General features: G+C 36.0%; 1 protein-coding gene and 1 long non-coding RNA gene across 8 annotated transcripts; one reads left to right on the top strand and one right to left on the bottom strand.

The window, feature by feature from the left end:
• Window positions 1-65,606: 65,606 nt before the first annotated feature.
• MACC1 (MET transcriptional regulator MACC1) lies at window positions 65,607-143,722 on the bottom strand. Of its 7 annotated transcripts, none has more exons than XM_077856600.1 (7): window positions 143,469-143,714; window positions 120,683-120,858; window positions 104,012-104,134; window positions 100,505-102,543; window positions 96,565-96,753; window positions 83,284-83,505; window positions 79,091-79,353 (listed from the first exon to the last, which is right to left on the bottom strand). In XM_077856600.1, the coding sequence occupies exons 2-6, from the start codon at window positions 120,702-120,704 to the stop codon at window positions 83,293-83,295; spliced, it is 2,586 nt and encodes an 861-aa protein (XP_077712726.1). In that variant the 5' UTR covers window positions 120,705-120,858; window positions 143,469-143,714; the 3' UTR covers window positions 79,091-79,353; window positions 83,284-83,292. The 7 variants fall into 7 exon arrangements, 6 of the variants coding, with proteins under 6 accessions (XP_077712728.1, XP_077712726.1, XP_077712725.1 ...); XM_077856599.1 differs by lacking the exon at window positions 79,091-79,353 and adding an exon at window positions 123,810-123,911 and having other exon boundaries at window positions 83,036-83,505; window positions 143,469-143,712; XR_013356779.1 differs by lacking the exon at window positions 79,091-79,353 and adding an exon at window positions 84,475-84,593 and having other exon boundaries at window positions 83,383-83,505; window positions 143,469-143,721.
• Window positions 99,726-124,319, top strand: LOC144288780 (uncharacterized). The gene is made up of 8 exons (XR_013356780.1): window positions 99,726-102,577; window positions 103,416-103,510; window positions 111,336-111,399; window positions 112,919-112,973; window positions 114,457-114,513; window positions 119,412-119,512; window positions 119,645-119,818; window positions 124,190-124,319. It is a non-coding gene; the product is annotated as an uncharacterized LOC144288780 (long non-coding RNA).
• Window positions 143,723-144,179: the final 457 nt, after the last annotated feature.

Below are 144,179 nucleotides of genomic sequence, written 5' to 3'. Positions count from 1 at the left end.
AGAATCTCAAGCTCACTCTCCGCTGATTGCAGAGCCTGAGCAAGATTCAATCTCACAATCCTGAAATCATGACCAGAGCCGAAATCAAGAGTTAGACACTTAACAGAGTCACCCAGGCGCTCCTTAACGACATACATATAAAATAAAATAGTAATGAATTAGTATTATGCTTGAAAGTTTACCACTTAGTTTTTACATGCATCAATTTCTATTATATAATCTTCAAAACATTCCTCTGTGGCAGGTATTGCCATGTCTAATTCTATAAATGAATAAGTGGACCCATAAAAGCTAATAACTTGCTCCTGATCATCCAGCCAGTGAATAGTGAAGAAAGTAAGAATAACAGTCCTAATAGAGATCTTCAATTTGCTTCTTTTATTTCCTTTACTTTTTGCAATAGGGAAGAGCAAAGAGGGGAGTATCAGATGTAATTGTGGTTTACAGCAATGTGGGAACTTTAAATCAATCGTGATAGCTCTGTATGTCTTCAATGCTAAGGGAAAATTGTGCTTAGTGGCAAGCCAAGTTGGATGTCATCATTACAAAAGAAGTGTAGAAAAAGACTCATACAGACCAGCCCAGACAGACAATAGATCACCCCAGTATGTATATATTTGGAAAGATCTTCATTACCAATTGTTTTAACAGCTTCCAAGTGTAGGAGTGTTACCTAAAACTTGCTGAGTAATTACTTCATCTTTGAGACTTGGAGCTTCCTTATCGTATGATGTGCTCCTTAATGATGAAAATAAAGATTTCAAAGAAGAGAAAACTTGTGAGAAGAGCATATGAGAGGACAGGGTTGTGGACCCATCTAGGTAAACACTGAAAGCTACAACACAGGCATAGAAAAGAAACCCTCCAAAATGCCAATGAAGCAACTGGTGTAAATCAAATAGGCGGATATTTGATGAACACTTACAAATAAATGTCTACATTACAGAGGCATCATATTCAGGATCTATACTGTTAGCTATACTGTTAGGATTAAATACTGAATTAATATCTACCATTTTTACAGGGAAAATCTGTTGCATATATCTGGGCTAATTAAGTATTGGAAGATTTTATCATTTCTACTTCCCATTTTCAAAATTTATACATAGTCTGCTGATTCTGGCCCTTGTTACACATTACATTTTTTTCTAGTGTTTGCTTTCTCTAAATGATAATAGCTACTACATGTTAAGCTCTTGGCATTTTGCTGGATAGTTTTAGTAAATTTCTCATTAATCATCACACTAATCTAGCAAGTTATTATACTCATTTTTACAGACAAGACAAATCTCAAAAAGGGTTAAATAACTTACTCCATGTAACATAGTGGTAAAAAATAGATCTAGGATTTCAATCTGGAATTAAAATCCTTGCAGGTGAGCAAGATATCTTTTGTGTATCTTCCATGTCAACAGTACTTACATTGGTATGTGCACTGGAATCATCTGAAAAACTTAAAAACAGTTTCCTACTTCCTACCGTCTGGAGATTCTGATTTAGTTAGTTTAGGATGGAACATTAGTCTACATTTTTCACAAATCCTTTGGCATGATTCTTACATAGCCAGTTGAAAGATGTGTTATTTAGGGTCACCATATCAATGTCTTCCATATAGTAGGAAATAAATGTATATATTTTGCATTTTGAAGTAAATTCCAGATATTGACCTGATGCTTCTTTGTGTCTCATAGGATTTAAAGATTCTTTTGATGGTGGGACATGACATACTGACACGCGGATAGATGAAAGGCAGAGCGCGTGGTTACTTTCAGCTTCAGAAGAGAGACAGGGCCACACAGGGAAATGTAGAGAAAATAACAGCATGCTAGAGCTGTGGGAATAGCTTACATATGGCAAGCAGGGCAGGTTGCTAGGTTTTCAGGATTCCCTGTAGATTGGCTAATGTGAATAACTGTGCAGGTCATGGGGCCTATGATTTGTACCTAGTTGTATGGTACCTGGCCATGGGGTGATTAAGAAGAATATACAAGGGGCGCCAGGGTGGCTCAGTTGGTTAAGTGTCTGTCTTAGCTCAGGTCATGATCTCAGGGTCCTAGAATTCAGTCCAGCATTAGGCTCTCCCTACTCAGTGGGAAGTCTGTTTCTAACCTCTCCCTCCAGTCCCCCACCCCACCACTCTGTGAGCTCTTTCTCTCTGTCTCTCTCTCTCCCCCAAATAAATAAATAAAATCTTTTAAAAAATGCACAGTAACCTGGAGTGTGAAAGCCAGATAAGAGAAGTTGTTGGGGGTGGGGATTTAATTGGATGCTCAAAAAAGGGAACAAACCGGTTTCTAGCCAAGGCTTCAAAACCCAGTTAAGACAGCACAATTAAAAACAAACAAAACACAAAACAACAAAAACAACAAAACTATGATATACTTTGTTCCCTAGAATCATTCAAGATTGTTAAGACTACCAATTCACAATTTACAGCTAGTGAAATCCTCACCAATATGCCTCTGGTTTCCAAATGTAAGATGGTGAAATAAATGAGTTATGCCTTCTGGCCATTTCTGTCTTTGCCTTCTAACACCACTGAATTCTTACTCTTCATGCTAGGAACTTATCATCTGTCCTGGAATTAACCACAGCACTCTGCCTTTCTTTGCAACTAAAAAAAAAAAAAAATCATAAATGCATCCAGACACATAGACATAAAAGTAGTTACAGACGGCATTGCGTGTGTAGCACATTTTGATGAAGGCTTGGGGTTTAAGTTAAAAGAAGTTTAGGGGGCCCTGGGTGGCTTAGTCGGTTAAGCATCTGCCTTCAGCTTGGCTCAGATCTTAATCCTGGGGTCCTGGGGATCAAGCCCAGTTCTGTGGGTCGAGTTCCCCACTCAGCAGGGAGTCTGCTTCTCTCTTTCTGCCCCTTCCCCTCACATGTGCATTCTCTCTCTCAAATAAATAAATGAATTTTTAAGGAAAAAAATTAAATAAATAAATGCAAGAAGCTCTTAAACTACTCTTAACAATTTATGAATAATCATTAGACATTGCTGCTTCCAAACCTCTTAAGCAACTTCAAATCTTGCCCAGCCATTGGCTCGTTTTCCTTTAAGTTCCTCCTCCCTTCCAAGGCAGAGGGGCATAGTTAGCTCTTTTGTTTCCTAGGCTTCCTCCGAATCCTCTCTCATGGTCTTATATTCCACTCCATGAAATTTATCCGATTATTTTCCTAAAGAGAGAATATTGCTACTAGTGCCAGCTATTAATATTAATATTTATTTTCACTTGTCTACTGAAGACATTTGCCTTCTCATGGGAAATCTTCATTTCACTGAAAGACGTCATGTAAGGTCCTTTACTTAAATTATCCCCCTACGTCGGTTTCGATAATATTGTTTTCCATAATAATTATAAAGTAATTATCCTGATTTCTACTCAGTAGCCTCTGGGAATAAAATAGACTGGTTAGAATGTGACTCCTGCTCTATCCACTTTCACCAGTAAATTCCTTGTGTGCTGGAGAACATAGTGGCTTAAAATCCATCTCACGGAATTCTATATCACAGTGCACAGCCAGAAGTAAATAATGACTTGAAAGAATCAAATTATGTGATCAGAAGTTCTAATCAGTATAAAGTAATTAATAAAGTGGGGATGAGGAGCAAAAAAGTAAGCAACATACAATGTTGTTTCATTTTGTTAGGGCGGGGGGAAAAATAGAATCCTTTCATTAAACCTCCCCTCTGAGCATCACAATTTTGGAACATGCTGGCGCTCAGTTCTCACCTCACTCTACTCCATAGTCCTGCTGTTTCCCAAAGAAATCTCAGCCTCATTGCTCCCCAGGACTCTGCTCACTCTATGGCTCTTCTCACACTCCTGATAAGCACTTCAAGCATACACAGCCAAGACAGGACTCCTGATTTTCCCTGCTAGCTCCCCAGTCTTCCTCAAATCAGTGCGTCACTACCATTCACCAGGTGGATCCAATTCCTTGGTTTTGCTTGCATTCTTCCAATCCATCAGCAAATCGTATTGGCTCTGCCTTCAAAATACATCCTAAATTCTCTCCCATCTCACTCTAGCTGCCACCTGTCCTGGCTGCCATGACCTCTGCCTCCACTAGGGCAAAAAAGTTCCTAAGGGCTTCCTTGCTTTTTCCATTCTTGGAAAATCTCTACAATCTGCTACTCAGCTGTCAGGATAGACATTTAAAAACATGTCAGATCAAGACATTTCCCTATTCAAAATCTCCTATTATTTTCCCTTTCACATTTTGAAAAACATAGAAATGTTTGCCATAGTGAGTAACTCTATATCATCTAGCCTTTGATCCTTCTTTGATCTCACTTTTGACTTCTCATTCCATCTTCCTTAATGACAATCTCACAAAGCTTCTTTTAATTCTTTGAATATTGTAACTTTTCCTACTGGAACTTCATGATTCTTGGACCTTTGACCTACCATGATCTTCCCAAATAATTTATTTTCATCAAATAGGCATCACCACTTTAATCCATCCCTTCCTCCTTTCTTCCTCTCTTCTTCTTCCTTCCTTTTCTGCCTCTCTTTCTCCTTTCTCTCGCTCTTTCCTCTCTTCCTTCCCCTCTGACTTCTCCCTCCTTCCATATAATTTATTGCATTTCTTCCACTAGGCTCCATATTATGGTGGCATGGGCTTTTTGTATCTTCTTCCATTATAAACACAGTGCCTAGAAAAATACCTACCTGCATGAGAAGTTGAATAAATCATGGTTAAATGAATAAATGGATAAATAAATTTATTTCATGAATCCAAAAGAGTAAAGAAAATTAGAGATATTGACAAATAAATGTTATAGATAATTAAATCTTAAAAACAAATTCTATGCTGACAGCATCTATAATGTAACCATAACAAGCAATATTTATTATTTATTATTCTTCTAGTCATTGAACTAAGTATTTCATGGACATCATCTCATTTATTTCTCTCAGTAACCCACTGAAGGAATTCTCTTAGTTTTCCTATATTACAAATGAGCAACCTGAGATTAAGTGACTCATTTTCCCATGGGCAAACAACTTTTAAATGATGGAGTCGGGCCTTCAATAAATCCATGCTCCAAAGCCCATGCTTACAATAGCTGTACTATACAAACATAATGTGGCACAGAGCCTGAGGTGGAGCTCGATCTCAGGACCCTGAGATCATTATTGGAGCTGACACCAAGAGTTGGACACTCAACTGACTCCATCATTCAGGCACCCTTAACATGGTAATTTTTTAAAGCTGGACTGTCTGAACTCCTATCTATATTATTTGAAGGTACTGGTTTCAATTCTGTGAACGAATCTAAAGAACTTGCTAAAGAATATATGAATGCACTGTAAGTTGCATAAAGAAAGGTGGTGAGAAGGAGAGAGTACTGAGTTAAGGACCAAAATTACTGTGGTTATATGTAGGCTGTTCTGTTGTATTATAAACTGGAACTCAGTTTCCTTTTCCAGAGGAGGGGAATTAAATTGCCAGAGGGGAATTAAACTAAAACTAAAGCTTTAAAAACTGAATAGTTCTTGGGATGCCTGGGTGGCTCAGTTGGTTAAGCATCCAACTCTTGATTTTGGCTCAGGTCATGATCTCTGGGTCATGAGATCGAGACCCATATCAGGTCTGTGCTGGGCATGGAGCCTGCTTAAGATTCTCACTCTCCTCCCCTCCTTTCTTTCTCTCTCCCTCTAAAAACAATAGTAAATAAATAAATAAAAATAAAAAGTTCTTCAACAAAATTCAGTTCCCTGGTATATTTCCTTGGGTTCTCACTATTTTCTTTCCATCTTTTTTGATAGGGAATTTAGGGATTCCCAGACTGTCCCAATGAGTTATTATTATTTCTTACCCTCATAAGAATTATTTATTAATTATCATTAATTAATAATAAAATTAATTAATATCAATAATAAATTACTATTAATATTTCTCAACCTAGTCCTTGACGGCATTTGATTTTGTGAACCCTGAGCTAGAAATCCCATTGTTACATCCCTTTTTAAGTCGAAGCATACTGTCCATGAGGAGCTACCCATGGAATAAATACTGAAAACAATTTAGTGTGTGCACGCTGATTTTCAATTGTCAATCCAAGCTTACATTTATGTGTAAGTTAATGCTGTTCGTATCTTGCATAGCTGTTAAAGGACAAAAGCATTTTGTGTACCATTACAATGAATCACTTTGAATACTTATTTCTGAACACCATTTCATCTGTCTTGACTAATACATGGAAGATATATAGTTTGTTTCATTGCTGCTATTTTAAAATTGATTCTATTCTAAAGAATCATGACAAGATATGAACATTTCTTATAAACCAAGAGACTATGTGGTAGCAAAACATCCAGATGTAAAGTGGAAAATTCAGTTATGTGATAGTTTCCTCACAGAATGCCAAACATCTGGAGGTTTGGGGAAAACTTCACAATTACCTAAATATTTCATTTCTTATCTAGATGTTTATTTTCCTATAGCTGCAATCTAATTTGGCACAACGTCTGGAAGTAAGGGATACAGTGGGGGGGGGGGGAGTTTGGATTCTAAAGTTTTTTTTTTCCAAAGAACCATTTAAGATATTATTTTAAATTTTTCTAAATGTCCTAGTCTGATCAAAGGCATTTCTTAAGTTTGTCTGCATTTTACATAGTACACTCCTAAATCATGAACTTTTAGGTTTGCCTTTTCTTTTTATATAGTGAGAAATAGTGCGAAGAGAATTGAAGAGCTGTAACTGCATAATAAAGCTTTTCTCCTTGTTAAACTTCCATTAATTTAGCATTAATCTAGTTACGATGATATATGCAGAATATGTGTATTAAAACCACCAGGAAAGGGATGCCTGGGTGGTTCAGTGGTTTAGCGCCTGCCTTTGGCCCAGGGCATGATCCTGGAGTCCCGGGATCAAGTCTCACATAGGGCTTCCTGCAGGGAACCTGCTTCTCTGCCTATGTCTCTGCCTCTCTCTGTGTCTCTCATGAATAAATAAATAAAATCTTTAGAAAAAAAAAACACCAGGAAAAAAAAAATGTAACTGTTTTTTTAGAATACTTAGGATTTGGCCTTTCTTTTTACATTTTTTTCAATTCTCTGTAAAGATCAATATTACTAATAAACAAAACAAAACAAGTTGAGGGGCACCTGGGTGGGTCAGTTGATTAAGTATCTGCCTTCTGCTCAGATCATGATCCCAGGGTCCTGGGATGGAGCCCCATGTCAGGCTCCCTGCTCAGTGCGGAGTCTGCTTCGCTTTCTGCCCCTCAACCCTTCCCCTTCCCCCTGCTGTTTTTCAAGTAAAAAAATGAAATCTTAAAACAAACAAGTTGATTTAATCTTTCAGCCAAACACAAATATTTAAAAATTTATTTTTCAAGCAAAAAAAAAAACGTTATCTTAAAGATCACATTTCAAAAGCTTGGCTATCTCATCAACATGGTTCCTATGAAGAAAATCCTGGGAACTGGGAGTAAGTGGGAGCCTGCTAATATTTAGAGTACATTGATTGATATTTTACCAGGTAAATAGCATAATACAGTTATTTCTCACTAGTGAAGCAAGCATCTTCAGGAGCATCAGACTCTCAAAGTGCTCCATGGACAAATTACCCAGGAATTTTATATTAAAAGATTTTCTTAGGAAAACAAAGGAATTTCCATGAGTAGCTCCAGTGCCATAATCAGTTAGTGTACAGCACTTAAAGCAATTTCCATGAGACCAGTCATAACTGTTTATTTCTCATAAGAATGAATTGTGGTTCTAAATGCTTTGAGGAATAAAGACACAATGAAAAATATTAGAAACATCTGAAAAGGGATCTCTGGGTGGCTCAGCAGTTGAGCACCTACCTTCGGCCTAGGGCGTGATCCTGGAGATCTGGGATCGAGTCCCACATCAGGCTCCCTACATGGAGCCTGCTTCTCTCTTTGCCTGTGTCTCTGCCTCTTTCTGTCTGTGTCTCTCATGAATAAATAAATATAATCTTAAAAAAAAGAAATAAACATCTTAAAAAGGCCTACTAGAAATTCAGACACCTAGATACACAAATCAAATTAACAAACATTATTGACAAAGTTTTCCATCTTCTTCTTTCTAGTTGTTAAACCCAAAACTATTTGCCATTTATTATACTAAATACTAGCAAAATAATGCCTCATTTTAAGAGAGGTTGCATATTTCCACACTCTGGGAAGAGATGTCATTTAATGAAATGCTTAATGAGTTGCATCTTGATGGTCCTGTAGTAGTAATAAGAGTACATCCCGCAGTAAATCAATGAGAAAACACCAGGATCATCAGAACAGGCTACCTATAAATCCTAAATCTGCTAGAGTAATCAGTAAGTTTACTGCATGCAGCAAATTAAGCAACTATATAATGAAGAAAGCTATAGGAAATGTAATTATATTCGGCTTGTATATTATTCTACTCAGAATTCCATAACAAAATACCACAGACTGGGTGGCTAAAAGAACAGAAATGTATTTTCTCAAGTTCTGGAGGCTGGAAGTCTGAGCTTAGGGAGCCAGCATGGCTGGGTTCTAGTGAGAGCTCTCTTCCTGGCTTGCAGATTGCCACCTTCTAGCTGTGTGCTCTCTTGACCTTTCCTGTGTACACTTGGAGAGAGAGAGACCCGTTCTCTCCACCTTTCTTATAAGCCTATCAGTCTTATAGGGTTTAGGGCCCTATCCTTATGACCACATTTAACCATAATTAACTCCAAAGACCCTTTCCTAAGATCCAGTCACATTGGGGTTTATGGTTTCAATATATTAATTTCAAGATAAAGGGAAAAATTTAATCCATAAGCAGCTCGTTTGATGTGAGTGTGTGTGTGTGTGTGTGTGTGTGTGTGTGTGCCTGTCTCTGTGTGTGTTGGGAGCAGGAGATTTGAGAAAGTGTTTAAAGGCCTAATATTGCTAGAATATTTAGTGTAGGACTTTACAGAATAGGCAAAAATGTTAAGATTTTACTAGATGTTTATAATACCAATTGGTAAGTTTTGCCATCAATTAGTGGACTAACGAATCTCTATAACTCATGGTATTCATAGTATGGTTTGAACCATATATGTGTGATCAATACCAAACTTAGGTCCAAAACCGAAGCATAATTTTTTTTTTTCTTGAAGTTTCTTTCTTTTTACAGAAATTCTCTTCACCCCTGAATTTCAGTTTCCTAAAAACTTTTTTTCCCTAAAAACTTTAAAGAAAATTTAAGAGTTTTCCTTCAGCATAAACTTCAATGGGAAAGAATAACTGGGTAAAAATATGAATGAGTAAATCCAACAATGATTCATAGATTTCTCAAAGACAAAGAGCTCTTCTGTATTTTTCCTTTGCAACATATTTTTTAAAAACATTGTAATGTTGCAAATGATAGTCAAAATACTGGTAATGAATACTCTAATGTATCAGGAAAAAATATACATTGTCAAGCAAGCAAAAATAATTTATGTTATACTGACAATGAACTTGAAATTTTAAATATGGGGCACCTGAGTGGCTCAGTCAGTTAAGCCTCCAACTCTTGGTTTTTGACTCAGGTCATGATCTCAGAGTCATGAGATTGAGCCCTGCATCAAGCTCCATGGTTGGTGCAGAGTTTGCTTGAGATTCTCTCCCTCCCCACCCCTCTCTCTCCCTCCCCACCCCTCTCTCTAAAATAAATAAATAAATATTTTTTAAAAAGGAATAACTGTAAAGCTACAGTAATTAAGACAATGTCATATTAGTGTAAACACAAATAGATCATTGGAATAGAATAAAAAATCCAGAAATAGATCCACATATGCATGGTCATTTGACTTTTGACAAAGAAACCAAGGCAATTCAATTGGAGAAAGAATTGTTTCAACAATGGCAGCAATACAGCTTGATGCTGCCTCAACATAAACAAAAATTAATCAAAATTTTATGATAGACCCTAAATGATGCTACAGAAAAATGAAAAACATTTATTCTTTAAAAGATATGATTACCAAAATGAAAAGGCAAGCTATAGACTGGGAGGAAATATTTGCAAAACTGATTTTTAATTAAGAGCTTTAATTAAGAGCTTTTAATAGAGAAATAAATTTCAAAGATCAATAATAAGAAAATAAGCAACCCAATTCAAAAAGGGCAAAATATCTGAATAGATATTTCAGCAAAGAAGATGTCAAGATGGCAAATAAACATGAAAAGATGCTGCTAATAAAATGCCAATTAAAACCTCAATACCATATCAGTACATACTCAACAGAAAGGCTAACATGAAAAACTGATCATATCAAGTGTTGGTTGGGATATGGAACAACTGAAAGTCTATTTACTACCAGTGGGAATGTAATTTGGTATATTCACCTTAGAAAATAGTTTGGCAGTTTCCTAAAAAGTTAAACCTTTGCTGATTATATGACCCAGTCATATCGCTCCTAGATATTTACAAGAGAGAAATTAAATTATATGTCTATGCAAAAATTTGTACACAAATGTTTAAGGAAACTTATTTGTAATTCCTCAAAATTGAAAACAATCTAAATGCCCATCAACAGGTAAATAGATAAATGTGGTGGACCCATAAAGTGAAATAGTACTCAGTAATAAAAAGGAACAAATTACTGATGCATAAAACAAAATGAAAGAATCTTAAAATAGTTAATGCTGAGTGAAATAAGCCAGACCCCCCACTTAAAAAAGAGAGGATACATATATATGATCCCATTTATCTAAAATTCTAGAAGATGCAAACTGATCCATAGTGACAGAAAGCAGACCAGTGGTTGCTTGGAGAGGAAGAATTACAAAGGTCAGGAGGAAAATTTGGGGGATGGTGGATATCTTCATTATCTTGATTGTGTTTTATACTATGTTAAAACTCATCACAACTGCACTTTAAATACATGCAGCTTAATAAATATCAGTTATATCTCAGTGATGCTGTAAACAAACTAACAAAAAAGGTAGGAAAAGCAAATTCACAGACTTAGAAGTCAGGATAGCTATTACCCTTCGTGAGTGTGTGTAGTCGCTGGAAGAAGGAGAGACCTCGGGGCTTCCAGTTATGCTCTGTGTTTTGATCTGGATGCTGATGGCACACATGTGTTCACTTTCTGAAATTTAGCTGACACATATGATATGTAGACTTTGCTAAATGTATGTTTTCCTTCTTTAAACATTTAGTGTTAAAGTAAACATGTAGAGAAAGTTCTGCATTCTCAGTGTAGACAGGACCAACACGAAATATACCAAGTAACCTTTTAAAAAGACAAGATGAATTACAGATGGGAACGGAAGTAAAGAGAAACACCAAGCACAGTTCACTAATATTTAAATCATGCTTTACTGAAACATAACAGAGAAACTTTTCTCAAACTCCTGACACTCTAGGAACTTTTATCTCATTTTATCACAGAATCTTTTTCAGAAACATCATTTTTTTCTTATATTCCTTCCCGTAGGATTACTTCTCAAAGTAGATTTTTTAGGAGCATTTTTCAGCGGCATGTTAGGAACTATAGAACTATGTGATGGAAAGTGTCCCACAGGCAAAAGCATTTGGGGATGTGCTATGCCAAGTTAAACTATTTTCCTCTCTGCAGTATTTTATAGGTAAGCTCTGACCATTTTAAAATGTGCCATGAATCCCATACAAGGCATATGCAATGCTTTGTAAACTTATATGTCCATAGAACATCCTTTTTCAAACAGCATTCTAAAGGACTAATATTTCAAGGAATATACATTGCAGTTCTAGAAATCAATGCCAACAGTGGTTGTTTACTACTGTAGTTAAAATGTGTGCTGCCAAATTAGACCATCTGTGTCTGAATCCTGCCTCTGCTACTTTTCTCCTGTGTGACGTTGAATGCTGAACTTATGTCTCAAAATAAGGTGATAAAAGAAATATGGTTGTCGTGGGGAGAAATGACTAAAGACATGCAAAGCATTTAGAACAGTGCCTGATACACAGTAAGTGTTCAAAAGAGCTAATGATTAATATTATTAAGAAACATTACCTAAGCAAGAACCACAAGGTAGAGATAATGTTCCATTATTGGTCTTGCCTAGAATTTAGCATACATCTTATGCTCATCAATTCATCAAAAATCTGGCAATAGAATTACATGAGGTGAAAATGTTCTCCCCATAACAACAACAAAATGCCTAGTAGGTGAGGTGAAAGACGTGTCAGCTAATCTTACCGTGGCAATTATTTCTCGATGTACACGTGTATGAGATAGTCACATTGTACATTTTAAACTTATACAATATTATGTGACACTTACATCTCAATAAAGCTGGAGAAGAAACAGAACAACTACTATATCAGGCAGTCATCACAGAGACTGAGTGACCTGATATAAATAAAGTGTCTAGTCTTAAAATTCTAAAAACAAAAGAATTACATGAAAATTTATAATCATAGCCAGCATGCATGGTTAGATTATAAATCCCTTGAGGGAAGAGACCACATCTAACCATCATACTCCTTTTAAAGACTAGTGTTGAGCTTAATCAGTCTATGTACCTAAAGAGCTCTGGGATCCAACAGACTTATTAGCATGAAAGAATCAGACACTTTGGTATAACTGTGAAAATGATTTTGAGCCAAGATGGCCAACTCCTTAGATCAAGACAAAGATGTGTCAGCAAAAGAGAGTAGGAGACTGCTTTTAAGAGGATTATATTTAGGTGATGTATATGGAGTTCTTAAATCAAGATTCCATTCATAAGAGCTTCACATTAGAAGGCAGTTGAAACCAAACAGGATGAGGACACCAAGGACATTAAAACCATGTTAACAAACCTGAAGACTGGAGTCAAATGCTTCTCTGGTTATTACTTTAATGCTTTGTTTTACTGAGGCTGATGGGATAAGAGAATAAGGGTTATATATTTATCCCCCAAAGTGCCTAGACGTACTTGCTCATAGTAGGTGTTACTGAATATAATATTTTGAGCATTTAGTGTCATCAGTTGTAGAACTGATACTCTACTCTCCCACTCCAGCTGTGGAAAAAGAGGGGAGGGAGGCAAGGAAACAAGAAATGGTAAATGCACAAAGCAGAGAAGAAGAATTTTCAATTAGGCAAAGCAGAGTTAATTCACAATAAGAAATGTGCTTCATGTTGCCAAGGACTGAGGTGCACGAAGGAATAAATAGTATTCACCCTCCAGGACTTCTGCAAGGGTTAATTTGTGTGAGGAAAGTGCTCTGAAACCAAGGGTATGAAAACCACTTCAATGCAAAGTCTCAGCATGGCTGCTGGCTGCATTGTGCAGCTGCTATTTTTAGCCTACATTCATGCTGCTCCTGGTCAGAGGAGGGGACATCTGGGGAGAGGGGAATGAATTGCTTGCAGCAAGACCAGTTTTGATGAATAATTACTTGTGTTATAATGTGCAGCCAGGGCCAGCTCTATTCCACGGACAGAAAACTAAGATTCCTAGGAAGTCATCATTGGCAGGGTCTGTGGTGGCTATGGTTTCTAGCACTAATGATACTTGGCAATGCTGCCAGAATGATCAAGAACTAATTGATTTATTGTGAACCCTACTAAAGGTTAGCACCAAGGCTGACAGTATACAATGCAGTTACATTTTCAAAGCACTTTATGATCATTAATTATTTTTCGTCCCAATATTCCAGGGAAGTAAGTAAAAATATTTTTCCTTATAATTCTAATGACATCTTTTTTTTTTGAGAAAGAGAGAAAGAGAGAGTTAGAGAGAGAGAGAGAGAGAAAGCAGGGGCAGTGGCAGAGGGAGAGGGAGAGGAGAGAGAAAATCTAAAGCGGACTCTCTCCACCAAGCCTAGAGCCCAATGCTGGGCTGGATCCCAGGACCCTGAGATCATGACCTGAGCTGAAATCAAGAGTCAGGGCTTAAATGACTGAACCCCCAGGTACCCTCAATGTTATCTTTTTGACTTTATATTTCTGAATCCTAGAGTTTCTACTATGTACAAAAGTTCTTGCACAAATTATGTTTCAAGAGTTAAAGTAAAATTGTTCTATTGGGACGCCTGGGTGGCTCAGCAGTTGAGTGTCTGCCTTCAGTGCAGGGCATGGTTCCGGGGCCCAGGGATCCAGTCCCGTATCAGACTACCTGCGAGGAGCCTGCTTCTCCCTCTGCCTGTGTCTCTGCCTCTCTCTGTGTGTCTCTCATGAATAAATAAATAAATAAAATCTAAAAAAGAAAACTGCCCTGTTTTTTTCTATTTGTAACTTTTCTGAAGCAAGTACCAGATTTGTTTTTCTACTTTTCTATAATGCAGTGGTACCAGCACTTGACCAGCCTCACCTATAAACTATGTGTATGTTAGTGAGGTGTTGCTTGAGATTTTTAGTTTTTCTTTCTAATCTTTTTGTGACATGCATAACCTTGTAATGGATACCTCCATAGTATTACATTTAAGTGTCCCTTTGATCTTTCCTTAATATAGATTTCAAAGAGTAAAGTTATTGTGGCAAAGACATAGACTTTTTTATCTGTGATACATATTGTCAAATTTCTGTTAAGGTCATTTCTTGATTAAATTTAATTCTATTCCCATAATATGTGACTCTATTATTTATCTTAAGCTTTACTTATGGTGAGAGAGGTTGATACAATGAGGCTTTAAATATTTTTTATATAGTGAATTCTACAAATCTTTTTCATAATAAATTCTTTTTGTGCTTTCATCATTCTCTTTTCTCTCTACTTCGGGCTTACAAATGGGATGTTACACAATGGAAACCTAAAATGTGTACCATTGATTTTGGGAGCATGCACAAGCAGAGATTGTCAGTGAAATCTTGAGGTACAATGAATAAATTATTATTCAAGACTAGAAAAAAGAGGATCCAAGTTATTTTGGCAGGACAATTAGTGAGTTTCATCTGCAATAACATGGAAGATAGGGTACTTAAAGAACTGGTTATTTCAGCTAAGAAGTTTTCCTGTCCAGAGTGTTGAAGGGCTTCTTGTAGATGCCTATGATAAAATAGGGAGGAGCAAAATACAGTAAAACGGGAGGGTGGGGATAGGAGGAGACTCTAATTTTCAAGCAGAATTTAGAGACAATATAAAGTATCCAGAACTTTCTCGGCTTGTAAATAAAATTGTTTCTCTCCAGACAGCAAAAGACTCAAAGAAAGAAATGGCTTCAAGACAATGATCAAAGCAAGAGCACTGACAGTAAAACCAGGCTTCAGAATAAAGTTCCTATCTAATGTGTGAGGGTAAACCTCTTGTTGAGATCTCATAAATATTAAAGGTGCCTTACAGACCCTCTCAACTACTCAGTTAGACTTCTAAAAATCTTAAGGGTGATGTCCCACAATACTCTGATTATCTACATAGGATGGAGAGAGGCTGTTTTCAAAGAATTGGGTGTAACTTTTGTCTTAGGAATTTAACTCCAATGAGATTCATAGGAAGTTCTTGAGGTTTACAAAGAATAACATTGGTAGAAGCACTGTGAGCCTGAATTGAAAGGGCTAGAGACAGCTCAAAATTAAAATACATCCTGGAGAACACAACCTTGGAGGGTAAAAAATAGCTACCCTACTTAGCTGCAGACATTTACCATTTCTTATGAAAAGAAAAGAATGACTTAGACAGTGAAGTCGCAAGAGCATCCCTAAAAGTTTTGGAGAGTTATTACCAAGTAGGACTGGGCCTTAACAAAGGGCCTACCAACATGTACCCCTCTATTTCAGAATTGTTATGGCACACTGACTGCTATACATGCATTTATCTATAAAGATATCTAGACAGATACATAATACATAGGATCCATAATGATATCTAAAGTTATGAATATTTTCATAATAATACTATTAGTGAATAAAATCATTAGCAAAGCCAAATTAACCTCTCTTAACTTCACTAAACTCGTGTATAAAGTGAAAGGGTGCTTCTGACTTAGTGATAAACAAGCACTATCCCATCATGTACAAGTTACAAGTTGCTCTGCTCAACTTAATAATATGACCTGGAATCTCATTTCAATTTAGGAAGATTAGAAAGCTACCTTCATGTGGCCACTTGTCAAAACTGCCTAGAAATTAACATTTTACTGGGTAAAGTATGACAAATTTGCACAGACTACTCTTCTATTCAGTGAAATAAATTACCCATAGTGTAAAAACATAATCCTTTACTGTTATCCCACCACCAAGGAACTCAATAAAATAATTTCATTTGGGAAAGCTCTTCTAAAAAAAATCCAAACTAAAAAGAAAACAAAACAAAAACTGCTACTGAGGCGCCTGGGTAGCTCAGTTGGTTAAGAATCCAACTCTTGATTTCGGCTCAAGTCATGATCTCAGGGTGGTAAGATCCAGCCCACAATAGGATCTGCACTGAGTGTGTAAACTGCTTAAGATTTTCTCTCTCTCTCTTCCTCTACCACCCTTCCACTCCTCTCTCTCTCTCTCTAAAAAAAAAAAAAAAAAAAAAAAAAAAAAAAAAGCTACTATTTTAATTCACTATGGTCTAGATAATTTCCAACATTCCTTCTGTTCTACTATAGAATGGCAATTCATGACACTTTTCCTCTCCCTTGTCTCTGACAGATGTCACTAATTGATCATAGTACTATTTTCTACTACTCCAGACAGAGCCTTATGATCTTTTTTCAACACAACAAGCCAGGTATTTTTTGCCTGCCAGTTTGAGTTGTCATATGACTGATATTTATATTACCATTATTTTTCTATAATGTGTGTGTTCTCTGATCTCTGTGTCCACATAAGTTAATACCCCAGATAGGGAACAAGCTATGGATAAACTCTGAAATCTCACTTCTACCATTGTGAGGGCAAAGCATGGTCTTGGAGATTATAATCCCTGGAACAGACTGTATTTTTGTCATAATTCTGCTACTTAGCTATGTCACCTTTAGGCAATTACCTAGCCTTTTTGTACCTCAGATTCCTTATCTATAAATTAGAGATAATAACATTAGCTCATAGAGTAATCATAATTGCTAATTGAGAAAATACATGATGAAGATTTATAAAACAAGTGTAAAGTACTTAAAATAATGACTGACACCAAGTCGTGCACCAATAGCTATAATTAGCTATTAGTATGTCATAATTATTTTCACTATTGTTATCATTATTACTCCTAGCCCCATAGTTTGACAAATTATCTTATTCTATGTTTGCGGGTTAGATGGTATTTGTGCAGTATACATGTGAGCATTTAACTAATTATATATATATGCAAGTTAGCAGCTAACATGTTAGAGTTTTAAAATAACTTTTATTGAAATAGAATTTTAGAAAAATCTAAAGTATACTACATATTTTGCTATCTTGTGAACAGGGTATGCCAAACATTATTTAAACTTTTTTTTTAGATTAAAGTCAACATTAGTGTGGTATAATTGTAAAATGTTTTAGTGAATATTTAGCTTGCCTTTTCACTAAATGACCCACAGGACATAACAACATTTCATTTTCTCTGTACTTTTGGTGTTGACTCAGTGAGTCTCTCAAGTTCAAGGGCTGGCCAGGTGTGTAGAACTATTATTTCAGTTTTATTACAGCTATTTTTTCTTATCTCCTTCTTACCACTTTCTTCTCACTGTCACTGGTTCTCTCCCTGTTTTTAATCTCCTCTGCTTCTAATTTTCTCCCAATCTTTTCTCAACTCTTGCTCTACTGTCTTCCATTTCTTGATATTCACTAGAATGAAGCTCAACATTGCTCCTTCCTTTCAGGTTAGACTCTCAAATCAGATGATAGGAAATTACTGTAGTTCACTTATTTTCCATTTTCCTCAGAGACTGATAAATCTTTACTTGTGCATCTCTTGATTAATTTCAAGTTGTTGATTTTGCCAAAAATGTCATCTCCCAGCAAATTAGTCATGTTATTTATAATATGTAACGTATGTTATAACTGAAAAATAAACTTAGGTTAAGGCTTAAAAAAATACAATGCTGTTCACTACAAAGAGAAACTTATGAAAGGAATTTCCACTTTGGATTCTATTCAAAGTGTTTAATATGGAGATGCCAAAGTAAGCCCCTGTTTCAACAGCAATATAAATACTCTTAGGACACACTAATACCCCACTGTTGTAGTACAGTAGCTCTCAAAGTGTATTCCTAGGGTCCTATAGAAATGTAAATTCTCAGGCGCAACCCCAACTTTCAGAAGTTGTGGGGGCAAGGCCCAGTAATCTCTGTTTTGACAAGCTTTTCAGAGGACCTTGATCCACACTAAAGTTTAAGAATTGTTATGCTGATGTATGAGCAAATTTATAAATTAGGGTCCTACTTGTATCTTGCCATCAGGTTTAATTATTTTCCTTTTTTGAACCATAATTTATTATAGATTATAACACTTATCTTCTCTAAGAACCCAGGTTTTTTTTGGTCCTTTTTTCCCAGACTTAATTTCTTCTCAAAGATCCAGATTCACTTGATAATTTCACAAAGTAACTGCTGTCATCAAGACATTGGGTCTCATTGAATTTTTCTAGTTCTTAATAGAACTAGAGCAAGCAGTTGAGAACTACCAATATAAGGAATAAAAATTGAGTTCTGAATAAAAAATGTACTGAATAACCTTCCAATTAGAATTACTTTTCTTTATACGTGGTTTAGAGAAGTGATCTGGAATGGTATGATTAAGTTTTATCTGCTCTTTACATAGTTGGAGAGATGAAGCTGAGGTGGCATTGCAGCAAAAGCTTGTCACCTACAAAGGTCTTCTTTACAAGCTGTGTCACCTTAGTGGAGCACCCAGGTTCTAATTCCCAGCATTGCAGTCTAAGAAGTAGGAATTTATCTGTATACCTTGAAATTATCAGTCTCTTGGAGATTGGTTAAATAGGATGGCAAATTATTAACTGATATTTGAAGAGATCTCTGTATTCAGTCACTACAATATTCAAGGCTGCCCTACATAGCATACTCTCCATCAGCAGATCTCTTAGAGACTAAAACAGTAGTCAAAAAGCTCTGTTGTCTTCTTCCTTAGGTAGAATGATTCTTAAATGACCTGTTCATTGCTAACTCATCAGTATATGTTGATTTTACTTATTTACCTCTCAGGGAGAAGTGTGCATCCAAAATCTTTAGGACGGATACCTCACTATAAAATAATAACAATGGAAAAGTATATGCTAGCTTGTCAAATCTCAGTGACCATGGTAGCAATGACAGTGTGGGATAAAAATGCCCTATTTCTTACTCTTCAAAATAAGTCTGGGTCAGAAACAGTTTGGAATCAAATGAATTTTTTAAATGAACTTACTTTGTCAAATGAATCTTGTTTCATTTTTTAAAAATATTTTATTTATTTATGAGAATACACAGAGAGGAGAGAGAGAGAGAGAGAGAGGCAGAGACAACAGGCAGAGGGAGAAGCAGGCTCCATGCAGGGAGCCTGACGTGGGACTTGATTCTGGGACCCCAGGACCACACCCTGGCCTTCAGGGGGCGCTAAACCACTGAGCCGCTGGGGCTGCCCCCATTTTTGTTTTTAATAAATAAGTCTAGGAACTCACAGTGTATAAAATTTTGCAGCAGAGCATAATGACTATATTTTGCTAAGTATCATTTTACACAAATTACATAATAAGTGACTTAAAATAACTCTATTTGCCTTTGCATTGGAATTAGCATAAAAGTATCTAAATTAAAAAAAAGTATCTAAATTTATTAGTTTGTCATTTCATAGAGAAGCACACTTGTACACTTTATCTACAATGGAAAAGTCAGTTACAGAAGTGTCTGAACCTTATTTATTTAAAAATGTTTTATAATTACAAAATTACCTTTATTAATGTTCTTTTTATTTTTATGTGTATTTAAATTTCTGTCCGAAGTCTTTTGCTTACAGAATAAAGAACTTCCTTTAATATGTAAGGTGACTAGCAACAAATCGTCCCAGTTTTGGTTTGCTTGGAATGTGTTTATTTTGCTTTTATTTTTAACAGAGAATTTTATGGGCAAAATATCACTGCTTCAAAGGTTTTTCTCCCTCTGGAATAATGAACAAACATTTTATATTCATTCATTCATTCATTCATTCATTCATTTATATTTTCTCACGTTTTGTCACACAGTTTTATTGAGAAAAAAAAAAACTTTCCCTCAAAGTAATTTCTAAGTAGTAATGTAAAAATAAGTTACATTCTTATATTTATTTTTTCAAAATGTTTAACTATTACTAGACATATTATTCAAAAAATTGTCATATGTAAATATAGTTATTGGTATAAGGAGTCTTCAGGTTTTTTAAAAATTTTATTTTAATTCCAATGTAGTTAACATACAGTATTATATTAGTTTCAAGTGTACAATATACTGATTCAACACTTCCATATACAGCACCTGTTGCTCATCACAAGTGTACTCCTTAATCTCCAACATCTATTTCACCCATTTCCAATTCACTTCTCCTCTGGTAACCATCAGTTGGTTCTCTAGAGTTAAAAGTCTGTTTCTTGGTTTGTAATTCTTCCCCTCCCCTCCCTTTGCTCCTTTGTTTTGTTTCTTAAATTCCACAGAGTGAAATGAATGGTATTTGTTTTTCTCTGACTGACTTATTTCACTTGGCATAATTCTCTCTAGCTCCATCCATGTCATTGCAAATGGCAAGATTTCCTTCTCTTTTTATGACTGAATAATATTACTATATATATCACATCTTCTTTATCCTTTGAACTATTGATGGGCACTTGAGCTGCTTCCATAATTTGGCTATTCTAAATAATCCTGCTATAAACACAGAGTTGTATGTGTCCCTGTGAATTAGTGGTTTTTTATTTTGGGGGGAAATACCCAGTAGTGTGATTACTAGATCATAGGGTAGTTCCATTTTTAACTGTTTGAGGAAACTCCACACTCTTTTCCACAGTGTCTGAAGCAATTTGCATTGCCACAAACAGTGCAAGAAAGTTCCTCTTTCTGCATATCCTCATCAACACTTGTTTCTTGTGTTTTTGATTTTAGCTATTCTCATTGCTATATCTCATTGTAGTTTGGACTTGCATTTCCCTGATGATGAGTGCGTGATGTTGAGTGTCTTTTCATGTATCTGTTGGCCATCTGGGTGTCTTCTTTGGAGAAATGTCTGTTCAGTTCTTCTGCCCATTTTTAAATTGGATTATTTATTTTTTGGGTGCCAAATGTGGAATATGGGAGACTCCTGACTCTAGGAAATGAATAATGGGTAGTGGAAGGGGGCAGAGGGATGGGGTGACTGGGTGATGGGCACTGAGGAACGCACTTGATGGAATGAGCACTGGGTGTTATACTATATGTTGGCAAATTGAACTTTAATTTAAAAACATAGGAAGAGTGGCAGGCAAAAAAATAGAAATTCTTTATATATTTTGGATATTAAACTTTTATTGTATACATCATTTGCAAATATCTTCTCTCATTCAGTATTGCCCTCTTAGTTTTCTTGGCTGTTCCAGAATTGTTTGAATTTTAACACATCTAATTTATTGCTAGGAAGCCACATACTACTGATAACTTCACATAGCAACTTAAATCAAGACATATGATATTACTTTCCTCCAAAACAGAATTATTTCTGAGACTTTTTATTGAGTATTTATTGAACACTTACTGACTACTGAGTATCACTGGGGAAGAAAATCTCAATAATCCCAGAGAGAAGAGTAACATGTAATGCTCTTAGATTTTATGTTTTAATGCTACTCAAAGAAAAAAAAAATTATGTCTCTTAAATGTTGGCTCAATTAATAACATTACTTTTAATTATAGAAAAATAGGTATCTCTATCTGCTTTAAGTAAATAATATTTTTGTTAGGCATTCAAATATATGACTTCCACTGGATTTCAGGGAAAACCCACTAAGTTAAATTTTGTCCAGATTATATCCCTGAATAAAAGTCCTAGTAGTAGTAAAGGAAAGAAAGCTATGATGGTTAAAGTGTTCTAAGGAAACAAAATCATAAGGACAATTATCTTTGGACATTGCAAAATAAATACAATTAGAGAAAGAACATGCACAGAGACTTCTGATCCAATTATTTTAATCTAATATCTTGACCATGGTGGGAAAAAAGGGACAAAAATTAAGTTGGAATAGCTGAGAAAACATTCTTTGTTATACTAGACTTGCTTGAATGTACAACTTTCAAAGTCTTGCTGTGTTTAGCTACGAGATGTCAGGTGGCAAATATCAACTTAAACAAAGGCATCAGAAAAGTAACTCTAAATAAACACTGTCAAGGTTGCTCCTTACAGGAATGGCTGTTCTATAATTTTATATAGCAGGTATATCATATACACTCTGATAATGGCTTCTAGTAACAGAACATTTTCTCCACAAAGGTAGCACTACACAAAAGGAGAAGTACAATTAAGTTATACTGGCAACAACACACAAAGCAGTAACCACCCACTCTTCCACTCTTCCCTGTGCATTTGTATTAAATATTAATTGAAATTGCATCTATATTTTATTCAGGTTCACAAAGCCTATAGGAGCAGAATAACTAGTTTGAGTTCAGAGGCTGAATTGTATTAAAATGTAATTGTATTAAATTGTATTGTTCTTACCAAGAGTCTCTAAGATGTACTATAGTAGCAATAACTTAGGCTTTGGAGTCAGATAAACAGGTTATTGCAGTCTCCACTGATCAGCTGGGCAACTTTGGAAAACTATCTAATTTCAGACCTTTGGTGAAAAGTGCGGATTTTCCAATATATCACTGAATTGTTGAGACAATCTGTGCACACGATGTAGTAAAATGCATCATGCAGGATATTGCAAAGTAAATGACAGCTGCTATTATGATATGGAAAACTATTTTGCTATTGCATCTCAGGATATTGAGGCAAATATTAAACCAATTAAAATATTTGTGTAGCCAAATTAGTCACCTTTACTTAGCCCCATAAAGCTCTTGCTTTGAAATACGGACAAAAAAAGGGGAACATGTACAAGAAAAAAGACTTCGTTTATCTACTTGGATTTTAGTATTAGAATTCCTAGAAAACAATATATGGATTTGATCATTCTGAAGGAGTTCATGGAACTGAAAAGCACTTTCAAAAGGTAGTACTATTCATCAGAAGTTAAAAATTAAGGGAAATGAAGCATGATGTTGTTAAGATGTTTAAATTATGGCTCTAGGTCCACCCATCTGTTTTTTAGCAATGACCTGAAATCACTAGTCAGATTTCATAAATGAGTTTTAGATCTCTCTAATTTTAGATACTTTATGAAACCAAGGTAATAGTATTGGAGCTTAAGTTCTAACTCTGGTAAATAATTCTAAGACGTTGGGAAGTATATTTAATTTCTATGAATGTTATTTGCTCACTACCACCAAAAGTGAGTAATAGTAACTATTTGCATTAGTGGTTGTGGGAATTAAATAGAAAGTTTGTAAAGTGCCCAACTCATCAAAGTATGACTTTGGATGGGAATGGGATGGGATTGCAAACTAATTTATACACCTTCAAAAAGTTATTTACTATTTGATATTCATGCAAAACTAAGGAAGGGCAACCCATTCCCTTTTAAGGATTTCAGCTTGAATCCTACTTGAATGACAAGTAGGTAAAGGTTATAAAAAGACAACCTACTCTTTCTTGAATTATAAATAATGATTTCTGTTTTTAAGAAGCACTCTTGGCTTGGAAAATCCTTTGTTCCTGATGCTGTGTTGGATGAAGCTATTAACAGCAAGATGGGGTATTTCTCTTCCCTAGCCTTTTCTTCTACTAGAGTCTTGTGACACCAAGAGGTGTTAATTTTGCTTTGCCCTTTATTCTCAAAAGAACACTAGCATATCTAGGACTAGACCATTCAACAAAGGCAATCTGACATTGGTCCAAGGGCCTGAGGATTAACACATATTTTCAATGTTTGGGGTAATAAAAAGGGAAGCTCTCCTGAATATGGTCTGATATGTAGACCTCACAAAGATATTTCTGAAGTTTGGCAACTTAGTGGCCTAAGCAGGTAGGGAATAAACTCTTCTTAATAAAAATACTATAAGTGCTGGATCATATATATCAACAATAAAATTAAATGAATCTGAAGTGGAAAAAGAAAAATACACATATACCTATGTGCCAGGAATATGCTAGAAACTCAAGTAAGAGAAGTGAGTAGAATTTAGCATTGTAATTTTTCTTCAATGTATTCAATTGAATGGGCACAGGTTACAGAGACTAGGGCTAGGATTATAATTCAATTGAATGTGAGATGAGACCTATGAGATACTGGGTGCCAGAAATCTTTTTTTTTTTTATTTTTTTTTTTAAGGTGCCAGAAATCTTATTGCCTCTTCCATGAAAAACTCTATCCACTTGGCCCCAAAACCAAGGAGAAGTTTTTCTTCTACTAAAGCCTGAAGTTGAAGGGATAAAGTCATCCACAATAAATGAAGACTGACTCTAAGCTTATATCATATACACCGGTAGAATTGCTTAGATAAACGGTGCATAAGCAATGTCCATAATAGCCAATGTATGGAAAGAGCCCAGATGTCGACTGACAGATAAATAGAAAAAGATATGGTATATGTGTATAAGGGAATACTACTCAGCCATCAAAAAAATGAAATCTTGCCATTTGCAATGACATGTATAGATCGAGAGGATATTATGCTACCTGAAATAAGTCAATCAGAGAAAGAAAATTATCATATGATCTCACTTATATGTAGAATTTAAGAAACAAAACAGAAGCATAGGAAAAGAGAAGAAAAATAAAACAAGACGAAATCAGAGAGGGAGACAAACCATAAGAGACTCTTAATCAGAGGAAACAAACCGAGGGTCACTGGAGGGTAGGGAGGTGGAAGGACAGAATAACTGGGTGATGAACATTTAAGGAGGGGACGTGATAAAATGAGCACTGGGTATTATATAATACTGATGAATCACTAATCTCTACCTCTAAAACCAATAACATTAAATATTAATTAACTGAATTTAAATAAAATTAAATAAATACAATAAAGCTCCAATAAATAAATAAATAAATAAATAAATAAATAAATAAATAGTGCTTAAACCCAATTTGAGAAACTAACATCTAGCATAAAAGCCAGTTCTGGGCTAGTAAGGCCCTGTGCCTCTTTTGTTTTGGCAAAAAATACTGTATAGTTACAATTCCATGGCTGAAAGTACATGAAATAAAGACTAAAAAAAAAAAAAAAATCCCCTACTGAGGAGGGGTTCATAGCAAAAAGAATAATAAGAGGAAGAGGAAGAAGGCGGAGAAGGAGGAGTCATCATTATAAAAGTAAGAGGGAAATATGGGAGAACTGAAAGAACTAGAAATCATAGATGAATATGAAAGAAAACTGTAAGTTAGTATTTAAATGAATTACAGAGTAAAAGAGAAAATGCAAACCATAATGAATAAAAGGACACAATAAGAGGAAAAGAGGAACAAGAAGATATATAAAAACCAAATTGAACTTTAAAAAGGTAACTGATTAGATCCAGTTAAAGGAAAAAATTATAAACTGAAAGATTATGTAGAAAGCAGGGCAAAGATTCAAGATGTTAAAGAGCCATGAAAAATAGAATGAGAAAGTCCAATATATTCCATAGGAATTTAGCAAGAGAAAATAGGAAGAATGGCTCTCTTCAAATGCAATATTTAAAGATATAACAACAAAGAACTTTCCAGATTTGAAAAAAAAAATGCAAACGTTTTCATACAGAATAGACAGGATAATCTGAGCAGGATAAATACAAACAGATCTATATACCAAAGACAAAACAAAAAATATTATAAGCAGTCATTTTAAAAGAAAGATTTGACAGCAGATTTTTCATCAGTAACTGGCTCTTTCCCCAGTTTTCTCTAGCTCATTAAAGGACAGCACGTTGTTCAGGCCCAAAACCTGAGTCATGTTTCAATCCTCTAATTCCCTCATATTTATATCCCATCATCAGAGTTTAGTCTGCTTATCTATAACTTCAAAATGTCTCTTGAATCTGAACACTCTGATCATATTCAATGTCTTCCCCCTAATAGAAGACCTCATCATATTTCATCTAGAGAACTGAAGTCACCTTCCAACTGACCTCCAGTGCCTGGCCTTTACAATTAAATCATACCATATCCCTGCTCAAATCACCCAATGGCTTTAATCTCATTCAAAGTAAAATCCAAATCATTTTTCATAGCCTGTAAAGGTGCTAACATGATGTGACTACTATATGTTTATTAGCTTATTTGTTTGCCTATCACTAAACTAGAAAGAAGGTTTCATGAATACAGATGAATATCATACAGATATACAGATATCATACATAATACAATATCATACAGAATACAGATGAATATCATACAGATACTATACTTCCTAGTGCCTAGAAAAGTGTCTGGCATATAGTAGCTCTTCAATAAAATACTTCTTGAATAAACTCTTGTTACAGCAAAGAGAAAGATTACACATTGTTTTCAAGCACAAATGGAATATTTATATAAATTTTCCTGATACTGGTATACAAAGGAAGTCCAACCAATTCACAATAGTAAACCTCCTACTTATTATGAAGAAGAAATGTAAAAGTCCACTTCAGTTTTTAAATTACCAAAACAACAAAGTTTCCCTTATAAAACAAATGTCTTCTCTCTGTCCATACAGGATTTATTATAAACCTAACTACAAAAAACATCTGAAAAACTTAGTATGTCACTTGTTCAGGAAAATTATTCATTATCTACTATTTGAGCCAGTATCCTGGCTCAGAGCTGGAGAGGATTAAAAACGAATAGAAAGGAGAAGGGAGAGGAGGAGGAGGAGGAGAAAGGGGACTGAAATTAAGTAAGGAAAAGGATATAAATGTATATCTCATAAGGGACTGAGTAGCTCAGTTGGTTGAGCGTCTGAATCTTGATTTCTACTAAGGTCATGATTTCAGGGTTTGTAGGATCAAACCCCACCTGGGGCTCTGAAGTGGGCATGATGCCTGCTTATGATTCTCTCTCTCCCTCTCCCTCTGCAACCCCCCTATTTATCTCTCTAATAAAATAAAACAAATAAAAACTTTAAAAATATATGTTACATAAGATTAACTTTAATGTTGTAAAGTTCGTTGAATCAGACTAGATTGAGTAAAAAAGTGACCCTTGAGCTGGAACTTAATTAATAGAGAAAATATAGCAGATATAGATGGGGAGAGAGATGGAAGAAATGCCAAATGGAGAGATTGGTAAGGGCAAATATATGAAATCAGGGAACTCTACAACATTTTTAGAGAAATAGCAAGTCATCCGATAGAGACTATAAGTGTAACAACATAATGAAGACAAATTCTGAGAGCTTTAGAAGCCAAGCTAATGAATATAGACCTTAACAGATAAGCAATGAGGAACTGCAAAAGGATTTAAAGAGAAAATGATACAAATATAAATTGTACTTTAGAAATCTTTATTTGGCTGAAGATATTTCTGTGCTCAGAACAAGGCCCATAGAACTCATAGAATGCAAATGGGCAAGTTTTCTTGAGAACAGTAAACACTGGGATGCTTGGATGGGCTGCTAGAGGAGTACCTCAGCTTCCTTTAGGTTTGTGTGAGGGAGCTAGCTGACTGCTGTAGAGGTGGGCATGGGTAATGTCACTTATTTGTTGTAGTCAGAGGAAGTGGTCCCTAAAGCACTCTTTAACCCCCAGGGGAAAAAGAAAAAAAAAAGGTGTCTAACACAGGTCTTTTGTCTAAAACACATTTCTAGATTCTGTTAAAGATAATTCGTATCATGCATTTCTGCCACATCTCTGTGGCAAAGAGAAAGAAAGTGCAAAGTCCCTTGTGATTTTACTAATTTCCAACCCATTAGAAAAGCTAGAGTGTGGGAACTCTCAGCTTAACAGTAAATAGCTTTTGGCTTCCATCATTGAGCATAAAGAAATCTCTATTTTCACTTCTGAACGGGAGGTTACTAAGAGGGATGCATAATGTTCTGCAGTGAACCGTACAGCACCTACAGTAATATATTTATGTGCAGTTTGTATAACTCCTTCATTAGTTTTAAATATCAAGCTTATCCTAGCTGACTTCTAAGATTTAAGATTGCCCAAGTCAAGTCAAGTATGTATTTTTGAATTTACTTTGCAAACAGTATGTTCTTCAGGATTACTTAGGCAATAATAGTCTGTTATCAGTTGCTATATGATTTGTCTTAGAATTCTGACTAAATGATTCTGTCTAGCGATAAAGATGGAATAGCTCTGTTGAAATAATGATTCCAGAACACTATATTTTTCTGACTTTAAATGTTTTAAAATATTATTTCCAGGTTATAATGGCAGATAGAATAAATATATATAATTATATATAATTTATAATTACATAACTTATATAATTTATATATAAATTATATTATATTTATTATATAAATAAATATATTTATATAATATATATAATATATATTATATTATATATATAATTTAGCCTCCTCCAGAGGGAGGAAAACCCCACACATTTAAGCTTTTGCAAAGGGATTTTGTGAGAAGATAAAAATTCACCAGGACAAAGTAACAGCATATGGGCCTGTAGTGACTGACCATGGCCACTTTGTATGACAGATGTTGGGGGAATGAGAGCCAGTGGGATATAAAATCCAGCTTTTCAACTGTCCTCACCAAGTGAGACCTGTGTCCTCCCGGAAGAAACAATTTTTCCTAATTCGGAAGGATAACTGGTTTAGCACACCCAAGAAAGCCAAAATTAAAGTTGGTAATAGGGAAAACAAAGAAACAACACAATTTGTATTTCAAAAGGCACAGGGAAGCAGTTCTAAGTGGGAAAGCAGGTAAAGACTGAAGGGATTGGAATGAACACTGTTGAGAAGTTGGGTCCCTCTCCCACACCATGCCTTGGGAGTACTGGCCCCCATTTGGAGCAGAAATCTGAAGGTTTAGTCTCTGGCTTAGAAAACAGGGTCTCCGAAATGAGGACCCCAGGAGAATTCTGAAGGCTCCTCTGCAACAGAGGGAGTAAATGACCATTGGCATTCCCAACACTGAAAGCAGAACCACCCTTAGCACTTCTCCTTCAGTTGGCTGCTGAAATTCTGAATTCAGAAAGCTGAGCAATCTCATTGTGCCAAGATGCTGACTTTAGGGATTCTGCACAAATAACCCACTCAGATAAACCCAGAAGGCAATCTAAATCATACAGGGATCCTAGATAATTTGTCTCCCACTTTTACCCATGAACAGAAAGCCAAGTCTTAACCAACATTTCAGAGAAGAGATGTCTTTAATGTAGAATGTAATGATAGAAACAACCAAAAAGGGAAAAGAAATTGGGAAAACAGATTATGCAGGGACAAGAAAATACTGACATCATGAATATATGCAGGGATAGGAGAACATATTGCTTAAATTGCTTCAGGTTAAGTAAAAGAGACAAGACTTCCTAGAAATTAAAAAATATGATAGAAGAAATGAAAAAAATCAGTAAGGGGTGGACGGTTGGAAGATAAAATTGAGGAAATATTCCCAGAAAGTATACCAAAAGGACAAAAGAAATGATAAAAATAAAAAAATAAAATTAGAAGACAGACAGCCTCCTCATACCCTCTATCCTATCTCTGTAGCTCATTAACTGCTCACATGAAATGACATACATTAAAGAATCCTTGAAAAATATATGTTGTTTTGAATAGCAATGATCAAAATTTGGGAGATCATTAGCCCAATTCCTAGAGCCAATGCTAGCTATTCTTCTACATATACCCTAAATTATTATACACACACCACATCCACAGACAGAAACAAAAACACCCACGCTGCAAACCATCACCTAATCACATACATGAGATTCCCCCATTACTGGATTATCTGCTTCCAGAGAATGGGCCCTATCTCTCTGATTCACTGCTGCGTCCCCCCATATAAGCTTATATCTGTTGGCATATAATAAACATGTACTTAAATGTTATTGAACAAATATTGACTGAATTTCCATAAACTTTTATTTTCTAAAGGAGTATGTTTGTCCCTGATATATATGGAAATTACAAGTGACAACTTTAGCAGCTGCAGTTAATTAATTATTGTTTCCTGCATTTAATGTCTCTGGTGAGATCATGGCAATGCAGTCACAAAAATAAACAAACATCTACCAGCTTCACAGAGTTTTATTCTACTAGTTTTATAATTGTCAAGTTGACCTATGATGAATACATTCAGCACTGAAGAACAAGAAAATACCATACTGGTCAGTCTCTAATGTGAGATTGACCACATATGGCATTGATGAGGCCTGGAAGTTCCTGTAATTACTTAGTTATTATATATTAAAATAATCAAGGGAATCTTGAAGCATGTCATAAGTTCTTATGTTGACATTATGAATAAAGTATTATCGAAATATGATAGCCTCAGAAGGGCCAGAAATCTATCCTTAGTGGAGTTGACAATTGTCCTGGATATAGTTTTTCCTTCCCTGCTTCTAATAGCTCAAATAGCAGCAACACAAAAAGCTTACAGAATGCTTGACTCACTACCATAGGTTCTCATATAACATGCCTCAGAAGAAGGGAGACATTTTACAGTAGAGTGGCAAAATTGGGCACATGACTAAGGGTTCTATTGGCATTTAACTCCAGTAATTTCTTTTTTTAAGATGTTATTTATTTATTCATGAGAGATGCAGAGAGAGAGAGAGCACAAGGCAGAGACATAAGCAGAGGGAGGAGAAGGAGGCTCCATGCAAGGAGCCTGATGTGGGACTCGATCCTAGGACTCTGGGATCATGCCCTGAGCCAGAGGCAGAAGCTCAACCACTGGGCCACCCAGGATAACTCCAATAATTTCTAAATAATCCACTGCAAGCAAGTGTAACTTGATGAAATCTCACCTCAGCTGCACCACGACCTGCTCATTTCTGGCTCCCAGGCGCTTCCCTGCCACCACCACGTGGGATGCTGGCAAGAATTAGCCTGATCATTTTGACACACATAAAAAATCAGAAAAATAAAAAAAAATCAGAAAAGGCAAGGTAGTGTATACCCTACTAACACTAGACTGATAGCGGATGAGAGCTAGTGGATAAACAGTTCTTGATTCCTTTAGCAGGCAATTTTGAAGTACGTTATACACGGGGCCTTAACAAGTCCACAGTGTGATGGATTTTCAGGTGTCCTCAGTTGGGATCAGCTCTATAACATATTCTTAGGTCAGATTTTGCCTCTCTGCCTGGCTCACTCTTTCCACTCACCCCCTCTAGTTCCTTGGAATCTTTTAGCAAAACAAACTACATTTATGCAAGACTTTATTTCAAGCTATGCCTTTGGGAGAACCTAAGGTAAGACATTAGGACTCCCTGACATAGAAAACAATTGACCTTTATAAACCTAAATTTTTCCAGGTAATTATCATTCTTTAAAATGGAAAAATTGGGGATGCCTGGGTGGCTCAGTGGTTGAGCGCCTGCCTTCAGCCCAGGGCGTGATCCTGCAGTCCCGGGATCGAGTCCCACATCGGGCTCCCTGCATGAAGCCTGCTTCTTCCACTGCCTCTCTCTCTGTGTCCCTCATGAATAAATAAATAAAAATCTTAAAAAAAAATAAAAAGGGAAAAAATGTTCTGCTTAGAAATAATAAATTCAAAATTATGAGAGACTGTTATCTGATTTCTTCTCTGCTAATGATACTACAGATAATTTTTAGAAGAATAAATTGTTATATTTTACATGTAAATTTGCTTTTGAGAGAGAGAGAACATGAGCATGGGAGTGGTTGAGGAAGGGCCAGAGTGAGAAGAGAGAGAGAATCTTAAACAGGCTTCATTTCACTCCATGACCAGCACAGAGCCCCATGAGGGGCTAGATCTCACAACCCTGAGATCATGACCTAAGCCTAAATCAAAAGTCGAGAACTTAACCAACTGAGCCACCCAGGTACCTCTCCATGCAAATTATTAATGGAAAGTGGGAATGGATAGTATTTCTTGGGATGGATTTGACATATTAATAATACATATTTCTAATCTTTTTAAACCCATTTTTATTTCAATATCAAGTCTAGCCATTTTCCTAATAGTATTCTAAATGCTAAATTCTATTCTATTATTGAATGAAATATCTAAAATTTAATAAGTAAATGAATCTAAACATAAATAGTAACAAAAACATCGCAATAATTTAAAATGCTAAAAGTTGAAAAGTGTTTTCCACATAGGTGCTATTCATCTAATGGCATAGTGTCTCTGTTCCTCTAGGAGTCTACTTATCAATTTTTAAACTTTTGGTTTATATATTACACACAGAATCTCTTTTTATGACTAGAAAATAAATGGGAACAATTTCGCTGTTCTTAAATATTCTATGATGAAATAAAAGACCTATCACCATAAGTAGTAAACTCTCATAAGATAGTTTTTTTTTCCATCTGGATTATATATGGAGTAAACATTAAAAGATAATTTCCTTACATGTGGTAGAAGGAAAATAAAAATTTGTTTTTAACTGTGAATGAATACAATGATAAAAGGTGAAAGTACAATATCACATATATTCAGTCTGATTTTTCCACATGATACACTTGCTACAAAAGCAATATGACTATGATGTTTAACCTAAATCTGACCATGAGAAGCAGAATTCTGAGGTGGCATCCAGCCCTGCTACTCTCTGGTGTGTACTCCCTGAATAACCCTCTCTTTCCTTGAGTGTGGGAGGCACTGTGAACATGATGGAATTCACACCCATGACTGTCAAATTATATGACAAATGGATCATGCTATATGAAAAGGCAAAAGGACTTTTCAGATAAGGTCCCAAATCAGTTGCTTTGAGGCAATCAAAAGAGAGACTATCCCGGGTGGACCTGACATAATAAGGTAAGACTTTAAAAGAGACCTTGACTTCTCTGAAGGAAGAAATTCAAAGTATGAGAAAAATTTTCATGCTGGCCTTGAAGAAGCCAACTTCCATGTTAGGAGAGGAGAGGACCACATGGCAAATACCTGAGTGTCGTTATCTAATTGCTGAAGGACAGTTCCCAGGCTACAACCAAGCTAGTCAGGAAGTGAAGACCTTAACATATACCTGCAAGATAAGAAAATCTGGCAATAACCTGAATGAGCTTGAAATAGAACTCCAAACTCTAGGTAAGAAAGCACCTTGGTTGATACCTTAATTGTAATTTTGTGAGACTTGAGCAAAGAACTCAGCTACTCCATGTCCATATTTTTCTTTCTTTTTTTTTTTTAAGATTTTATTATTTATTTATTTATTTATGAGACACACAGAAAGAGGGGCAGAGAGACAGAGGGAGAATCAGGCTCCTCACAGGGAGTCTGATACGGGACTCGACCCCTGGACCAGGATCACGCCTTGAGCCGAAGGCAGACGCTGAACTGCTGAGCCACCCAGGCGTTCCTTTATCCATATTTCTGATGTTTAAAAACTATGATATAATAAATGGATATTGTCCTAAGCTACTAAGTTTCTACTAATTTGTTACACAGCAATAAGAAACTAATAATAGATAAAAATAGAATGAAATATGTCCTTTTATTTCCAGTTAACTTTCAGCAATGTGGGCTCTAAGGATAATAAACACTACTATCTTAGGAGTCTAAAAAAATTAAATTTGTATTTTCATAGTCTCTTTCTGTATTCTCTTAAAACTAAACAGTCTAAAACAAATTTGTATGAATTATTTTTCTGAATGTAAGGAGCAAGATTAAAAATGTTACAATGTCAGTTTGAAGATTAGCTTATAATCAAATACATGAAATGATATGGGATGATGAGCTTATATTCCCTATTTCAGGGATAACTTTTCTTGTGCATGATTTTGATTTCAAAAATGTTACAATGATTTCAAAAATATGTTGGACTCTGGTGTTAGGAACTCATTACCCTCCCCCCCCTTTTTTTTAGGAAAAAATGAGAATGCTAAGTAAATGAATGCAATTCATTACAGAAGAATTCTAAATACAACCAAGGGAAAATGAGGAAGTAACATTTTGAGCATTTGTCATGTATTTGCCATCATGTCAATTACTTTACATGTTATGACCTCTATTGCTTACATAAATTCTGAAAGGTAGATCTCTCATTTTAGAGACTCAAGATCTTGAAACTCAGAGATTTGAGTAATTTGTGCAATAACCACAGCTAGTGAGTGACAGGGCTAAATTCTAGTTCTAATCAATCCGAATTGAAAAGTTACAATCACACTGAATTTAAATTTGAGTTCTTTATTTTTTTACCCATCAACAAGGTTGAAGTCATCACATACTATGGACTACTGCATCCAGATATATAGTATGTTAAAGGACAACTGGAGAGCAAAGGTAAATATTTTGAAAAATATAGAAGAAGGTATATAAAGGTAAAGAGATATTTATTGACTTAGCAGTCATTTTAGGGTTCAGATTCTCTTTCTATATAGTTTGGAAATTCATGAAGGGACCCATTGTTCTGACTTATTAATAAGTGCCTAAGAAAATTCTCAAAATTTGTTAAACTTTGAAGATGATCTCAGAGTTTGAGAAATACAATCTAAAATAACCAGAGTACACATCTCACCTGTGAACCACATACATGAAAAGTGGTTTACTTTAAAGTAAACCCCTTTACTTTTCATGTACTTGATAGCTTGGTCCCAAAGTGGACACTGAGCTGAGATCCCCTCACTTCCTTTTTCCTACACATGTGAGATCTCCTCTGGCTTCATATTCACAAAATGGCCTTTCCCCTGGCCCTTGCAGAGACCTCATTTAAATCATCATGCACGAAGGACACTTCTGAGAGTGTAGTAGGACATTATTAGCAATAATACAGGGATCATTCAGGCAAACTAGGACATAACTCCTTTTCCTACTCATTTTACTATCTTAGTCTTATTAAGCATGTTCCCTGCACTAATGAGTAATCTGGTTTCATGCCTTTGTCTTCTTTCCCATCTAACCATTTTCTTCAACGCTTTCCTTGTCTCTCTACTCAACCTATACCTTCATGATCAACTGACTCAAACATACTTTTATCAACATTCTTTTAACCTATTTACTTACACCCCTGCCAACCCCAACCTTGAGATAATCTAGAATTTGTCTGTTTTGTATTATGTTGAAAATTTTCAGCACAAAGTTATTGGTTACTAATAAACAAAGACACCAGTGTAAACTGAGAACTTTAAATAAGCTGCATCCCATTCATTTTCGTCTTAGTCATTTCCCCATTGAAATGAATTTAGTAGTTCCAATTTACTCCATACTGGAAATCCCACTGCTGTTATTTCAGATTTTCTACTCATTTCCAGAAATCTACCCTTTTCGTCTTTGTATTCAGCAAGTGATCTTTATACCTACTTGGTGAGAAGATGGATAAGAACTTCTAGAAGTGCAGAACTACACTGATTTTTAGAAAGTTATTCATATGGTTACAAGACAAGCTACTTATGGCAAAAGAAAAATTATAAAGGGATCACAAAGGAAAATAGAAAACCTTCCTCTGATTTCATATCTCCTATTCCACTTACCTGAAGTCATTGATGTTAATGTTTTTCAACTTTGTTTGATTTCCGCATGTTGCTTCTTACCAAAAAAAGTCATACACACTACTGTTTATATTTGAAATTTATTTTTACTTTAACCAAGTAGAAACACATTGCAAACAGTATTCTGAACCTAATTTTCACTTAAGACTTCTTACTCTAAAAAAATGTGAATATATACAAACTAACACACATGAGAGTAGTTTATAAAGACAATTCTATAAGATCAATTATATAAGATGCTGGGGCATTTTAGGGCAACACTTTGGTTTTTTTCTGTTTTTTTCTTGAGTGTCCATCTCTCATTTTTTTCTTCCCTCGGCCTATATCATTTACCTACCTTCATCTAACTCATAGTAACCCATGTAAACAATCTAGGAAGCTTACATATAACTTCACTAACTGTATGTAAGTATATGTGCATAAAAATGCAAGACACACACATATAAAGAGATACTAAATAGGAAGTTTCCTCTGGATACCAAAATATAATCAGCATAAAATTTCAAAATGAAGTACAGATGTTGGAGGACATTTCAAAATGATGAGAACTAGTAAAACGACCTTAAAAATCCACAAAGTGGTTATAAAAAAATGAAGTGTGTGGAAATTGGGAATGGCTTTTTAAAAAGATTTCTTTCTAAAAAGAATGGTTTGAGGTGACCAAGGATCATCTCCTAACTCCAGGTCTATCAAGAAAGGCTAAAACAATGCCACATAGGGAGTGCGACATGTGTTCTCTGAAGTTGGACAATAAAGGAGACTGGAAATTCCTGTTAAAGACAACTAGAAGTAGCCTGAGGCCTCAAAGAGGGCTACTACTGAGAAGACATATTGTCCTCCCCAGTGGTAGATTGGGCCCAGGATATGTCTGAGGCATAAAAAGGAAATGGTAGGCTTAGAGTTGTTTTTGGCTTCTATCACAGAGTACCCTTTGAAAAGGCAATTTGCCCAACAGCATCGAGTAGACCAGTATAAACCCTGAGGCTAGAAAGAATGTTTCTTCCTTGAAAAATAAGTCGAAATCTAAGAAGCCCACAGAGGAGCACCTGAAGAGGCCATAGAAGTGGTCTAGAGGGAAAGAGACTGATTTACCATCCATCAGAGCCAGAGAATACAAAGCTGCCCTATAAGAGCACCAATTAGTTAGGCTTTTTTCCATCCTTCCTTTCTCCATCCCCCTTGGCACTGCAACCTTGGACAGCTCAGTAAGAACCGCTAGCTAGGAGGAAATGAAGTGAGTCAGCAAGCAACAAGCAAACAGGTACAGATGAAGGCTCTTTTCCTGCAGCTCATTCCTGCTAAGGGAAGTTTTAATTATAAATTTGAGACTATGTTTGCTTTAAGTCGTCTTATGGACATATATGAATTTTTATGCAGGGGCAGGAGAAGGACTTGCTAAAATTAATTAACTTTAAGAGATTAAAATTTATTAGGCTCTGTATCCCATGAATCATTCTTATTCATGCTACTTAAATACAAATGTATCTAATTTATTTATTTACAAATATTTGCTCAGCCTTATTTGGTATTAGGAACTGTCCTAAGGTATCAGGATAAATAAATTAGTAAAACCAAACAGAAATTCTTAGCTTTAAAAAACACAAATTCTAATGGGATGAAGCATATAGAAAACATAACACAATTATCAATTATATAATCTTTTATATGATGATACGGTGGTAAATGCTGTGGAAACAGCGTAGGATAAGAGGGACTGGAATGTTATGACATAAGGGGCAAGAATCATTTTATATAGAGTACTCAAGGTACTCTATATAAAAGTACAAAGGAGATATTTGAACAAAGTCTCAAAAACAGTAATGGCGATAGCATTGTAGATATCTGAGGGAAGAGTGGTTCTGGGAGAGGAAATGGCCAGGCAAAAGACTCAAGAAAACATGAAAAACAAATTTCAAGAATTGTAGAGAGCTGACGTCATTGAGAAAAATCACACAAAAAGTAGAGTATAAAGGGAATGTTTGATGGGTTACTTGGCAAAAGCATTGGAAAGGATGAGTTGACACTTAATCAGAGAAAGCTGCACATAGAGGAATATAACTGGTTTGTACATGTTGATTTGTGGTGTCTATTACATATCCAGATGGAAATGTTCAATGAGCATTTGGATATCAATTCCATATTTAGCCAGAGATGGAAACTTGGGAATTAGTAGTAACTAGATGGAATGAGATCACTAAGAGTGTGGGTATAGGTGGGGAAGAGGTGAAAGAACTGAAACTGGAGGCACTTTGAGATGAAGCTGTTAGGGAAAAGAGAAACCCACAAATGAGGCCAGTAAGAGAGGAGGAAATTAAAAAAATGTGGTCTCCCAGAAGACAAGTGAAAAAAGGATATCAAATGAAGAGGGTGATTAAGTGTCACCCGTAAGAGACGTTTAAAGACCTTTGTGTTGGGCAGCCCAGGTGGCTCAGCAGTTTAGCACCGCCTTCGGCCCAGGGCTTGATCCTGGATCAAGTCCCATATCGGGCTCCCTGGATGGAGCCTGCTTCTCCCTCTGCCTGTCTCTCTCTCTCTCTCCCTCTCTCTCTCTCTTTCTGATGAATAAATAAATAAAATATTAAAAAAAAATAAAGACCTTTGTGTTAAGTGTCACTGAAAGACTAAGATGAGGACTAAGAATTGAAACCTAGATTTAGCAACATGGAGATTTGACCATGTTGTCCTACAGCAATGAGGTGCAGAAGATCTGATGAAGTTAAAGAGCATTTAGGAGGAAAGGAATTTTGGACTATATAAATACGGCCACAGCTCACAGGGGGTGTGGAATGAAGATATTATTTTTAAATAAGTAAAAAAAAAGAAAAGCATGTTTGGATGCTGATGTAAATGCTTTAGTAGACAGTGAAATGGTGGAAGTAGGAAAGAGAGGAAATTTTCTGGAGACATATCATTGAACAGACCACTGGGAATGTACACAAGTAAAGAAACCACCTTTAGATGCATCACCTATAGTAAAAAGCAGGAAGGAATTAGGGGACTGAAGACACCTTTTTACTTATTTTTGCTCTTTTGGTCAAATCACTCTTTAATCCTTATGTTAGGTGTTATATTTTATTTTTCCATGCAATTTGTGCTTAACTTTCCATTCTTGATGCTTAGGGGGAAAAAAACTATCAATATATATGAAACCAAGTTATCAACTGTTTCCTCCATCAAAATTCTCTATTCCTCAATGATGTCCCAGCCAGTTGATGAGACCTTTAGAATACTGTTAATTGTTCCCATTCTTTGCTTCTCTTCTCCCACTTTTTTTTTTTTTTTGACTCTTAGGGGAAATCTTTTAAATCTTTCTACTTCTGCTTTGTTATCATGAGTCTAAACCAACTTTTAAATTTTACTGAAGTAACTTGATATTTTCCAAATTATTATTAGAATCTTCCCACACACATGGACATAGATGGAACTGGAGGGTATTACGCTGAATGAAATAAGTCATTCAGAGAAAGACAATAATCATATGGTTTCACTCTTTTTTTTAATTTATTTTTTATTGGTGTTCAATTTACCAACATACAGAATAACCCCCAGTGCCAGTCACCCAATCATTCCCACCCCCCGCCCTCCTCCACTTCTACCACCCCTAGTTCGTTTCCCAGAGTTAGGAGTCTTTATGTTCTGTCTCCCTTTCTGATATTTCCCACACATTTCTTCTCCCTTCCCTTATATTCCCCTTCACTATTATTTATATTCCCCACATGAATGAGAACATATAATGTTTGTCCTTCTCCGACTGACTGACTTCACTCAGCATAATACCCTCCAGTTCCATCCACGTTGAAGCAAATGGTGGGTATTTGTCATTTCTAATAGCTGAGTAATTTCACTCTTATGTGGAAACTAAGAAACCGTGCAGAGGATCAAAGGGGAAGGGAGGGAAAACTGAAAGGGCAGAAATCAGAGGGGGATAAACCATGAGAGACTCTTAACTATAGGCAATAAACAGGGTTGCTGGAAGAGAGGTGGGTGGGGGATGGGGTAACTGAGTGATGGGCATTAAGGAAGGGACATGATGGGATGAGCACTGGCTGTTATATACAACTGATGAATCACTGAATTCTACATCTGAAGTTAATTATGTCTTATATGTTGGATAATTGAATTAAAAAAAAAAAAAGAATCTGGGACGCCTCGGTAGCTCAGCGGTTGAGCGTCTGTTTTTGGCCCACGGCGTGATCCCGGAGTTGGGGGATCGAGTCCCACATCAGGCTCTTTGCGTGGAGCCTGCTTGTGTCTCTGCCTCTCTCTCTCTCTCTCTCTCTCTCTCTCTCTCTCTCTCTCTCATAAATAAATAAAATCTTTAACGAAATTAAAGAAAAGAATATTCCTACACATTTGTCTCTTTGGTTTCAAGAACCTTTATTAAAGTCATCTGTTGTAAACTCCCAGGCTTTCAATCACTATCTCTATCATCATTCAGATGTAACCAGATATTGTATGGCTCTTGGTTTACCTGTTTCCTATATATGTACTCTTTGTCCCTCTCCATCTTAACTACCCATATTTATCTGCTCTTTGGGTAGATAGCTTCTCCATTTCCTGAGACTAGGTAAATAGTGGTATGTTTTCTAAAAACATGTATATCTGCAATAATCTTTCCTTTGCCTTGGCATGGGGTTAGGAGATATCCACATGGGTGTAGAATTGTCTGGGCATAGGATTTTTAGGTTGTATTCCTTTTTTTTCCCCAGTAATCTATAGATCAGTTCACACTATAAGCTATTTATTAGAAGCATCTGAGGAGCTAAACTATACTGAGTCTTCGATCTAATTCATCTGGGATGGAGCCTGGCATCAGCATTTTCTCAAAGGTTCCCACCTGATTCTAATGTGCATCTAAGGTTGATATCTTGTGGTTATTATTCTACTGTGATGTTATTCTGCTATTGACGTTCTACAGAGGTCAGCATGGGAGATGTAAAGCTCAATTTGAATCTCATATCCCTGTCTTTGCAATTTAATGATCTTTCTATATGTATGTTTAAAATTTTTTTTCTTCATGCTTGAAATTAAGAAATTTTATTGAAGTTAAGTGTATTTTTTCTTATAAATTCTCATTGAATTTGGAAAGTCCTTTTAATGGGGCTTTCGTCAACTCAGGAAAGTTTTATTTTTCTATTATTTAATTAATTAATGTCTTGACATAATCTCCTCTTTTGTCTTCTTCTGGAATACCTGTTTTCTGACTGTCTCCTTAATGCCACTTAACTCTTTCTTTGTTTTCTATCTCTGTGCATTTTTAAAAAAGATTTTATTTATTTATTCATGAGAGAGAGGCAGAGGGAGAAGCAGGCTCCATGCAGGGAGCCCAATGTGGGACTCGATCCTGAAACTCCAGGATCACGCCCTGGGCCAAAGGCAGGCACTAAACCACTGAGCCACCCAGGGATCCCCTAGCCCTATACATTTTATTCTGTAGTATTTCCTCCACCTGTTCTTTTATGCTACTAATTCAGTAATCAACAGTAAGTATCTTCTCTTTCCATTGATGTAATAAACTTTTAAACTTGAAGACGGTATAATTTCCCTAAAGTTACTTGGAACTTTAGTTGTTAAATCTTATTAAATGAGCCTTATATTATTTTTATTCAAATGTCCAGCACGTGTGCCAGATCAAGAGCCTGATTTGAAGGTCCTATCAATTACTTCACTCTCTTTTTGGGCACTCTTAGGTGAGTTGCAATTTTCTGGGTTCTGCTCATTGAAGTTAAAATCCCATTTCTGGGAAAAACTAAATGACAGTAGTCCTACAGGATGGAGCCTCTATCTACATGGGCTGACAGTGTTGCAGCCATTAGGTTGTCCTCCCCTGTGGCAGAAAGTCTTTCTGTTTCCTGGTGTCCATGGAACTCTAATCTTCAGGGACAGAAAACTCAGTCTACTTTTTTAACTGCTGCTCCATATGCCTCAAAAGTCAAAGAAACCAAGTGCACTCATGTGGGCTTATCTAGGCCTCTTTATCTTCACTCTCACACATACACCCTAGCCAAAATAGAATCAATTTGAACTAAGTAGAGGAATCATAGCCTTCTGATACTCATTATGGGTTTTCTAACTGACTTCTGCTCTGCCCTATTTCACAACCTGTTGCTCCATCTCTTAGGGCTCTGAAAATCTAAGGCTCACATTCTTCAGTCCCTACCTGCTTGGTCTACAGTACCAATTTGGTATGGAAAGGGTAGATTGGTTAGAGTTATAAGTAGAGTATCTTACCAAGAAGCTCTGCTCTCTATGTTCTAAACATTTAAGTTGTTACTTGTTTTGCCTCATCCTACAATACTCTACATCAGAGTTCTCAGTTAAGAGGCTGGCTGATGACTGGCAGAGGACCTGTTTACCAATTTCTTGTAATGGCCACAGTAAGTAGGAGACCTTCTAAGCAATAATTTGCCACAGTGTGCAAATACAAACTCACTTATATGCATCTCCTTCCAGATACTCAGATACAACTGGCCTGTGCAATGATATTGTTTTTAAAAGCTCTCCATTTCAAGGTATCAGCAATTCTGATATATAGCCAGGGTTAAGAAACACTGAAATATATGAAAAACAGCCCATATAGCTAGATTTTTTACAACTACTGTATATAGTAGTGTTTATTAAAGTGTGATTTGAGAATCATGTAAATCAGAACACGTATTGTAAATCAGAGTATTATTATGTAATTATATTATGTAATTATTATCATGTAAATCAGAGTATTATTAAAGATGCAAATCTGTGGGCCTCACACAAAGCCAATGACTCAGAATTATTGGATAGAGATCTTAAAATGGTCATTTTTACTAAACTATTGAGATGATTCCTATGCATACCAAATTTTTTTTTGAGAACCACAAGAGATATAGTTAAATACCCTGTGAGAACAATGGCCAGGAACATAGGATGTATTTTTTAGTCAAAAGTGAAAAGCTCCTACTCTGGTTTAAGCTTTTCTCAAAGTTCAATGATCCAGGTCACCCCTTAAATCTTTACTGATAATGCTATAAAGAAGTGAAATATTGCCACTGAACAGTTAACCTAGAAGGTCTGCCCTTTATAAATAAGGAACTACAAGAAAAGGAGAACATTAGCACCAAAAGAACTAAAATGTGAATAAAGGACAGAACTTAGAAATGCAAATAGGAGAGGGGCTAGCTAGATATAGATACAGAAAGATATATAGAGCACATTTGAGGAGTGTTCAGAGTAGCCATATATGGATCATTGAACTAAAAAGCTAGAAATAAAGACAACACTCTGGGTATAAAATAGGTGGTAGAATTAGTTAAGTATATTTCTCTTTCCTTTTATTCTTTAATAAGTGCTGTTATCCTGTCTACAATTTTTTTAAAGAATTTATTTATTCATGAGAGAGAGAGAGAGAGAGAAAGAGGCAGAGACGTAGGCAAAGGAAGAAACAGGCTCCATGCAGGGAGCCCGATGCAGGACTTGATCTCAGGACCCCAGGATCATGCCCTGAGCAGAAGGCAGATGCTCAACCACTGAGCCACCGAGGTGTCCCCTGTCTACAATTTTAATGCAAACCTATTGTGATATATTTCAGAAACCAATTGAAACCACTATAGTCTCAAGCTGAGGGGAAAATATATGAAAACAAGAATTCGAGGTAGGGAATAGGAAAGGAGAACTTGACCTTCTGTACTCTCTCCCCAATCCTCACCTCAGCCACCAATTCCACAAATACTAAATTCTCTATCTAAACATACCATAAACATTTATGCCATGGGAATTTGTTTACAATGGGCCATTTTCTCTCTGTATTTGGTAAAATCCTTCATTCTTTCAAATATTTGGCTGTCACCCTACTCTATAAAATCATTCTCCAACTCTCATCCATAAATCAGAATTGATGGATCTTTTCTGCCTTATCTCTTTATTACGGCATACTCATTTTCCCACTACTCTTATTGGGGCATATGAGCACATTGAGGCATTCTTCATCATTGACCTCAAATATCTAGCAAAAGGCCTGGCACATAAGATCCTTTGCTATATAAATTATGGCATCAGTTTAATTCATTCAGTCAATTCAGTCTAAGACAAGTTGATTGTTTTTGGAGTAGCAGTTGAAACTGTAATTCCCTCTCTTTTGTACCTCACAAATTTGCATTTTGGGAAGGAACAGAGAGAGTGGAAAATTAAGGGATGAGAAGAAGGTTTATGTGCTCCAGAGTGTCCTTATACATGGTCTTGCCTACCTATTCATGTATTAGACAGCATGTGTTATGTTATATATAGGTAACAAACTAACTTCAAAATTTCAGGAACTTCATAATATCATTTGGCATTTCTGGCTCGTAGTATACACTCAACCTGAGTAGGAGGAGAGTATTCCTTACATACTAGTCAGAACCCAGAAATGATCAGAGCTCTGCCAACTTTTAATAAAACCATCTTAACACAAGGTCTCAGCATTTGCTAGTGAAGGAAAAAATAGCACGTGCAACATAAATCTCACCTTACCTGACTCTGCCCTGAAGTTACATGGTACTTCCCCTTAAAGTCCACTGGCCAAAATTAACCACATGCCCCCAACATATATAGGAAGCTGGATAGTTTTCCCATGTGTGGAGGAAGAAAAGAAAAATTGGGTATGATGAGTTCTAGTGATCTTCGCCACACAAAGAAAAGGATCTACTTTGCATGTTCTATGCATCTGCTGTGTGCTAACTACCAGGCCAGAAAACAGGAATGTTTCTGTCAGATGAAAGTCATTTTCCTGCTTTTGTGGAGCTCATGAGACAATAAAGAGGAAATATAGATATTCTACTTATATAATAATAAAAGCCAGAGTTGTAAGACTCACATGAAATAAAAATCTCACCTAGTATCAACCTTTACAAATGATTAGCAAAGGATATAAGAAGGGAATATCAACAGAGAACGCCACAGCTATCTCAGGAAGACCTGAGCTCATTAGATACAGCCTCCTATTTCTATATTCTGATGTGTTGTCGCTCTGGGGTGAAGGTTGCTCCCCTGTATGGCTTGAATTAACAAAGAGAAGCCTCTCAGTGTGTGGTCTCACAGTTTCTACTTATCATCTCACAGTCCGGTTCTAACCACGTGATCAACTTGCACTCATCAGCACAGCTGCAGTTCATAAATCCATAAATTACAGATCTATTTACAACAAACAGGTCAGACAGATCAAGCACATTTTGATAGAGCATTCCTAGATCAGTGATCAGGAGCTAGTAAATTTCATCAGTCAATATTTGCAATGAGATGTGTTTGGGATTAAAAGAAAAACTGTTTCAGGCATTTCGAAGCTGGAAAGAATGAATTACAGACCCACTGTGAGCCTTTTTCTTTTCAGCACCTGATCAAACAACCAAATAAAAATAAACCTACCCCAGGTGTGAGTGCCCAAAGGGAAGGCGTATGCTGCTATGAAGGAAGGTATTAACATGCCAGGGGAGTCAGAGAAGGCTTGTATAAGTAAATGGTGTCTGAACTGAGAATTGAAGCAAGATTAAGGGAAAGAGGGAAAGAGAAAATTCTCCAGGTAGAGGAAATAGCATGTGGGTTGGGAAGAAGCAGGCCTGTTTGAGGGATTAAGATAACTCAATTATGACTGGACTATGAGGAACAAGACAGAAAATGGGGGGAAAGTGATTCCAGAGAGATCTGAAAGGGCTAAACCATGAACAGGGCAAGATATATTTAGAGATCTTTATCTCAAAAGCAAAGAGAAACATTTTTAATGGAAGTGCACAGAAAATAACCTGAGCATTGGAAAGGAGGAGGGAGTGGAAATAAGATGGGTTAGATGACTGCTGCAGATGTCTTAGCAGAGAGGAGATGGCATGAGCTAATTTCGGGTCATGTAAATAGAGGAAAATAGTTTGATTCACGAGATGATTAGGAAGGAAAAAGTGACCAAAATATGTGATGGGTTGGACATGAGGAGTGAGGAATAGAAAGGCAGCAATGTTATCTCCATGGATAGCTCCATGACTTACATAACTCCATTCCCCTCAACAGGAAACACTAGAAGCAGAACAGGTCTGGGGCATGATAGGCAAGAACTGAGAGTCAAAAGAGCACATATTTGGCCTCAGCACTCAAACACAATCCTAGTTGTGGGGTAGGATTGACCAGAAAGACCCTATGGGAAGCAGAGTATAAACCGCATTTTAAAGAGTATATGAGAGGGGAATTGAAGACCAATTTTGAGATCAGCCTCCAATTGCCCAAATGTGAGTTGAGAGAGATTAAACAGCAAAGGGGTAACTGAAGCATCATTATTGTGTCCTTCATATTAGATCTCTTCAAGCAGTTAAGGGTTATTGGAAAGAAGAAATGAGAGTGTAATGATGGAAACAGAGTGAAAGGGAGAGAAGGAGGTAGAGAATAGAATTTTCTGCTGAAATTTATGTTGAGATGTGGTGTGTACACACACACACACACACACACACACACACACACAGGAATACTACTCAGCCATCAAAAATTAAATCTTATTTTGTGCAATGATGTGGATGGAACTAGAGGGTATTATGCTAAATGAAATTAGTCAGAGAAAGACAATTACCATAAGATCTCACTTATATGTGGAATTTAAGAAACAAAACAGAGGAGCATAGGGGAAAAAAGTGAAAAAAATAAAACAACAAACAAACAAAATAAAAACAAAACAAAAATGAAATAAGAGAGGGAGACAAAACATAAGAGGCTCTTAATCATAGGAAACAAACTGAGGGTAGATGGAGAAAAGGTGGGGTGGTGATGGGGTAACTGGGTGATGAGCATTAACGAGGGCACATGATGTAATAAGCACGGGTGTTGTATACAACTGATGAATCACCAAATTCTACCCCTGAAACTAATAATACTCTATAGGTTAACTTAATTGAATTTAAGTTAAAAAAATAAAATGGATAAAAAGAGATTTTCAACATTAAAGGAGGCAGTCTGATGCACTCATTTTAAATAATTAGTTCCTTTAAAAATCAATCACAAGAGGGGGTGTCTGTGTGGCCCAGTGGGCTAAGCATCTGATCTGGATTTTGTCACTGTTATCTTCATCTCTTCATCTCTTCAATTATTTTCCCAGTAGTGTCTGTGAATAGGCTGGCCAACATGTGACCCAGGAGAAAGAAGAAACTCCACAGTGACTTAAAGAAAGAGCATATTATAAGATATTCCTTTTATTTCACAAGAAGATATAAAATATAAAAGTGTGTTTAAAGAGATCATTTATGGAACTTAGGAAACAAAACAAATGAACAAAGAAAAAAGAGTATACTTAACATAATGAGCATTGAGTGATGTATAGAACTGTTGAATATTGTACACCTGAAACTAATATAATACTGTATGTTAGGTATATTGAAATTTTTTTTAAAAAATAGATGAATTTTCTATATTAAATTGAATTTTCTATATTAAAAGTATATTACTGTGTCCTTTTATTTTTTTTTACTGTGTCCTTTTAAATAATGATACAAATAAGCTTCTAGAATGCTGTTCTTATTTGTAGAACTCTGAGAAGTTCCAGAATAGCATTCCAGCATGCACCTCTACCAAAACAGCCTAACATTGAGCCACTGACCAAAAAGCTGAAAGTCTAATTATTCAATAAGCTATAAATCTACCTACCCATACTATCATTGAGCTAATGTTCCTCTGAATTTTATTTCAGGATATCACATGACAATTCATTAAAATTGGGTATATTGCTTATGGTATCTTCTGATCTGTAATCTATGAAAAAAAAAAAGAAAAGAAAAGAAATGAGGTCAGTTTGGAAAGACAATATTCTTACCAAATTCCTACCAAACTTGCCTCATGTCTCTTGACAGTCAACATATTTGTTGGGTACCACCTATATGCAGGAAACCACACTAAACAGTAAATAGGAAATGACTCCATTACAAGGTCAATTACAATCCTTGGTAGGAAAGATAAAAATATGGAAATGTCTACCATGTAGGGTCATGTGAAGGTGAAGACATATTTCTCTATCAAGAGAGACTATATATCGAGAGAGTAGAAGTTTAGGGCAAATGTGCTGGCAGCCTTCACCAAGTAAATTATGATGTAAGATCATTAAATTGGGAGTATGAAAGGCAGATGAGAGTCATTTGGATCAGGTACCAGAGGCCTTCAGGAATCCTTAAGAAAAAATATCTAGATCTAAAGTGTGTCTAAACTCATAAAGCCCTTTACCCTTCTATCACTAACCAATCAAGGCTGAAGCTCAGAGAGGAAAACAAAACAAAACAAAACTAAGTAGGGGATGACTAAATAAATGCTGTCAGAGCTCTATGTAGAAGTACAAAGAGTCTGATTCCAAGGATCAACAGACATGCATAAAATATTCTAAGTGTTACAAGTCTTCTTTCTTCCTTGACTGGGAAAGAATATTAGAAATGATACAAGTCCTCTCTTTTCCTTTTGGTTGATAGGAAAAAAACTTAGAAGTCATCCAATCTCAGTTAAAATCAGATCAATCGCTATTAATAGAAAAATCCAACTCAGCATTGTATTTTCTTTGGCCTAGAAAATGAAGCTTAGGACAATCTGGCTGGCAGTGAGGTTTACCCTCTTTGCTTTCTCTAGGTTGAGCAACGTTTGCCTTGTAATATCAAGCAAAATTAGAATTAGAGTACTAAAGAGATTAATCTACACCTATTCCTAATGTTTTACATGTACACTTTAAATGTATAAGTATCTGTCAAAGAAACATACATACTATCTGCATACATGTCTAGTTCCTTATCTCATCTCATCTACTGCATGATTGAATACTTGTATTTGTTGAGGCATTTTGGCTGTACAGATGGCTCTTAATTCATAATGGAAAAGGGGAAAAAAAAGATTTGTCAGTTTTCTTTTCAACTTATCTTTTTATATATCTTTTGGATATATAATGTTCCCAAATGGTTCAGACCAAAAAAAAAAAGTTATTTTTTGTTCTTTTTCCCTGTCAGCTGCTCATTTTATTTTTAATGTTTGAGCCAAAGTCATCTCAGTCTTACTCAATGGAATGCAACTCTCTTGCCTTGACTATGTGAGTCAATCCAAAACTGCATCTTGAGGAAATGTTTATGTTTTCCATAACCCTAGAGTTTAACTTTATTTGGAAGGGTGGTGATCTTTCTTCCATATGAAAACTGAAAGCTCATTATTTTCCAAGGCACTTCATTTGAATTTTGAGCCACTTTTATTTCAGAAGTTTGCCATTATGAAGCCCAAATCCAAGAAACAAACCATTGGCCTTAGTTTGATGTCTGAAGTTGAACAGAATCCTTCTAATGCCTTTTTTCCATATGAATATATATTCTTTTAAGGAATCTAAGTGATATGCTTGCTTTGTTGTCAATGTCATTGTCATTATTGTTGTTAGTTTGTTGTTAGTTTTGTTTTGATAATGGGAATATCCAGGCAAAAAAAATGTTTCCTTGTAAAAACAGAAGTACTGATTCTCTTTTGGTTTTCCACTAAGTTATCTGTTTTGACTCAAATTTCCCATTTGAGAAATGAGAATACCTACTTCCTCCCAACTCTAGTCTTCACAAATAAATAAAGACAAGATTACATTTTTGGAAAGTCAATTGAGTTCAATAATTCTCTAGTGATAAAAATAGTTTGCATACTAGCATATTGGAAGAATCCGATCTGTAAGGAAGAAAAGGTGTGTGATTCTACAGGATTGTTGAGCATTTGGTAATAATAAAGGAAAAAAAATTACTTTTCCTTAAATATCTAACTTAAATTTCACTTCCTCTGTAAAGCTTTCCCCTCCCTGGCTTCCTTCAACCTTTAGTCATCTTCTGTTTCCCTTCGGTGTTTTGCTTGTGTGATGGTCATAGCCCAAACTTGTATTTTGGTGCAATGTGTACAAATCTCTCCTACCTAGATGGTGGGCTACTGGAGAACAGAAAAGTGACTATTCACTATATCCCTAGAGCCAGGAACATTCTGAGGGATCCATAGATATTAATTGACTTGAATTAGAAGGTGAATTAACTTCATTTCCCTAAGACAGGCTGAATAGATTCTATTGATTTGTTCCAAGGTCACAAATGTTGATGGTTTAGAATGAAGCTGATTCAGCTTTCCTGGTCTCCTCTGAACATGCTGATTTGATATACACCATTCATGCATTTCATGAAATCACATTCCTAAGAAAATCTTTTAAGCTTTTATAGTCACAATATGCATAACATTTGTATTTAAGCACACTACATGTTGGAGATGGGAACACTTTCTATCAAAATGGCTTTCAGATGCACACCATAGATGGCCATGTATTTTCTCTATGAATCATTTTTCAGCAAAATCCTAGACACACTTCACCTTCATACAATTTTCAGATCATAAGTTATACTTTTTAATTGCTGGTATATTTTCTCAGGATTTTTCCTTGCTAGGTAAAGAGACCATTATAAGCTTATTGAAGTACAGCAAGATAATACTATAATACTAGAATAGTTTAATAATAAATCAAAAGAAAAACTCCCATCCTGGGCTGAAAATGACCAGACTAATAAAAAAATGCATCCAAACGACAAAATTAGATATTTCTGTAGCAGATTACTGACACCAATATTGCAAAATCTAAGCCTAGGACACTGCCACAGGATGCTGGTGGCATTGGGTGATCAAACTTACATGGCATTCAACTGCATTTAATGATACTCAGTTAAATTCTGAAGTCATCTAAAGAAACACGTAAGCAATAAAATATGAGGCATAGACCTATAGATCCTGGATGGTTTAATATTCTTCCTTATCTCTCTGGGGAGTTGATTAGCAGAAGCCTACACTCTTTGCTCTCCTAAAGAGAAGTTATTATGCCTATCTCAAAATGGACATCTGCTGAATAGAATCAAAAAAGCGTCAACCTAGGAGTAGATTTCAGTGGTATTACTTCTGTCATAACCCACCCTTATGAATTTAGGGACTGAGCCCCACAAGACCAGTTCTTTTGAGGAACACTCAATATATGAGAAATATGTACTGAATTGCGAAGTGTATGAAGCCGGATGCTTTGAAATTCTATGTCCAACTAAGTGACCTTCTACCTCTTCTGAGCTTTAGTTTCCTAATGAACAAAATTAAAGGGCAGGGTTTAATTATTTCACTTAGCTCCTTAAGTAATAAACAGATTGAAATCAACTTTATATATTTAGCTCCTCCTACGCTTTATTAGAATTTGTCCATAAGAGAAAATAAAAGGACAAAACTACCAGTGAGGGAAACCAAATAACCATCATTCTCATCACCACTACCATCATAATCATTGTGTTGTTACTATTATTATTATTATTATTATTATTGTGTTCATGACAGCATAGCAGAATATTTCTCAGAGTTCCATTCTCAGTTTCTTAGGGCAGACAACTTGGTATACTTGGGGTTAGAGTCTTTGACCAGTACGAAAGAAAAAACTCACCTCTTATGACCAAATTTTTACATAACTAAGTGAAGACCTATTTGTATATTTATCTTTACTACTTGAGCAAGCCACCTATCCTTCCTGGCATCTCTTATATCACTTAAAAGTTAATCATATTTATTATGATTAACATCATAATCATGATGAGGCACTGAGACCTGGTGTCTCAGTCAGTAAAGTGTCTGCCTTCAGCTTGGGTGGTGATCCCAAGGTCCTGGGATTGAGTCCCGCATCAGGCTCCCTGCTCCGCAAGGAGCTCCTCTCCCTTTGCCTGCCACTCCCCCTGCTTGTGTTCTCTCTCTGTCTCTATCTCTCTGTGTCAAATAAATAAAATCTTAAAAAAAAAAAAGTAAGGATATTCTAGATTTGTCTCCAGACTTCACCACTACATACCAGAGGCCAAAAATATATACAATGGAACTCTGGAACTCTCTGAAAAAGCCCTACAGAATATTAGTGATTCTTTTCTGTGTGTCCCTTATTGGAAGTAGCTGATGTATTACTGTCACATTTGAGTCTTAGGTCGTTTGCATCATTTTTTAAAATTTTAGATAAGAAAATAAGTCATATTATAAACAAGGGTTAAACACAACCCCCTTCCACTATCTTGGCTGTTACACCAAATGCTGCCAGCTAATGTAACAGATAATATTATCATGATTTCCTTAATCATTTAGAGCAACATTTTCACAGTGACATAGTGACCTTTCTAACATGCAGATCTGACTATGACGTCACCTTCCCTAAAACACTTCAGTGTCATTTCACACCTCATTGTTGAAGTTAAAATTCCTTAATATAAAATATAAGAGCTGAGTTTATTTTCCCCTCCCTTATTATTCCATTCCTTGTCACTTCTTGCCATATCCCACATTCCTTCTTTTTGCCTCATAGCTGAGGGTGCAGCCTTGCTAAATTACTTGCAGTTTTCAAAACATACCATATCTCCAGCTCCCATTCCTGCCTCTTTTCATGTTCCTTGGATTGCCTGGAGACCCCACCTCCACCTCTTCATTTCCCTAACTGAATCAGAGGTCATATATCTGGAAATGTCAACTCTCCAGAATATTTTAGAATCTTAGATAAAATTAAACAGCTTTCCCCAAATAAGATAAAATCAGTGTTACACTTACGAGAGATCTAACTTAGAGCCTGTTAACTCTAACTTCACGTAAGAACTATTATCTGGTTTCTGTGTTTACAACAGATTAGAAATAGCAACTTTGAAAAAAAGAAGTGGGCTGATAGAAAAGCCCTGGTTATCAGCAAGAGTTGCAATATGAAAAGCTGGACAACACCAAAGGAAGAGACTGGAAAAAATTTAAAACTTCCACAGAGTTTTATAGAGTGAAATACATATCAAACCCACACCATTCAGAAATACATTACTTTTAGTGTATACTTAGTATACATTGGTAGGAAATTTTTAAATACATTTTAGAAAGATTGTGATAAAAGGTTTAAAAAACATGAAAAGGAGAGTACATAAAGAATAGGACTTTATTATCTATACAGATTAAACTTATGTGGAATACTGAATAATCGAGATAAGTACAATATTACTTTATTGGAAATCTTGACATATAAGAATAAAGTTGTGCTATATCAATGGAAGATTCCAAATCACCAATGGCCAAATATTTCTTTCCTAACTGTACTGAATTTTGACAACAACTTTTCAAAGGAAAAAAAATATTTATATGTCATTCATGGATTTTTACCCTCAGTGGATACCAGTTCATGATATTTGTATTTAAAAGATATCTTGGCAGGGGGAGCAGGGGAGGCTGGCTCAGTTAGTAAAGCACTTTATTTTTTTAAGATTTTATTTATTTATTTATTTATCTATTTATTTATTTATTATTTATTTGAGAGACAGAGAGAGAGCAAGTAGGGGAGGAGCTGAGAGGAGAGAGAATCTTAAGCAGATTCCACAAGGAGCACAGAGGCCCAGGGGGAGCTCGATCTTACAAACCTGAGATCATGATCTAAAGAGAAATCAAGAGTCAGAGGCTCCACTGACTGAGCCACCCAGGTCCCCCTAGAGTTACTTAAAAAAAAAAAAAAAAAAAAAAAAAAAAGTTAAAAAAGAACAAAAAGAGATCCTAGGAGCAGGTCTCCATATATAATAGCGGTTTCACTTTAAGGTATATTCTAAAATCTTAGCATAGATGTTTTATGATGCAAATACCTATGAAGCCATAGAGGAAAGAAAAACAGTATATAGGGACTTCCCATGTGTCCTGGTAGATATTGAAGTCCACACAGCTTTAAGAATGAATGATAATTACCCTGATTGAAAGAAATGATAGCTCAGAAGAACATTCTATGCCCCTGCACAGTTCTCACACAAAATTTGGGGAAAGAAACATTTGTTTTCATTAATGCATATTTCTGCAAAAAAAAAAAAAATCCAAAGAGGGTCTTGCATATGTCACAAGAAAATGAAAAAATGTTTTCAATGACAAAGGGTCACGTTCTTTCTTAGCATTAACTAGATATTTCCTTCTGGGATGAATGATATCACTACTCAATTATTTCCTTCTGAGCTATAACTAGAAAAACCCTTTCATTTCACTGCCTATTACCAAGTCGGGGTGAAAAGTGAGTTTCCACTAAAAATTTCTGATTCACACTCTCCTTTTTCATTTCTCCATTGTGACCTGCCCACATGTAACACATTTCTGTTATTTAAAGTTCTTCTTATAGTTCTTTTTTTAGCATTCCCCTTAATACCATTTTATCTGTCTTTTTATATACATGATGAAAGATATGCATGAAAAATAGTTTTAAAAAGAATACATATTCTCTGTTGCAACTTATTTCTCCTTCTAAAAGATTCAAACTAAAAAAAAAACCCTAAGAATTAAAATAGCAAACACATATAGTAGGTGTCTGGGAAATTTATAATAAATCCAGAAAGTAATATTCTTATAATAGGTCCTTAATCAACAGCCTAATATCACCTCTGCCTTTTCTAATTATCCCTATAGCCTTCTTGTATTGAAAGATAGTTGGGAGCATCATTGCATACGAGAAACACTGAAATAACTAGCTGAGGCAAGGCTGTTCAAAATGGACCTTGAATCTGGGTGGGAGTCTTCCTTTTCAAAACTATCTTATTCACAAAATCCAAATGGAATCTGGGAGCAATAGCATCCTTGGAAAAATTGCAGCCTTTTGTAAGAATACTCTCCAAATGTGGTTCTGCTGGAATCCAAAGACTAAATTTTGATTCTAGAGCCTATGACTTAAGCTTACACGCTGTGTGACTATGAGCTATTTACTTTGTGTTTCAGCATCCTTATTGGCAAAGCATATATGATAATAGTACCTATACCTTACAGGTGCACATGCACATGTTAAAGCATTTATTGCCAATGCCTGTCATGTAGCCAGTACTTGATAAACTTTAGTTATTTCTATCATTAAGGTAAGTACTTATGTAGAAAAGAGACATTGGTAAAATTAAAGATCAGTTGTGGAATCCATTTTCATTACCTCTAGGTGATAACATTAGAGAGTACCCAATTATATCCTCACTCTCCTTAGCCACATATGGTTTCATCATGGTCATTTCAGGAAGAGGTCTGGATATTCTGTGTTTTTGTAAGCCAAGTAAAGGTAACATAAGAAAATACTTGAGTTCCAGAAATGCCATCACTAATGGAGGACTATCAGATGTTTGGGGCCATGCTCAGAAGAGCTGCTTTCTAGGCATTACTCTTCTGAGACCAAAGCCACACTAAGAATATAAAGAGCACCACAATGTAAAAACAGAAGTCTGTTATCAGTTCTGTGTAGCTTCTTTCTGTCAGAAATAGTACTGCTTATTTGTTCTTCCTTGTGAAAGGCAGCATGAAAGAGGAGATGGGAGAGTTTCAAAGATTTGGTTAGTTTTATAGGCCAGGGAGCCAGCTGAGGTGAATAAAAGGATTAGTATGGGACAAAAGGAACATAACAACTCAGTTTGGATTCTAAATCAGATTTCTGAGATCACCTGACTCAATTCAATGAAAAGCCCCTTCATTCAAAATCTTTTTACACTCAATAACATGAGAAAAATGAGTAACCGTAAAACAAAAACTTTGATGATGGAAGGACACATCCAAGGGTATTAGCAAAGGAAAGTTGTGATCCTCACAGAAACAAAACATTAATAAATGTTGATAATAGAATGTGGACTGGGGAAACAAACACCATACCTCTTTAAATGCCTTGGGCAGTATAAAAGAACAGTGTATGACTCTATTCTGCTCATTATAGTCTTCTCTCTCTTGACTAAAGTCTTGGATTTTTATCTGAATTATTTGAAATGTGAATTTCTTCTTTATATTTTCTAAAGAATAAATGTTAAAAAAAATCCCTATTTTGAAATGCTGTGGTTTACTTTTACTTCAGGAAATAGCAAGATAATGGGAATTAATACAGATATTTTTAATTCTATGTATCACATACATAGATAACCCTTTTTGATTACTTTGCCAAATATGTTACATGAACTATCTTGTCAATCTTCACAATAATCCAATAAGGTATAGCTATTTTTTTCCTATTTTACAAATAAGAAAACAGTCTAAAAGTAGCTAAGTAATTTGCTAAAATAAGCTCAGTAGCTTGTAGGAGGTAGAGGTCCACCCAAATCTACCTGCCTGTGAATCTTGTTTTACTATTGTTTACTACATTGCCAGAAAGACTCAGGATAAACTCTGCCAGAGTCTGATTTCTACATGGACTTATTAGCTAGCTTTCCAAAGGTACCTGCCTTCTTACTAGGAATGAAGGCATTGATCATTCTAGACAACAATAGTGGGCTCTAAGTCTCTGCTCAAGGCTTATTTCTTCCTTTTGTGAGGGCTGAATTATCCTCCTGGTTCAAACTAAAAAGCATAAGACCAAATGCATTGCCACATTGAGCAGGAGATCAGTAATGAGCATGCAAGGATGCTCGTTACAACAAGAATTCCTGGCAGACAGAATTAAAAAGTAAATAGCTTATTTGGAAAGAGTATTTGAGCCATAGAACAAATGGAATTCATACTTTTAAGTGAGAGAATGTAGATTTTGGCACATAAGCTTCTTTGCCTAAGAAAGAAGTTATCAATCCATGTCCCAAGTTGTAAATAATTAAATCATATTCTTCCCAGAACCCAGAGCCCTCCCTGTTAATGATGACCGCAATCAGGACTTCCCTACTCATTCTGTTAATTAGCATTGGCAATGGCTGAGAAGAGACTAAGATAACAATGGACCCTGAGATTTAGCTGGGTTCCCATGTTGATTACTGAGTCATTTTTGTTCCATCTCATATCCAATACTGTTATGTATGCCTCATCTCCAATCTTCTCCTCTATATTGAATGTGAACCTCATCTTCTAGCTCTTCACTGCATAGAATGTATATGGATTAGTAAGTATCTGATGTACTTTACTTATTATAGCCCAACTACTCGGTTAAGTCCTCAAGGCCCAGGACCAGAACATATATGTCTTTGTAGTCCTGAGATGTAATGCAATAGTGTGAAAGTAGTTTACATGTGATAAACCAAAACAATACATTTGGTATCATAAGTTTCCACAAGCTTAGCCTGATTCTGAGCACACAGAATCACAGCATTTTATCACAGCAGCAAAAAGAACTGAGCCCTTTTGTAGCTGTCAGGCACTTCAAATATGAAATAGTCATATAAAATAGCAAATATAATCCAATTCTAAGAACTCTGCTTGTATTCTGTTATTCGGTTCTCACAAACACCTTGTAAGGAAGGGATGACAATCTGCTCCAGCCTTATCCCTAAACCTACTTCTTTAACACTGCTACTTTGCCCCCTATTGAGAGGACCCAGAGCTAGGAAAAATTTCAAGTTTTCAATTTACAGATGAAGAGGTAAAGATCCAGAGAGAATAACCAATTTGTATATAGTTTATAGTAAACATCAGAAAGGAGCCGAAACCTAGTATTCTAGTCCTCAACTCAGAGTTCTTTACTACAACACCCTTCTCTGTATGGTACACAATCCATATATGTCATTTGTGTGCAGTTTTAATGTTTTAGAGGAAAACTGTAGTAATCTCAGAGTTTCCTGGTTCCTTGTATACTCAGTTATCTTTGCATAGGAGTTATCTTTTATAAAACGGTAATACATAACTAATTGTTTTAAAGGTAGCATCCTTGCCACATAATGTGGGATGAAAGCATATTTCTCAACTATTAAGTAGAGAGGTTAGTGAAGAGTGTTGAATGATTTGAGATTCTGCTTGGTGAGGAATTTCAAGGAAGATTCTGCTTGATGAGGAATTCTGCTAAAAAAAATTTTCTAGCAGAAAAATAAAGGCTTAGGCAGGTTTTGTTTTGTTCATTTTTTTTAAGATTTTATTTATTTATTCATGAGAGACAGAGAGAGAGAGACAGACAGAGAGACAGAGAGACAGAGAGGCAGAGGCACAGGCAGAGGGAGAAGCAGGCTCCGAGCAGGGAGCCTGACATGGGACTCGATCCTGGTCTCCAGGATCACGCCCTGGGCTGAGGGCAGGAGCCACTAAACTGCTAAACTGCTGAGCCACCCGGGCTGCCCTTGTTAATTTTTTTTAATTCATTTTTGCTTACAGGTATTTGAAATGTAAGAAAAAGTAGAAAATGTATTATTCATGCAAGCATCCATATCAAAAATAACTATTAAACACATCTTAATATTTTGCTATATGTTGTTCAAACCCCATTTAGAAAACAAAAATGTATAGAAACAGCCAATGCCCCACTACTCAGTTTCTTCTTCTCTCTAAATGTGATTGCTCTTCTGAAATTGCCATGCATTTCCTCCATGCATCTCTTTTACATATTTACTACATAGGTATTATGTACTCATAAATAATATAGAATAATTTTGCATACTTAAAAATGTATATGAAGGGCTACATATTGTGTAAATCCTTTTAACTGTACTTTCTTCACTCATCATGTTTTTGTTTTAGCTTTTAGTTAGAAGGTGTTGCCTTTAGGTACATAAATTATATCCTTAGGTGTGAAGGCATATGATAAGCATGAGCGTAAGATATGATTAGGAAATTAGGAAGGAAAACACATATTTAAGTAGCAGATTCCCATAAGGCAAAGGCAATTGTGTATCTTAAATTATATATTCATAATTTTGATGCAGGTGGTGTACTTCTTAAAGAAGATGAGAAATTGACATAATAAATAGGAGTGGAGATATAACAATGTCAAGTATTAGGCATAGGGAACCAAGCTGTAAAATATAATAAGAAAATCTAGAATAAAGGAGACCCACCAAAGAAGTATGGAGAATCCCAAATGATCTGGGATCCCACTCCTACTCAGCCCTTACTTAGGCTTATTGCCCCTTCACCGCCTCCCCACTTGCCTCCATCTCCTGTGCTTACAATGACTCTTTATCCCCTGTCTACCCAGTTTTGAGTTATAGTCCTGTTAATACCAGTGGAACTCCTTGTCTCCCTTTCCTTCGAAATCTTGTCACCCAACAAAATCTAAAAGTCCCCCACTTACCGTAGGAGTACTCTTGCAAATGTCTTCCCTTTGACAAATTATTTTGGACTTCTTAAGTACTGCATTATTTATGCATTTAGTCTGAAAAAACTCCTCAAGGCATTTTATTTCTTTTGACACAAATTTCTCATTTCCCATACCTGTTGTGTGACTAAAGCCTACGGAATTATAAGTAATTTTAATAACTCAGTGGCTTCTCAAATGATATTTCTCCAGGACTCTACTGTCGTACCATATAAAATGTATGCTACTGGTTTTATAATAGGTAAAAAGATTAATAAGAAACTCTGAAAGTTAGACCAATAAGAGTACCAGTCTCTCATTCAAATACTAAATAAATGCCAGAAGCAAGGCCCCACATGGAGGGCCAAACTATCTATAAATAAATGATATCTATACATCACTTAATATCTTTACAAATCACTTTTGTTTACAATGCCTTATTTGATGTTCACAACAGTAAGAGATTAAAAAAAAAAGAGTGATATTTAAAGCTGCAGACTACTTTTCCTTCTAATTTGCCACTATCTTCATGTGTATCATGACAAAGTACTCAGGCAAAAAGCCCGATGTAGGCTTGCTTTTTGGAATGCCAAATGAAGGAGGTAAATACAAAATGCACTGAGAAAAAGCAGCAGTATGAGGACAGTGTTCCCCAGAGGAGCCTACTTACCCTGATAAGGTCCACTTGATGTGACATTTTAATGAAATATTGAAATTAGGCCTCATCAACCTAGATGTCTGTAGTAGTATCTGGAAAGTTTTATAATTTCAAACTGCATTAAAATAACAAAAAATTAGGGACTGGCAATTCAGTTTTGCTACTGTAACTCCAACCACCTGTCTCTGATAGAAGATGTGGAATACAGTGTGGCCCACATACACATACGCACTGGCACCTGGAGAATGTTCCCTCATTCCACACAAAATCAAGATAGTGCCTAGGACTTAGACATGTCTTCTCCAGTCTGTTTACATTTGCCTCTTACATGTACATAGCAATGTTATGGGATAAATTATGACCTCCCCAAAATTCATATGAAGTCCCAGTGCCCCATATCACAAAATGTGTCTATATTTGGAAATAAGATTTTAAAAGAGGTAATTTCACTAAAATGAAGCCCTTAGGTAGGGCCCAAATTAAATATGACTATGTCCTTATAAGAAGAGGAAAGGACACCAGAGCTATCAGAGAAATGACCATGCAAAGAGGCATTGAGATAGAGGCCAGTTATAAGCTAAGGAGAGAGACCTCAGGAGATTCTTGTGATTGATAGAGACCCAGCAGCTTTAGATCCTGACCATCGAAAGAAACAAGTTCAACATGATCTGGTCTCGGGCACACTATCTAAAAGACTCTTCACTGAAGAGTCATCAGATCTTCTACATATCATTTTACAGAATATGTCTATCAACTTCACTGCGATTTCCACTGATAAAATCATCTCCCTTTTATTACTTAAACTTGAAATACAATGCATTCTAAGCAGTATCTTGAATTGGTTTTGGGCAGGCTTAGAAAACTCATCCTGCCACACTAACAGTACTATGTAATTAAATTTGGCATAAAAAATATATCCTTGTAACTTCTTATGTTTGGTTTCGGAAATTACTTTGCAGTTTCTAGTTCCTTCTTCTTAAGCTACCAGTGATGACCACTAACCAAGGTAAATTTCTATTTTAATTCTGCCTGAATTTCTCTTTTTCCATGCTGTTTTTTTTCCCTCTCAGGACTGATCCCTTCTCAGCATCTGGATCCTTACTCCTAGTTCCCTCAAATGTACGTAAGGGCATTTAGCAATAAATGTCTATAAACATTTTTATCTTTTAAAAAAATTGACTACTGGGGCACTTGGGTGGCTCAGTGGTTGAGAGTCTGCCTTTGGCTCAGGTCGTGATCTTGGGGTCCTGGCATAGAGTCCCACATCAGGCTCCCTACAGGGGGTCTGCTTCTCCCTCTGCTTATGTCTCTGTCTCTCTGTGTGTGTGTCTCATGAATAAATAAATAAAATCTTTAAAAATGAAAAAAAATAAAACTTTCTCTACCTATATATTTATTGCCTTGGAAATGACACCTACATTTTTTCAACTCTGCGATACTGCTCACCAATCCAAGCACGTATGCCTTATTCTCCATCATGTTGGGAGGACTAGACGATCATTGTAAACCCCTGACGGGAAGAGCCATTTATAAATGATGTCTGAGCTGAAAGCTGATCTCATGGTGGCAGGAGTGATATCTACAATATTTAAAAATAAGTAAGGCACAGGTACAAATGAATCAGTATCGATACCTAATGTAATGCAGCAATAACAAGGCATCTTTAAAATGATCATTAAAAAGGCCTAATGGTACATTAAACTTAATCAAATATATTCCTGCAAGCCCTGGCTTTTTTAGGGGCATAACACAATAAGACTTTAGCAAGTCTGCTAGTTACTTGAGAAGCACAGGATTAAGTCATTATAGCCACCCATTCCCCATTGGACAGGTACTCTTTGCAATATCCCTGACACTGTTGGTAGCATTTCTCCATCACAGACTTAAAGCTTCACGAGGCTACAAGAAACCAAATCCTGTTCCTGTCCATTAAGTGGGTGAATCTTAATCTACCGAGGGTTGGTCAAGTAGGTTGTCATCCATTCATTCATTCACTCCACAAAAGTTAACTGAGTTCCAAATATGAACCAGGTTCTATATCCATTTTTTAAAATTTAATGAATAAGTGAAATAATATGATTAAGTGTATGAGCAAACAAATGACTTTAGCCACTTTGCTCACTAGCTCTCTTTGTATCACAAGTATGTAATCTCAAAATAAAAAGCCTTAACACAGAAAATGGGCAGGAAACCTCCTCTCATTCCAAGAGACTAAAAGAAAGGAGAAGAGACATTTGTATCCAAGCTGCCACTATCAGGCTTTGTTTACAGGTTCAGAAGCTGTCATTACTTGAGAGGAAGATCAGGAAACAAACCAAAAAAAAAAAGTTAATTAATGGGGATCCCGGAGTGGCTCAGTGGTTTAGTGCCTGCCTTCGGCCCAGGGTGTGATCCTGGGGTCCTGGGATCGAGTCCCATGTTGGGCTCCTTCCATGGAGCCTGCTTCTCCCTCTGCCTGTGTCTCTGCCTCTTTCTCTCTCTCACGAATAAATAAATAAAATCTTTTAAAAAAAGTTAATAATGACAACATGTAAGACTATTTGACTCTTATAATTCTTAAAAATATGTGTATATACTTTTCTATTTTCAAATTAATACTGACTAGAGATCTACTGGTTTTCTACAACTTACTCCAGCCCTGCAGAGGCTGATGTTCTATTTTACATATAAAGAAACTGATTACTTTGTAGCTTGCATTATTTCTCAGGTCTTCAGTTGCAGATTACTGGCTTAGCTCAGTGAATTTTGCTGTATTTGGGCCTGGATCTGGAGCCATAATTCCTTAATCTAACACGAGACAAGTCATAAGCCTCTGAACACCTATTTCCTTATCAGCAGAGCACAGACAGAATTAATGGGACTGTGTTAGAGTAGCAGCTGTTCGTGCATTCTGGAATTTCTTCTAGAACATGAACTTCTTGAAGGCAGAAATTATGGCCATATTCACATTTGCCTGACACATGACAGGTGCTAAATAAGTGTTCTAAATAAATGAACAGATCATTATATTCTAAACTTACCTCCCCAAGAAAGGGGTTTAGTACTGGGCAAATATGTGAAAAAGAGCATGGGCAAACCACAGTAAAAGTGACAAATGCAGTGAAGAATCTGGAATTTCTTTATTTAAAATGAGGTACACTAATGGACATGTAGCCTAATGAGGAAATGTGTTAAAGTTGAGAAAGTGTTAGTTGTCTTACATGTCTGAAAGAGCTAAATATAGAATGGTGCTGGTGGAATAGGCTTTTCCCACTGACTGCCAGATCCATGAGAGCAGAAAATATGTCTCATTTATCATTATATCCCTGGTACTCAATCAATACTTATTAAATGGTAAATGAACTAATGAATGAGATCAGTTATGAGATTCAAAAGGTAGCTTTGTGCTTACGCATAGACAGACTTTATTCATAAAAGGAGAAATTGATTGAAAGTAGAATGACCTACCTTTTGAGTGATGAGTTTTTCAGGAATTGTCTGTTGAAACAGAATCTGGATGATCATACAGTGGGTTTCTTTTAATTGTAAGATTTTTTGACCTATGTACTGTATTTCCAATGAGTTACTATATATTTGCTGGGTCCACTGATTCTGATAATTATACCCAAAATGAATGTGACTGATAGTCACTCAAATTGTTTCACCAATGAGTTTATCCAATCACTCATGATATTAATCCAGAAACATCATGTGATTATATCTATTCCTACATATTATATAACTTTAGATAATCCTTTCACAGATGTGCTTTGATAGTCTACAATTTCATTTGGTAGAGTGTTTTAGAGAGATATATCAAGCCTCTTGTTCCAGGGATTCTTTCCAATTACTTTATTCAATATCTAGAAAGTATTTATATTTAAACCCCAATTATTAAAATGTTTACTTTTTTTTCCTAAACAGAGGAACAACTGTCAAAGCCACATCTTCACAGTTATTATAACTAGACCTTTCTCAAGGCCTATTTCCTGTACAAAGTACTTTGTTACAGAATTATTTCTACTTAAGCACTGTTTAGTCAGGATTGTAGCTTTTCTAAGACTTTTTTAAACAGTGGAATGTTTTGGAAATACAATCTCCTTTATTAATGTAAGAGCCCTGCCCGTAAACTTGAGTTAATTCTGTTGAGTCAGGACTTACTGATAGATTCCTGAATTTACTCAGAGCTTTAAACGTTGTGTTCCAAGTGCCCTTTGCCCCTAAGGAATCAAGGAGTGCATTAATGTAGTTGTCACTGTAATATTTAATAAAGAACCTTGTGTAAGATTTTAGAAACTTTCCATTTGAAGGTGTTTTTTTTTGCTCCTAAATAATACAGACACTATCAATATACAAATAAGGCTGGGAAGGCAGGAGACTGGTCGATTGTACTTACTCTGCATTCCCAGGACGTAGAAAAATGGAATTTAAGAAGTACGTAGTCCAGACAGAAGAAGAGTCTTCAAGTCCACTATTTTTACTGTGTGCAACAGTTGAAATTAACTGTCAAATGAGCTTTGAATCTAGCTAAATGTAAATATACAAAATAAAACTTATGTTAACACAGGCATGTGTGCTGTTTGCCACGAAACCACAGGGGAAGCAACAGGACTGAATTGCAATACTAGTGACAACAGATATCACTACCTTTCATCTTTAATATGTTTTGTAAGTCCTTTAAGATAATAAGCATCCATTCAAGAACTTTCTACATGTGAATTCAACCTCTGACCAATTATTTTTTTCTGCCATGTTTATAATGATTTGTTTACATGCTTAACTCTGCCATCTTAGGTAGAAGATGATATAGTAATGAAAAAATTTCCTATATTTATGCCTCATGCTATGCATAGTGCTATAGACATGGTAGACAATGAATATCGTTTTCTCAGAAACAGTTACTTCATGTCTTGTTTTGAGGATAATAGGTATAATTCCATTCTTGCCAATGAGAAAAAAGAAGAGGGAAAAGAAGAGGAGGATAAAGGTGAGGATGAAGAAGAAAAGAAAGAAAAAAAATCAGAGGAGCCTAGCATTGACTAGAATCGCATAATTAATCAATTCCCATTTACATTTATTTGGATCATTGTTCATACATATGATGCCAAACTTGGCACAAATCGGTGATCCTTAAACCCTAGTTGATAGGCTGGTTGATAACTGCATCCAAATTAAGTCACTGTTATGTTCTAGGTAACCCTGAGAAAGATTTCCAAAGACTCTGCAAAAATCATATTTAGATATTTAAAAGCTTTTCACACCTTCTCTATGTTTTAAGTTTAATGTGCAGATGAGTACACCTAACATTGGTCTTCACAAATCACAATAACCATTTTAGCAAATATTCTTTCCATAAATCTGCCAGGAAAGTCACAACTAGCTTGACTACTACATACTCTTTTGACTGAATTAAGTTAATAATTCAGTGTTTTGTAATCAGGAAAATTGGTATTCAAGCAATAAACGTACAGATAGATATACTTACAAAGATTATTCATATCAGCGTGGCATGAGTTTTATCAGGCCTGGTCCTCAGCCAAAATTTTAATTAGCAAGATTTGCTTTCAATCTCTCTCCTCATCAACTTTTGCACCTTGTATTTGCTTTAAACTTTCTCTTTTTCACAAAACAGCCTGTCTTACACCTTCTTGCTACTTCTCATGACTCCCTTCACTTAAAATAGCCCATGTCCCTTCATTAACATGGGTTTAACTACTTTAGTTACTCGAGGTTGTACGAAATGCCAGACAATGATTTCAAAGTGTTCTCCTTCCTAGTTGCTACTTTATTTTTATCAGTGACTTTCAGTGTTTTGCACCTGGGATGACCAACTGTCTCAGTTTATCTGGGACTTTCCTAGTTTCAACAATGAAAATCCCAAACCTCAGGAAACCCTTCAGTCCTTGGCAAACTGGGAAAGTTGTTTATCCTAACCACACTGGAAGAACTCAAAAATGATAACTGGGGAACACTTTTTTACCCTCTCTCTCAAATTGCAGTTCCCAGTTGGAGATTTTTTTCTACTTCCTCTCAAATCCCTGTTTGAAATGATCTATCTGGCCCCCTCAGGAGTCCAGCATATCCTGTCTTTCTTCCCCACCCACCACACTCTTCAAGACAAATTTCCCAGATTTGTTCAGTGTACTTTCTGGGTGATCTAAGCCTTCTATTATTTTTGTTTGCGCAATAAGAGACATTTGCCTTCCCAGGCATTTCCACGTTCACACACAAAAATAAACAAATAAATAAAAGAGTCCAGATTTATATGATAGTCCCCACCCATGACACTTAGTCAGTTCTTAGACTGTCTTCATATTCCCCACCTGTCAAAAGAACATATTTTATCTGCAGCATTCAGAACCTTTAGTGACAACAAAGGAAACCCAAGGGAAATTTTCTACAAATATGTATTATCCACACCAATATTTTTCATTAGCTCTATTAAGCAGAGTTAGATGCTATATCTTGCCTAAACTCTATGCAGTACATCAAGAAGGAAATAAGAACGTTGGATTAGATATTAAGGCTGAAGTTCCTGCTGTAAAGGACATGTTGGAAGCTGGTATTTAGACACTTACTTGGGAAAATACTGGGCTATCAAGCTGGCTACGAATGCTGCCATCACTGTCCTTAGAGTGGATCAGGTCATCATGGCAAAACCAGCTGGTGGGCCCAAACCTCCAAGTGGGAAGGAAGACTGGGATGAAGACCAAAATGATTGACTGGCTTAGTTATTTACTGTAGGTGAAGACTACATTTGTAGTAGTAGTCTAGGAATTGCCTGATGTTTTCATATTTTACTTAAGAAGTATTTTGTGTTTATATCCTCAGATGGATGATAAAATAAACATGTTGCTGTCAAAACAAAAAACAAAAAACAAAAAACAAAAACCTCTCAGTGAGAGTTTCACATTTCCAGCTTTGTTTTTTAAAGGGTCTGACATCTCCTTACAATTCCATTCATTCTGTGGCTCTAGACAACCAATCCTTTCTCAAATATCGATGGTTTATCTGTAATAGAGAAATGAGGAAGCATAATTTTTAAAAGATCATTGCAGAGGATCCCTGGGTGGTGCAGCGGTTTAGCGCTTGCCTTTGCCCCAGGGAGCGATCCTGGAGACCCGGGATCGAGTCCCGCGTCGGGCTCCCGGTGCATGGAGCGGGCTTCTCCCTCTGCCTGTGTCTCTGCCTCTCTCTCTCTCTGTGTGTGACTATCATAAATAAATAAATAAAATTTAAAAAATTTAAAAAAAAAAAGATCATTGCAGAATTGTTTAAAATGCACTTGAGAGGATCCTTGGGTGGCTCAGTGGTTTGGCGCCTGCCTTTGGCCCAGGGCGTGATCCTGGAGTCCCGGGATTGAGTCCCCGTCCGGCTCCCGGCATGGAGCCTGCTTCTCCCTCTGCCTGTGTCTCTGCATCTCTCTCTCTCTCTCTCTCTGTGTGTGTGTGTGTGTGTCTATCATAAATAAATAAATAAATAAATAAATAAATAAATAAATAAATAAATCTTTTAAAAAATGAAAAATTAAAAAAATAATATAAAATAAAATGCATTTGAGAAGGTTCTGGGGGAAGATGGCATATTAAGAGGACTCTAGGCTCACCTTGTCTGACAGATACAACTAGATAACAGTCATATCAGTGTAAACAACCTAGAACATGACCCAAAGACAGGTAGAATAAACTCCACAATCAGATGTAGAGAAGAGGCCACATGAAAGGGTAGGAAGGGCAGAGATATGGTCGGGAACTAAACTCCCAAGACTGTCCACAGGAGGAAGGAATGCCAGGGGCACTGAGAGGGGAGAGAAACCGACACCCACAACAGGGAGCCCCTATGGGGAAGACAAACTCCATAACATTCAGGTTTGAAATACCAGAGAGGCTGTATTTTAGAAGTTCTTAAGCTAGAGAGACTTACAACTTAGAATTTAAAAGAATCAGCAGCTCAGCTTGAGGAGAGTGGGAAAGTGAGAGAAAACAGAGCCCCCACCCTTAAAAAGAGAGCATGACAGTCTGTGACATAGAAGCACCAGTTTGAAGGCATCTGGAATATATGGTAGGGAAATTTATTTATTAATTTCTGAGTTTGTCCAGAGGGACAGAAATCTCTGAGGAACTCCTCAGGAACAAAGGAACTGACAAGCTCTATTTCCCTCTTCCCCACACTCCCGCCAGCATAAACATGCGATCACTTGCTGGACCTGATACCTAACTTGCTAGTGCTGTCACCTCACACCCCTTTCCCATGCTGTGCTTCTACTAATCCACCCCTCTGGGCAGTATGCCTCAGTCTCAGTGCTGCAGGACCCTTCACACAAAGGAGCTGCCCCACTCAAAGCTTATTAGCACTGCCACCCTGCTACCCCACCCTGATGTGCTCAATCCTGGCTACCTCAATCCTGGCTCTATAGGGCCCCTCACACAGAGGATCTGGGACACACACAAAGCTTGCTAGCACTGCTAACAGGCTGCAGACCTCATCTCCCCCACTGTGCTTCATTGGATCTGCCCTCTACAATATGCTCTTGATCAAAGCCAGATATCACAGGCTTCACAGTGTGCAATCAACCCTATACAGTGGGCACCACCACTCCAACATGACTCCTCCATAGACAGACAGAAAGATAGCCACATGCACAAGTGAGATAGATGGAGGCCCCAGGAATAAGCTGGAGGCAGACAACTGGTCTGACTTCAGGCCCCACCCACCAACAGAAGCTGCACAGGGGACAATACAGGGAAAGCAACTTGCCATTTGGTGCAACTGCATGTCTGACAAGTGCCTGGTCTGACTCAATTCAAACCCAAGGAGTCCCCAGACTAGCCCACTAACACTGCAGAGGCCAAACATCGCCCACAACAGGCAAAAAGAGTCATTGCAGAAGATTGGACTGAAGGAAAAAGTGGCTTAGCCACAATAGCAGGATGTATGCAACACTCATAGGAGACACCCTTAAAGCACTAGGTTCTGGTGAACAGGGATGCTGCACAGCAGAGCACTACAGGACCTCTTTTTCATAAGGCCGTTACTTTCAAAAGCAGGAGACATAGCTGTCTTTTCTAACACAGAGAAATAGACATAGAGAATTAGACAAAATAAGGAAACAGAGGAATATGTCCCAAATAAAAGAACAGGACAAAATCACAGCAAAAGACCAAAGAGAAATGGAGATAAGTAATATTCTTATTAATATTAATTAATGTTTATTAATTAATAAGTAATTTACAAATTTACGTTAAAATACATTAAACAAATCTATGTATTAATGAGTAAATTCTCCAATAGAGAATTTAAAATAATGATCATAAAGATATTCACTGGACTTGAGAAAAGAGAGGAGGACATCAATGAGACATTTAATAATGAGATAAAAAAGAGCCAATCAGAGACGAATACAATAAATGAAATTAAAAATACACTAGATGGAATATATAGAAGACTAGACAAAGTAAAAAAAAACAAACAAAACAAATCAGTGATACAGAGGACAGAGCAACAGAAAGTAATTAAGCTGAGCAGATGAGATAAAAAATTAGGCAAAATGAGAATACACCTGAGGAACTCAGCAACACCATCAACTATAATAACACCTACCATTATAGGGATCTCAGAAGGAGAAGAAAAAGAAAAGAGGGCAGAAAATTTATTTCAAGAAATAACAGCTGAAAACTTCTCAAATCTGTACAAGAGAAATCCAGAGCCAGGAGGCCCAGTGATCCCCCAATGACATTAATCCAAGGAAGTGCACACCAAGACATACAGTAATTAAGATGACAAAAAACAATGATAAAGAGAGAAGTTTTAAAGTGGTTGCATAGAAGGGAGGCTCCATAAAGCTATCTACTGATTTTCCTGAAGAAACTGAACAGGCCAGAAGACAGTAGCATGATATAGTCAAAGTGCTAAAAGGAAAATATCTGCAGCCAAGAATACTTTATCCAGCAAGGTCATCATTCAATAGAGAAAGAGAGATAAATAGTATCCCAAATGAAAAAGTTAAAGATATTCATGACCACTAAACCAGCCCTACAAAAATATTAAAGAGTACTCAGTTAATAGAAAGAAAAGTGGGATCCCTGGATGGCTCAGTGATTTAGCACCTGCCTTCGGCCCAAGGTGTGATCCTGGAGTCCCAGGATCAAGTCCCACATAGGGTTCCCTGCATGGAGCCTGCTTCTCCCTGTGCCTGTGTCTCTGCCTCTGTGTGTGTGTGTGTGTGTGTGTCTCGTGAATAAATAAAATCTTTAAAAAGAAATAGAAAGAAAATACCATAAGCAAGATTGAGAAAAGTAGAAGGCACAAAATCAGTAAAAACCAGTATTTGTGTAAAAATCAGTCAAGGGATTCACAAGGTAAATGGATGTGAAGTATGACACCATATACCTAAAATGTGGGAGGAGAGGAGTAAAGAATGGATTCAAACATAAGTGACCATCAATTTATTTATAATTTATAAATAATATATATAATTTATATAAATTTATATATAATTTATATTTATAGACTGCTATATGCAGAAGATGTTATACACAAACTGAATGATAACCACAAATCAAAAACTAGTAATAGATATGTGAAAAATAAAGAGAAAGGAATCCAAGTATATCACTAAAGAAAGCTAACTAATTGTGAGAGAAGATAGCAAGAGAAGAAAGTGATGGAGAAAAACAACTATAAAACAAGTAACTAGTAACAATATAGCAAAAAATACATAATTACTTTGAATATAAATGATTAAATGCTCCAATTAAAAGATACAGGATGACAGAATGGATTAAACGAAACGAAACAAAATAAGACCCATCTATATAGTACCTACAAGAGGCTCATTTCAGAACTAAGGACACATGCAGGTTGAAAGTGAAGGGATGGACAGCAATTTATTATGCAAATGGATGTGAAAAGAAATCTGTAGTAACAATACTTATATTGGACAAAATAAACTTTAAACAAAGACTGTAACAATAGACAAAGACAGACACTATATAATCATTAAGGCGTCAATTCAACAAGAAGATCTAACAATTATTAACACATATGCACTCAATATGGGAGCATCCAGATACTTAAATCAGCTAACAACGAATATAAGGAAGTAATCAACAATAGTACAATAATAGAAAGGAACTTTAACACTTCACTTACATCAATGGATAGATTATCCAAACAGAAAAGCAACAAGGAAACAATGGCTTTGAATGACACATTGATAGATTTAACAGATATAATCAGAATGTTCCATCTAACAACAGCATAACACATATTCTTTTCAAGTGTACATGTAACATTCTCCAGAACAGATCACATGTTAGTCCACAAAACAAATTTCAACAAACTCAAAAAGATTAAAGTCACTCCATGAATCTTTTCTGACCACAATGCTATGAAACTACAAATCAACCACAAGGAAAAAAATTGGAAAGAGCACAAATATGTGGATATTAAATAACAGGCTACTAAACTATGAATGGGCAAACCAAGCAATCAATGAGGAAATAAAAAAATACATGGAGACAAATGAAAATGAAAACACAATATCCAAAATCTTTGGGATGCAGCAAAAGCTGTTCTAAGGATGGAAGCTTATAGCAATACAAGCCTATCTGAAGAAGCAAGAAAGATGTCAAATAAGCAGCCTAACCTTACATGTAAAAGAGCTAAAAAAAAAAAAAAAGACAAAAAACTAAAACCAGTAATAGAAAGAAACATAAAGATTAGAGCAGAAATAAACAAAACATAAATTAAAAAAGCAATAGAACAGATCAATGAAAAACAGGAGTGGGTTCTTTGAAAAGATCAACAGAAGTGATAAATATTTAGCTACACTCATCAAAAGAGAAAGAAAGAGAGAGAGAGAGAGAGGATCCAAATAAAATCAGAAGTATAACAGGAGAAATAACTGACATCATAGAAATACAATGGATTATAAGAGAATATTCTGAAAAATTATATGCCAACAAATTGAACAACCTAGAAGTTCCCAGACAATCTAGGACAACCTAGATGTTACTAGAAACATATAACCTCCAAAAACTGAATCAGGAAGAAATAGAAAATTTGAACAGAATGACTATCAGCAATGAAATTGAATCAGTAATCAAAAAACTCCCATCAGACAAAAGTCCAGGACCAGATGGCTTCAAGGCTAATCCTACCAAACATTTAAAGAATTGATTTCAACTAATTAATTAATTAATACTTATTCTTCTCAAACTAGTCCAAAAAATAGAAGAGGGAGGAAAACTTTCAAATTCATTCTATAAGGCCAACACTACCCTGATGCCAAAACCAAATAAAGGCAATATAAGAAAAGAGAACCACAGGCCAATATCTCTGATGACCATAGATGCAAAAATCCTCAACAAAACATTAGCAAACTGAATCCAACAATAAATTAAAAAAATCATTCACCATGATCAAGAGGGATTTATTCCTGGGATACAGGGTTTTTCAATATCTGCAAATCAATCAATGTCATATATCTCATCAAAAAGGGAAAAGACATATGATCATTTTAATAGATTCAGAAAAAGCATTTGACAAAGTATAACATTCATTCATGAAAAAATCCTAAACAAAGCAGGTTTAGAGAGAACATACCTTAACATAATAAAGTCCTTATATGAAAAACCCATGTGAACATCATACTCAATGGAGAGAAGCTGAGAATTTTTCCTCTAAGTTCAGGAACAACACAAGGATGTCCACTCTCACCACTTTTATTCAATATAGTACTGGAAGTACTAGCAACAGAAATCAGAGAGGAAAGAGGAATAAAAGGCATCCAAATTGGTAAGGAAGAAGTAAAACTCACTATTTGCAGATGACATGACACTATATATAGAAAACCATGAAGACTCCACCCAAAATCTGTTAACTGATAAATGAACTCAGTAAATTTACAGGATATAAAATCAATGTACAAAAATCCATTGCATTTCTATACACTAATAATGAGGCAATAGAAATAGAAATTAAGAAAACAATCCCATTTACAAGTGTATCTAAAATAATAAAATGCCTAGGAATAAACTTAACTAAAGAGGTGAAAGACCTGTACTCAAAATTATAAAAAACGAATAAAAGAAAATGAAGATGACACAAACAAATGGAAAGATAGTCCATGTTCATGGATTGGAAGAATAAATATTGTTAAAATGTCCATACTACCCAAATAAATCTACAGATTTAATGCAATCCCTATCAAAATACCAAGAGCATTTTTCACAGAACTAACAATTCTAACATTTGTATGGAACCACAAAAGACTCCAAATAGCCAAAACAATCTTGGAAAAGAAAAATAAGACTGGAGGTATCATAATTCCAGACTACAAGTTATATTACAAAGCTGTGGTAATCAAAACAGTATAGAAATTAGATCAATGGAGAAGGATAGAAAGCCCAAAAAGAAACCCAAGATTATATATGGTCAAGAAATCTTCAGCAAAAGAGGTAAAAATATGCAATGGGAAAGACAGTCTCTTCAATAAATAGTGCTGGGAAAACTGGAGAGCTATCTGAAAAAAAAAAATGACACTGTACCACTTTCTTATACCATACAAAAAGTAAACTCAAAATGTATTAAAGACCTGAATGTGAGACCTGAAGCTATAAAAACCCTAGATGAGACACCAGGTAGTAATTTCTCTGAAATTGGCCACAGCAACATTTTCCTAGATATGTCTCCTGAGCCAGGAGAAATAAAAGCAAAAATCAACTTTTGGGACTATTATCAAAATAAAAACTTCTGCACAGAGAAGGAAACAATAACAAAACTAACAGACAACCTACTGACTGCAAATGACATATCCAATAAAAAACTAGTATCCAAAATATACTGGACACCCAAAAAACAAATAATCTAATTAAAAACGGCAGAAGACATGAACAGACATTTCTCCAAAGACATCCAGATAGCCAACAGACACACGAAAAGACACTCAACATCATTCATCATCAGGGAAATGCAAATCCAAACTATAAGGAGATATTACTTCACATCTGTCAGAATTGCTAAAATAAAAAACACAAGAAACAAAAAATGTTCATGAGGATATGGAGAAAAAGGGCTTCTCTTACACTGTTCATGGGAATGCAAACTGGCACAGCCACTGGAGAAAACAGTGTAGACGTTTTGCAGGAATTAAAAATAGACTTACCCTACGATCTAGTAATTGCACTCGTGAATATTTACTCAGAATACTAAACACTAATTCAAAAGGATATATGCACATCTATGTTTATAGCAGAATTTTTTACAATAGGCAAATAATGGAACGAACCAATTGTCCAACAACAGATGAATGGATAAAAAAGATGTGATGTATATATAATGGAATATTATTCAGGCATAACAAGAATGAAATCTTGGCATTTGCAAAAACATAGATGGAGCTAGAGAGTATAATGCTAGGCAAAATAAGTCAGTCAGAGAAAGACAAATACTATATAATTTTACTCATATGTGGAATTTAAGAAACCAAACAAATAAATAAAGGGAAAAAAAGAGAGAGAGAAACCAAGAAATGGACTCTTAACTCTAGAGAACAAACTAGTGGTTACCAGAGGAGAGGTGGGTTGGGGGGATGGGTTAAATGGGTAAAGGGGATTAAGAGTATTTTAGTCATGATGTATACTGAGTAACGTATAGAATAGTTGAATCATTACAGTGTACATCTGAAACTAATATCACACTGTTACCTATATTGGAATTAAAATAAAAAACTTAAAAAAAATGTAAAGACAAAAATGCATTTAAACAAAGTAGTTGATTTTAGCAAATAAAAAGACAAAAATTGACCAAATCATTTTTGTTATGAACTGTGCCTCCTAAATACTTATGTTGAAGTCCTAAACTTCAGTAGCTGACAGTGTGATTGTATTTGGTGATAAGGACTTTCAGAGGTAAATTAAAATGTGGTCACTAGGATAGGCCTCAATCTTATATGATTTATGTCCTTAAAAGAAGAGATTAGGACACAGACACAGGCACCAAGGTAAAACCCTGTGAAGACATAAGAAGAAGATAATCATCTCTAAGTCAGAAGTGAGGTCTGAAACAGATCCTTCCTTCATGGTCCTAGAAGAAACCAATGGTGCCAAAACTTTGATCTTGGACTTCTCGCCTCCAGAATTGTCAGAAAATAAATGTCTATTGTTTAAGCCACACAGTCTGTGGTACTTTGTTATGGCAGTGCTAGCAAATTAATATAGTTTTCTAGTAGGTAAACACAGAATATACTAAGTGGTCAAAATGGAGCTCTCATTAAAGATAGATTTAGAACCTTGCTTGAGGCAGGAACCCAGGGCGGGTGGATTGATTACTTGCAGTGCATTTGCAGCTCTCACATGGAAACAAGTTCATCCCTAAGTACACAGTAATCTTCCCAGCAATCAAAATGGAAATACAAAGTTTCTCCATCCAAGACTGTGAAAGGAGGGTTTTAGATTTTTTTTTTCTTCCAAACTATCAGTGAAACCCCTTACAAATGGCTTTAGGGATATAACATCAAGTCCTCTCTCCTAGTCTTCTCACAAATAACCTTGACTGCTAATCTCTTATTTTGCCACAACCCACAGTATTCCACTCCACCCTGAAAAACAAAAAACAAAAACAAAAAGAACAATATTCTCTCCTAAAGAGAATCTCTCCATACAGAGCAAATTTGGAATATAACTGAACACATTTTAAACAGGAACTATATATCAAGAAAGAAAATGTTTATGGGTTCCTAAAAATGGACAGGGTGAACTGTATGATCGTGTGCATTATATCTTAGAAAGCTATTATGTATGTAGAACAAACAAGCAAACACACCACTTTTGTCAGTGTATTTCTTTCAGTTGACCCTATTTTTCACTGATGTCTTGGAATCATCTAATTCACCTTGTTCATATTGCTGTTCTACTTTCCCCTTGGGCAACATTTAGAAATTACTATTGATCCAAAAGAGGAGATAAAAGTCTTCAGTGAAACATCAGATGGCTGAGAAAGATAAAAATACCACTGATCTTGAGGGGGATCCCTGGGTGGCTCAGCGGTTGAGTACCTGCCTTCGGCCCAGGGCCTGATCCTGGAGACCCAGGATCGAGTCCCATGTCGGGCTTCCTGCATGGAGCCTGCTTCTGCCTGTGTCTCTGTCTTTCCCCAACCCCAACGTGTCTCTCGTGAATAAATAAATAAAGTCTTTAAAAAATAATTTAAAAAAAAGAAATACCACTGATCTTGGGCTTGCTTTCATAATTGGATTCAGAGTATATTAAAAAGATTTTGCCATGCTGTTTTTCACTGGTAGGTAATACCATTCGATTCTAACTTTATAATTTTATCAATCTGTTATTCTGGGAACTCCTTTATCCCTCCCTCCCATTCAGCTTCTTCCTGGCAGTAGGTGAGATTTCTACTAGGTTATGAGTCCTACTTTGAGAGTAAGAAATTAGAGTAATAGAAGGCAGATCGCCCCTGGACCTCCTGGGTCAAATGAACGCATAGTTTTGATGGGGTCTTAGATGGCTCTGTCATGTTATCAGCAATTTAGAAAGTGGTATGTGGAGGATAGATATTATAGGTGAAATTCCATTTACTTAGCATTTGATTTAGTGCAAAAGTTTACAGAAGCAGGCCCATTACCCAGTCTCATAAGGACTCAGATGACTAGCTTCTTGAATTACACCAGAGGGAGAAAGTTTTCCTGTTACAGGAAATAGTGCAGAGGTTAATCTCACCTTACATTTTTGCTGTTGGCCTCTCCAACAGCCGTCTCCTTCCATTTTCAAAAACATAATTGATTTTACCTGGTGATCAAGGATTTCAGTACTCCTTGGATATACTGTCAAAGGAGGAGTATGTGACCGACAGTTCTGGCCCATCAAATGACCACTGGTTACAGTTCTCTGTGATTGGTTGAGGGATGACCACACTTAAATTGGTCCAATCAGAAGGACCATTCTTTTGGGTTATCAGGGATTACTCTCTTGTCCTACCCATTAATCAGTTTTGCTCAGAAAAGCAGAACCATCAGCAATGATGTACATTAAGGATTTATTATGGTGATTTGACCTTCCACATGTATGAGAACTGGTCAAAGTCTTGGCTGGTTCCTTCTGTCTTGCTGCTGAGCCTGAAAGTCATAGATCACGCACGCCATAGGAAAGAAAAGATGGACATGGACTGGGGAAGAGTAGATACAACTGGAATCTGTGCTTGTGGGTCACTAGCACCCATGCTGGTTTCTCTCTGACTCCAAATCTGCAGCCTGGCTGCTGATCATAACCCATGTAAGCGGGGCTCTCGCTGTTGACTGGCATTCACACCTGGCCACGATTTGGAGAAGGGGAAGAAAGAGAACATAGGGAAACTGGAGCTGCAAGCCAGGCAGTTGCCCCTCCATCCTCACCCCTCCAACAAACTGAGTCAGGGTCTGCAGTAGGGCCTGAACCAAACCCACCTTTGAAGAGTCACAGTGGCTGCTGCTCTACTGTGACCTTGCAAATATTCCACAAATTTTTCTTGAGGCCAGCCCTAACTAGAAATATTTAGTGAGGAGAACTCTGAGGAACATAGTTTGGTTTAGTTGAGTTGACACACTACAAAGATAAAACAGACTGAATGTGGAACATGGGAAATGTTTGGCTGGACGTGCTGCAGCCAACTTGAATCCTGAGAGGATAGCCCAGTGTGGCAAGGCTGCTTTTGTGCAGCCCAAGGATGAAACCAATGTAATCAAAGGTACAGAAGAGGGAGAAAGAAGAAATTTGATCACATCCTTCAAGCCCTGAATACAGTGAAGCCTGAAACTGCCCTAGAGTTTTCAGATATGAAAGACAATAAATTCTTGGTGCTTAAGCCAGTTTGAAACAGGTTTTCTGATACCAGCTCTTGATAGCCTGCTAAATGACCATCTTAACATAGGGCTGCTGGGTTTGCTTTAGCTGAACTTTCTGAGTAGCTTTAAATACCAAACTGAAGCAGTATTAAGTCTATCCTGGAGAAGACCAAGCTGCAGTTAATTTGTAAGTTATTACTGAGCAGATAAAGAGAAAGAAGGAAGATACTTTCCATTTTTAAAAAGACCAACACAAAGAGAGGAAGACAGAGTTTCCATTGTCCCTTAATAGTCTCTTTTCCTTAGACCATAATCAAACTCTTTTCCATATCTACCCTCCACTTTCCTTTCTTTACACTGTAATGTGAGGTGCCTGGGTGAGCACTGAGTACATATTTTCTGGGAGTAAAAGAGTATATTTTCCTCCCACAAAATGAATTTTTCTAAGAAGTTTGTTAGCTAATTCTATTATGCCATTTAATCTAATGTGTGTAAGATTAATATTATACCAAACTTACCAATCCCAAAGTCTGTTTAAAAGACTGAGCTTGGTAGAACCAATTTAAATAAGACCAGTAACTTCATCATGACTGTTTTGATTTTAAGTACTAATCATACTTATATGGATATGCTAAATGTCCCAGTATGTACCAAGGGCTCAAATGCAGGCTTAAATTTTAGGAACTTTAAAAATCTGCTTCCAGGATAGCCTCAATTATTTCTATGAACAGAAAAAAAAAAAAAGTTGTAGACCCTCCTAGTTACCCAAAGAAACAACTTAAAAAGAAAATGATGTAGAGGGTGAAATACAATACATAATGTTTAAGTGAACTTGTCCAGCTCATCACCCTTCTCAGAATCACCATCCCTTTAAATGTGGAAGTATTCAGGAAAGAAAATGTCTGGCTACCCTATTAACAAGTGCCTATAATCATTTTGGAATTCTACAATGAAAGTGATGCATCTAGATAGCTGTATTGATCAGATTAAAAAATATTTTTCCCAGTAGGGAAAATTAATTCAACAAAAAGTTTAACAAGTGATGGGTCAGTAAAACAAGGATTTCTCAAAAGAAACAAGTGCATTATTACATATATTTTGCAAAATCATCTTAACACACTGAAATTATGAATTATTAATATCAAATTATTAACCTATTTTTACTCAAATGTGTTCAAATGAGATGCAAAGTTCTCAATTATTTAAATTAGCTTTTTTTTAAAAGATTTTATTTATTTATTCATAGACACACACAGAGAGAGGCAGAGACACAGGTAGAGGGAGAAGCAGGCTCCACGCAGGGAGCCCGACGTGGGACTCAATCCCAGGTCTCCAAGATCACACCCTAGGCTGCAGGCGGCGCCAAACCGCTGTGCCACCAGGGCTCCCCAATAATAAGGCTTTTATCAATAAGATTCACTGTGAAAAGTTCACCTGATATATAGCATTTTTGTTTTTTATTTTATTTATTTACTTTTTTTTGCATTTTTGTTTTTTATAATTTATAATTTAAAAACTAATTCTCGGAAGGAATGACACAAAAACTTGTTTATCTAAGAGCAAGTTTTTCTGGCTTAACAAAAATTTATTTCTAGACAGAGAAAGGAAATTTTAATTCACTGGTTCTCAAAAGTGGGGTTCCTGGTCCAGCAGTATCTATATCACAGGGGAACTTAACAGAAATGCAAATTATTGGTTACCACCATAGACCTGTTAAATCAGGAATTTGGGGGTGGAGCCCAGCAGGCTGTGTTCCAGAAAGTCCTCCAGGTGATTCTGCTGCTGAAATTGGAGACTTCTGCAAGAGAGGTTGCCTGGTCTAAGGCCTTGCAATGATACCAGAGAATGTTTGGCGGTGTGTGTGTTTTAGGTCACTACTCGTAAAACTCCTGCTGCCCTTCTAAGCAACCCTCATGTACCATTGTCTAGTCTGTTTGAATGGTTGGGTGGTTTTCAACTATTCAAAACAGTACATATTGCAAAAACAATTTCACTAGGTTATGTAAGTAATAGTGTAAAGTGCTGTAAAGTGCTTAGTATGTTCCTGTGTGTATGCTATGTGTGCTATGCCTCACACATAAAGGACATTATTTTGACGTAGATCATTATGTTCAAATTATTAGCCTTAGTTCACATTCTCTTCCTGTATAGCAAAACAAATAAAAACACACGAAATATCCTAATTATATATTCATAGACATTTAAACCCAACGGGAACTTTAGAGGTTACCTAGTTCAAATTCTTTATTTTATGGATGAAAAAACTGAAGCCCAGAGAGGCTAGACAACAAGTCAAGTCTCTTAGAGGGGCACCGAGTGGCTCAGTCAGTTAAGCAGCTGCTTTCGGCTCAGGTCATGATCCTGGAGTCCTGGGATGGAGCCCATGTCGGGCTCTCTGCTCAGCTGGAAGTCTGCTTCTCTCTCTGCCCCTTCCCCTGCTCCTGTGCTCTGTGATTTCTCTCTCAAGTAAATAAATACAATCTTAAAAAAAAAAAAAAAAAAAAGAAAGTCTCTTAGGAAGTAATAGGCAAAGATTAGAAGCCACAGCTCTCAACTTCTAGACTGCTGTTTTACAGAGGAAGCCCCTCTTGTATTCACTACCACAACAGCAGTACTTGCTCTGGACTTTTCTCCTTTGGCACTACTAATTTTTATTCAGTACTGATCTCTCCTACACTCCCTCATATATGAACTGACACTATTATTCAGAATTGCAAAGCTATTAGGTTCAAAATGTTCTGGGTTATATAAGCTTAGCTATACATAAAGAGAAAATCAATGTAAAAAGTACATGCAGAAGCCACAAATTTATACACTTACTGAAATCTTGATGCTGAATATGAAATAAACAACAGATGCTACACCTGCACAAATTCAAGTTTCTTGTGTACACATAATCGCTTTTTATTTTGTGTTGTGGACTAATATATATGCAAGAAAACAACTTTTAACAATTATTTTATTCTGAAGAATGCCTTTGGGTTAACCGCACCTAGCATATTGGTAATATATGATCTTTGGAACTTCACTAACTAAGCTACACAGCAGTACATGGGAAATAACTTCACATAGAAGAGGGGGAAATTATGTGGGAATAAGAAGAAAACATCTATTTTAATTAGAAAAGTGTCTAGCAACATAATTTTTCATTATTCTCCTTTTTTTATATTGCCTCAAATATTCCTTAGACTTTTATTTTTTAAGATTTTATTTATTGATTCATGAGAGACACAGAGAGAGAGAGAAAGAGAGGCAGAGACATAGGCAGAGGGAAAAGCAGGCTCTCGGTGGGGGGCCTGATGCAGGACTCAATCCCAGGACCCCAGGATCATGCCCTGAGCCAAAGGCAGACACTCAACCACTGAGCTACCCAGGCATCCCAAATATATTCCTTAGACATTGAAAAAATTACAGAAAATATAATTTACAGTAGCATAGCATGAAAACTCAAGTTCTGAACCTTCTAATTATAGCATGGTATGATGTGAATGTATTCTCCCTATTGTATTTCCTTTTTCTCCTACTGTATTTTCATATCATATATTCAAACCTGTTTATTAGCAATGACATTTCTTAGACTAATGCCATCTATTAATGTTGTACATGCTGCTCCTTCCAGAAGTGTAGTTATCCCCAAGGTCAAAACTTCATATGGTATTTTCTACATTACAGGACATGAAAGTGTGCTGTATCCATTATTGGTATGAACAGTTAATTATCCACTCTTGCATGCACCTCCTTAATTGGTCTTCATATTAAGGCTTTAACAGAGGAAGTGGAGGATCAGTGGCTTACATAGAAAAATTGTTACACTGCAAGCTGAGAGCTGAACTAAAATCTCATCCTAATGCATCATTAGAGAAAAAGCCCGAGGTACTGAAAGAACTATCTATGATATTTCCACTTCCGAAATGCTTAAAGAAGTTTTAGATTAATGGCTTTTGATGCTTTTAATGATGTCAAGGATGGGATTTAAGTGCCTTATTAATTTCCTTGATTTGCTGCCAAATATTAAAGGCAATTCAAGATTACTGAGTTAATCTTTCCTGATTATGAAATCCATTATAGGAAGAAAAATACAAAAATCAGAAAAGTAGAAGTGATTTATAAAAATATTAGAATATATTTATAAGAACAGAGTGTTTGTACATGGATTTAAAATTCCTCTGGAAGGATTTGTTATAAGAATATAAGATATCTTTGTATATATTAATATTTAAGCCATTGCTTCATCCTTTAGTTGGACCTCATGTTTTTCATCTTTTAAACTCTTTTTAAACTTCCCAGCCACAGTCACAACACATGATGTGATATAAACCTGAAGTGATTTGTTTAATCTTACTACCCTAATCAGCTAACAAGATCTCTGTCTTCTCAGATCTTAGAGCCTGGAAAAACCCAGTTATTAATTCCGTACTATCTCTTCCCGAAATTCTCTGGTTTGCTGACATGCTAATAAGATTCCAAGAATGTTCTAAAGAAAGCAAAATCACCACTAAAAATGATTGTGTCCTGAACTTACATACTGTATTTTTTTTCCCTCTCTCTGAATTTATTTTCAACTAAAATAAATTCTGTCCTTGAATGTGTGTGCATAACTCCCTGGGCAGGCTATGTTCTCTTATTATCAAATATAAATATTGAAAGCCTTGAAGATTGTTCTTAAACCTAATTCAAATTACCTTTGCCAGCATAACAAATACCCCTGGGTAGGTGGATTAAAAGCTCTAAAAAGATTCTGCTTTTACTTTTTAGCCAAATGGACATGTTTTATTCAGGATCCCCGGACAAAATCCTTATTCAGCTTATCATGTTACCTTTGAGGGTGTGTCTTTCCTTCCTTCACTCCTTTACCCTTTTAGGCCCTTTCTGTTGGCTCCCTGCATTTCCAAAGCTCCCCTTCTGCCTGAGGGAGGAACTACCTCTTTTACCCTCCCAGACTAGAAGCAATGCCCCATCTCCTTCAGGCTCATCACTTCTTTCCCAGGGCAAACATGTCTGATCTTTTGGCTTCATGTGATGGCCCTCCATATAAGGCTGAGATGCCAAGGGGTCTCAGCCTGTCCCTTGCAGCTCTTATTACAGATTCAGTTTTACATTTAACTGTATAATGTTTTAAATTGTTGCTTGTTTCTATCACTTAGCAATACTGAAGTCAGGGATCATGTTTCTTTCCCTATTATTAACCTCAAGCATCTATGTGTCTGCCACAGAATAGGTACACACACTCCAACTGTTGATTAAATGACAATAAATGAATGACTGTCCAAAACAAATCAACGCTGGCAGGTGGCAAAAGGATTGAACCTATGAGTAAGCCCAAACCATCTTTTTGTGAACTCCACCAGCAGTTAGCGTTTGTACTGAACTAAATTATTATATAGTCTCTGTTTTCCAAAAGCTTTCTGAAAAACTCTGACAAACACACTCACATACACACATATTTGCATGAACACATGAAAATTCACACACACAGGTATCAGTGTTTTGGGTGGTTGAGACTGCTACCCTCAACAGTGATAAATCAGGCTTTAAAAAATAATTTTTCTTATTAAAACTCCCTGAGAGTGAAAGAACTACTGTGCACTATGATCCTGAAGAAAAAATCCAGGCAAAGCAGGATTAGCTATGTCCCAAGTTACTGGAAGAAGATGGTGAAAACTATAGTTCATGGATGCAGACAATAGATTTCTGATGATAAATCATATTTCTTTCTGGCAGTCTTTCAAAATATAGTGGAAAAGTATAGCAAGCTTCACTTAAAATGAAGTAGCTACCCTGTCCCTATGAGTTTTAATATGCATTTTTAATTTTTACTATTTTGCTATGTGCTATTTAAAAAAAAAATAAAACCAGGTTTTGCAGACAGAAAACTTAACTCCACACTGGCTATATTGCCCTGAGTGTCTTCTCAGTCCTTAGTCTTTTCAGATGAAAAATGGGAAGAATGTTAGCAAACTCCACTGAGAAATTAAAAAAAGATTAAATATCGAAAGATTGTAGTCCTGTGCCTATCCACAGAATATGTGTTTCCTTCTCCTCTCTCTTGACCTGCCTACTGGTAAAATTCCAGTGTTCACCCTGGAAGCCTCTAGTTTATCTGGGTATCTGTGTGATATAATTATGCTAACAGTCATTTGTTTTAACTTAAAGAAATTGAATGTAACTTTGAAAAGACAGAGGGTTTTATTTTCCTTTCTCAACAATACAACAGCTTAATGTTTGCATTTGAAACATACATAAAAATACATGCTTGATTGTAAGACCTACCCTTGGATTTTGTGTGAGGCTGTGCTTTCACCAGGAAAAAAATCTTTTTCAAACTTGAAAAAAACAAGTAATACTTTTATGAGATTCTTTACACACACACACATTTTCCCCCTACCATTCTCCCTCCTCCCCAGAACACACCCTTCATTTTTATACTTCCTCAGAAGTGGAGAATGCAGTTGCTCTCAAAAACTCTAAGGAATGTATTAGTATTAAAGCTCCAGTTAAATCTCGCCACTGTTTGGTCACAGGGTTTTTCATTTTGTCCAAAGCTGATTGAAGGTCTTGTAACATGTCTCTGTAGCTGTTTCCATAGTGAGCACCCCAAGTATAGAGAAAATCATAAGCAGGTTTCCACATCATCTATAAAGAAAAAAAATTAGACTGGAGTAGAGCAGAAGTAAAACAGAAGAAAATAGATGCTTTTAAAAAAGAAGTTTTAAAAGCCTTTTAGGATAAAAAAAGGAATACCAATTATATGTAGATTTACTTAATATCATAGAAAACATGCTCTAGTAACTATCACTTCCCTGTTATATCCCCTGTTTCTAAACCTTGCGATTTTTAAAATAATGACTACAAATAGGGCCTCTTTTTTTCTTGATCCATCATCTAAACATTACTCATTGCTTTGATCTGAATATAAAAATTCCTTGCAAAATTTCTGGATGATATTTAGATGTTACTGAGATAAACTTCTCACTCTCTGAGACACTTTTAAGGTAAGGTAATGACTCTTGTAATAGTATCTGTGGTGAGCTTTACAATACCACACATTAGAGAAAGAGCTATATGGTATATTTAATGCTTTAAGTAAGTCATTTTATATGAGCAAGTCTATAAACAAGGAAAAATGTACCTTCATGATCAAGTCAAAAAGAAAGCAAAAATACAGTACTTTAATTTAAAAAGTAATTTAATGAATCACTTTATGACCGAAAGAAAGATCAATATTCAGTACTTCATTATGCTTTCCCTGAGCACCCACCCATACCAATGACATCATTGTTTCCATAGAAATAAATGGACGTCAAAGAGGAACTTCATGTTCAGGCATGTATGTAATGGTAACCAAGGCAACCAGTCTCAGGGAGAATAAAGACAAAGACCAAGCAAATAAGACAAATTGTAGAATAACACACACACACACACACACACACACACAGAAACACATCCAGCTTAAAATAAATTCCCTCTAAGAAAACGACAAAATGAACCATGCACTTATAACTGGAATATTTAGAATCTAAACTTTATTACTTGCTACTAATTTGAGTTCACTAAACTAATTCATTTGTGATTTTATCACTTGCAAAATGCAGGAACACAGACCGTGAGCTCGATATTATGCAAGTTGCCGTCTTAAAGTAGAGCCTCCATTCACAGTAGTAGCACATGAAGTAGGGCCTTGGGATATAATTTTTCATCCTGCTTTGATGGCCTCATATACTCTACAATCGAAATTAAAAGAATGAAAGACCTAAATAAAGAGTTCCATTATGTTTCAATTTAATCTACATAAAAGGCTAGGCGTTGAACTCAAAAGATAGTTTGATGTTATTCGTCCAAATTAGCATTCCTGAGAAACCACAAACACTCGTATCTTCATCCCTCTTAAGGAAGCTTGATTCTGCAAGGTACTGAACAGAAAATAATTATCAAAGTTCTACCATGTCCAGGTGGTCATGATGCATTGTCCCAAATGATCCCAGATTTTGGTGGGTAAGCTTTACCCTCTCCAACCTGGCTTATAAAGAACGGTATCTTCCATCACTGATAGATTGTGAATGGGGTGTCCTCTCATATATTTTTCTGAATACTCACTTTGAAACCAAACCTAGTGGTCACCACTAATTGTTCAGCAATGGTAGATGAGTTGAGGCATATTACCAGAGCCTTTTTGCCAGATTCAATCTTGCCTGTGACTGCTTAGATGCAAAGACACACTAAACAAGTAGACTATTCTGTAGTGAGTATATACAAACTCTCTGTAAAAGCTTTTGAGACCTGAGTTCTATATTGCATTCATTTAAAATTCCCTGATGCTCAACTAGCTGGTACGTTATTTTTCAACATGTCATATGTTGTTTAAAATCATGATGTTTATAGCTAAAGGCTTCTAAGATTTTATGCTAAATCCCTTAGTAAGTGAATGATAAAAAGATGTATTTGAAGATATTTTATGATAAATAGCAACTGGGATGTTTTGGTACCAAGATGATGGCATAGTATCACAAAAAACAGATGTTTTCTAAAGAATCGCAGTGGGTAATTTTCAGGTTGTGCACTACTACGTGTGCAGATTCAAAGTAACTTCACAGAGGCAGCCAAAATGGCTCCACTGCTTTTCCTGATAGAAAAACTCTGCATCACATATCTTGCCGCAGCAGCACGGTGGATTGCTATGTATAGAAAAGCCCTGAGGCATATTCAATCAGGCAGCCGTCCCTTGGTGCTGTCTGAAGCAGGAAATACACCCAGGTGATGCAGGAATTGGAAACTACAGATTCAGAAGAAGTCCAATGATACATTTATCTACTCACTTGTGCAGAGAGCCACACAACGCTCTCACATTTGGCAATTTTTACTGATAGAGCATTTCAGTCAGCTCTCGCAATTCAGAGAAATTTCTGAGCCTGAACCCTAAATAAGACATCTGAAAGTATAAAAGGACTCCCCAGGACTACTCTGAATTAGTCAGAAGTGCAAGGAAGGATATTGCCTTAAACTTATTGGGGATTCTCTGGAGTCTAATCCATAAGCTACATAGAAATGGGTACAATAGCTTAGGGCAATGGTAAACATCACGATTTATACTAAAATGAGTATATATTGCATTCCATTTTTGTTTCTCTTTTCAGCAAACTAAACCTGAATATTCCTTCAGTGCAAAACCTGATCTGCTATATAAAACATCATTTATGGCTCTGAATAGAAATGACATAGAAACATTATGGAAGCATAAATACAATGAATATATTCAAAATACATTGTTGTTCATTAATTAATTATTTCACTTATTAAATCAAGAATATTTGAGTAGCTACCACTATAAATAATTTTGTTACACAAAGGAATAAAATGGTGAATATGGCATGGCTTGATTTTAGAAGCTTATAGCATGGAAGGAAATAGATACTTGCATAAACACTGGCCTGATGCAAGAATAGACAGGATTTGGTCACTACTAACACTTGTTAAAAACTCAAAAAATTACTTTCATATTTTAATTTAATGTAATAAAAATTATAAAATAAAAATGATAGTTCCATTGACTGAGAAGCATTACAGTGTAATAAAAAGAAAGATTGGTTTTGGTGTCAGAGTCCTGGGTTAACATCTTTAGTTATGTTCCCTGTTGGATGGGTCAATTTGAGTAAATTAATCAAAGTATCTGAGCTTTGAATTTTGCACTCCTTAAAGTATATATAATAATATAGAAAATAAAAATATAGATAATAATTTCCAGGTTTATGTCTAAAGCACTTCTTGAAGCGTCCGGCATACAGTTACATTTAATACTTTTTAATAGGATATGAGTGTGTAGTTTTGGGATGAGAGAAAGGTAAGAAATCTAGCTTTAACCCTACTGCATATGAGGTGAAGGAGGGAGTATCTTTATCTTCAATAAGATATTGGAGTAGAGATATGACCTCCAGGGAACAGTCAAGAGTTTAGCAACACTCATGCTAAGCGATGATGAAAGCATTAGAGTGGAGGAAAATGCCAAGAAAGAAAATGAAGGGATGAAAAATTTAACCCTTAGTTAAGTCTACAGTTAGGGATTACAACTAAGAAATAGAAGCAATAAAAAGATGAAGAGAAACTGGTGTCAGAGTAATAGAAAATGGAATGGGGTACTTCATGTTGCAGAAGTCAAGGACTGATAGCATCCCAAAAAGGACATTCAGCTCACAGCAGTTTCTCAGAGCCTATTGTTCACATAGCCTTCCAATTCCATGTTCAGTGACATCACATAGAGAGGTTAAAGTCATCAATGTTAGGAGTTGTTATACCATGGAAGCTGGCAAAGTTATACCCTACAGTGTAGGGCTTTTTCTCCCTTGAAGAGTTATTGAACATTTGCCAGCATGCCACTGGCTGAGGACATCTCTTCTCTGTCATCCCCCTCTGCTACTTCTAACATCAAATAATGTGGAAGCATGAAGCAAAACTGAGAAAATCCAGAGATTTGGCAATTAGTAAGTCTTTGGTAACCATGAAGAAGGCAGTTTCAAGTGGCAGGAGGCAAACTGGAGGTATGAGCAGGTGCCAAGGAACTAGAAGCCACAGAAAAAGTGGGTCACATTTGGAATTTCAAAGTTAAAGGAAGAGAGACAAAGTGAGAAGGAGAAGCAGTGGAAAATAAAAGCATTTTTAAAAGGAAAAAATCTGCAAAAACTAGTATTTTATAATTGAACGGGGAGGTTGGTTTGAATCCTAACTTAGTGACATGAAGAATTTAGTATTGATGAAGATTAAGGAGGTAGCATATATAAAACACTCAAGAAGATAAGTTAACTTACTTCAGGCAGAACACAGAAACACATATAAATACTAAAATTATTATGGAGTTAAGATACATAATAGGGCAAATATCAAGAACTATTGAGAAGAAAAAAAAAAAAAGAACTATTGAGAAGAAATGGGAGCAAAAGCATAAGCTATAATTATGTCCTTGACAGAAAAGAGAAATATTAAATTTGGGGAACTGTGTTTTAAAATTGTATTTTATTAAGAGAAATAAGCAAATCTCTGTCAGGTATGGTAAATATAACTTTTTCTATATTGAGATTTGCCTTACAAAGCATGACAAAAATCCAGCCTTCATCAATGCATCAGTTGTTGCTGTCTTTTGTGGCATAGCTATATGACATTTGACTCAAATCCTTAAATGTTTACACTTTTATTTCCTCAGCATTTCTTTCTATGTCACTGTACTTCTCTTACTCAGCAAGTGAACATATTCTATTGAAGGCAAAGACACAAAAGGGAACTTGCAAATGTTAATTTAACTACAGACTTTATGAAATTATGTCCAAAAATACACACTGAAAGCCACAAAGGATTCTCAGCTTAGTAATAATTCAAGAGAAAATGAAGTATTTTTTTTCTGGAAATGTTTGAATGAAAAAAAAAATAAGTAGAATAAACAAATTTCTTTCCAGGATGACCTAAGTCCTCCAAAAGCTGGAAGTGATTGTGGATTGCTTAGGTCTCTTCCAGGTTTATATTATCTTCTATCTCTTCAGTGGTTTGAAATACTTCTTCCACTGAAATAGTTCTTCTGCTTGTGTTCAGTGTTATGATTTAAGGGGTGATATGCAGAATCTCTGCGCTAATGCTTAGACAAATCAAAAGGAAAGCATGCTCCTGAGAGTTTTTGTTGAACTATTCTTAATCACAAAACAAATTCTCTCAGCTTTCTCATCTCAATCACAATTATTTGACACACAGTTCTCATTCTTACTCCTCTACTCTTATATTTTTTAATATTAACTTTATGATGTTATGGGTTCATCTCTGAATAGGAGCATGAGGCTGTCAAAAGCATAGAGTTGTTAATTTCTCAGAAATGTGTTTTGGTCTCCCTCTATAAGTGGCAGTAGCATCAGTAAGCATTTAACCTATCAAAAGTTAACAGTTTCCAAAGTTCTAGCATTTCTCTAAAAGAATTATGTCTTTGGTTTATCTCCCAGATATTAAAGGACAAAGAAAAAGGTAAAAGAGCAATAAAAGAAGTGGTGAGATGTCAAAAGAAATGAAACAGGAATAGAGATTTAAAAAATAGTTTTCCAAATTTAGAGTGCTTATTCCCAGAAGCCAGTAAGATTCATTAGATAAAGCTCTAGATAATGAAATGCAACATGAATAAAAGCAATTCAGATCTGAGGAAAGCATTCTATGTCTTTTTTTAGCTCATAAAACATGAATTGCATAAAGAATGCAATTGGTTAACTACATTTGGATAATTACATTTTGCCACATTAAAAGATTCATAACCCACCTACTTTCCTCATAAAACTATAGAAGCAATGTTTCATTTTAAGTATAATTAGCTGAAGAAATATTAAGGCAAATTTGCCTTATTAATGATTATTACATGTGTTCTATATTCAGTACATCATTTACAATATCCAAGTGGGCCTTATATCACCTGTAATTGGTAACTATCTAAATATTGTTGAAGATGAAGTTACCATTATTTTCAGAAAAGAAAGGAGGCTAACATATCAAGGGGTCCCTATTCCTTCCAAAGGGAGACGGTACTTGGTTAAAACTTTATGTAAGATTCTCTTGGAAAAGTCTCTTTGGAAATAGCCAGCTCTGTTTCCTCTAGGAATAACCACTTGGAAAATCAGGGGTTAAGCATAAGCCAGAGGATAGAGTACTCATTCCTTGCTAGTGCATCCACTCAGTCTAACATCTTAGGAGAACCTGCTGGACGAGCTGTTGTCACTACCTCACTAACTCATTCACTAACCAGTAAGAGAATTCAGGTCACCTGGCTATAAATCCAGGCTCATTTCATTAAAGTATAGCCACAGATTTGTTTCAATATTAAGAAGTTTTAATAAATGCTGATTTAAATCTTATACTTAGCTGGACTACGGTTTTCTAAAATTCCTGGTTGTTTGTGATCCCTCAAAGTAAGCCTTAATGAAGAAAATCTAAAATCTAAATCAAATATTGGTGTCTCTAAATCCATTTTAAGATACCCTTATAATATTTAATGATTATTATTATTTCTACTTGATTTTCAGATGTAACAAGATACATAATGTAGGATTAAAGCAAAGATCATAAGAATACAGTGTGCTACCCCATGAATTTCACTATGATGTCATTTTTTTCTTTATCCCATCATTTCAAAAAATTGAGTATCTTTTTGGAATTAAAGATGGTAGCAAGAAGCATTATAGTATTATACAAAACAGACTATGGTATCTAAATATTATGTCACTGTGTCAAATCTCTAGTGCAAACAATGAAGAGTTCAGAAATTATTCTACACTTTTTGCTACTGGCAGGGAAATTTCCATATAATACTTTCCCATTTTTAAAGAAATTATAAATATAGCTCTTACTCTAAAAGCCCAGCAAACTATACATTTAAGTACCATGGCTAGACCTGGACAATGCCATACCTGTAAGCAGAATCCAGGACTTACTGTGTGAGCCAGAAAACCATAAGAGTTCAAGGACATTCTTTTTATCTTTTGCAAGAGATATTTTCCAAGGAAAATGAAATGTTGTTAAACCATAAAAAAAAAAAAGCTGACCAGCCAAGATTTTTTTCTCATTTTTTCCATGCATTACCATTCTGCCATTTTCTCAGAAGAGAAACCTTGAAATCATTGCTGACTTTTCCCTTACCTACATTCTTTCTATAGTTACACTCAGTTATATTACTAAAAAATTACTATACTGTATTTCCTTTTCCAAAGTCATTCAATGTCACACAGTTGTCAAATTTATCTCTTCCTCTTAGTAATGTATATTTCACATACATTATTTCATTTAATCCTCCAAGTATCCAATAAGCAAGAAAGTATTTTTCACCTCATTTTGCAATTAAAAAAAATTATTCCTGGAAAAGTCAAGTAACTTGCTTAAGGTCATAGGGCTAGTAGATGATAGAGTTGGAACAGGAATCTAGACAAGGAAGCATAACCACTATGCTCTGGCAGTCATTAAAGGCTCTCTCTACCGACTTCAAAACACATGTATCTCTGACCAAATCTCCCAGTAATTACTAAAATGCTCTTCCCTCCAGCCCACATATTGTCTTCAGTAGTCTCTAGAAGTCATTGGTATCAAAAAGTACTGAAACGCCCTTCCAATCCTCTCCAATTATTCAAATACTATCCATCCCTCAGAACTAGGATGTGTCTTCTGACAGCTCCTCCCACTTGACCTTTTATTAGTTAATTCTGAAAGGACTTATCAATTGTGCATATGGATAGAACTGTGTCAAAACATACCTGGGTCTGGATCACAGTTCTATATTTAATAACCATGTAATTCTGGATAATTTAAATGCATTCACCCTTAGCATACCGTGAAAACTGAATAGCTACAATGTTTTCCTCACAGAGTTTGTTAAAATAAATGAGATAGAGTAAATAAAATGCTCATAATGATTAGCTGACACACACAGTAAACATGCAATAAATTGCAAACCTATTGCTATTCTCATTTTCACTTATTTCAGTATCTAATCATATACTTCCTTAAAATATAGCAACTCAAATCTTGGGGTGGCTGTGTAGCTGTCAGTTTAGCAAGTAACTCTTGATTTTGGTTCAGGTCATGACCCCGGCATCATGAAATTGAGCCCCATGTTGGGTTCTGTGCAGGGTGTGGAACCTACTTAGGATTCTCTCTCTCCCTCTTCCTATACCCCCTACCCCTTCTTAAAAAAAAACAACAACAACAACAACAACAGTTTATCTCAATTCCCAGGCCAAATAAAACTTGGCCTTAGGGAGAAAAAAAACAAACACATTTTTCATTCTGCTTGTGATTTTTGTAGCTCTTAATGCTCTAATGCTAAGAACTGATAGTCCTAGTAAACGTGTTAAATGTATAGACGAATTAAATACTGAGAATAAGGATTCAGAGGAAAGATACTAAATAAGTAGGAAGAATTCCATATAGAATTTTAATTAATGTATAAAAGCAAATAAAATTAGCTGTTTGAGGAATACCTACTTGTCATTTTAAATCTAGACCTAAAATAAAATGCTTGGGACACTATAGCTGCTGGTCAAAAATGAGGAGGGGCAAATTTATGTCTAGAAGATAAAACAAGGAATCAGATCCTCATTGATTGAGTGTGGACTACAAAAAGACTTATAAACACACCATACCAGTCATAAGTCTATAGGGAGAGTAGCTTCTGATATAAAAATATATTACAATTAGTAATATTGACTTCCTTAGGTTTCCACAGTCAAGGTGGCCCATTCTGGCAGGACAGTTAAAAAATCAGCATTGACAGACCTACTTGTGCCTGTGGTTGAGGTGGAGCCCAGTGGGATAGAAGGTCATTTAATAAGAAGTGACCTTTTAGTGTCCTTCATAAGTAAGTGCCCTTACTGAATAAGATGGAGAGAGCATAGTCTTTTTTGTTAGGCAAAAGCCAATGGAAGATAGTGGCTATCTATTTGTCATATATACTATTAATCCACAGAAGGATAGGTAAAGAATATCCAATTTAGACCTGAGAATATCTTAGCCCTAAAATCTCCAGCATTTCCTCTTGTAAAATCCAAATTTTTTAAATGAGCTACTTTACTAATATTTTGTTGATTCTGTTTTCTGAATTAAAGCTCTAAATAATAAATAAATAAATAAATAAATAAATAAATAAATAAATATCTATCTATCTTCAGGAAAACTCCAACCAATTTTCATTAAATTTCACATGAAAACCTTGGCAATGATTAAACATCTTTGTATAGCATAAATGTATTTTCTTTCAAAAGAAATACTCTGACAAACGTATTTCCCTTAAAAACAGATTCCAAGTTTTGTAGCTTTGCTTTTATGTAGGAAATGCTATTTCATTAGAAAAGTTGAGTAACATTTCTTATAACTTAGGGAGATGGTTAGTTTAAAAAGTGACATTCTCAGAAATTTCCAGAGAGAAGCTTTTTTTTTTTTTAACTTTATAAAAGAATAAGAAATGGCCAAAAGTACTCAAGAAAAATTTGATACTATTACTAATCTCTTCTTTAACTGGATTGAAGCTGAATAAAAAATGCTAAGTGAAATTTTGGTAGTATCATGTGATAGCTTGAAAAAGGAAAAGAAAGAGTGAAAGGAGCCCCTTACCACCCTTCCCCCCAGTCCTGACCACACCTCCTGGTTCTGCCACTCCACAGCACAGTGGATTTGGTGTGGGTGGGCAGAGTATAATAGTTAAAGTACAAGGACTCTAAGATCAAAGCCCATGCTTCAAACCTGGGTCCATGAATTTCTAGCTATAGGTGTTTAAGCAAGTTACTTAACCTCTATATATTAGTATTAGTATCCACCCCAGAAGTTTTTGTTGAAAGTATTAAATAAAGGTAATTTTTGTGATGCTCTTGGAATAGTGCCTGGCCCAGAATAAGCGCCAGATAACTGTCTTTAAGACAGAATAAAAATAGAACAAAAGGAAAAGGGAGAAATTGAAAAAGAAGGAAAATGAGTGAAAGAGCCCCATTGTAGACATTGGCACACATAGAGAGGAACTGTTGGAAAGTGTGCCCTCTGAAGAAGTGAGATAAAGGAAATGGAAGCCACATGGGAACCGCCAGGCCTCGTTATCTCCCTTCCCTGATGCTGGTTCCTTCCCTCTGCATGTCCTACCCAGAACTAGTATCAGTGTGGTTTGAAATAATTTTTTGACTTGTATATTGATCATATTTAAAAATCAACTCCTTCCTGAGAGAAAAAAAATTGTACAATTGGATTTTTTTTCAAGGGAATGAAAATTAGTATACATCTACCCTTTGGTTTAAGTGGTCTAAGAGGTAAAGACTCCCATAGATTATTTGGAATGGCTTTAGGCCCATAGACCATGCATAATTTTCCAAGCATTTAATAACACAGTTCAGAGTGGTGTTTGTTAGCCTTAGCCACAGTAAATTGAATGATAACCTCTAGAAGGACACCTAGGGATTTTCCTCCCTGCTTCTGAGTATTTTATCAAACTCAGACATAGACTTAGTCCTTTGTGATTTGGACTGTGCAAAAGTGAATAATGGACAAGTAGGCTGTTTGTTGGCTTCCATCAAGATTTGGAGGAAGACAAAATATAAACAATCACAATTAGAGAGGTTAGATGCTTAACAAACCTGAGAGAATAAATAACACTCTGATAAATAATTCTCAAGAAAACATTTTTTAAAATAAGGCCTTACTAAGAAAAAAAGTCTAGCTTTCAATTAGGCAACTTTATAAAATAATTATTTTTAAAGTAGTTTTAGATTCACTGCAAAATTGAGAGGAAAGTACAGAGATTTTCCATATATCTCCCACTTGCACATATGCATAGCCTACCCCATCAGCTTCCACCTGAGGGGTACACTTGTTACAGTTGATGAATCTACAATGATACATTATAAGTACCTAAAGTCTCCTTGGGTGGAGTTGGTGTTATATATATACTGTGTTTAGACAAATGTATAATGATATACATCCATCACTATGATATCATATTGACTATTTTCACTGCCCTAAACATCCTCTATGCTCTGCCTATTTATATCTCCCTCCCGGTAGCTGGCAACCACTGATCTCTTTACTATGTCCATAGTTTTACCTTTTCCAGAATGTCATATATTTGGTATCATATAGTGTGAAACTTTTTTCAGATTGGCTTCTTTCACTTAGTAATAGACATTTAAAATTCCTCCATGTCTTTTCATGGGTTGGTAGATCATTTCTTTCTAGCATTGAATACTATTCCATTATCTGGATGCACCAGTGTATTTATCCATATACTTGCAGAAGGACATCTTGTGTGGACAAAAGTTTTTAACTCTTTTGGGCAAATACCAAGGAGTGTTATTGAGAGATCATATGCTAAGAGTATACTTTGTTTGTTAAGAAATAGCCAAAGTGCTTTCCAATATGGCTGTACCATTTTGCATTCCACTAGCAATGAATGAGGGTTCTTATTATTCCACATCCTTGACAGCATTCTGTGTCATCAATGTTCTGGGTTTTGGCCATTCTGACAGGTGGTGGTATCTCTTTTTTTTTTTTTTTTTAAGATTTTATTTGTTTATTCATGAGAGACACAGAGAGAGAGAGAGAGCCAAAGACACAGGCAGAGGGAGAAGCAGGCTCCATGCGGGGAGCCCTACGGGAGACTCGATCCCAGGACTCCGGGACCATGACCCGAGCCAAAGACAGACACTAAACCGCTGAGCCACCCAGGCATCCCAGGAGGTGGTATCACAATTAGACATCTTTTTAATCAATTTCTTTGAAATATCAGAAGAGGGATCCCTGGGTGGCGCAGCGGTTTGGCGCCTGCCTTTGGCCCAGGGCGCGATCCTGGAGACCCAGGATCGAATCCCACATCGGGCTCCCGGTGCATGGAGCCTGCTTCTCCCTCTGCCTGTGTCTCTGCCTCTCTCTCTCTCTGTGTGTGACTATCATAAATAAATAAAAATTAAAAAAAAAAAAAAGAAATATCAGAAGAGTATATCCCAGCATAATGTCTTTTTTCCCTTCTTAAAGGCCTGTTATCTTTAACTCATTCAGCAAAAACTGATTTGTAGACTGTAATGTCCTTTTTAGTGTATGGGGTTAAATATAGTCTATAAGGGGGAAGTAGACTATATGGGAGAAATAAGTCCTGGATGCTCCTGGCTAAAGAGTCTGTTGAGTGGAGGTCTTGATTGGACACCCAGGTTCTAGGAACCCTGAAGCTTCCACTGCAGCTGCTTGGATTCAACTGACTTGATTTGACTCTTCAAGCTTCATGGAAAGGTTGCCTTGTTTTGCCCATCTAGCTGGCATAGTTGCTTCAAAATCAGAAAATTTTCTCAAGAAATTAAAACCCAGCTCTATGTCCAAATAGGAAGTGGGGAATATAGTTTCCAAATCATCCTTTAATCAAAGAAATGACTTTTTCTTAACTGAAATATCTTGAAAATGCTTTCACTCATGTGAGAGAAAGCTACAGGACATTTTATATGTGCTCGTCACCGGAATAGTTTCATTTAAGTCAATAAAAATGGACTCTCTTTATGGTAAATAGAGAAAATATTTATCTAACTTAGGCGTAACAGTTTACATTTGTTTTAATATCAATAAAAACAACATTTGCATGGCAAATATTTACTTTATACCAAGTGTTGTTATTCTGTATTTGATGTCTATAGTTCTTACTGTATACAAAATTGTGAAGGAGGCAATGAAACTCTTAGATATTTCTGGCTCTCATTACCAGTTACCCCGCACTATCTACCTCCTTAATGCTTGTCACCAAACATTATTTATCACAAATGACTAAGTCTATGACTGAAGACTGATAAATACTTACTATTATGTCCTGTTCCTTTATTCTGATTTGGCCCCATTTCCTCCCTTCAAAGTTTATCTCTTCTCTGCCTCAAGTTCTTATAGCCCTGCCTACTGATTGACTAGATATCCAATTTGGTCCATTTATTTGAGCAAAGATCATGTTAATATGCAATCCAGTAGGAGAAACATCAATATATTTTAAAGGTTCTTGATGCCTTTAAAGAGCGATGTGTGTATTCAGATAATGTTGATGGTTATGGGTGCAGTGACTTCAGTTAGTGGATCCTCTAGGACACTCCCTTATTTAATCTCTGTATGTAGTATAGGTTTGATCACATTTGATTTACTTGGTCTGTAATTTTTTTACTATTTAATTAGACAAACAAATCTTACCTCAACAGCAACATCTCCAGCTTTTCCTCGGTGAGGAATTTCATATGCCTCCATCTGTTGCTTTGTGAGTCGTACTAACTTTTCAGCTAGTTCCCTCCAGCCTTTTCCAAGCTTGACAGCTGAAGTCAGAATAGCAGCCTCTTGGATGAGATGTGCTACTAACCCTTGGCAATCCATCTTCAGCAGAGCCTGCAGCAACAATTACATATCATAGTTAAAATCAACTAATTTGGGCTTTCTCTTGTAAGTTAAAATTTTCATTATATTTTCTAGAAACTGGCAACCTCTTTCTCACCACATATATATTTGAGGTTTCTAAATTCAAAAAGCTGATTTACTTTTAAACAAATCCAACCAGCAAAGTACAGAGGATATGACTAGACCAAAATTAGGGGAGATTTAAGCCCAACTCTCTGACTAATTATAGGGCCCTGGGTAGGCTACTCAACTAATAATGTTTCTTAATGTACTAATTGGAAAAGGAGGAAGTTGAACTAGACACTTCCAAAGATACCCTGAGATTCTGAAAGTCTATAATTTATCAACCCAGGGATGATTATTCACCCTACAAAAAATAATTCCTTTCCTTACCAGAGAATTGGCTACAGGATTTCTCTAAAGAATAAGCACACTAGTGCTGGTAAATATTATTCTACTTTTCATCCTAATGTGATCTAAAACTTCCCAGAATAGTTCCTCTTGCATAAAAATGAGATACTTCTACGACTCTGAACAAAGCTATTGATATTTATGACCTTAGAAAATTAACTCTCTCCCTTCACCATCAGTGTAATTGCGTTAAATAGAAACCACAGAGTATTAAAGATAAAAAACTTAGTCTTCAGCAATGCAAAATGGAAAACCATCAATTTTTCCCTCCTTTCTCTCTTTCCTTCCTTTCCCTCTTTCTCTTCCTTCTTTAGTTAGGCCTCTGAGCTTTGTCAATCACCATGTATATTTCAAGCAAATCTATGAGTTTCCTTTTGCCTTGAATATATTTTTAAAACATGGCATTAGGTCTATCTATATCTCTTCCCTGTTCATACAAGCAAATAAACAGGTATGGTAGTGCCTTGTCACTTAACAGCACTTAAAAGCTTTATGTATCACTACGAAACAATAAGTAAAAATGAATGGCCAAGTAAGGCAACTAGTAAAGTCCATAGAGTATTCATTCCTATAAGAACATTAGAAAGACCACCCATGGTTTTTATACACCGACTGTACTGGTCCTTAATTTTATGGTGAGGAGTTATGAACTAAGGAAAAAGCAGCATAGAGCCAGCAGGCCCCTGAAGGTGCTTTTAGTAAATCGTGGAATACTTTTAACAATGCTTATTCCAGATTGCTGTTTTATGGAAAAGAAACCTGCACTTGGAGTTACAAAATCTGAGTTTAAAATTCAATTCCACAAAGGACTTTAGATAAATCACAAAACATCTCTGTCTAATGATTTTTTAAAGTGGATACAGAGGTAATACCATCTTCTCTAGCTGCCTATCTTTGTGAAAATTGAATCAGATATTCAAGCGCTTTAGGAAATGTCAAGTGTCAAATATATAAGGACAACCAGTCTCAATGTCTAGATAGGACTACTTTTTGAACCCACTATCTTTATTAGTTCCCTTCCAGCACTCCAAATTAATATATAGTTCAACAAAAAATGTACTTATTGTGCAAATAAAGTTTCAAGAGATGGTCTCTCTATACTCCACACTTCATCATCTTCTGGTCATATAACCAGGCCAAGCCCCTTCCACACAGGAATCCTGAAGCTTCCACTGAGGCACAGTAAGAGTTTTTAGGAACTATTCCCTTGAATGTGTTCTCCATCAGCACTGATTAGTTAGTTACCAAAGCCACTCAATTAATTAGCATACACCAATATAGTGCAGGTATGATTAGGTTTAAACTTCCAGACCATTTGGCCAAAAAATAACTTTTTTTTGGTCACTAGGAGAAACAAGAAGGCAATTTTCAATTCAAGCCTTCATGAGTCCATGCTGAACACGAGCTAATGCAGAGGTAATGAGATGTAATGAGCTGCTGCAAAATGCACATGCAGCTTCACACAGGTACATTAGCCAATGACTCTAAATGGCCTAGATGGAGAATTCAGCACCCCATCATAAAACTAGCTATTGAACAACTGGATATTGGGGCTTGTAAAATTTAACCCCGTCAGTATCACTGTAGAATCATAAAAATAATGAAAGAAAATGTTTTATATATACTATTTATTTATTAAATTATAACTAGTGTCTCAGAATAAATTCCTCTCCAAAAAACTCTCTCCTCCATGTGCACCTCAACACCTCAATTAAAGCTCTCCTTCTCTACATGAACCTACCTCTGTAATCTTACTCATCTCTCGGGGGGCCCCAGTCTTGCAGTTATAATGGTATTTACTACATGCTCAAAATACATATTCACACAAACTTTTATACCAGACCACATAAACACACACACACACACACACACACACACACACACACATTCATAACTGATTTAGGAAAGTATAATAGTATTAAGTGTGGCTTTAGAACCAAACTCAAATCTACTTCTGATACTAACCAACTATGGGATCTTGGGCAAGTTTCCCAGCCTCCCAAGACTATCTTAGTAGGATGAAGCTTCTGGCTAGCTATACTTACTCCATAGAGTTGCTATGGTTAAGTGAGATAGTGTGTATAGGGAATTCAGCACAGGGTCAAACACATAGAGAACGCTAAAGGAGTGTTAGCTACCATTATTATTATTTATGTATTCATATTATAGTCACTTTAGGAATATACTCTTGATTTTTCTTTTTACTTTTATAAAATACTGAATTTCCACTTTAAAGGCAAAATAGTTCTTTTATCTATTTTATAACTCTCCACTGAGCCTTACAATGAAGTAAATGTTATGTTGAAAAAAAATGATCCTGAGAGTTTTATTAAAACATGAAGACTAAGAAGAGAATTAGATCATTTTTGGGGTTGTGATGCATTGCATACACAAGAAGCATATTAGCTTGATAAAATAAAGGACATTGACGATATGGGTTTTTAAAAATTTTAACAGCATGTTTTAAAAACAAAACACTGCGAAGTAAAAAAAAAAAAAAAAACAAAAAAACCTCTAAATAGTGGACCTACAAGAATGGACAAGTTAATCAATCTTGTTTCAGTTTGCCTTTCAAAAAAAAAAAGATGTTTTTATTAATTTTTAGAGAGATTGAGAGAGCAGGTGGGGAGGAGCAGAGGGAGAGAGAAAGAGAGAATCTCAAGCAGATTCCATGCAGAGGGCAGAGCTCAACATGAGGCTTGATCCCAGGACCCTAAGATCATGACCTGATCCAAAATCAAGAGTCAGACATTTAATCAACTGAGCCACCCAGACACTCTAGAGAGAGAGTGTGAGAGGGTATGAGGAGGGAGGTGCAGAGGGAGAGAATCAAGCAGACTACTGAGCATGCAGCCCCACTCTGGGCTCAATCCCACAAGGGCTCAATCTCACTGCCCCGAGATCATGACCTGAGCCAAAAACCAAGAGTCCTATGCTTAACCAACTGAGCCATCCAGGCACCTCAGCAATTTAGTATTATTTACTTCCATGTTATTGAAGCTGCTCTGATATTTTAAAAGCTATTCAACTACTTGACAGAGGAGGAGAAGAGATCTCTTAACTGCTGTACTCTAGCACAAACAGAATCTTTAATGTGCCTTTGAAACATGATCCTCAGGAGCCTAGTTTCTGGGAAAATCACACTTGAATATTAAAACTAAGAAATCAATTATATGATCTTGTAAGAAAATCACTGTATTTGCTATAAAGTGACTCAGTTTATTTGAGCCTGCTGAGAATTTTTTAACTTCTGTCACATGTTTCTATAAATATTCCCAAGTTAATAAAGTTCTCTATGGTAAACAAATTACTGTGATCAAGCAATACTCACCACAGTAAGTTCGTAAAGAAACTTCCTGGTATTTTTATCTGCATGGCAATCTTCCTTTAACTTCTTTACAATATAGGAAACGTTTTCTGATTCTTTTTCTGCTTGTATTTGATCAAAATCTTCTAGTGCCTGATGTGAGTAACCCAAGACATCAGCTAAAACTTTCCAATCATAAACTTTTTCTGAAACCAAAGTCAATACAACTGAGTAGATGTAAGTCAGTTTTTTGAAAGGTAGGGTAATTTGCTCAAGAAGATTTCTGGTTGTGAAGACATTATCTGACATAGATATGACTTGTTCTTTTGCAATCACCTTGACATTTTTGCAATGTATAAGTCCAACCTTACCTCTGAGGACTCCCACATACCATTCTTTCACTCTGGACTGCCCAATGGCTTTTACCTTACCCTCTCCAAGAAGAGCTACTGTGTCCCCTTTGAAATATTCAAGTAAGTAGTCACTCTTTTTTTGCCTTAGCACTGTCTTCAGGGTTACTCCATAGTTGTTAAAGTTCATATTTTTGTCTTGAAATGTGGGATATTTAACACACACTTTTGGTAATAATGGAGCAGACTTGATTTTCTTCTCTTCCTGCAAATCACCTGGCAGATTTGAGAATCTTTTCAGGTTGGGAGCTGGATCAGGTGTAGTGACAAAGAACTGTGTCACTGCTTTACCATCAGGAGGCTCCATCTGAACACGGAAAACACACAAGTGCATTTCTCTGGAGTCAATTAAGGAAAATAAAAATTGTTGATTAACTACTTCACCTGCTAGCAACTGCTTTTGTTTAATTTCTTTCCTTTCTCCTGCCTTTACTTCAAAATCAGGATCACATGAAAAAACAGAAATATTTAAATCTTGTGGCTTGTCAAGTAAGAACAAATGCTTCCCCCAGAGGTGAAACACAACTGGAGATGTATTTTTTCCACCTTTCTTTATATCTGAGATTGTAAGCTTTCCTGGCATATAACTGTGTCCACAAACTATGAAAATAGCAGTGAAACTGGGATGAATATATCTGGGCCCATAAATCCCTACTGACGTGGTTTTGTGGATACAATCCCAAACGGTGGCAGCTGGTGACCGAGTAGCTTTAATTTGTGCAGCAACCACGAGATACATCACCTGGCTCAAGTCTATTAGCTTGACTTGGATGATGTCCTTATAAATATAGCAGTTGTTCAACACTTTGAAAGGGCCTTCTTTACTCGGGCTGTGTAAACACACCATTTCTGTCATGACTTGGCTGAAAGGATCCTTTCTCACTTCAGCCCCTATTTTCATCTCCAGCAAAATGGCTTCCATTGTGTTAAGGTTGCCTAACATGATTTCCAACAGTGGGCTTACAGTGCATGAAAGATCATGGTTAAGCATTTGTGGAGGTTCAAGGAATGCCCTTAGAGACACCTCTTGGAAGTCTCCCACGGCTACATGGCCTTGGGGCACATGAACAGTGATATCTGATTCAGGTAATTGTACTGACCCTCCTTGGTGGCTTAATTTACAAACTATCACAGTCTCTGCAACTTGTGTTTGGGCCCATCCAGGACTCTGATTAATTATATTCAAATCCAAGCAGGAACGGGCCAGCTGGCGTTGACTTAACCAAGCCATTTTATAAGCCTCTCTATCATCCTGAAGCCATTCTAAGTCTTGTTCCAGTATCTGGCCAGAGTTATGTATATTCTGATGGCCATGTGCTGTGCCATCTAAAATGTCCAAAAGTTCTGAAACACTTTTAGATCTTCCAGATGTCTGTGCAGAAGACTGCCTAAGCAACTGATGCACATCTAGTTCATCACCAGAAGAATCAAAAGAATTTCCAGTTTCTATTTCTCTAAAAAAAATAAAAGGATCTTCCTTCAAGATGGAAATATTATCTCTCTTCTGGTTATTTCTTAGCTGAGTTATGTCATCCAAAAATGGGTTAGAAGCAGACAGTTCATTCCAAAATGGATTTGTAGCCTTGGAAACATTATTGCCTTGACGTGTGAGACGATCTGACCAATTGAGAAGAAATCCTGGGTCTGGACGTTCTTGTTATTTAGACAAAAATAAAGCAAAACAAAGGTGAGGTAACATTCTGAGATATAAGCAAGACTAGTTCTTATAGCTTAAAACTTCAAGACTTTTTATTTTGCTTTTTGATCATCAGTCTAATAGCTACTACAAAATTAATGTTAAATTTTCTCAAATTGTCATGTTATAAGGGAAGAGAAATTGTTCTACCAGTTTATTTTGTCCATGTTTAATGTTATTTTGTCATAGGACACTGTCATTTACAAGTAAGTGTTCAAAAATTCAGATAATAATCATTTGAACACATTTCCTTGAAAATTACCCAGACTACATATACTTATGCCTTATTGTTTTATATTCCATTTCCACAAAAGAAAACCTCTGAACAAACAGAATAATTCAGTCAACTATCCAAATTTTTCTAAACACTAGTCAGTCTCATTATATGTAGATTGTTCATTTAATGTTTTTCTTTCCTGATAATAGTCCACATGTAAAAAAATCAAATAAAGCATCTGTTAATAGCTAAAATAATTTTTAAAAAACAATATGCCAAGAGACAATATGCCAATTAGACAGTAATGCATTTCTTAAACTATTTCCTGCTAGCTTTATGCTGATAAATTTTAATAACATTGAAATTTTTTCAAAATTTCAAGAAAATGAACATTGAAAAATAGATCACCGTTAGATTTACTACTTGAAAGAATTCATTGAGCTTTTCCGAGTTTAAAATGACAAAGAACAGGCTTACCTCTATGAAATGAAAACATGTTATTACTTTGACAAGTGAATATTTTAAGAATCAGCAATACATGACTATATATCTCACAAATATTAGTGATTTTTTAATGTTTAGGGCAACTAATCCTTGGTCATTTCTCAACAGATACTGGTATTGATTCTGAGAACTTTGTGAAACTGGTACTGCTTTCATGAAAACAAAAGCCAAACTGGCCAGCCAAAATTGAAGAAGAAATTCAAGTAAACTGTCAGAGTTTTTTGTTTAATATGTATAGAACTATATCTTATTTGAAATGAGTTTTAAGCATCACATATTAAAAGTTAGAAGATGTATTTGAAAAATAAAAGTTGCATTTCTCATTTCCATGTTTCTTCAATATGGTTTCATCTAACTCTCGTAAAACTTACTTTTCCTCTCAGGATCAATTCAATTCTTTTATGAAGTTTTCTTCATGAAGATTTCTTACCGACTCCAAACTCTAAGATATCTTTAACCCCAAAATTCATTATATTTACTGCATATATCATTCACTTAATAATGAATTTTTGCCTTCTCCTAAGGTTTATGTAATCAGGTGGCTATGCTATTTTATTTTGTTCATCTTTTTAATAATAGTGTAAGTATTTCTACAATAAGTTTATAATTTTGTAGTTTTAATTCTTCTGTAGCTCTTTTCAGAGGTAGCCCTCCAATAGTTATCAGTGACAGGTAAAAAAATTACATGTTATAAGTTCTCATACCTGTAATATGGAATTTTCTTGAGGATTTCTGAGCCTCCATGTCAAACAAATTTCCTTCAGATCTACTTTGCGAAATTCCTCCTAGCCAAAGTTGGGCTTTTTCACTGGTTATCATTTTTCCACCTACAAAATAAATAAGTAAATAACAAATTGTATAAGCATACACATACAGGTTGGCAGAGAAACCATACTTAAAGTATTCACACATACTTAAGTAGAAAACTGCAGAGTATAGAAGTATACTATTCTATAGAATTCTATAGAATAGAGTATAAAAATACTCTAATTGATCCCCTACTTCTATTGGGATGTTGGACTAGATATCCTAAAATATGCATTATTAGCACTTCACTGAAAAATACTCACATTCTGAATTAATACTAACAAGCAAAACTAGAATGTATTACTGATCCTATAAAAAAAGTAATTAATGAAAATCCCAAGGATAACAAAAAAGAATAGTAAGTTGAAACTACAATAAACAGGAAATTCCTGTTTGGTGACTGGAAAACAAACATTCACAAAACTGGAAATTCTCCCCTAAATTCTTTTATACATTCATTGCAGTTCCAAGAGAAATCACAACATATCACATATATGTATGTGTTCGTAATTCCTTAAGCTATGTTAAATTTATATAGAAACATGAAAACTTGATATATGACAGAATTTGCCACACAGAGCAGTATAGAAATGATGGATTGATTATTCAATAATTTGAATGAAGATACAATTGGTTGTCCATGCTTAAAAGTATTACATTGATTATACACAAAAATCAATTCTAAGAGATTTAAAGACTAAAAAGGCAAAACTTTAAAATCTAAGAAATTACCTTTATGCTTTCTGAGAAGAATTTCTTAAGCAAAGCACAAGTACAAAATGTAAACCATATTAAAGAAGAATGAGAAATCCTATAGATCAAAGGACATCATTTACAAAAAGTAAAACATAAACCAAAAAAAAATGGGAGAAGATATTTCCATTACATGACTGAAAAAGAAAAAAAAAATGACTGGATTCTAAAAGACTTCAACAAATCAGGGATGCCTGGGTGGCTCAGTTAGTTAAAAATCTGATTATATTTTTTATTTTTAAGATTTTTTTCATTTATTCATGAGACACACAGAGAGAGAGGCGTTCCAAGAATCTGATTCTTGATCTCAGCTGAGGTCTTGATCTTGTGGTCCTGAGTTCAGACCTCACACTGGGCTCCATGCTTGGTGTGGAGCCCACTTAATAATTTAAAAAAAGTGTTAATTGGTATAACTACTTAAAAATCAATCTGGCATTATCTAGGAAAGATGCTTATACTCTAGTACCCAGCAATTCCAATCTCAATTATTTGTTCTAGTAAAACCATGTACATGTATGTCAGAAAAGATATACACAGATATGCATTATATTATATTAACAAAACACTAGAATTCTTTGGCATATGAATGGATAAGTAAATATGGCGTTTTAATTCAGTGAAGTTCCATGTAATTATGAAAACATGAATTACAACTAAAAGCATCAGTACATACTAACAGTACGCGTCCCATTGCTGAGACTCAGCCTTCTTTACATATATGTTTTCTTTGTCCCATGACAATCCTGAAAAATAGATGTTTTCAGTAAGATTTTACAGAGTAGAAAAATGAATCTCAGCAACAGGACATAACTAACCTACAAGGTCAAATAGCTGGTGAGTGACTGACCCAGAAATAATTCCTCATGAACGTTACAGCTACTCTATACAGCCCATGCATGACTCAGGATGCCATATACCCCATCTCAGACTCAAGGTTCTCAACCCTATATTCTGAGAGTATCCTACTTTCTAGTTCAAACTACCAGTCATGCTAAACTTTTAGTTCTTTTTCTCCTTTAGGTGTTAACTGTACCTCTTTCGCCTTTGATTCTTCTTGTCATACTCTTCTTCCAAGTTCTTGACATTTTATTTCAAAGACATCTATTCTATTTTTTAAAGAAACCAAAAGCCTTTTTTTTTTTTTTTTTGGTATCAAGAAGTAAAGAACAAAATTAACAAGGAGAGAAGAGGAAAGGGGAAAAAAGGAAAAGAAGTGGGGAAAACATGTTTTCCATACATAACGAATAAACAAATGCAAAAATTATCCCTTATGTGGCATACTTTAAAAATTCAAACGGTGAAATAGCAATTTTTTCCTCTGCTATGTGAAATGAGATGGGAAGTTTGGGTGAAAAGCCAAATTTTGCAATATGCAATTTGTACTTAAACGTCAAGTTTCCTGGCAGATCCTCAAATTTTGTGGTTGATTTTACCAAATTTAATGTCCAAAACTAAAGCCCTTGGCATGCCATATGTATCCAAAACTTTAGGACGGAAAATTAAATACACATCCTTGAGCAAAATTAAGCAAATCAAATTAAAATGAATAAAAATGTTTAAATGAAAAAGTATTTTTCAAAAAGATAAAAGTGCATTTTTAAAGATTTCACCTATCCACTCATGAGAAACAGAGAGAGACAGAGAGGCAGAGACACAGGCAGAAGGAGAGGCAGGCTCCATGAAGGAAGCCCGACGTGGGACCCAACCCCGGGGGTCTCCAGGATCACGAGCTGGGCCCAAGGCGGAGCCAAACCGCTGAGCCAGCCAGGCTGCCCTAAAAGTGTATTTTTAATGGAAAATCAATTTAGACAGAAAGCTCCCTAAAACTCCTTAATTTCTTGTGGGGGAAAGAGCAGAAAGGAACAAATTATATCTAGGATTCCTTTGAGGCTAATGGTCCTTGATGTAAAAAAATATTTATAACCCAGTGAAATGCATTTAGAAGTTCTCAGCAACATAAGAATCAGAATGATGAGTTACACAGTTGTGGTCCTGGAGGGTCATAACGTTTCAGAAACAAAGGTACAGGTGGTTGTCAGCTAGAATTCTTTGTGGAGTAGCCTTCTTCTCCAGTCACCCAAGCAGATCATGCCAGTGGTTCTAAACATCAGTGGTACTAGAATCACCTGGAGGGTTTGTTCAAAGACGGTTTTGCTGGACCCACTCTGTGTTTCTGATCCGGAAAGTCTGGGATTCCATCTGAGGTTTTGCATTTCTAACAAAGTGGCAAAGTGATGTGATGTTGTGGTTCTGAGTTAACAGAAAGGGGCAAAATTTTGAGAACCGCATTCTGAAAACCACCACGCTAAGTTCTTTTCTTGGCCTAATAGATTTCTCCTTATTCTCTGGCTGTTCTCACTATCCCCAAACAAATCCTCCCTCTCTGATTCTTTTTGTTTACACACACACACAATCTCGCAGGACTTCACCCTAAATATGAATTTTTTTCTATGAATACAGGAAAGAGATGTGGTATACAGGAAAAACCTTTGACTGAAAGGCCCATGGTGGGGGCCTTGGGCGGAGGGCATTGCTTGTTTACACAGGTGCAAATAGCACTGGCCATATTTGTCATTTCCCTGTGTTTTCTTACAATTAAATGTCATGCTCAATGGCAATTGCTTTCCCAAAAGGGAATTTTTAAAATTTTGTCTAAAGAAGCATGAGTCAGTCTTGGCTAAAATGAATAAGTGGGAAAAGAGCAGCTGACTACTCATTTAATTGGGGACATATTCTTGTCAAACATGTCTTTTTAGTACACTTATTCTGATCCTACATGATCCATTATTTTTTTTTCAAAAAAAAAAAAAACCCCACAATGAACAAAGTTTTGTTCTTCATTTATTTTACTGTTTAAACTAGACCTTAAGCAACTGGGAATATTTACCAACTATACAACTTAGCCAAGACCCCAGAAAATTTTAGGAGGGTGGGGAGAAGAATGTTTGCAAGAGTAGCCAGGGAAGCAGTATCATTTAAAATAATTATTCCTTTAAAATGTGTTCCTTTGTTGGGTTAAATAGGTGAGGGGGTTCAAGAGTGCCTGAGTAGAGCCCTGCCTAGAGCCCTGCATCAAGCCCCCAACCACAGAGTCTGCTTGTCTCTCTCCCTCTGTTTCTTCTTGCACTCATTCTCTCTCAAGAAAACTTTAAAATTCTTTAAATAAATACATATACAGAAAAATAAAGGAATAAATAGTCTGAGAGGCTCATACCTCTCAGAAGGTAAGGAACCATAATCAGCTGATGATTCTCACCTGGTATGATTTTATTTAATGTTACCATGGTGTGTGTGACCTTACTGGATGTTACCCCCAGAGCACCTTCTGATGGGCTTGTGGCACTTTCTCATTAGTAATTTACATTCTATAAACCAATAATTAAATAGTTTGTTATCTCTGGTCATTATGATCAAAGATTCAAAAAACCTGATAGGTAATTTTTCCCCAAGGAAAGTGGCTTCATTAGATTCTTTGGGGTGGGCAGCAGGGACCCTGATACTTTATAAGCAGTACTAGTAATGCGCAATAATTTCTATGATGCTTTCAATCTTGGTAACTCAAAATATTCCATCTTGTTAATATTACCACATTAATATGTCTATCACTTCCTCACTTCCTTTCTATCTTATTACCCTTCCATCAATGATAGTATTGAAGTTCAGGAAAATTATGATAATTGTTCAGGATAACATATTAATGAACACAAATCAGGAACAGAGAAACAGTGATCAGAAATTGTTTTATGTTTAGTTTAATGATGTAGCCAAGGAACCTTCACAGAAGCCTCAGTCTGGAAGGGAAAACATGAAGGCTCTAAGTAGATACACTAAAAGGAATATCTCAGGCCTGTAAACTAATAATAAAAATTTGCCATCATAATGATATTCATTTTAAGGATGGGGGGGGGGGCTGTGTGCACAGCTCCCCGCCCCCATACTCCTTTCCTTAATGTAAAAAGAATTTGAAAATGCTTACAAATACTCAACACAATGTGTTTAAATGACAAGCAAGTGCATATTATTCTTCAGAAATTTAAAAAAATTAAAAACACAAGCCAGTGATTAGGGCGATACTTACAGAGAGCTGGTAGGAAACCCAAAATAAGTAATTTTATGAATACCATGCTTTTAAGTTCCATATATGGCCAACAATAAACCACAAATCTGTCTCTCCCTTTCTCAAAGAGATCACAGCAAGGAAAATATTGCTAGTTACAAGCCTCACAGTGATCATACAATACAAATAAATCACTTAGCAGAAGCACCAGCATCATCAGGACTGCTGGGAACAACATCCTCACCCCACCCTTTACTCTATGTTCAACACCTGTTTTCTCTCATGGAACTCTTTCATGATGTGCGCTGATGGTATCTTGCCCAAGGGCAATTGTGTCAAATCAGATGGAAAGCATTGAGTCCAGCTAAGTAGCCATCTGCCTCATTATCCAGATATGGATCTAAGACTACATGTTAGATTAGAAAAAGCCAGGATAGGTCATTTGGTCTAGTAAAACCCATCATATTTACTTTCTTTCAACTGTTTCCACTTCTCAACCTTCATAGAGTTAGATGTTTTAGCTCTTGATGAGGACAGAGAGCAGCACTTTCTCTTTAAGACCCAAACAACCGGAGAAGGACAAACATATGGTCTCATTCATTTGGGGAATATAAAAAATAGTTAAAGGGAATAAAGGGGAAAGGAGAAAAAATGAGTGGGAAATATCAGAAAGGGAGACAGAACATGAAAGACTCCTAACTCTGGGAAATGAACTAGGGGTGGTGGATGGGGACGTGGGCAGGGGGGTGGGGGTGACTGGGTGACGGGCACTGAGGTGGGCACTTGACGGGATGAGCACTGGGTGTTATTCTATATGTTGCAAATTGAACACGAATAAAAAATAAATTTATAAAAATGAATGAAAAAAGACCCAAACAATAAGCTAAGTTAAAGATGAGAATCACACTCTTGTAAAAATCGAGACAAGTAGCTCAAATGTAGGCCTTAAACAGAAGATAATTCTACCTTTGTATATGGTAGCTGTGACATAGGCTGAAATGTTCCTCAGAACATGGTTGTGCTATTGCTCCCCCACAAAAGCATATGAGTACTAACCTTATAGTCACAGAACAAGGATTTAGTACTTGCATTGTGAAAACATTTAATAAATTTGTTATCAAATGCCCACTGTTGCCGTATAAGATTCCCAGTGATGTGTCTCTCAACTTTAAGTTTTGCATGCTCCTAGATAGCCTTCAAAGATAAATTAGCTGCAAAACCTATTCATAGTAACAGAACAAGTTTAATTGTTGCATAAGTTCTTGGATACAATTTTGGCTACATAACAGTGACCTTAAGCCTTTTTTTTTTTCTTGCACCCTTCAGTGCAAGAAAAAACTTCCTGACTTGTATTTTTCAAAAGGTACTGATTCAAAAGGCATGGAACCAGAGTTGGGATTTACAATGTGGCTAATGAAGCTAAACCTGTAGGACCCTCACTTGCACAACCCTTTCCAAGGCCCTGAGCCTAATTCTTTGTTTTCTTGTAAGCTTCATATACTGCAAAACTCCTCCACTTTATAGAATACTTAACATCATGGGATCTGCTTTTCACCTATCAGCAGTATTGTTTGTTTGTAAATGCATTTTGGGAAAGTTCAGAGAATACAGGCTTTGAAATTAGAATTCTCTTGTTTTAAGACCCTGGGTATAAACTTGAGAAAGTTGCTAAACCTTTCTGTGATTTTATTTATCATCTGTAAAAAAGAAGCAAAAGCAGAAGAAGAGGAAGAAGAAAAGCAGCAAGTATTTCTATGTGTTACTTTTATTATTATATACCGAGCCCACAATCTTCATAGTACTGCTTTAATAGTCAAATGGCTATAAAAAGTGACACAACCAGCTGTCTCCTTTTCTTTTCTTCTGATTTCTTCCTCCTGTTATTCCTGAAAATATAGAAACAATTTCTCCAACTGGACCCACTTGAGAAGCTTGAGTTGCTCTCCCTCAGATGGCTTGAGATTCTAACCTTACTTCCTAAGAGAAAAAAAAAATGACTACTGACCAGTTGTATTTTGGAATTCAATCTCCTTTTCATCACTCTCTATAGAACATTTTAACAATTATTTGCATTATTCCTGCCAAAAAGAGTGCTGGTCTTGTGACAACAGAAGCACTAGGGTATAGTAGAAAGAATACAGGCTTTAAAATTAGACAAGTTTGAAACAAAGGTTACAAATGAATACAATGGTCTGAGCATCACTTTTTCTCATTGATAGAGTGCAAACGTATCTACTTTAAGTAGTTGCAGTGGTGGTAAGTGAATTACATATCAATAAAGTTGTTTTATTTTAAAAAGCTGTTGTGCAGATTAAATACCACAAATCTCCAATTAATGCCAATTACTGTTTAAAATGATAGTTCTTGTTTGTTTTATTTTCTCACATTTATGTCAATTCTGTTGATTCTAGCAAGAGTAAGAGTGGCTACTGACAAAGATACTTAAGGAATATGAGAAAAGAGAAAGGAGGAAAGGTATTGTGAAATTTCATCATTTTAGCTTAACTGAGTATTCAATGTCTGAAATGCTTTTTTTACCTCTTTAAAGATAATTTAAAAACACCATATTATTCCCCAACTATAGTTTATCAGTCCCTTTTCAACAAAAATCTAATGTTTTTCAGCCAATACTTGCCCCACTCTTAGTGGACAGAACTAGTGATAAGATTCCCAATATTCTTTGCCAAGAGAAACATAGCCTCTGACAGACATTTTGTATACACCCACAGTCTTTCTTGTTTTGAACTTAGAACACTGGTGTGAATCATCTACATATCATCTGACAAAGTCTACCTTCTTGACAGAAAGCAAATGTCAATGTTCAGTGGCTGTTAAATGAGAACAGAGTGTTCATGGTAATTGCTGTGAGATGGAACACATGAATGAGGTTTGGTAGAACACATGAATGAAGTTTGGTAGATTTTAAAAAGGAACACTCTTTATGCCACATCATCCAATGCATAAAGCAAGAGTTTCCCCTAAGTTCTCCACAATTTATCATGTCTAATTTTTAAAGCTCCAGGGACTTACTGTGTTTTTATTTGTCAATTGTAAACTGGGAATAGTGTGCAAAGTAGGGAGTGTTTATCAAAGTACAAACCTAGGAAATTCTAATATGCGTACCTATGTGAATACATGTATTCAGGTAGATGGATGAATGGATAAATGGATAATTTTATAGATATATATGACAGATTATATATATACACACAATTTAGTCAAACAATAAATATTTTTGTTATTAATAATACTTCACTGCTCTCAGAATACTGGAAACTAGAAGATCATTTCCTTTCTGAGAGACAAATCTTCAAAATTTCACTTATTTGAAGATAGTATCAAGTAGTGATGGAGTATACAAGAAGTCTAAAGAAATAAGTTAAAAGAAACTAAAGTTTTCCTATATAAGAATGGAAACCAACTGATGGGGTAGAGAGTTAGGACTGCAGGTGATTGCAGCCTAAAAGGGATATGGGGAATAGGAAGATGTAACTAATGAGAATATTCTCAATGAAACACTAAGAGGTATCCATTGCTAACCTTACTATCTAGTTCTTACATATAATCTTCAGATATCTCGATATGACTCACTGATGCAAAAAAAAAAAAGTTTATACTGAATAATGAGAGGTGTTGAGTTCTACTTAGAAGGATAAATAACAGGAAAACACAGCTTCCCAAATGAACATATAGGTTACAAGTAGGTAGACCAACCATCCATCTGGGTTCACCCAGGACCACTCAGTGTTAAATCTGAAACTTCTCAGCTCAGTGAAAACCAGGATGGTTAGTCACTGTAATTACAAATATAGGGCTATAAACACATGATCTCACAAGGAGGATGTAAAATATTCAATGTAAATTCCTTCTTTCTATACAAATTTTTAAAATATTTGAAACCATCAAGAGAAAGAGAAGCAAATACATATATCTGAGCTGTACAAGAATGATTAATTTTAATGTTTTAAATTCTGTTTTATTTTTTTACTTTCAGATATTATTCTAATGGGAACAGCAAATTAAACACAAAGGAAATCATCCAGAATGGAGTGAATAGAATTTTCCATCATTGTCCTTTTTATTTCATTAAATCAGCCTGAAAAATGGAACCCTCTCCTTAGCAGCCCAAACAGACTACAAACCTTTCCAAGAACAAGCCCTTTCTCTCTCTTTCTCTCTATGCCCCCCTTCTTTAAAAACAAGGGTAATACTCAGGTTTAAGAGTTGTGTTTCCCTCTGCTGAAACCCTTGTGGGAGCCTTGGGCTCCTCACGAACAGATGGGGAAAATGGCAGGAGGCTCAACTTGTGTCCACAGCACCACCTGGTGCCAGGTCAGGGTCCTCTAGAATTTTGCTCTGGCCAGCTCCCTAGCCATTTGCCCTAACCAGCTTAATGTACAACGGTGGTTCTCAATGGTTCCTTCATCAAAATCAACTTCACAACTTAAAAAAATATATATGTAGATGCCCCAAACCAATCCCAAGATCCTGGGATGGAGCCCAGTATCATTATATATATATATATATATATATATAAACTCTCAGGAGATTCTGATATACAATGAAGATTGAGAGCCATGAAATCATGATGTGATAAAAATATATTTGTTTTCATTTTGTTTGTAAGGAAAACATGTTACTGGAAATAATAAAATATATGGCAGCTCAAGATGCCCCACCCCTAGAAGACAACTCTTCTAGAGGCAAAAACATGTATTAGGACATTGTACTAGACATGAGGTATCAGGGTGATAAAGGAAAACTGTAGGACTCTCTCTTCCTTGTGGGTAGCATGGCCGTTCCTGGGATAGCCTAGGAATTGTTTCTAAGACCAATTCTGCTCCAGGTTAGGGAGAAAAGCTTTTTCCTTTACACTGCTTTACCCGGGCTCAGGGCTCCTGTTTTTTATGAGAATTATAAGATCTAGATGGAGACACTTCCAGATATTAAGAAAATGTAAAAACTTGCTTTTAGCATAAGTCTAGGTTCTACCTGTGGCTTAGGAAGAGTTTTCTTGGGCTCCAGGTGGCATTTTCTAGCATTCACTCACTCTCTCTTTCCCTTACACATGTATATCCCAAAAAATATCTCTCTGATTAACATTTTCCAAGTAAAAGCTTCTTAGTATTTAGTACATAAATTTTATAGAAATGTGAATCCCTCATTACAATATTTTGACCAATTATCTTCCTAGGGAAAAAAAAATATTTATTTCCCCTAAACTCAAAGGAAAATTTTTAGCTAAAGAATATCAAGAAAACTTAAAAGTTTCATGTCAAATCCAACCAAGAGAACACTGGAACAATAGTAGCCATTTCAAAATCAAGATAGTATATATAAAGGACCTGCATCTTGAAGCTACTGGCACTAAGCAATATTGAGTTTTTGATTTTTTTTTTTGTTTTTATATGACTATATTAACTGTGTGGTATTTAATGTGTATGTCTGCTTTACTATTTTTGTTACATATTTAGGAAAGGAGTTGAGGGTTTGGGGTGATACATAATGCATTATCACTTTTCTCATTAAAAGGTTGGAAATATAGAAATACAGAATGTCTGAAATTAAAGGACAAATTACTAAATTCAGGTAGGAAATTTCTGAGTCCCTTTGTGTCTATTAGGTGAAGTTTTTAAACTATGTTGTTCAAGTATATTCTATGCTTATAACTATTATATAAATGGTGTTTTATAAGTTTCTGCTGGTGATATGAAAAAAATTTTCAAACTAAATTCTGAAGATGTTAAATTGTCTTGTGATTCAGTCAGTTTTTGCTTTATAAGGTTCAGGGCTTTGTTGTTAAGCCCATGCAAGTATGCAAAGGCTATGTTTCCTTAAAATGGATTTTCTCTTTATTTTCCTCTGTGTTTCTATTTATCCCTGAATACTTTTTGACCTAAATTTATTTCATGTGATATTAGTATTGCCATACCACTTTCTTTTCATTATCATATTCTACAATTTTAAGATATAAAGGTAAGTTTAATATCTCTAGAAATCAAGATGCATATGCAACTGATGTCAGATTTTAATTGGCTTTGACTTTTTCACTATGGTATTACATAAAATAAGTGTGCCTTAAAATGTATGGTATCTTAAATTCAAAGAAATACAGTATTTACCTGGCATATCTTTTACTATTGCTGTATTTCAATTCCTCTGGTTGTTAGATATGCCACCTTAAACATCAAATAGCTGGATTTTTAAGAATTTATGCTTTTTATTAACCTCTAACTTTAAGTAGTTGAGTGCTATCCTTCTCTAATCACTTAAAAACTCCCAAGTTTTACTCATTTCTGATGTAGGAAAAGATGTTAGGGTTTGAAGCTGATAGCCATGAAAGAATTCTTGAGGTGGCTTTGGTGCAAAAAGGTGATTTTATTAAAGCACAGGGACAGGACCCGTAGGCAGAAAGAGCTGCACTGGGGTCATGAGGAGTAGCCTCATAGACTTTCATGTTGGGAAGGGATTAGGGATAGCATAAGTCTCTAAGGAATTTTGGAAACAAGGTTTCCAGAACCTTGAGGGAACTAGGTATTATTGGGAAAGGATCATTTATTATTGTCTAATAAAACCTTAGTCATGAGACCTTTCAGATATATCGGTGGGCCATATGTTTTGGGGGATGATTGCCAACATGGATCTTGGGGGCTTAGAGATAAAGGAAATTTCTAAAGGAACTTTTATATGTTAAAGTAGACTTAAAGGATCCTGGGGATTGGGCTAAGATTGCCTTTTGCCCTTTGCAAAGTATTAACATCAAGGCAGTTGAGTCCTTAGAGGAAGGTCACTGCCTATTTCAAGGACTTGTCAATGGGCTGTAGATAGTAAGGAAATTTAATGATTTTTCTTCTGCTTTTGTTTCTCACATCAATTTCTACTATCTTATGTCATATTTTACTTACTTGCTTTGATTTTTCTTTTCCTTCTCTTAGATTTATAAAATTTTCAATATTCCCTTACATTCCCTATTCCACATTTCTAAACACATATCATATTTCTCTTCAACCTCCTACTAAGACCATAGAGGGTAAATAGTTATCGGTCCTCTCTAAGAAGTAGAAAAATCGAATCTGAATCACCAAGAAATTTTATGTGTACACAGGCCTACAGTTTGCCATTATAATAAATGAACTAATAAGAGACAAAATGCTCTTTAAAATTCTATCAATATCCTAGCCACTTATCTCTTATAAGCTTTTTATAAAACTATATTAAAACATTTATTTCTCTAGCATATATCTTTTGGTATTCAAATAATAGCCAAAATGAGCATTCCAATCAAACTCACACAGACAGACATGAACTAAAATGAAAACAACATGTAATCATGGAAAAGAGGCAAGAAATAAGGAAGATTCTTAAAACTGGTTTGGATGTCCAAGCTAAAAATGAGATGGTACTTATAAAATATACAGAAGGGAATAGAAACATTCCTTAAATAGGTTTTAACTATGAATAAAAATGAAATAGAAAATAAATTCTGCTGAATTATCAAAGGAAGAGAATGAAAACAGAACAAAGTGAGAAAAATTCACTTTTAGTATTTTTAAATCATTGCAAATAAAATATAGTAATAGAAAATAAAGATACTGAAAACATGAGAAATCTGACAGAAATAGGAAAAAGACTGTCTAGTATAGATTAAATTAAATTTGTAGCAACTATGGACAGCTAGCACTCATTGGGCATCCTCTGTGCCAAGCATCTATCCAAGTATTTTGTAGCTGTTGTCTCCTCTAATCAGCACAGCTGTGCTAGGGGATACACCATATTATTGTCTTCTTTTGGCAGATGGGGAAACTTGGGTACGTAAAGATTAATTCAATTATCCAACATCATACTCTAGGGAGTAAATGGGACAGGAGCCAAAGCCCACAAATCTTGTTCCAGAGCGCACACTCCCTAATGCTATATGCAGAGTGATCCGTGGGCAATATTCCTAAAGTCCTTGATGCAGAAGACCTGGGGTAGGGAGCTTCTGATGGAACCCCTGCAAGAATTACCACCCTATGGCCAGAGCTCCTATTACATCCACAATGGGGTATCAGTTCAGGAAAGTTTTGCTCATGGGCTCCTCCAGCTGTTTTTCTTCCTTACTTCCTCATGTTCCTTTGTTGCCTCTCCTTGTAATCTAAAAGCGTCTTTGATCCTTATGTACTCAAAGGAACTTGATAATTGGGATGTTAATTTTCAGTTTTGCAATATAAGGAAGATGAAGCATTTACCAACAGCATTCTAAATGATTCTTGAACACTCCTGAGGTGGGTGGTGGGGGTAGTGGAAACTTCCAAAAATATAAAATATTTATTCCCTGTACTAAGAATAGATATAAATTATTATATTAATCAATAATGTGTGAAATTATGGCTGTGGTCAGAATGGAACACCATAAAAATCTAAAACCATACAGAAAAGTGGGTAAAATAATAAAATAAATAAACAGGAGCCAGAAATACTGAAAATATAAGATCAGTCCCAGTGGGAGAATTATTAAAATATGATGTGGAAACTTTCAGGAGATTCACATAAAAATATCTAAGGATTGACTTAGGAATTTGGATTATTTTGTTTGAAGAAAGGGAATGAGTTTATAGAGAGTCCTAAGGAAATCTAAATAATAATAGTTTAATCATACATAAAGATATTCATTACTACACAATTTCAATGCCAAAGTAAATTAATATAAATATCTTGTAATGTAGACAAAATTGAATAAATTAAGAAACATCATCTCACTGGAATATTATGCAGCTGTTAAAAATAATCTGGCTGGAAGTATGTAATAGTGTAAAGTATGTTATAAGACTACAGTAAGTCAGAAAAGCTTAAAATGTGTTCCAAAATCAAATGCATATAATTATTATTACCATGTTTTAGAAAATCAGAGAAAGGGAAACAAGATTGCAACAAACATTTTATTTTTAAAAAAATATTATATTTATTTATTCATGAGAGACACAGAGAGAGAGAGAGAGGCAGAGACACAGGCAGAGGGAGAAGCAGGCTCCATGTAGGAGCCCAATGTGGGACTCGATCCCGGGACTCCAGGATCACGCCCCAGGCCTAAGGCAGATGCTAAACCTCTGAGCCACCTAGCGATCCCCGACAAACATTTTAAAGTACTATCAAGACGTGTATAAATAGTTAGAATCTTAATACCGATTTTCATTTTCCTTTTGTCTATTTTCCAATGTTTAACAAGATATGTTCTCTTCTTATGAAAAATTTTTTGCATAATTTATGGGCCATAGTGATTAAATTATAGTTTGTTCCCAAAGAGGGACACATTTAGAGTAAAACAGGATGAAGAGGAAACCACAATGGGAACAAAGAAAATTTCTTAAATTCTTAAAATTCTATCATAAATTAGTATTTCATGCCAATCCCTTGATTCCAATAATCATTTCATCTTACAGGACTGGAAACCTAATGATCTTACTATCTTTTCACTGCCCCCCACTTGCCTCCCCCATGAACCAGTCTTTTGTATTCCAAAGTGATTTAATAAAATAACGACATCTAGGACATAGAATAACTATAAATAAGTGGTACTTTAAAGATAGAAGGATAAATATACAATTAATAGCCAAAGGAAAAGGCTTAAAATGGTAAAAAATAAATCAGGACATTTCACGTTTATTCAAATGTATGTATACCAGATTATTTTTGTTTGCTGAATATCAAAGAAAATTACAATTATGCCAAATTAAATGTTTAATTTTCAAGTTTTCTACTTACTTTCCTCTATTCAAAACATTTTGATCCTACTATTTTAATTACTATTTAGCATTTGTGTAGTATCTGAAACCAGAAATTGGCTAATAAACTAACAAACCACTAACATAACGTTACTGGATCTTGACAATAAATAAAAAAAAATTTTTGCTCAAATCAAATTTTGCAGAACTAACTAAGAATATGAGAGTCAAGGCATTAACAAACAAACATTATTCTGTTGATTCTTTTGTTTAAAAAGGAATTAGCAGTGCCTTTTCCCCTTCCCACAGACTGCAGAGATTACATTCTAAAGCATGAAAATTCTGGAGCAGTTCATTTCTTCAAATGCAACAAAGCCAAAATCTGTTAGTTTTTGTAAAATTAAAAAAAAAAAGTGTGTATGTGGGGTTAATCACAAGCCTTTTTTTTTTTTCTAATAATAACCCACCTTTTTTTTTAATTTTTGAGAGCCTGCTTGTGGAACTGTTAATGACAGAATGATCAGTGGACATATTACTGTGATTTCTCTGTTAAAAATTCAATTAGACGCTGACAAGAAAAACGAGTATTACTCCCAATAATATTTGCTTTCTGTTTTGTGAAAATACAGTCTTCCCTTGCAAAACACAACTGGTACTATGACACAAAGCCTATAAACAAAGGAGGATAGTAAAAACTCAGAAAAGAAAGCTCCAATATTTCTTGAATGACTCCCTCACCTTTCTTTTTGTCATGCCAGCTGCACTAATCAAAACATTCTTCCTTAGACATTTTATCCATGTCTACAAATGACTAGCAGTAACACAGCACCTACAGGTCCTGTAAGGAAAACAGAAACCATACAAGGTCCTTCACACCTCAGCTGGAGGTAAGGAACCTGGTTCAAGGTGTGTTACACATTGATCTGAAAACATAGCTGGGGCCTCTATAACTGGTACTGGATTTGCCAGGCAGGTACCACTCACCTGGAGCTGAGGCTACCAACAGGCTCTGCTTACAGGTGCTGGCAGAGCCAAGAGGAGCACCACTTGGCAGATGCTAGGATATCTGAGGTGGCACTGGTCATGAAACCAAGGAAGAATTCTGAATTATGGGTAATTGGAATGGCCAGAGGATGCTGGAGTCCATAGCCTTTAGCTGCTGTGGATGGAGACCCAAAAGCTACAAATAAGAGGTGAGTCACTTTGCATCTCCTTCACTTCTCAGCCTCTTGCCAGGATATCACATCAGCAAGAGCTAACTGGAATTTTGCTGGCAATAAAAACTGTGGAGTATCAGAAGCCTATCATACGTAGAAAAACATAGTAGGGAAAAAAGGGAAACTGAAGGAAAATAGGTGAATGGCTGTAACATCTTTTATCTTCTGTGCCAATTTCTCTGTAGTATTTGTTTAAAATGGTTATATCTAAATTTGCCAGTGAGAATCTGGCATCTTGTTCTTATAATCTTACCAAAGGAATAAAATGATAAACAAATAAGATATAAATAGAAGGCAAGGATATAATATACAATATGTAATATATAATATATTTCTATAAACTAGTGATTTTGTTTAAGCCTGCCATTTAAAAAAATCTGATTTTTCCAACTTTAATAAAGGCACATTTAGCCAGTTTTTGCAAATTACAAAATAGTATCTGTGTTTTCTTACTGCCATGGAGCCATTAATGTTTTACTTAAACCTTTATAATTCTGTTCAAATTCCAACATATGATGTTCATAAACAGATAACTAATACAAAAAGTAAGCAATCAAGAAATGTTTTTTAGTCTTTGGTAAATAAAGTAGTTCAATTCTTTGCTACTCTTCTCATTGAGAATCCCTACAACTTTCTATTAGCCTTAGTGATCTGCGTGACTAATAGAATCCAGGAGGAACTGGGATTGCTGCGATTGCCAAGTGTAGATCATAATAAATCTTGCAGCCTTGTATTCAGGTCTCTCTGAAAACTTACTCTGGAAAAGAAAGAGAGAGAGAGAGAAAGAAGAAGAAGAGAAGGAGAGAGGAAGGGAGGGAGGGAGGAAAGAAGGAAACTTACTCTGGGTGAAATCAGCTGCCATGTAAGAAATCCAACTGCCCCAAGACCACCTTGGTGGAGATACTACACATGGGCGCTCTTGTTGACAGTTCCAGTGGAGCTCCAACTCCTAGCCAGTCCCTGCAAGGTGCCAAACATGAATGTGAAGGCACCTTGAACCCTCCAGACCAGATCATCTGCAAACCAAGAACCACAGTCCATACAATGATGAGCAGAAAACCACCCAACCAATCCCTACCTGAATCTTACAGCTATCAAATTGTGAGATGTAATAAAATGCTTATTTTGAGCCACTAAGTTTTGGGATAGTTCATTATGTAGCAAGAGATAAGGAATGTGGTCTTTCTAATAAGCAAGGAAATGCACACTAAAGCAAATTATCCATTTTAAAGGCAACCAGGTTATACTGGCTAATGTAATTAAATCACAAAACACAGTATTCAGGGATAAAGTGTTCTCATATCTGAGTTATGAATTTGAAAATTAATATAATATCTGATGGAAAATCTTTGACAATATGAAGTTGATACAAGTTGAGCTTATGGCCCCTTAGTGTGATGAGTTCCTTCAAAGCAATGAGAAGGCCCCTAAAAATTTATGTTTACTATTTGTATTATTTTTCTCAAAGGGTCCCCTTCCCAAGTTGTATAAATTTCAGGCCCCACAAAATAAAATCTGTCCCTCAGGAATGTATATTCATAATCCTAAAACTCTTTTAGCCCTTCTCAGTAATTTATATTTTCCCCAGGAATATAACTCAAAAGGAAGAAGGGCAGCTAAGTTTATAAAACTCCTTATCAGAGCATGATATATAATAGAAAAATAAACTGCAAATAACTCAAATGTTCTATAACAGATGAATAATTGAATAAATTATAAACTATCAACTGAGGGCACAATGTCTTTTTAAAAACTACTTACAAAATTTCTAACAACACAAGAAGTTGTTTATAGTATGGTTAAGTGAAAAAGCTAATTTGGAAAGTTTATATAAACTATGATCGCAAGTATAAAAATGTATACATTACAGATAAAAACTGGAAAGAAATTTGGAGAAGTGAGAATGGTTGAGATGATGGTCATGAGATGCAACTTTGTCTTTAATTTTTATTCACATTTTTTCTTCTAAGTCACATCCCATTATGGTCATTGTAAGTGATGCAAGCTCTCTCAGAAATCAGCATATGAGGTTTTATAAGACATATCCTGTAAAAGCTGTGGCTAAACTCAGGGAATTTTGTACTGCCCAAATCTCAGGAAAGCAGACCAACTGGGCTGTGGAAGTCCACTTCTCATATCTTTGCAAAATGTGATGTGGGAAAATAAATTTGTCATTAGGAAGGTAAACTCAGACTCATGGGGAAGTTTGTCTTCTTTCTCTTCCTCTTTCACCTCATGAATGACAAAGTAAAACTGTGAAGGGCCAGAAATTGAAGAGCCAATACTGTCACCATCTCCACATCTCCCATCTTTATACAAAAAGGAATGGATTTAAGCACGCAGACACACACACAACACACGCACACCTTCAAGTACACATATTTAAAGCAAACATTAACTATTATAATAATTTTTTGGATATTATGGCATGCTGGTGGGAAATCTCAAGATCTGGAAGCGAGTTCTAGGTTTGCGGCCAGCTAGTTATGTGACTGCAGTGACACTCTGCTTGCTGAGAGCCTCATGTGTCCATCTGTAAAATGGAAGGATCGTCAAGATGTGATCACCAAGATCCAGTCTGTTGTCACCACACTCCAACTCTGTCCAAAATGATATGGGGTACATTTAAAAAATAAGGAATTTGTGGAACCACACTGTTAAGTGGGTTTTATCTCTGAAAGGGAAGCCAGGTTTGGACGTAGTTCACTGGTGACAGAAGCAAGGGACCCAGCTCTCCTTCTATTCTCCAAAACAGTGCAACCAAATCCCGCCCCCATGTCCTCTCCTTTTAATTTTCTTTAAAGTAACCCAGGGAAAGCCATTTTAAACTGAACTCGTGTCAGAAGTAAAGACAGACTCTGAAGTAGCTCTCCCTCTTTCACTGTGCCTCATTTGGGTGATGGCCAAGCCAGCTAAACCTCTGGGCTCTTGTGGCAGAGCTTCAGTAGGCAACTAGGAAGGCAAGACTATGTCAGGTAGTTTACTTCCACACAAAACATCACTGTGCTGTGTTCAAGAGCCTCCCTTTCGGGTGTGTCTTCACAATGTGAATTTAAACTCACCTACCACATCTTTTCTTTAAAAGCCATGCTGGGACTAAAAGAGGATACAGGAACCATTTACACACACAGTTCTTCTAGTCTTATCTCTAAATCACTTTCAATCAAGAGACAGTATTAAAAAGTAAAGCATTTTACTCCAGCCTATCAAAATGGCCTTTATAGAGTGATGGCTCAGCACTGACCTCCTTGGGTTTTTACTCATGGTACAGATGAGATGTGACCATATATGAAATTTCTAAATATTTTTGTAAAACTGTAATCAGGGAATTTGTCTGTGGAGTTCTCATATAAAGCCCTGTATGGCAAATTATTTTCAGAGTTTAGGGATAGGAAAAGTTTCTTCCTCCTAATGTTTTCTTTTACTAAAAGACTGCATCACCTCATGCTTTGGATTTTCCTTTGGCTACTAAGGAAGCTTAGGCTGGGCTTTTATACATTTGCAGTAATATCCCTATATTCCCACCTTTGATTTGTTTGATATAAGTCATTTCCTCTTCCAATCCCAACCAACCATACCTTGTCATTATTATGTGAGGCTTAGCTTCTATTGTTAATTGTTTTCAATTTTATTGTGTGTATATTTTTATGATTAGATATTTCGAGTCATATTGGGGAAAGGTAATATATAAATATATAACAGTGTGTATTGGTATATGTATATATGTTTCTGTTGTATGTGATATATATTATCATTGATTATCACAGAAAACATATCCTTAGAACTGAAAAGACTTTAGTAATAATTTAATTGATTAGTTCCTAACATAATTTTCTCATGCATGGAGAATCTATTTCTTTAAAGGAAATATTGTCCAGAACTTAAAGAAATACAGTTGTAAAAGAAATAAATAAAAGTAAAGCCCATCTGTTTGAAAGGAAGGAAGATAAAAGTTCACTACCCTCACCTTGCTACCGCCCTGTTCACTGAATGGGGAGCTCTGGAGTCATTCCACAGAACTTGGTTTTCCATGGTGCGTATTTAAATACTGATCAACTTCAGTTGTCTTCTTTTATAAATATGAAAATTAAAACATTGAAATTATGAGTCACCAAAAAAACTTAACCTAGTTTGTTATGAGGTCAATATCAGATTTTAGGTCCCTGACTTCCAAATGTTTGTTTTTTTCACAACAGGAAGATAAATCCCAAAATCGGTTTAACATTAAAATTGTGGTGCTTGAAAAGAGTTGAGTGATTTGGGATTTTGTTAAAAATTAAAGAGTCTGAGATTTTCTTAAAATCAATGAAGCAGCAAACGCTATTTTCTCTTTCTTCCTCCTCCCAGGCCTATCCCGCAAGGAATTGCTCTCCTTTCTTCTCAGATTTGCTGTCAACTGGTTCTGCCACTTGCCTCATCCCAATACAATCTCCGTAGAGCTAAATTTTTTGACCTTCTGAGTAAAGAATCATGTGGCCATGCATTTTTTTGTATATTAAATAAAGATAGCTAAGATAAAGATTATGTGGAATCTTAGTGACAACTCGTTTTTCTTTCTTGGGCATTAAAAGTTGGCCAGACTTTGATTTTTTAAGATTATACATATCAAATTCTTTTGTCCATTTAGAAAAACCTGCACATATTCTTGTGTAGGTACCATCAATAAACTGGGGAATGAATTAACTGAAGAATTAATTAACTTGGAATAACTGGGGAATGAATTAACTGAGGAATTAATTAACTTAGAGGCATGGTTTATTTTACAAATGTCTCCAGATGAAAACCAAGAAAGTAAAATGTAACTGCATTATGCACAACGGTTTCAGAAAAACTAGATAGACCATGGAAAGTTAAAAAACCCATATTTGAACTGCAAAATTCAAAGTCACAAATCTTCACTCAATTTCAACTGAAGCAGTAAAAGTTTCAATCAAATTTTGATCATTTAGTAGTAGGCTTAATATCATGGCTTTTAGGAGAAATTTTTTTTACTGTATGTTTCAATTTTTATTCCATACAATATACAGGCTTATTTTTTCACTAGAATATATAGACAATTTCATTTATGGAAAAATTTATTTAACAAAATCCATTTCAACATAAACCATTTAAAGGATCATAAGAAGAAAACATCACTCTCTAGTGGTGAAACCTTGAAATAGCAAGGTCCTGAGGGCAGAAGGTCTTCCTCCTGACTGGCACTGACCCATCCAGATAGAGAAATTAAAAGAAGGGTCTGAAGAGTGGGTATTAGCGAAGAAACCTCAAGAAGACTACAACATCTGGAGGTTCCTGAGGGCATCAGATACCTGAGGCATGCAGTATGGTGGGAAGAGAAGCAAACCACTGACAAAAAGATATTGATCAAAGCAATGTCTAATCTCCTTTCAGGAGGACTGGGAAAAACCTGGCAGTAATTAAACTAGTCCCTAAGTAAAGTCCCAGGGACTTTTCTGAATCAGATTTAGCCATTGAATCCAAATGCAGCATGGGAGATCAAGAGGGATAAAGAGCCAAAAGAATCATGCTATTTCAGGATGTAAACAATGAATAAAGCAGGACTGCCAAAGACTTGAGCTTAATGGATGTTAGTCTCCTAGTGGGCATCAGAGGATGAAAGGGGATCAATTGGCCAATGTAAACACTGAAGGCTTACCCAGACAAGTAAACATTTTGTCCAGGCTCCACCTTTTGATTATCCAATCATGTCTTGATAAGCTCCTGAAGTCAGCCCCTGGCCTCCATTCTGGAGTTCTCCATTCAAATCTCAGCCACATTTTTAATCTTTTCAGTTTTTCTCTAATGAAACAAGATTTTTTTGAGCGTTACAAATTTATAAGTCAAGTTACATATATATTATCCAATTAATCATAAGAATTAATCCCATACACTCCAAGCAGCCTTGGTATGAACAAATCTTTCAAATGAGAGACAAAATAGGGCTAAAAAATAATAATATCAATTGGCATGATGATGAAGAGTTCATGAGAAAGGGAGATCTACAGAAGACTCAGTAAATCCTTTGCCCAAAGAAGTATGATGATGAGACTATGCAGGAAGAGGCTTTTCCAAATGATTAAACATTATAAAGTACTTTTAAAAATCCAAAGCCTTCCATAAATACTAGATCCTATATGAGTTATTAACCTGCTGGCTATAAAAGGGGAGGATGGTAGTAATAATAGTAACTTGAATTTTGGAAGGCGTATCATTTCAGACACTTGTGCTTTTGAATGCCAGTTTATTAATCCTCAGGGCTATCTTAAGAGTAGCCAGTGTTATTACCTCTTTTTGCAGATAAGAAACTAAGACACAGATTATGTGGCTTATAAAGATTTGCACAGGAAGCTGAGAGTAGAAGGAAAATTCCTTATCTACAAAGGTGGGAATGTAGTCCACATATAGAGTTGGCAGATTGGACCTTTTCCTGTCCAGACATATCAAGAAGTGGGGACCATCCCAAATAAAGTTATCTGAGGTAAATGGGGATTACACAAGAGAAGGGGACCTGAGAATATGCAGTGGAGTGTTGGAGGCAGCAGTTCAACGCAAGAAGATACCAGTGAAATACACAGGTGAAGGGTTTGGCTTGCCTTGCTCAGCACAATGGACTTGTTGGCATCCTCTTGGCCTGAAACCAATCCCTGCTCTCACACCACCCTCCCTCTCCACACCCTCCAGTAACTGTAGAGAGATCATCGCATAACCATCAGGAAGCAATCACTTCAGAACCATGCTCTGAAATAAGGATTAGAATAAGGAAATAAGTACAATTGCTCAAATTAAATAGGAAGTACACATGACAACAGAGCACTCATTAACACATGAATTAAACAACAAAATGAATGAAGAGGAAATCACAGAAGTGAGTCAAGAGTACATAAAGTGTCATCCAAAATATTACTGCAGAATTTACTTTCATTTCTACCTCCTTCTTTTAGTAAAAAAAAAAAAAAGAAAGAAAAAAACCCTAATTTTATTTAAAAATTAGTAATTCTTTAATTTTATTTTAAAATAATGCTTACGATAAATTTACAAATAAATAAATAAATAAAACTAAAGTTTCTGTAAAATGAATCAATTAGAAAGTCATAAATTATACATATCTTCATAAAGGAAAAAAGCCTTATGAGCAGAATTTTAAAGCAGTTGTGATTTAGCCACATGCTATACAATCATTAGCAAGATAGAGAATAAAGGCAAACAAATGGCAATACCATTTGGCATGCATATGCATACACACATATACACTCATGTAAAAGATGACTAGAAATGGGCACCTCACTGACTCATTTGGTTAAGTATCTGCCTTCAGCTCAGGTCATGATCCCAGGGTCCTGGGCTCCCTGCTCAGTGGGGAGTCTGCTTGACCTAGAGAAGGCTATGCAGAACTGGTGGGGAAAAAAACAACTTATTTAAAGATTTTTTTTTTTTTACCTCTACATCACTGCATTTCTATTTATATTAAAAGGTGCTAGAATGTTTCAATTTGTATCTTCTGATCCTGTAAGTCCCTGTATACTTACCCACAGAAGTTACTACATTTATAAATACCAAAGATGTAACAATTCTCAAATTTTCTAGATTACTCCAATAAAATATTTTAAGTTTTCCTATGAAAAAAAAAAAAAGACCCATAACAGATAACATGACCCCTGTGAAGAGATAGTATTTTCCAAAGAGAACCACAAATCCAGTATCTCCCATACTACGTGTTTGGGATTTTCTTAAATGTGAATTTGACATTATTAAATAGAGAGGTGGATATATCCCATACCATTAAACAGTTTGTAACAGTTTTAACCAATAGAGTATGGAAGAAGTGACATTGTGACTTCTGAGGCTGGGTCATAAAAAGTAACATAGCTATGCCTTCCTAGTTGCAATACTTATGCTTGGAGCTCTGAGCCAACAGATAAGCAGTCTGACTGCTCTGAGTCCAAGGTATAAGGAAGCTCAAACTAGCCCATGTATAGAAACCATATGGAATGGTCCTGAGACTACATTAAGAGAAAAAAAATGCCTGGGCATGCCCCCTCCAGCTGTTCCAGCCCCCTGCTGTTCCAACTGTAGCCACTCATGTGACTTCAAGTATATAAGAGACACTGAGTCAGAATGTCCCTGCTGAGTCCTTTCCAAATTCCTGATCTACAGAAACTATGATAGACAATAAAATGATTATTGTTTTAAGCTAAAAAAAAAAGGTCTTTTTTTAAAGTATTAGAAAAATAATTTATTAAATCAGAAAGTTCTGATACAAAGACAAATTTCTCATACATTCTATCACACAATAAAACAGTAAAGAAGTAACAAATACAAAATAAAAACAAGTCCTGACTCTCATGAAGTTTATATTCAAAATTTATAGTCTTGTTTCATGCAGGTGAACTCTAAAATCATAATTCCCCCCCCAAAATAGGGACTAAGGTATATTAATAGAAGTTTCAAAAAGTGTTAATCAAGTTTCACTGTTATTGATCAGCTCTTCAATGAAGATTATAGATATCAAAGCTTTCCTTATTATTTATACCTTAAGTCTACAAAAATAATTATTTCCTCAGCTACTTTCATAGAACCTACTTAAAACAGGGAAAACTACGCAAAAACATTGGGAAAACCTTTTGCTTCTGAAGCAGAGAAGTGCAGGTTCTATAGAGTTGAAACTTGGGTCCTGATAAGAAGGCTGACCCACCTGCAGGGCAACACAGAGGGTCCTGCTCCAAATGCCCTTCTCCACACTGCTTTATTTTTATATATCACCTTACTTTGTTCACTAATTAGTGAGCCTGGGGCGAGCAGTAGGTGGGGGGTGGGGGGAGTCCTTATATTGGAAGGTACAAAGTGGCATTAGGAAGGTACCAGAGGCAATTTTACCTATTTATCTACTACTGAGACAATCATATAGTTAAGAAAAGAGAGAAGGGGGTGACCTCTGCCCTCTGCTCATGCTCTCTCTCTCATTCTCTTAAAAAAATAAATAAAATATTTTTTAAAAATTACTAGAAATGGACAGCTACAGAGAAACATAAAGATGCCTCTCCATTAACAAACAGTACTAAGTTATATTTCAAAATAATAATAACAAAAACTGAAGAAAAAATGATGACATCCAAGAAGAAAGAAGTTACTGAGAGACCTCTCTTATCAACATTCTCAACCAACTTACTGGTCATAACAACAAATCCTGGAAGAGAAAATAAATCGTCGAATTGCAACAGGCAAGAGTGCATAGGTTAATCACAGGGACTTTGAACTTTAGGAAACTGCCAAACCCAACTGAAGACACCAGAGATCAAGCAATGTAAATTACACAAGAGGGGAGCCAAAGCACTGCATGCAACCATTAGTATCTAATTTCCTTTTTGTTTTGGCCAGGAGAAATATTCCCATTTATGCACAGTTAGGCTTCTAAAGATATCCCTTGACATTATTGCCCAGAAACATGGGTGTTTTCAATATTGGAAGTTTATAAAAATAAGGCAATATTTTCATGCCTATTCCTTGCTTCCAAGCAAAGTAGATATTCAGTGAGAACACCCAGATATCATACACTGGCCAGCATCCATTCTGATAGGTCAGTTTTCCATGCATATCCACTATTGAATATTTTTAATATCATTCTGCATCCAGGAATGTGTTAACCTAAGCCTACCCAACCTAACTGTTCATTTCTCTTTTACAAACCTACCAAGATGACTGGGTATTACTTAGTAAAATGGGTTTCTATTTTTTTTAAAGATTTTATTTTATCTATTCATAGACACAGAGAGAGAGAGAGAGAGGCAGAGACACAGGCAGAGAGAGAAGCAGGCTCCATGCAGGGAGCCTGACGTGGGACTCGATCCAGGGTCTCCAGGATCATGCCCTGGGCTGCAGGTGGCGCTAAACCGCTGAGCCACGGGGGCTGCCCCCAATGGGTTTCTATTTTTATGTTTCTTTATTTAAAAATAAATATTTTAAAGAGAGAGAAGTAATACTGTGTCATCAGAATTGATGGTCCAATGTAGAGATGATACTGATGGGTGCTAGCCCAACCCAGCAGAAGGCTCATACCATGTATAGGTATAACAGAAGAGAGGGACGAAAGTAGCAGCTGGGATCCTAAGGATAGGAGACACCCTTCAGCCTATCTGCCCCATATTATCCTGTAGTGTTTATGAAATGGGTTCTGAAGATTGTGCTATTTGGGTTCCAATGACAGCCAAACTGGAGCTTCAGGTAAAAGGAATATGATACAGAGGATGGAGAAATGAGTGTGAGTGTGGCTCGTTCAGGAATTAAGTAGCTGAGGAAGGCCGGGCCATGGCAGTGCAGTAGGGACTGAGGTGAGAGGACAGAGGAAGGGGCAAGAGAAAAGGATGCAGAGGCCAGCAGGGCTGGGCCTGAATGACCTTACAAGACCTGCTGAGGAACTTGAACTTAAGCCTAAAAGAAGGAAGACACAGGGGAGTTTAAATCAAGGGAATGATATGATCCAATTTATGATTTACATTGCAGGGGTATGGAAACCACAAAGTAGAACAGAAATAGAGACAAGGAAAAATGGCAGTGGCCTGAATGAGGAAAGTGGTCGTGAGAGTGAAGAGATGTAGACAGAGCCCAATTCATTCTTTGTCTTTCACTCCTGAGCAACCAGGGACTACAAGTTCTGAACTCAAGACTTCCTTAGATTCAATTTCTGAGTTTCAGCCTCCAAGGACTCACAACTTGGAGGTAACTCCCTTAGTCCATGCACCAGTTGGACCTTTCTGGTCCTCCTAGAAAGGAAGGGTGTGTGTATTCATACTGACTTACTGCTAATGATCTTTCCCCCCTCCGTTGCTCCTGTATCCCCCCTAAATAATAAAACAGCCATCTGCAACAAACCACTAGATGTTCAGTGTGAAGCAGTTTTATTATAAATTTCATTCATCTTCATTTGTAAAAAAAAAAAAAAAACAAAAACAAAACAAACAAAACAAAACAAAACAAAAAGCAAGTCTCAAAAGAATCTATTACGTATCCCAGTCAGTGAGAAGCCTTTTAGAGACCCCTACTGAAGTGAAAGAATAATATAGGTAAGTGCAGATATTTAGGACTTGGTATTGCTATTAATACCTTTCCCATTCATTAAAACTATCTTTTAGTTGAATCTACCTCTATTGATAAATTTCATGGGCTGTAAGATGGCAGGTATTAGAAAGGAGAAACAAAACTGTGTTTCTTCCTAGTAATGACATAGAGAAGGGCAAAGCCTCCCTTCCCTTAGGGATTTCTAGATTTTAGAATATTCTCCATTGCACGGTGAAAGTAGAGTGAAGCTAATTTTATATTTTATACTCAGTTTGAGGGTTGAAAAATGTGGGTTAGAGGAAAGAACATGGGACCTGGAATCAAAGAATGTGATCAAGTTCCTAAATCTCTCTGATCTTCATTTTTTAAAAAATCTATTTTGTGGGAATAATAATTATGCCTTTGCCACTGTGTTTTTTGAGAATTAAATGGTTTAACGTGTGTTATAAGGACCAAAAATTCTATGGTTTTAGGAGTGTTCCAAAACTTTTTCCTGTCAAAGCAGAGAGTCAAGAGCTACATGCAACTACTAAACACTTAAAATACGTTAGTACAACCGAGGAACTGAGTTGTTAATTTTAATTAATTTAGATTTTAAAAGACACATGTGGTTATGATTACCATTTTGGAAAGTGCACCCTGGAATATGGTTTTAGTTTCAATTATTCCTACTGTAAGTTAATTATCTCTCCTCTGCTCTGGAAATCCATGAATTAGTATAGTGTAGTTACTTAAAATTGATTCCTTGTATGTACGCAAAGATGGGTATATGATCATTTTAAAAACAATTGTGAGATGAATTCAGAATGCAACTGCATTTTTGCCTACCACTTTCCTTTTAAAAATGTATTCACTGGGGAAGTTTTTCCCATTACCACCAATAAAAATTCCCCATGTATCTTCTGGTCACTCTCAGCCCGAAAGAAAATCCTGCGGTTACTTAAGTTGCAAAATGCAGTTTTGTTTCATAAATTAGAGTGTCTCATCCAGTATTTCCATCAGTACAGCAATCTCCCAGCTTAAGACAGATCTCCTGCCCTGCAGCTTTACAGCCTTTGGGGGAGGGAGTGCCCTGTGCACGCTCTTTTTTCCTGTCACCTCCTCCATTACCCAACTTGCAAGGTCTTGTTACTGAGGCCTCCAAAGTTAGAGAATCGTGAAGGAAAGGGAGAGATAAAACAGAACTTTTTTACTCTACTGGTATGACTGAAAGCTGGGTTTTTTCTCTGCTGATGTTTATTGCTGATACCCTGTGTGTGTGTGGGGGGGGGAGTGTATGTTTGTGCGCTTCTGCGCGTGAGCAACCATGTGCCAGTGAGCCCTGGGGGATCCTGAGAAGCTTATGACTGCACTGCTGGTGAAATGAGCAATGCATCTAATCCTTCTGTCAGCTACGCCTCCTTCAGCTCTGTTTTTCTCTCAGAAAGACACTACAAGCTTTCCAGGAGTTGGCAATAAAGCCACTTCCTCAAAGCTTGAGATAAAAAGTACCATTCTTCACTTCTGCCCCTCTGTATTGGGTTAGCTCTCCAAACTCATTCTCATAAGATCTTCTGTTTTTCCTCCCTATAGTTTTTTTATAACCTGGAAGTGAGTAAGGAACTCAAGAACTGTAAAAATATCTCCAATTGGGATTTTAGTCAGATACCTCTTTTTGGTATCTCTGGTCAATTGTCTTAGAATCTTGGCCAAAATTTCCAATTTAATATCCTGTTACTTCACAAAAAAATGATCACTGCTGTGGTGTCAAGAGTTAGAAACTAGAAAGTACACAATTGCCAATAGGAGAGCAGTAAATAAGTCTTGACTATATATATATATATATATATCCATTGTGTAAAAAAAAGTGTGGTATCTTTATATGCAATGATATGAATTAACCATCAAAATATTAAGTAAAAAAAGCAAGGGCACCAGATATTCCATGTGCTTAGAATAATTATTACTGAAAGAATTCAGAAGAAACTGCCATGCTGTGCTTCTGAGGACAGGATTTACAGATGAAGAATCTGAAGCCTGGCCTTTTAACTTACTTCGCATTCTCTAAGCTTGTATACTATTTGGATTTTTTACTGTGGGTATAAATTACATTATGTTTTAAAGTATCTTTGTAAATATATCAGGAGAGATATTAAAGCAACTTGATTGTTCAATGTTTTAATATATTATTTTCAAGTCTTTCTTTCTGGCACAGATTCTCTAACACCTTTTTTTCAGCCCAGGCAACCCAACACAGATTTGTCTAAATGCTAGTCTGAGTGAAATACACTATCTAAACAACTGACCAGCTCATTTATAGCATTTACCTCTGGAAACCTGACTGAAACACCAAAGAAAAAATAAATGAGTCTATGTTTTTGAGTAAATAGGTGAGCTGTAACAAACCTGCTTTCTTTTCCCAGGAGAATACAGAAAAATAGACTGGATTATAGGAATAGCATCAAACTACATTCATTGTTTAAGTTTGTAAGCTATGTGCAAATATGGAGAAATTAACTTTACATCTGGAAAATGATGTTTGATTCTTGATAATTGAAAACAAATAAATTTTTTATTGAATTTTCAGTTTATTGAAATAACCCAAAAAAGAGAATCACCCATTGAGCAGTCTCTGCTGGAGATATGTTACTTTTCAAACAAGAATAGAAGTTCCTCCTAGTAGCCCAGTGTGAGAATCTAGAATTAAATTTAGCTATAGATATCAGGGGGAAATTTCCAGTAGATAAAAAGAAAGTGGTATATGAATTGATACGTGAATTAACACAACTTATTTTCTTTAGAATGGCAAAAGGTAAGAGAAACCCACATAAAGTTTTGCCTTTGATAAATTTTCATGAGGTCAGACTGGTTAGTTTCTAGTAATGTAAGTTTGGTCATAGTATATTTCCTATAACTTCACTCAGGAAGACAAATCAGGGCAGCCCTCGTGGCTCAGCGGTTTAGTGCCGCCTTCAGGCCAGGGCCTGATCTTGGAAACATGGAATCGAGTCCCGCGTTGGGCTCCCAGCATGGAGCCTGCTTCTCCCTCTGCCTGTGTCTCTGCCTCTCTCTCTCTCTCTCTCTGTCTCTGTGTGTGTGTGTCTCTCATGAATAAATAAAAGAAAATCTTAAGAAAAGGGAAGACAAATCAAAAGCTGTGTTATAGAATTAAACAAAGATAGGTATTTAACTCCATGCAAAAGGAAAGAAGAAAAAAGGAAAAAAAAAAAAAAAAAAAAACCTAGAAGACAATGTAAGTCACAGTATTACAAAAGATATAAATATTCTAAAATTTTTTTCCCAAGACAAAAAAAGTTGCAAGTAGCCCAGATCCCAAATGTCTTCCTTGGTCCTCTGCCTGATTGTCTGGCCTGCAGCTGATTTGGCCATGACCATGGCTTCCTAAAACTCTCTCTCCTCTACTTTCTTGAATTAATATCTTACTGGTTTTCCTGCTATTGTTTTGATCACATCTTCCTTGTTTTCTTCAGTGACTCCACCTATGTTACCTATTTATTTAAATGTTCATGGGGGATCCCTGGGTGGCTCAGCAGTTTGGCGCCTGCCTTTGGTTCAGGGCGTGATCCTGGAGACCCGGGATTGAGTCCCACATGGGGCCTCTGGCATGGAGCCTGCTTCTCCCTCTGCCTGTGTCTCTGCCTCTCTCGCTCTGTCTTTCATGAATAAATAAATAAAATCTTAAAAATAAATAAATAAATGTTCAAGGTTTTTCTTATTCTTTTAATTCTCAGTGATCTCTTTGAGCTACTCCAGCTTTTCCCGTGATTCTAAGTCCCATTTTCATGGGAAAAACTCAGTGATCTTTGTTTCTAACCTAGATCTCTGCCCTGGGCTGCAGACCCTTAACAGCTACCATCAGTGTGAATATTACCATACCCTTAAACTTCTCCAGATATACCTCAAATCAACATATCCATGGTAGAACTCCGCTCTCCTTCTTTACTTTACCAACAAAAATTCCTATTTTTCCCCCAGAACTTTGCCTTTGTTGATGGTTTTGCAATATTCTCAGTTATATCAGATTAAAATATTGGTGCTCTCTTGAGCTCCATCCTCTCTCCCACATATTATATCCATCTATTTGGTAAACCTTCAGGCCACAGTTTCTTTCTATCTAATGCCATGGCAACTGCCCTGGGTTAGTCCTTATTATACCCTTTCCGGAACCGTAATTCCCTCTCCATTTCACTAGCCTTCCATTTCCTTGTTTCTTCCTTCCCTACACCTTTCTCCCCACTGCACGAAAATCATGTCATTGAAACACAAGTCTAGTCATAGCATTCTGGTGTCTGTCCCTTCTGCTCTACTGAAACTGCTCTGGACAAGCCTTCCACAGAAATTTAAAGAACACCTTTTATTCTTGTTAGGCCTTGCTCTGACATGTGACATTGTTAACTTCTCCCTTGTTGGAAGTTCTCCTCCTTTGTTTTCACTCACTCTACTTACCACCGGATTTCCTCCTATTTCTCTGGCCTCTCCTTCTCAGTTTCCATTATGGCTGTTTCTTCCTCTGATTCATGTTATTATGGATTATTATTATTATTAATTCATGTTATTATGTCAGAAGATACCACCATGAGCCTCCTACTCATCTCATTCTGTAGTCCTCAATACCTCTGGGAGATCCATCCACACCAATGACTGTTGCTATGTTTAGGGATTGCTGACTCCCACATCTTTCTCTAATTTATTTGTACCCCTGATGCCCAAACTTGTCCTATTGCCTAAATAATTTATTCATGTAAATAGTCACAGGCAGGTCAAAGTCCACTAGCCTTAGCGGAACTCCCCTATCTTTCCTCCCAAGCCTGTTTCTCTTGTCTTCTCTATCTAAGGGAAGAAGGATACCACTGTCCATCCAGTTAGTTAACCATGTCAGAAACAAGAATATAATCCACAATCAATTTTATTCCATTCCTGTCCCTCAGCCACTCTCCCTAATCCACTAGTTTCTATAAAATTAATATCTCTAAAAATTTCTGCCATATTCCAACACTAATGTGGCTTCATTTATGTAGACTTTATTTTTTTCTCACCTAGATTTCTGCAATAAAGCGTATCTGGCCTGCTGCTTCCAATCTTTCTGTTCTCCCCACGTAATATTTTGAAATATGATTTTTCTAAAATGCAAGTTTCATCAATTCAATTTCTTGTTAACTATACTATGAGGGCTTTCCTTCTTTAGCATGATAGGGTTAGAAGTTTTAGTGGGTATTATGACCTATAATCCAAATTCTATAAATTTATCTTTATTTTTTTTAAGGTTTCTATTTATTTATTTATGAGAGACACAGAGAGAGAGAGAGAGAGGCAGAGATATAGGCAGAGAGAGAAGTAGGCTCACAACAAGGAGCCTGATACAGGACTCAATCCTGGACCCCGGGATCACACCCTGAGTCAGAGGCAGACACTCACCTGCTGTGCCACCCAGGTGTCCCTAAATTTATCTTTAAAAGTACTCAGATATATTCTAAGATTTTTGTACAACAATATTCAATGTGGCCCTGTTCAAAATCGCAAATATGGGGAGAAACAGATATTTTCAATATTAAAGGACTAGATAAATTATAATACTATATACAAATGAGCAATTTAAAGCTACGTTATTGAAGGATATACAATGATAAGGAAATATGTACTATATTATTGCATGAACTAAAATGATCACATAACATTTTTTATGAATTATTCATTCTTAATTTGTATTGTAGTCATAAAAAGGCAGGATACATACACAAACACAAATCTTTAAGATGTATATCCTTGTTAAATATGACTGTGGTTCTCAAGTTTTCTACAGTGAACATGCAACACTTTTGAAACCAGAAAAAGCAAATAAATGCTATTCTATAAAAGACTTTACTCAGATTAATGAAATAAATATGTGGTATACACACACATGCATGCACATACAGAGGAATTCTACTTGGTCATAAAAAAGGATGTGATCTTGCCATCTGTGGCAAGATCTTAATGACCTAAGAGTGCATTCAGCTAAGTGAAATAAGTCAGACAGAGAAAGAAAAAAAAAAAAACCATATCATTTCACGTATATGTGGAATCTAAAAGGAAAATAAATAAATAAACCAACAAACAAAAAGTAGAATCAGACCTATAAATACAGAGAATACCCAATGGTCACCAGAGGGGAGAGGAGTAGAGGATGGGCAAGATGGGTGAAGGAGAGTGGGAAATACAAGCTTCCAGTTATGGAATGAGTAAGTCACAGGAATAAAAGGTTCATGATAGTCAATGGTATTATAATGGGGTTGCATGCAAATAGTGGCTACCCCATGAGCATAGCATAACTGATTCCATTGCATAACTGAAACTAATGTAACATTGTATGGAAACTACACTCAAATAAAAAAAAAAAGAAAGAAAGACTAAACACAATTGTTAAATTTCTTCAGACAATTTTCTTTATCCCAAAAACCTCCTTGGAGTATCTCCCACTCCTCACTACACTTTCCCATTCTGGGTTAGGCGTCTCTATTCTGCGCAAACTCCTGTTTCAGTTCTCACACTCTATTTTCAATTTTATATACTTATTTGTCACTTCCTTTGTAATATGAGCTTCTCCATCTCTACTTCCTCAGCAAAGCAAAGCAGAGGCAGAATAAGTGTTCAGTGAATAAATTAATGAATAATGCAACTCACCTCACAGTGACTCATTCTGATTCCTCGCTGCCTTCGGAACAAGTGCACACTTCTAGGACTGATATTTGAAAGTCCTTTGTAATTAGACACAACCTGTCTTTTCAGTCTTATTTTCTTCTTCTTCTTCTTTTTTTATTTTTATTTTTTGGCTCCCATTTTCCCAGTTACTCAATCTCCAAGTACGTCTGTCTATGGGGAGGGATGGTGACTTTCTCATTCAGTTCTGTATCCCAGAACTTAGCTCAGTGCCATAGTGCAGATGTTCAGAAATTACTTGTTGAATTAATGATTTGATAAATTAACTTTACCAAACATTGTATTTTCTACTTCCTTATATTTTATAAAAAGCTACTCCCTTCCTTTTTTTGCCTTTTTTTCTCTCATCTCCATTGCTCAGTAAAGTCTGATAATCTATAAGGATCATTTTCAATTTTCCTAGGCAAAATTAATTAAATTGTTTCTTTGATGTAATTTAAATACTAACTAGATTCTGAACTTTTAGAAATTAAGGATTATGATACCTAATGTCTCTCTTTCCAGTCTGTTCCCACCTATCCTTTCTCACCTGTCCTAACTGGAATAGACTGAGTATATATTAAATCCACTAACCCTACTTACTAATTATTGATGTAATATTTCCTTTTTTAAAAAAATATTTTATTTATTTATCACGAGTGACACTGAGAGACAGGCAGAGATATAGGCAGAGGGAGAAGCAGGCTCCCTGGGGTGGGGGGGAGCCCAATAAGATTCAATCCTAGGACCCTAGGATCAAGACCTGAGCCAAAGGTAGACACTCAACCACTGAGCCACACAGGTGCCCCTATGTAATATTTCTGTGAATCAGTTTCTTCATCTCTAAAATTGGTATAATATCATTATGCCCTCCCAGAATTAATTAAATAGACAATATAATTAAAGTCCTCAGGACAGCACTTGGCATATGGTAAGCATTCAATGACATTAACAGTTGTTAATATTATCATCTTTATTATTAATATAATTAATACTAAAGTAAGTGTTAAGGGACAAGTCAGTTAATCTCTCTCATAGGTTGAGAAATAAGAAAGTTGATGTGAAATCAGATTTTGCACTATGTTTTACAGACTGGAATGTTCCAAACACATCTTAGTCTCTCAGATGCCATCAGGGTCTGGTTTTCTGTTATATCTGGAAAGATTATTTATTTAGCACATTTTAGATAAATAGGTGTGTTGAGAATGTAGAGAAACAGCTTAGCCTCATTCATTGTGGTCTGGAATAAAGTATGGTATAAATATTTTGGAAAGCAAGTTATTATCAGTATCTCATAAAATTGAGGATGCATATGCCTATGGCTCAGCAAATCTGTCTTGAAATAGTCTCTACAGTCATTCTTACATTCTTACCCAAGCGCATATGTAGGAATAAATATTGATAGCAAAATACCATACAACTATGAAAATGAATAAGTTGTGCCACCAAATCAAAATGCATTCATCTCAAAAGTGCAATGTTGAGGAAAAGAGCAAGTTGCAGATGAATAATGTATACTCTAAAGTTTATGTAAAATTTTTAAACATTCAAAACAATCTTATATACTGTTTGTGCATATATTCACATAGTGGAAGGAAGAATAAATAAACATACAAATAAAAACAGATAAAAGAATAGAAGCATACAATGGAAAGATAATGTACAAAGACAGGATAGTAGTAACTTCTGAGCTGGAAAAGTGGGGAACAGGATCAGGGAGATTGCTGTCCTTTTTAAAAATTTCTAATTTTTTATTGGTTAAGCTGGGAGTCTTTGTGATATCTGTCTACCTTTAAATATCTATCTACTATGTATTGTACATATTAGGGAAACATATAAATTAAGTGCCTTTCCTAGCAGAAAGAAAAGACACAGAAAACTCTACCATTCCTAGAAATTAAACCTGGTGTCTGATTATTTTCATCAAAGACCCTAGAAAGGAGTCTCATCTCTGAGCAAGGTGGTAGCTACAGTACCTAAGAGAATTCTCAGGAGAAAATAAAATCTTGGGAGGAAACAGTCAACCTCCTCTCCATTCCCCTTCCTTTCCCCAGATACCTAAAAGTTCTCTATTATTCTGTGAATGGGGTAGAGAAAAAGAGCAGGGCTGAGTTTCATTTTAAGGAGAGACGTGCTTGATGTCTCTCCACTTGTTGGGCCAACTCTGATGGCTTTCTAGAATTCCATTCCCAATGTGATTAACAATGCAGTTTCCCTTTCCAATGGAAGGTTGATCTGTCTTATTTGCAAACTGCCCGTAGCCCAAAGGATCATTTCCCCAGGAAACACTAGCTTTTTCTTTTTTGTCTCAGTGTCACTATAATTCTCTTAGACCACCAAACTTAAAAAATTAAGAGTAACTTGATGGTTGTCTTTTTATAATTATTGCTTGGTTTTCTTTTTTATTGAATGACATCCTCGTCCCTCTCTTTTCCATTTTCATTCCCAGAACCCGTTGTTTATTCATGCTCAGGTTATCAAGACGTATGTCCAAAGTATTCTATCTGTATTCATAGTCCCTGTGCTCCAAACCACTAATAAGCCAAGCCTTAGATGATCTCACCACCTAGAAGCTGAAGTCCAAATCTCTTTAAAGATCCACAATCAACCCTATTCCAGCATCACTATCCAAAGATATCCATATAATACCAAATGTCCTTCTTTCCCAGCTATACATAAACATAACTGCTTCAATTTTGCTTCCTAATTTTTGTACTGGATAGCACCTCTACTTCAGTGTTTCCCAAACTTGAGGCATTCTCGCACCTCTTCATGACTTTTCTATTATCAAGTATGATCTGAGAACTTTTTTACTTAGTATTCTCTGTAAACCCACTCTCATTTTAGCTCAGATAAGTCTTTTAAAAGCACATTTCTAGCAGTATCATAAATGGAAAAAAATCAGTGTCTGTTGGAATAAATAGGCAATAAGTCTAAAAATAAATGCTATTCTAAAAGTTAAGTTATAACAATACTTCTTGCTCAATAAAATCATTAAGCCTATTGTTACTCTATAGTTCTTACAAAGAAAAATTAAAAACAAATGTTAGAAGAAAGTGTTAAAGTCTTATGAACAACAATAAGACTTTTTCCTTGAAAAATTGAAAGAAATTTGAAAAAATATACTTTCTCACAATGTTACTCAATGTTATTGATCGTTTGGTCTATCTACTGCCTAAAATCATTTCATCCATGCAAAGTTTGGGAAATACTGCTTTAGATGAGATAGTCTCTTCATCTTTTTCTGCCAATTTCAACTCTGTGCATCCTTCCATGCCTGGCTAAAGCTCCACCACTTCCCACAGTGTCTTCTTCATATTCAGTAAGCCACGGCCTCCTCTTTCTCAGCTATTCTGGGTACATATTTCTTCACTCCATTCTGGTTTTGACTGACTCATATAAAAGCCAAAAGTTTATTCCTTTTAATCTCCAATGATAACAGTTTGAGCAAAGATTTATGGAGTTCTTTTTATACCCTGATTCTAAGCATCACACCTTCTAAGGAGTGGGAATTAATGAACAGTAATGCCACAGTAGCAGGCATGATTGATGTATTAGCACTACCACCCTTTAGCTATTTATGAATACATTTCTTTTTTAATAGGTCAGGACCCCTTCAAGGCCTAAGCCTCAGTCACTCTTTAACCAGGACCCTGCCCAGTGGGAGAACATTGCAGGATTGCTAGAAGTAGTTGTTAGATAAATAAATGATGCTTCCCTAAAGAAAGTAGGCCACAGATGGCATTCAATGGCAAAAATGGTGCTTTTAGGTAGTACTTATCAAGTGCTTCTTCAGCTTTCCTTCTCCTATATTTTCTTCTGATGTTACCCTGGATTTCCTGACATAGCTCCTGAGAGGATTTTAATTCATGTGGCATATCACATGCAAAGCTTTGCACACTCATCACAAACACTTGTTGCAATCACCTTCAGTTCTCACCAAACACCAAGGGGGATAGTCTTAATAGACAACTAGGTATACATAGGCCCTTCAAGAAAGGATTTCCCAAAAGCTCAACAATGACAAGCTTTCAAGTTTCTTTCTTTCTTTTTTTTTTAAGATTTTATTAAGTTATGTGAGAGAGAGAGAGTGAGAGAGTGAGAGACAGTATGAGCAGGGGTAGGGGTAGAGGGAGAAGCAGACTCCCTGCTAAGTGGGAAGCCCAACAGGCTTGATCATGACCTGAGCTGAAGGCAGACACTTAACCAACTGAGCCACCCAGGTGCCCCAAGCTTTTAAGTTTCAAATCAATATAATTCCAAATTGTCTTTTGTCCTCCAAATTAGCTAATACATTTTAAGATTAGATGGCATTTAACAGATTCTATCTTGACAATCTCTGTTATTTCCAAGGCACAGATACATAAGAATAGACTGTTTATAAATAAGCTATAAGAAAGGTAAAAAAAAAAAAAAAAACGAATAAATGATGCATTTGAGTTGTAACTAGTCATTATGACTTCTTAATTCTAGATTCCATACAATACCCATAAAATCATATTCAATGTCATTATTACAAATTAGAGATAATCATATAATTAAGTTAAAGGGAGTATTAAAAGATGACCACTAAAGTGAAGACAACTTTAAGAATATATCTGAAATTGGGATCCCTGGGTGGTGCAGCGGTTTGGCGCCTGCCTTTGGCCCAGGGCACGATCCTGGAGACCCGGGATCAAATCCCACGTCGGGCTCCCAGTGCATGGAGCCTGCTTCTCCCTCTGCCTGTGTCTCTGCCTCTCTCTCTCTCTCTCTGTGTGACTATCATAAATAAATAAAAATTAAAAAAAAAAGAATATATCTGAAATGCATCATCATCACTATTAATTATTGGTGTATAAAAGCCAGATACTAACATAGGTGATCCAACAGCAATCCTCTGAAAATGGACATAGACATTTTTCAAGAGTGAAGGACACATTAATAAAGTGGAGGCACCAGAATTTTCACCATATGCTTTTTAATCTATATTTTTAAATTGCGGTGAAAAACATAACATAAAATTTACCGACTTGACCATTTTTAAGTGTACAGTTAGGTAGTGTTAGTTATACTTACATTGTGTGCAACCAATCATCAGAACATTTTCAAATTGCAAAACTGAAACTCTATAGCCATTAAACATTTCCTATTTTCCCCTCCCCCAAACCCTGGCACTCACCATTGTGCTTTCTGTTTCTATAAATTTGGCTACTCTCAATACCTCGTAAGTGAAATTCATACAGGTTTTGTGTGTGTTTCTTTAATCTGTTTTTGAAGCTTAGTTGAAACTTAATTAGGAAAAAGCCAAGCTTATGCTCCATCAGTTATTGTCTAATCATTTATTTAGTACTATGCAAATATCCTATTAACCCAATGAGGTAGCTTTCATACTGACTCTACAAATGAAGAAACTGAGGCTTGACAAGGTGAAACATCTTACCAAAGGTCACATATCTGATAAATAGTGGAGTCACCAAATCCAACTTTATCTGACTTTGATGCCCACTCTTCAATACACTTGGCTATCTTTTGCAATACTTAAAATTTTCAGATTTCAACCATCTACGTTTCTGAAGTAAGCCAGAGTGGTGTGTGTGTGTGTGTGTGTGTGTGTGTGTGTGTGTGTGTGTTTCTAGTTTGACTTTGAATGTTGCATATCTTCTTCCTCTTTTTATAAATTATTTTATTCTAAATCATTTTTCAAAGCATCATCCTAGTGTCTGTCTCAAAGCTTATTCTAAACCATATTCCACAAAGTCACAAAATATCAGTTTCCTTCCCTTTTTTCTTTCCAAGCAGGGCTTAGATTGGAAGAAGAATTTAGTTGGTTCAATTCTTCTGGAAACTACACAGTTTCCTAGTGGGTACTATATATCAATTGTGAAAAAATATTAATTTTTTTAAAAGCAACACTTACAGTTGTGGAAATGAACCCCAGCTTCTTCAGTTCAGGAACATTATTTTAGTGAATGGAAGTCATTCCACCAAAACCAAAGGACTCTCGTCAAACGTGTCTCCCTCTGTGTGTGGTGGCTATTGAACTGCTGCTCTTTGAGACACCTGGGACTAGAAGTCCTCCCACTGTGACTCCAAGGTTGCCCAATCAGAAACCCTAAAAGGCAAAAGAACTACAATACCCACAATTCAGACTCCTCACCTGAAACCAGGAGAAGAGAGTGCATGGCTACAGTTTCACCCTAGGAAAAAAGGGTATAGAAACGGAAAAGCACAACAGTAAGGCAAAGCATTTAAACAATCAGATCAGGTGGGTATATGTAAGAATAATTTGTAAATACAGACCTATTTCTATAACAAGGAAATAAAAGTGGTTTGATGCTTGCCAAGGAGTGAGAAGGCTCCCTCCGTGTTGGCAAGGACTAAACTCTCCTCACGCAAACAAATCCTCATGCAGAGGTGGAACCTGCCCCACTAGATTCTCTTTCAGTGAGTCAGAGCTGAGGATGCCTCACAGCCTGGTGGAGCAGGTGAACGAGAATGTCCCTGGTGAGGCCTGAAAGTCTCTAGTTCTCCTACATTAGCACTGTGACAGGCACTCAGAGCTATTACGGATGCAGTAGAGAACTTTTACCTTTCATCTGACAAAAATGTTCTGGATTTTTAAAAACGT

This window comes from Canis aureus, chromosome 18, assembly GCF_053574225.1.
Source record: "Canis aureus isolate CA01 chromosome 18, VMU_Caureus_v.1.0, whole genome shotgun sequence".
Taxonomy (NCBI): domain Eukaryota; kingdom Metazoa; phylum Chordata; class Mammalia; order Carnivora; family Canidae; genus Canis; species Canis aureus.
The sequence above is the reverse complement of the archived record's forward strand: the minus strand, read 5'-3'. Positions and strand labels throughout refer to the sequence as shown.

Bases quoted from the DNA above. Each gene is read 5' to 3' on its own strand.
- MACC1 (XM_077856600.1), bottom strand. From the start codon at position 120,704: ATGGCAGCTGATTTCACCCAGA. The intron at 96,754-100,504 runs GTGAGTATTGCT...TTGTTGCTGCAG, and splicing joins TTCTTTACGAACTTACTGTG to GCTCTGCTGAAGATGGATTG. The intron at 83,506-96,564 runs GTAAGATTTGTT...TTTTCTTTATAG, and splicing joins CTGGAGATGTTGCTGTTGAG to ATGATGTGGAAACCTGCTTA.